Below are 144,179 nucleotides of genomic sequence, written 5' to 3'. Positions count from 1 at the left end.
TTTGTAGTTGTTGTCTTGTATTCTTTTCAACGATAAATATGAAAAACTACTTATAACATCCTATAATTTGATCAAAAGTGCACTTGCCTAGCGAGTTTTGAAGAATTACACTTTACATTATGAACTTTATATGCATGTTAACACTTAACATCTTCACTAAAAAAATTAACAAAAATTATCTAATTATTTACAGGTTTGCTATTATTTTTTATTTGATGACTAAAATGGACTTATATGAAATATTACAATTTTGCCATCAAATTATAAAAAAAAAAAAAACTCTAGCCACCACAATCATCCTTTTCTCATCGCTAGAATCTGGCCATCCAAACCCAACAATCACTTGGAGACTTTGGAACATGCAATAACCCATTCCTATTTGTTTATGAACAAAATCACCCGTGCTTTTAGACTTGTCTATATGAGTAATCTAAACATTGCTCAATTCCCTAGATTTTTCCATGCCTAAACTTCAAAGAAAGGTATGAAACACATATGGTCTTGGTGTTTTTGAATTAGGCATTAAGAAGATGAATTTTTTTATGTTGCTTTCATCTAGCTTGGAAATTTTTAATTCCTCACCAAGCTTAATTCATTGACATGTGAAAAGACTTAATTTTAAAAAGACTACAAATTCAAACCATCTAACCCAATAATATTATTGAAGTCTATGTTCTTAATAGATGAAACTCATTGATATTCTTGCTCAAAAACCTTGTACAAATCAGCTATATAAAATGCAGAAAATTTTGGTGAATTTGGATGTGTTGTTGATAATGACTCTTTGGTTTCTCCTAGCCACAAGTATTATTAGGGAGTACTAAATTGCATCTAAAACTTTGAAACCCATACGCTCCCCTACAGAACCCCATGAAATTATTAGGCAAGCATCTCTTATTCAAGATATGAATAGAATGATTGAATATATAGTGCATCATTTTGTTTTTGATAGAAAATTTGGTTTTTCTAGTTAGCAAAGATTAAATATTGACCCTATAATTTCACAACCTCAAAAGATTTATATTTGATTTGATAATTTATGTTTATAAAGAGAGAGAAAATGGTGTGTAAAAGAGAGAAATAATCACTTGAAGGGAGAAAATGTCATATTTGTTGTTTGGATGGGTTTTCAATTTAACATATATAAGATTAATTTGGTCATTTCATTATATTTAAAAAAAATTGTTGACACGGGATGTAAAGAATCATTTTTCAAAACTCGATAGGCAAGAGAAATTCTATCTAAAATGTAAACCCCTAGAAACTTGAAATTTCATAGAAGTCTAAAAGAAAATTAATAAATGATTATAAAAATGAGTCTAAATAAGTGTTAAATGGACGTAAAAAATATAGATTCTTCAATATAAAAGTGTATGAAATTTATCACAAATGGTGAAGATTGACGAGAGAAAATATCATAAAATCAAATAAATAAATAAAATGAATTGAAAATAAAGTGTTCCAAATGATGGTGGAAGAATATGGATGACTTTAGTCAATTTCTATATCAAGTTACATCGGGAGCAAAGAGATTTACCTGAAAAATACTTAAGGAGCATAACTAGTGGCATAACCATAAATAAAGCAAAGAAATTCATCTCTCCCTTTATATGGGAGGCCATTGGCTATGAGAAAGGAAAAAAACTTCCTTCTCCTTCTTCTTTTATTTTCCACCAAAATTTCCATGAGGAAACCAAGTTTTTGGATAAGATAAGTGAGGTTATTGGATTTTAAACACATAAACATAAGATCGGGAGAAAATTAAGTGAGGGAAAAGTTGAGTTAGAATGAGAAAGTAAAGGTTTCAAGAGGAACAAGATGGGTTAGCGGAAACTCAACCGAGAGGCATTCAAAGTTCAAATAATCAATAAGTAAAGTGTTTTAAGTCCATCTATCCAAATTTGAGTGAAGTTTAGATGATTTTGATTAAAATCCCAAAATTTTGAGTTAGGGTTCATTGTTGAAATATGGAGGAATTACATAATTGGTTGTAATTGAAGCAATTAAGTTGGAATAAGTTATGATAGATGCAAAATAATAGAGAATTGAATAAAGAATCATGGTGGCTTAATGAACCTAAAGGCCAACCAATGTTATAGTATTAAGGAATTGGTTGGAATTGATTTAATTTCTCATAAAATGCATGTAATAAATGTGAATTGTTAGTGTGGTAATGATTGAGAAAGAGTTAGTTAGTTATATTTATTTTTATGGGATTTTTAGTATATGTTAAATTAGGATTCTTATTATAAGGTGAGGGGGGAATATGTACATTATTTGTGATTTGTGTAAATTGATGAGTGATGATTGTTTAAATTGTTTCAAAGTATGTGATAGAAAAAAAAGGGAGGGTTATACATATATAAAATATGTATGTTTGTATTTCAATTATAATGTGAGTTTTGCTAAGGATATGGATTTTAAATGGCATGGGCTTTAATTTAAATACCATTATGAATGTTATATGAAATCAATTAAATAAAAAAGTTGTTACGAAAATTATAAAAAGATAAATTATCGTAGAACATGTATTGATGGTTTGTGAGTTATATTGAGAAGAAAATGGATAATGTTGGTAATAGAAATAAAAATTGTATTGTTAGTTATGAAAATATTATGTTTGAGTTTGCGATAAAAGATTTGAAGGTAATTAGTGTTATCTAACATGGATCAAATTTTAGTTGAATATATGGTGAAGAAAAATAGATAAGGATTGGAAATGCAAAAAGTTTTAAAATGGTTTACTATATCCCTTATGCAAATGGAAAGGAGGAAGAGTTATAATGTGAAGCGTAAATCCTAAGAACTTGTAAGAATAAAAAAGGTTTAAATGGTAAATTAGCAATATAATAAAGGATTATAAAATGTTTAAATTGGTATATCAAATATGTGTTTTAGTTGAGACAATTGAAATAAGGAAAAAATGTTTTAAAAAATATATTATATATGATGTGGTTAAAAAAAATAAAGCTTGATGATTGAAATAGTATAAATGGAATTGAAATAGCTTGAATTTAAATCAAATAATGGGATTAAATGATGTATTAATATAGAAATCTTCTTATGAAACAAAAGAGGCATTAGGGACAAAATCTTCTCATAGAAGAGCCTGTATGATTAGAGGAGCAAAAAGGTGCTTAACACTTTATCTCCTTACTTTACTGTACAATTTACATTTAATTTTATATGTATTTGTTATGCAATAAGAAAAGAAAAGAAGAAAGAGGAAATGAAATATGAGTTGAAAACATCATAGTCGAATGTTTGGACGTACACTATGGATGTAGAAATGGTCGGTCGTCTAGAAGGAGACCAATGAGATAAAGTAGTATCATGGTTGGACGGTTGGACGTGAACTATGAATACTAAGTATTGATATCTGATGAGGACAAAAGAAATGAAATCAAAATTGAAATTGAATAAATCTTACTAGTGGTAATTGGCTAAGATTATTACCATGTATACAAAAATTAAGTGTAATGAGTGTTGGTGAAATCTGTATAGGAACTTGAACTAAAAAATTAACCTTTGATAACTTATGTTAATGAACTATATTAATGTGCATTATTTCTTTGTATTTAAGAAGTGGAAATGAGCATTGTATAGATTATTCATTATAATGTTACATGTGTTGCGGTCCATCATATATGGCTAGACATAGTTGATCTAGTCACTATTTTATTATATTCATTTAGGTATATTTATTTCCTTGTAAAGTTTTGTATCTAGGAACATTAGGATTTCTTATGTTGTCTTGTAATTAATAATCTTCTAACCATATTTTAATTTAGATTTTTTTGTATTTACTTTAATGTTTGTATATATTGTATCCTTTTCTATAACAAATGTTTAATGTAATTAGATGAATGAGGAATAATCTATTGTGACAAAAATGTTATAATTGCGATGGAAGAATTAATTGTTGAGCAAAGACCTAATGAACTGAGATATGTCGGAGGCTACCATAACATGTTAATGAGAGAAATAATTTGTTTTTATAATGCAAACCCTTTCTTAAAAATAAGATTTCGACCAGGGAATTGATTTTTGAAGGACCGTCCACGTCTTCCACGGTGCACCATGCACAACCACAACTTGTTCCGTAACTCCTCACATCTGTCTGTAAAACATAAAAATAATAATAAAAAAAGAAATTAATTAGTAGATAGAGAAAGGAAAAATAGACGATTTTTCTAATAAGCATATATTAGACTCGGTATCCGTAATTCTACGGGACTGAACTATTTTTTTTCATGTCTAAAATATATTAAGCTGCTTCACGTGTATTTAAAAAATACAAATATATGATTCAAGTCATAAACCTAATTGGGTTGAATAAGTTGATTTTAGTTTAATTAAATAAAAAAATAAAAAATAGCAATAAATAAATCAAATTTAAAAAGAAAAATAAATATAATAATTTAAGGAATTTTTTTAAAAAAGTGAATAATAGCTTAGATCCTTCCATGCTCCTCCCGGTGTCATACATGCGCACCTACTTTTTTCTTGTTTAGCTAAATACCATGAAAAGTTTAAACTTTTTGTTTTTTTAAAGCATTTTGGTTGTTCTACTGTGCAATTAATATGAAAAAAGACTTATTTATTCACGTTTAATTTAATAATAATAAATGGAACATATAAAAAGACTTCAATGCCTTTAATAACTAATTTTAAGTATTTTGGGTATAAGTATAAAAGCATAATTATATTGTTCAAGTGAACAATATTTTTAAGTGCAGAGCCACCATATTTTTCCAAGAGATTTTAGCTTCCTTTAATTTTTTATCCTGAGTTATATAAAAATTCTAACACTAGTAATTGTTATTTACTTATCTGAAAATTAAATAAAAATTTTAATTTCAGCATAAGATTGTGTCCATCACTTATTATACTTATCAATGTTTGGTAAGAACTTGGAACTATAGGGTTTGCTTCCTCTGTGATCTCAGGTTCGAGCCTTATGGTTGTTCATATGATGGCCACTGGAGGTTTATATGGCCGTTAACTTCAGGGCCCGTGGGATTAGTCGAGGTGCGCGCAAGCTGGCCCGAACACCCACGTTAATCTAAAAAAAAAAATGTTACTTTGCAAGATAATTTAATTAATATTTATTACAACAAAAAATAACATGGCATATCTTTAGACATGTTGGAAAAATTTAAATGGCATAACAGGAATGCATTTCAAATATAGATAAGTGGCTTGACCATATTAATGAACTTAATTCATGTCATAGTACCATCTCTTGATCATATTATTCTACAAAACAATCAATTGAATATAAAATTTATTTTGTTCATATTTTCTTAATAAAATCCTCTGCTAATTATTTCATTAAATTAATGGCCACATGCCAATATTCATGTAAGTAATTTCAATATCAATTAATGAAAATATCTATTTGAGTTATTAGAACACAAAACAAATAAATATTGGCATAGAAATTCTAATTTGAATACGTCTGGTTATATATTGAAATATTTATCACTTGCAAAATGTGTTGTTGTTTTTTTTGGTTTTTTTTACTCAAGGGTATTTTCTATTCATAAAAAAATATATTTTTATCGATTCATATTTAAAAAATAAAAGATAAAAATAAAAATAAAAGAGGTTTATCATTCAAAAAAATAAAAATAAAAATTGATTTATTTTCTAATAAAATATATGGTTGAGAAATTGTGTAATATATAAAGATATATATTTCTTAATTTTTTCTTTCTAACTAAAATATTCTTTATTCCTTAGTTTTTCAAAACGATAAAAAACTTACTTCTTTGTGTTTGTAAACCTATGATTTAGAGATTATTTGTTTTTGTATTTTAAATATATTTTTTTAAAAAATTAAAAATGTTTGATTTTTTTTTATTTTAAATTAATATTTTTTTGATACTTTTAAATTATTTTAATGTGTTGATATTAAAAATAATTTTTTAAAATTAAAAAAATATTATTTTAATATATTTCTAAATAAAAAATACTACTACTTCTTTAATTTTACTATATTGACATGTTAAAACCCTTATTGTTTTTTCCTCAATCTTAAATAAGAGAAAAAGAACATAGATGATAAGTACACGTGTAGTGTAGTGAATGTATATATAAGGGGAGTTGATGGATAACCAATCTTTTCCTCTGTCGTCCTAAAAAACACTCTTTCTTTGTGGGGTTGTTGTTGCCTTGGCCTTGGAGCCTCCAAAATCAGAGGCAAATCTTTTTTTTTTTTTCTCTTCTGGTAAGACTCCCAAAGCCCTAACTTAACTAAATTCACTTTTGATCCGTCTTCTACCCATCAACAGTTAGGTGCGTTTCATTTGTAATAATTATCAGGTTCATCATTTCCATTTTCTAGCACACAGTATTCTCTCTCTCTCTCTCTCTCTCCCCCCTTCTCTCTCTTTTTGGAGCATTATAAATTGGTTGGAATCAGGGCTAGGCAATTTCTGCTCGTAATAAGTAATTCCTTATTTTTTTTTCGATTTTAAAGCTGGTCCTATCTTTCTTGATTGCAGGTTGTGTGCTTTTCTCAGTCATTGCAACAAGCATTTCGGCATTGGCTATATCTCTGGGGGATAACATGAGTTTTGCTGGTCCTTCCCTGGCTTCTGGTTAGTTTTATTTCCTTGGCTATGTAATGAAGTTACGCTCTGTTTGTTAGGAGGGATTAGAAGAAGGATGGATAAGAGGGTAGGGATTGGATAGGAGGGACTGATTGCATCTATTGTTTGGCAAGAAAGATGAGGAACCAAGGTGGGATTGGAGGGATCCCTCTAATCCTTCCTCTTAATTTCTTGACCTCCCAATTTGGGTTTATTTTAATTGAGAGGATTGACTCCATCCCTTTGTAATTTTGAATGCTTTCAATTTTGGATGAATCGACTCTCATCCTTCCACCTTACTGGATGGATAATGCTCTATCCTTCCACCTTACTTATTTCATCCTTCCTCTTATCCATCCCTCTTGACAAATATAGCCTTAATGTCATTTATCCTGCATGGATGACTACCAACAGGAAGCACTAACAAACACGTAGTGATTGAATGATCTCTGCATTGTATACTAATCTTCAACTCATTTTACCTTTTATTATGTAACTGAACTCTATTTTAACATCCATTTAGGTGGTAAAACTGTTAGAAGAGCTATAGAATTCGGAAGGACTTATGTGGTTAAGCCCAAAGGTAAACACCTTGCCACTGTTGTTTGGCTACATGGGCTTGGCGATAATGGCTCAAGGTAAATATCAATCTCCTATTGATTTGTCATATCAATTTTTTTGGTAGGTATCTTCTACAAAATGAAGGGAGCTCCTTTGAATATGTAAATGGAAGTGTTTTCACAATTTTTTTTCTACAATTCATTATTCATTCACTTGGCTGCATGAGATTCTTTGAAATTTAATCTAGTGCAGTGGCTGCATAGACGACTAAGGTGGAGGCGACATTCTGCACTAGATACACACATCCTTGATTTTATTTTCATAAAAAAAAAAAAAAAAAATTGTGAGGGACAATCCTTGCATATTCTTTGTGGCATATTTCTGTGTATTAGGTTGTCCCTACTTCAACTTCGTTTTTTGCTTTTGCAATGTATTCTCTTGCAATAACCAAATCACCTCTCATATTCTATTTGAGCTTTTAAATGGCTTTAGGATTAGTGCTATTCTCACCATTACAAAGATTGGTTGCTTGTCCAAAAAGGAGGGAGGGAGAGAGGGAGGGAGGGGGTGTATCAAACTGGCTCAATTTCATCCGGTGGGAGTTTGTTCTTTATTTATTTATTTTAAAAAAAATTATGTATTGTTTGATCTTGTTTGGCAGCTGGTCACAGCTCTTGGAGACTCTTCCTCTTCCAAATGTAAGGACAAGTACACTAAAAAACTTAGCAATATTTGTTTGAAGCATGAACTGTTTTGCATATGTTTGAATGATTGGAATTTTAATCACTGATAACTACACACTAATCATTATTATCTGGTATAGATTAAATGGATATGCCCAACTGCACCGACTCAACCTGTAACTGTATTCGGGGGTTTCCCATCAACAGCTTGTAAGTTTTCATGTTCTGCCATATTTGATCCTTCTTAATTGTAATAAAATCACCGTAGCAACCAGATAAACCAGTCATACGAGTCCTACAAGAATTTTAAAGGAAACAATGTTTTAGAACCGTGTCAACTCCTCATATCATTCACCTTAATTTTATTTATATTACATATTAAAGAGGAATCGTTTTTAATTGTAATAAAATCACCGTAGCAACCAGATAAACCAGTCATATGAGTCCTACACGAATTTTAAAGGAAACAATGTTTTAGAACCAATTGTGTCAACTCCTCATATCATTCACCTTAATTTTATTTTTATTACATATTAAAGAGGAATCGTTTTGAGAATAGGGGTGAAACTTAATTCTGTTGCATTAATTAGGTCATTTTTTTACAAGTTAAAAAAAATTGTGTTGATTACTGGAGTAATTATTAGATGAGTAAATTTTAAGTGTGCAAAAATGGGTATAAAAGTTAGATTTTAAGATTGTTTGGTTGTAAGTTCAACACCAAGTGGAACAGGTAGATTCAATATTTATTTGAACCCGTGACAATATATGGTTTCTAAGTTACAAATGGAAGAATTAAAAGGAATAAAAAAAAACAGAGAGAGAGAGAGAGGTATTCTGTAAAGCATAATTTTTTACAAAGGTTTTCACATAGTAATTCTTTTTGCATTTTTAGTTTTGGGTTGTTTTAGTCAAATTAACTGAAAAAAAAACCTTATTAGTGCTTGGTGGAATTTAACTTGTTGGATACTTTGGTGTAGAAAATTTAGTTTTTGGTTTAAGGGATACAAAAAAGTTTTTGATGAGTTTTTAGGATAGAAGATTTTTTTTTAAGGGGCTTTTGATGGTTCCTATTTTTTAAGCTAGTAGACTGAATTAAAAAGATGATTCAAATCAGGGTTTGATGTGGGAGACCTTTCAGAAGATGCTCCTGATGATACAGAGGGTCTGGATGCTGCAGCAGCACATGTGGCAAATTTGCTGTCAACAGAGCCCTTTGACAGTAGGTTTTCTTTTTCAGATATTTCTTATGTGATGAGCGAGTTGGAAATTATTTTGATTATTTTAGTCACAGACATATCCTATGTTGCTTATTTTTGGAAAATAACTTCAGTCTGGTTCAGGAAACAACTTGAGAGACTAGTTCATACCTTTTCATTAGCATAATGGATCGATTGACAATCATGCAAAATCATAATACCCTCCTGAAACTGCTTACTGATTTTTCACAATATTGATATCAAATATATCTATGTGACAGTTAGACTTGGAATTGGAGGCTTCAGCATGGGTGCTGCAACTGCTATGTATTCTGCTACCTGCTTTGCTGCTGGAAAGTACTCAGATGGCAGTGCATACCCTGCCAATTTGAGTGCAATTGTTGGATTAAGTGGCTGGCTTCCATGTTCAAAGTTTGGTTTTTCCTCTCTGTTTTTCTCTTTTGTAATGTACTCTTTGCATATAATTTTATGCTCTGTTACTTCCCAGGACCCTGAGTAAGAAAATAGGAGGGGATGAAACCGCAAGGCGTGCTGCTTCCTTGCCTATATTGCTCTGTCATGGCAAAGGTATTCAGCACTTTCTCTTATATGCATATCTTATTGGATATCCTGTTATGTTCGCTTATTTACAAGAGGTTGGGAGCTCTATCAAAAGATCTAGGCATGAGCAGTTTTTACTTAATTGCAATCAGGCTGTAATATAGTAATTGACAGGTGGGTCAATTATTACACAATATATGTGTGTTTTACCCAAAACAAGTATGCTTCTGTGAAATCCATGATCGGAAGACCCTGGTGTTAACAAGATCATTTGTGCAATGACTTATATTTTATAATTTACTTTCCTGGCACCGTCACTTGGTATCTGCATGATGCTATATGTCTTTGTTGTTTGAGGCCATATTTTCTGCTATGTTTGATACCTTTAAGTTTACACCTTAGAGTACATTCTTTTGATGTTAATAGAAGGAGGTAAATTATTCAAAGTAACTCTTATTTAAGCGGTTACTGAAGGTAGAAGTTAGATTTTAGTCATATTTGTTTGTATGATGATTGGATGGTTAATTGTTGGTTGCAAGAGACAATAAGAGTTATGAATTGTTTGGGGTGCAGAATTGGTGAGGACAGATTTGGCATCTCTGTCCCATGAAAGGTTTGTGTTGAGCTAGGGCTTATTACTTACTGAATTAGAGTTGAATAGAACTTGTTTGGGGAGAAATTGGGCTATGAACATTAGCTTGCAGCACCATAGCAGCAGAATATTAAGGCAAGGGGAAGAATTGTGAGAAAATAGATGGACAAGAGATTGAAGAAGAAACTTTAGGCACCAAGCCTTCAAAATAAAATAACTCAACTCTTACTTGATTGGAAAGAAACTAAATAGGAATAAACTGTTAAGACTAAGTGATGTTGGCCCACATAATAGATATTTTAGGGCTACTTATTTTAGAAAGAAATGTGGGGTTTAATTTTAATATTTTAGTTTTCTTATTTTCTCACTTTTATTAGGACTTTTATTTTATTTGGGTGCATGTAAATAAACTCCACAGGCAGACTTTCTGTTTAACATATTATTAATCGAAATAAAAACTTGAGTTTTACCCAAGATCTCTCTCTTGTTTTGGTTACCTTAAGATTGTCTCTTGATTTGGTGATCTATTTGTGGGTCTACATCACTACGACATTAACGTTTTAAATAAGGCTAGACCTTCAAGAAATTCAGAAAGTTGCTTGAACACCCCTGATTCATTGGAACATGCAAAAGCTATTATTCTGCCCTTCTTACATAATAACCCAGGACTGAAATTCAAACCTTTAAACTAAGAAACCTATCATTGTAGCTTATTCTTAGACTAGAAACCTCTTTGTTGAAGAATCACACATCTTGGTTTTGATTTTCCATAGTTGATAAATCATCTTTAACCATAACTTAAGTGCGTCATTGATTCTCCCCTTCAGAAAAATTGGACCTTGAGTTTTGAAATGTTGAAGTATGAAAATTCATAGAACATGCACAAGTAGGAAAGCTTGGAGGTTGCTTTGCTTGACTTATTTTAGAAAACTTGCACAAAGCCAAAGAGTGATTTTTCAAGGTAAATTGTTATGTCTTTGGCATTATAAAATCAATAGTTGACACAAATTGCACATTTTCCTTGGTAAAAACCTCTTCATGCTTGATGTCAATTCTTATTATCTTCATCTGTCATAGGTCTGCTCTTATCTGCTTGCTTTAAAACAGCTCCCTCAAATTTCTAGCACCATTAAATTCATCGACTTTGATATCACAATCCTTTGATGTATGACAACAAATATTTGTGCTTCTGGTACTTGAAAAATATAGGCTGAAAAGCTAGCATGATTGAAAGAAGCATATGGGTTGATTTTGGACCTAATTTAGGCAGTTCATATGCTTGCATGGTAGCTGATTCAACGAGTCTTTTCTTTTGATCATTTGATGTTAAAGTATGTAACATCTCCTTGATCTCATCCAATGTTGATGCTATCAATGCTATTATGTTTGTAGTTTATAAATTGTTTTCGAGAAGTCCCAAAATCCTTTGAAAAAGACTCAAAATTTGATGAAACTACAGTGTTGCCAACCTTTGCAGGAAGAGTTTGGGGAAAAGTAAATAGTTTGTGAGAAAGCAACTCAGAAAAGAGAGAAGGATCTACCTGTGTTTTGATACCAAATTGATGTAGGATAGTTTTAATATTTGTGTCCTAAGGGTTTCTGGTTTGTTATTTGCAGAATTAGAGTTGAACAGAACTTGTTTAGGAAGAAATGAAGAGAAATCAGCATGTGAACAGTAGTAGCTGGCAGTGCTGTAGCAAAAGAACATTGAAGTAAGGAAGAAGACTTACGAGAAAATAGAATGACAATATATAGAACAAGAAACCGATGTGGTGTTTCGCAAGGCACGAAATTGAACAAGTAATAAGAGTGATGAGAAAGAGTGTCGAACCCATAGAGATTTATGAATCCTATTAAGTATTAAACTTGATTTAATTCAATTATATTTAACTAAATGATTATTTGAGTGATTGAACTCATGAAAAAATAAATAACAGAATAGCAAACTAACAACTTGACAAATTATCAATCGATTGAAACACTAAAGCATCCATTTTTACCATAACCAATCTATAATAAATCCTCAAATAATGCTAATCAAGAATAAAAACTAATGCTGACAGTTGAGGTTCCCCAACCTATCCAACAATCTCTCCAGCATCATTGAAATTACTCTCATATGTTAACCCATCGTATCTCTATGCGAATTTAAATGTATAAAAATGCATTAAGTTTCATGGATTCTTGCATAACATAACCACACAAATTGCATGTCTATCTCTAGATTTCCCTCAATTTATGGCATTCATCACATGAAGCAAGTATATATCACCTTTGAGTCTCAATATAACCATCAAATCATTCAAATATTGGCTAGATATTCGAAAATTAAAAATAGTGATGAACACTCAACATGAAATCATTAAACTCGAAACAACATTGAATAATGGAACAAAAACATCATAGTTCACCTACATCGTAGCCCTCGCTAAAGGAATTAGTTCATGATGGAAAGAAATAAAAACAGGCTGCCAATCAACATTGAAATAAAAGGAAACGAGATGAAGGAGAAACTAAAAAGAAATTTGTTGTTGCCAGCATCTCTCCATGTAGTCTCCATTGTTCAGCCTCTTTTCAGGCCTCCATTGGTGAATTCTTGTTGAATGAATGAATGATAATTGTCTTCCCCTTCTTTTTGCCCAAAGTTTTTTTTTTCTTGATTTTAATATCAGCCTCCTGAAAAAGTCACATTGGGGTTATGAGAAAAGGTAGGAATTAAATCCCTTTTTATTAAGGATTTTGTTTACAATTGGATTAGGATTCCAACTTCATTGCACTTCCCTCTTCCAAATTGAACCTCTAGTTGTGTTTAGCAATCATAGCTGACTTATTATGAATTAAATACAATATCTAGGTTTCCCCTAATTACTCTATATGTTTGGATGCTTTCTTACAAAGACTAGTAAGTTGTGATGTTGGAAAGTTCAAAATCGCACATAATTCTAGCACTGGACCACTAATACTGAAATGAATGCAACTTCTTCCAGAGAACTCGGAATTGTAAACTGCAAAATTCTCTAGATTTCTATAGCTTTCCAAGCATTATGGCATGTCATTTGGTTCTTTCAAAGAATACCCAGTTTAATCCATAAAGTTGATGTATTTGCAGAAACAACTTTTTTCATATTTGATTATGTTAGGTAGTCGACTTGTGGCCAGATTTTCTCTTCGAGGTAGGTTGATCTTGGCCAAAGTGATAAACATAAGAATTGTTGTCCTTCAAGATAGCTTTTTAATGGTGCCATAATCACCTGATTTCTCGATTAGAAAGAAAGTTATGTCCAAAATGCCGAGGCATCTTCTGAAGAATTCGAGAAGGACTTCCTTTTTTGCTATTATGCACTCAAACCTAACACAAACAAAATAAACAAAATGAAGCCTAAAAGCATAAAAAATTGAAAATGTAACAGCTAAACAAACTTAAATGAGGTACAAAATATGTATATATTTTAAACTCACGAGAAACCTTGTGCACCAAACCTTCAACATAACTTAACTCGTAAAAAAAAATAAAACACATCATCTCTATTAATAGGATTCCATAAAATACTAGGATTGCTAATCCTTACTTGACGAGGTAAGAAACTAAACGGGGACTATTAAAGACTAAGACACCAACTTCCTAAATAAGAGTAGACAAAGTAATTCAGAAAGTTACTAGAATAAACTTGATTTGCATGTAGAATTTACAATCATGCCCCTTCTTACAAAATAGCCTTTAACTAAAATTGAAACCCTTAAACCAAGAAACCTATCATTATTACTTATTTCTAGACTATCAAACCTTTTTGTTGTTTAAGAATCTCCCAACTTAGTTTTGATTTTCCATAACATAACATGTGGGAGCATGTAATAAAAGAGAGTAGAAAAATAATAAGACTTTACTTTAATGACTGCCTCTATCCACGTATGATAACAAATTGAGAGAATCATTTCTTGGAGAGAATTTATTTGATCAGAAGTCTTTTTATTCCAAAAATAAACAACCACACGTCATTTGATCAAGAACAATAGTTTACTTTGTATTTTTTAGCATACCAGTGAAGATAACTGAGATTGACCATCGACTAAAGAGATGATGATTTAAGTTATTAATTAACGATCAAATCTTATTTAGAACAAGACTGTCGCACGCCTAGTGGGATAAATATCGATGGTACTTGGATCGATTAACAGATTGGCACATGTCCAGTGGGACAAATTTATTAAAATAATAACATATTAGTCATCATGCCAAAAAACTAATCTGGTAAAACCATGGTCATGGCTGTAATGATTAGGGATCAGGCAGTCCACACAACTAATAGAGGCCATTCCTTTGACTACGAGAAGAAAAACAGCTCACAAACATATAGGACAATGGAGCAACTTCCATTAGAAGTTTCACATGATGGATCTACATCGTCTAATTCCCCACATCAACAAAGAATTGCGCCTAGACAAAACCACAATGTCTCCTAACACTGTAATTTTCCTAACATCATTGCCTCAACCAACTTCTAGGGGGTACACAGGTTTTTATGCCTTAACGTAGTCTCATGGCTATCATTTTTAGGAGCTTGATGGCATGATTAGATTGTCACAATCAGTTTGGCTAAACTCAAATCAATCAGCAGTGACTCCCTCAAAAGGTATGTCCTTTTATCTAATGTTGATTTAAGACCTTTCCAATTTAAAATAGATTTTGTAGCTAACATAACTTACCACAATAATATTGTGGTAGTAAACAAGACCACATAGGTTATGGTCGATCAATCAATAAAATCCAAAATGAGCTTAGGTAGGCTGCGTTTGTTTTGCAACTGCTTTTGCGTTTGCGGTGCAACAAACGCAGCAAGGTGTTTGGTAACAAACCAAATTGTGTTTTGTACTGCGGGGCCCACTAAAAAATTGAGTTTGAAACGCAGTTTTTGTGAAGTAGTTTTTACATGCTTTTTTAACTGAGTTTCGTAAAACCCTGTTTGTTTTTGCGTTCCAAAAGCGTTTTTGAAAAAATTTGAAATTTTTTTATTTTTTTCTTTACTTCAAATTAATATTTTTTGTGTTTTCAAATCATTTTGATGGGCTGATATCAAAAATAATTTTTAAAAAATAAAAAAAATTATTTTGATACATTTACAAGTAAAAAGCACTTTGAAAAACAAACCGCAACCACACTTCCAAACACAACTACCAAATATTTTTTGCTACACAAACTTCAACCACAATTTTTACCAAACACGTATCTAAATCCAGCTAACCACACCTAACCACTTTTTTTTAACTTATTTTTTTTAAACCACAACCGCAAAAGCTACCTCAAAAACAACCACTCTCGTAGAGTTGATTGGATACTCCTTTTGGACAGATTCTTAGGGGACGAGCCCTAGGATATATTTGTTAACAAGCACTCTAATGTGAAATTGAAAGTTCTCAGCCACATTTTGGGTATCACATGATCACACAGGAGACACCACAACAAACTTGACCCAATTTGAGCATGATCACTCGTGAGATACCACTTATCCCACAAGTCTATAGATAAGTCTCAAGCCAATTACATGGCTTAACTACCTTATCTATAGTCGGCTCAACTTGTGCTTGGGCAATTCAGTGCCCCACAAGCTACCTTCTAGCAAGGCAATTTGAATTTTCCTATACCTTAGAGACTTGTGGTCAACCATCATGCAAGGAGAATTGATAGATATGGAAATGGGGCTAGACGTTGGATGTATGACCAGGCTTGCTTATAAGCATCCATGTCATGAATGGATTGATTGGCTACAACCACTTACGGAGGAATGTAGATAGTTGACTTCAAATAGTGTTTTTGGGAGAGTGACTAGTCAATAAGGAAACACATCACCAAGTTCACTAATTAGTGTGGGGATAGTGCTGCTAATCCCTTTGTGGAACTAAGGCTATTTGGTTCGTCACTAACCATGATTGTCTTTCATTAGTTTTCTACATTGCCACCTGACTCCATCAATAGCTAAGAAGATATGGAGACTCGTTTTCACTAGCATTTTTATAGAACTAAACTAGAGGCGACACTAGCTAACTTGGGTAAAGATAATCCAAGAACTAGGAGAGGTCATAGAAAGTTATGCTTTTGTTTCAGGACTTTGAAAACCAAGTGCACTACAACCATAACAAAACCATAACAAAGTACAAGCGCATTGACTCTAAAAACTAGGGATGTAGTGGAATATCAAAAAATGATTTGTAGGGACCAAGTATTTAGATATCTACACCCTTATGAACGATGTTGCCCGATATGAAAAGATGCGGGCAAAGCGAGTGAACAAGAAATCACTTTGGGGAACATACTTAGCTGGCTACTTAAACAAGCTCACGATTGACTAGTCAATGATTGACTCAAACAACATGAGTTTGAAGAAGTTCAACAACAACTGATATCATAGACAACTCAAATAGGAAAAACTGTTTGCGAACTCTACATTAAGAAAGCCCCAAAAGGCTAATAAACCTGTTGCTAAAGGAACAAAAATGACTAAAGTGATCGATGAAAAATTAAAAAAAACCTTCACATCAAGAGAGCTGATTTGACCAATTGATGCGGGGAGGACAAATCAAATTCCCAGGGAATCACACATTCTCCACTGCCAAGCAAATGAAGGGGAAGAAATACTGTAAATAACATGACTCATGTAGAGATGAATACTAACATTGTGTCGTCCTTAGAAATCAAATCCAGAAGGCATTGAAAGCTAGTGGCATTCACTTCTTGGAAAAGAAGATGAAGGTTAATAACGACTCATTCCCTAAGGTAACATCAATAATAGCTGCTCCTACCATAGAAGGATTTCTTGGTAAAGGAGAAATATAGCAGACCAAGTCACTAATACTCTTACAGGAAAGAGGTATATTGATTGTAGTATAGCCATATAATTAGCACAAGAAAATTATGAAAAACCTCTCAATGAAATAAATAGGTGCCTCACTTGTCTTATTCTACATAGAGGAGAAGATTTGTGAGGCAAAGCTGAAAAGATCTATGGATGAAAGACAAGACCTTTAGGCCTATTAACAATGACTAATATAATAAACATAAGCCACAACAAAAGTCATCCAAACTCAGTGACAGGGATGATAAATAGGCCCTTGATCACTGACATCTATTAAAAAATTGATATAATTGAAAGGTTTGGGACTAGATTGAGGTTTCTCCAAATAATAAACAATAAAACTCCTAAATAATACTAAAAATCTTGAATTATAATATAGCAAATAATTTCCTATACAATCATATTTTTGTCAGGTGGTCTCTCTAGCATATTGTGTGAACTTCATTAATTGCTTCATAAATTTTTCGTTAAAAAAACTTTTTGTTTCACTATCACTATATTACCTCACACCTTATTAATGGTTATTAAAAGGGAAACTTATCACTTTCACATCGATGCTTTTGAATCCCCAAATATTTAAGAAGCAATAATTTTGTCCAACTCATGGTGACCTGAGAGACTGCCACACTTGGGTAGTAGGCACTCCTCCTGCAAGGTTGCGGGAAATTTATGTTCAAATGTTATCTTGTAATTTTGTACACTTGGAATGTTCGTGAAGCATTTTTGTGTGTCATCTAATGCATGCTGTGCACAAGGTGTGTTCTGTACGAGACATGTATTAATTGGAATCACAATATCAACACATCAGATTACCATTAGAGAGATTCTGTAGCTTTTCATTAACATTAAATGGTCAACCATTAGTGTGGCTTCCACTATTGCATCCCCAAATACCTGTCTGCTTAGGTGTGGGGAATGCTGTGATCATCTTGATTTTGGACTTTAATTGATTACAGGTGATGATGTGGTTCCTTACAAATTTGGTGAAAAATCCTCACGGGTTTTGGTTTCAACTGGATTTCAGGATGCAACATTCAAAGCATACAATGGGTATGTATCTTGTTTCAATTCTCTGTGACATACAGGAGTCAACTTTTGATTATTTTTGCTCCACTATACAGGCTTGGTCACTACACAATCCCTGAAGAGATGGATGAGGTTTGTGCTTGGCTTACTTCTAAGTTGGGGCTTGGAGGGCGTTCTCCATGATTTGACGTTCTGTGCATACATGAAGGATTTGCTTGGCGGGAAAAAACTGAAGCAGAAAATATTCAGAGGCACAAACAAAATAAAGTTGCCAAATGTGGTTCCGGGCATGTTATACATGTAATACAGTGCTCTCTGTGACAAGTTGGTACTCGTGTACCAAGGAGTTGGGTTGAACTGCATTTTTTAAGTTAGGGAATTGCATTTCGTTCGAATCATTTATGTGCTTTTCCGCAGTTTAGCATTGAAAGTTGAACGCTCATATTAATTGCCACATTCGAGACTTGATGTTGTATTGTCTGTCGTCACAGAGGTCTAAGTACATGATCAGAAACTCGTAATGAAGGCTCTTTTCTGAAATTATTGGGTGTTTCATGGAACACAAAGCATAGTAAACCTGTTTTCCACGGTGGAACTTCAAAGAGACAATAGAACACCCTTCAAGTTTCATTCTGGTTCCTCCCTGTCGGTGTCGTGCTTTGACTTGTTGAAATTATGGTACTTGGGTTCATGAATCTTGAGAGAACATGAAATCTCGAAGCCGAGCAAGGTTTCATTATTTGTTTTGCCACCATAAGGTTTATCCATCAGGAGTTTAATTTTCTTATTACTTCTCATTTTCCCCCTGTTTTCCATCGGGGTTTTGTGGGGGCTTGGAGTCGACCGAATATAAGCTCCTGCTGTCCAGCACGAGTTGAGAAAGGTAGCTTCAGATTTGCCTCCGAATTATCAACTACGTCCCAATCGGCTCTGTACCAGCTGCTTTTCCCGATTGATTTTTCCATTTATTCAGATTTGATTAGTTAATTCCCATCGTGATCAAACGATCCATTAAAATCCAACAAATAGACATATGATATGTGATGAGGTGATAAAACCTCAATTTATGATGGAGCTTCTAACAAGGTTGAAATGGGCTGAGTTCTTGAATGAATGCGGGTTATGGATGTTTTGCAAAATAAAAAAAGTTCTCTAGTTAAAGTAGGAATTCTTCAATGTTTAAGGTAAAAAAAGATGAAGACGCTAAAAAGTTGAGAAAGTTGTATATAATATGTTTTTAAAGCTAGGTTTACAGAGAGTTTTTTAGGTTGAAAAAGTAGTATCTTCTCTTATCTTGAGCTCAATAGGGTTTATATAACATTGAGCATTGATATGTTGTGGTGGTTAATAATTGGGGGCAAGATGGTTAATGTTCTTATCATCTAAGATGGTTAATATAAAAAATTGATCTCATGATTTGTGGGTTCAATTATAAACTATCTTTTGAATTAATTCTCTACATACCTCATATTAAGAAAGTGCACGCATATTTAATACTTATATTGTTCACTTTCTTGGTTGGTGAGGGATAGACTAAGGTTGACCTGGATAAAAGAAAATGGGTCAAAGACCTACCTAGACCTCCTAGAAGTGATCCTCGATAAAGATGCTCACTAGAAGATAAGAAACATTGTTAAGCATGACTTGGCATCCTATCTAGGTTCATGGTTGTATGGAGATATAAAGGGACCCATCTCTATTCATATGTAACCTGATAAATTAGTTTCCTTTCCTAATTTTTATGGCATGGATGTATAATGATTAAATCCTTCTTATTTGTACTTGGATTCATTGTAAACCCTAGGATTAATGGTGTAAATCTCGATAAAAAATAACCAGTAAATATGAGGAATTTATATGATTAATTGTATGAATCCTTTGTTTTATCTTGTAAACCCCGAGTCAATTAGTGTAAACCTGAGAAAAAATAATAAATTGGAGGAACAAGGATAAAATAGTAATTGATGAAAAAAAAGTGAAATTTCATATAAACACCATATGGTCGGCGGTTGAGAGAGAGAGAGAGAGAGAGAGAGAGAGCGAGCGGGGGGGGGGGGGGAGGTCTCATCTTCACTTATTTTTCTAAAGGATTTCAAATGGGTGCTAGAGTGTGATTTCTAGCTCAAAATTAAATAAAGAAACTCATGGAAATTGAAAAGGATTGAGTGTTTATTATGTTTAGTTAGAGTTGTGAAATTGTGATTGTGGGTGGAAAGGAAATATTATTAGTGGCTTAATATGAAGAAAAAGATAGCAGAATGTGTAACAAGAAGTGCTATTTATCAACAAGTGAAAGCTGATCATCAAAAACTGGTTGGAGAATTATAGCCTCTTATTTTACAGGGATGAAAGTGGGAGAACATCTCCATGGATTTTGTGTTAGGACTTACGAGGAGTGATAGATGAAATGATGCAATTTAGAATGTTGTCAATCGACTTACTAAGTCTGCCTTGTTTTTACCGATAAAAATGACAGAGTTAGTGGACAAATTAGCTTCAGTTATGCATTGATGAAGTGGTCAGACCACACGGGGTTCTAGTGTTTATTGTTTATGACCAGGATCCTCGATCTACTTCCTGATTATAGGCGAGTATATAGTATGCTTTAGAGATAAAGTTAAGTATGAATATAACTTTTCATTCTCAAACTGATGGACAATTAGAAATGACTATCTAGATATTAAAAGGTCTTCTAAAGTCTTTATTCTAGATTATGAGGGAAGCTGAGAGAGTTATTTGTCGTTAGTGAAATTTGTATATAACAACAATTATCATGACATATAGGTATAGCTCCATTTGAAGCATTATATGAGAGATAATGTCAGACTCCATTATATTAGGATGAAGCTGGTGAAAGGGAATCATTGGGATCGAAGGTAGTTTAAATGAACTATAAATAAGGTCTAGATAATTAAGGCCATGATGAAAAAAACTCAGGATAAACAAAAAAAACTATGCTAATAACCAAAAGAGGCCCTTAAAGTTTGTTGTAGGTGATTGAGTATTTCTAAAGATAAATCCCTAGAAGAACATAATTTGTTTTGGAAAGAAGGGGAAATTGGCTTCAAGGTATATCGATCCCTTTAAGATTATAAAGAGAATTTGACCAATGAAATACTGGTTGGGATTACCATCCCACCAATCTAAAACTCATAAAGTATTTCAGGTGGCATTGCTTTAAAAAGAGGAATTGGATCCTTCTCAAATTTCTCCACAAATCCTGATTGAAATCAAAGAAGATTTGACACTTGAAGTAAAATCAGTAAAGATCACTAAACATATTGAAAAGAAATTATAGAATAAGATGTGTAAGTTCTTGTTGATTTGTTTAGGGAGGATGAGTATGTGAAATTTCTATTAAATTGATTGAATAATGTTCACCATGTGTTTGATAAAATGTTAGACATTAAACATTACTGACTAAATGGGTTATAGAAATGGTTGACAAAAAGGTTAGAACATTAAAACGAGTTGGTATGTTTGAAATTTAAATGTGTTAGTTGTTGTGGGTGAATATTTTGGTAAAAAAATTTAAAAGAGAGGAAACCTTGGTTTTGGTTGAATAATTAAGGGTTTATTGTGTGAACTAATGTGCATGTGCATGTGGTAGATGAGTGAGCCAAAAGTGAGTAAATATGTAGTATGTTGTCTCATTCTTCTTTACTGAATGTTGTTGGATTGACAACCATAGATTAGGTATTTATAGAATGTTATAATAGTCCAAATCCATAAAAATATGGGTTGTTATGATACTTGGAATATGATAGCAGAAAGATGTATGAGTTTAGGATGATTTAGGCAGCGTTAAATGTGTAATTGAAAGCTATTATAATAGTACAAAAGCATGCAAATTTAGGCTGATTTGAGCAGTATTTTATGCATTTAAGGGTTGTTATAACAATATAATAATGTGTCAATTTAGGTTTTTTTAAATAGTGTTAAGGGTATAATTGAGGGTTGTTACAACAACATAATTATATACCAATTTATGTTGATTTAAATAATGTTATGGGCATAATTGAGGGTTGTTAAGATGCATTAAAGGGGGAGTTTAAGGGCTATTATAATAGTGTTGTTATAGTTGAATGTAGGTTGTTATGGCAACAAAAAATGCATATGATTGGGGGTTGTTATGAAACCCTAAAAGTGTGAAAGTGTGGGCTGTTATGGCAGCCTTAAAGACATGTATTTGTTAACTATTAGGACAGTTGTGAATGTATGTTGATGGATTGATGACAAAATTATTTGTGTAATATTGATGATGCTTGTCAAAAGTTTTAGGGAAAGGGATGGTCAAAGGTGTGTTTGTGTTTTGAGGTATGAACAACCAAATATGCTCATGTTATTGTTGAAGAATAGGTTAGTTGTGCGTATATTTGTAATTGCTTAAATGGGTTAAAATTGTTAAATACTTATGGTACCTTGTGTACTTATATGTTTAGGCTAAATTGGTTGCAAAATGAATGAATGTGTGTGTGTGTTTGGCCAAATGAAATGTTGATTTGTTATCATTTAGGATTTATAGGAGAAACGTCTAGAGTGGGACCTATTCTCTCAGGAGCACGCATAACAGGAGCTCCATGTAAGGGTTTGCCCCTTACCTTTTTTATTATCCAAGTTATTCTTGTAAATGTTAGAATACGAGATGTTCATATTTATGAAATATATCTTCGAGGCGGAAAAACGATATCATATGAAATATACGTTCGGGGTAGGAAAATAATATCATATGAAATATATCCCCGGGGTGAGAATATGATATCAAGTGAAATACACCTTCAGAGCGGGAGGAAAATGATATAAAAAGGAATACTCCTTCATGACGAGGACTATTAGATGATCAACATAGTCTGACCCTCGGCAAGAAATTGAGATATGAAAAGTTGGTTGCATTGTTGGAGGCTAGAGTATGTGTTTAATACAAATTATGTTGTGAAAGTGGATTAATAGGTACAAATGTTAATAGAGGATTGGCGTGGAATAAATCTATAAACTTACAAGTATAATGAAAGGAAAGGAAAGGAAGATTAATATAACTGATGAGGAATATATAGACATGAAAAATGATGTATGAATGTTGTATTGACCTTCAAATAAATATACATGGAAACTTAATTAGTGTAAAGAAAGAAAAGACGCTTTGATATAAATGAATCATCATGTATGGACATAGTGAATAAGTGTGAATACCATAATGTGGTTATGTGTGTGTGTGTGTGATATTCCTAAAATGGATTTACAGTTGTGTTAATTACATTTATTTAAATACCGAAGTTGAATTATAACCTTGAGTATTAATGCATTTTATATTCTACATTATATGTGTGTCATACAAGTTTAAGTATCAAGTTGAATTACAGCCTTGAGTATTAATGCATTTTATATTTTATATTTTATATTTTATGTATGTCATACAAGTACTTCTTTTTAGCCGCCTCAATCTTGACAACTCACATCATATCTTCCTAATATATCATTATTTAGATAGAACTCTAAAAGGAATTATAATATGTAAATTCTGGTTGTATATATTTTAATTGTATGAGGCTTTTTCTATGTGGTTTCTTTTTTTCCTCTCTCTTCTATGTATATCTAACCACCTATTTATAATAACCCAATATATTCCTTTCACACCTAAATTCTAAACTTTTCCACACCCTACCATAGTTTTCTAGTATTTTTCAAAACTTTCTATTGTTTTCTAAAAGTTTCCTTTATTTTTTAACAATATCATGTTCCTTCTCCTTTTCTTTTTCAATTCAATTTTATTTTCTAAACTAGACATTATTATTATTTTCAATTATATTTTAATTACTAAAACTTTTTTCTACTTTATTGATTTTTTTCTTTTTTTTTTGAAAAATTTAAAAATACAAAAATAAAAAGCAAAATTGTCAAAAATTATGATATGACCAGAGATTGGCCAAATCACATTGAATACATATTTTTTTAGAATTTTGATATTTGTTGTATTTTTTCCAATTGTTTTTGAAATTATGTTTAAAACAGAGATAAAAACGAGTGTAGGGATAATTTTTGTGTGAGATTGTTAGTGTATTTTTCTCTAGGTTTGATGACTTTTTTTAGAGTGTTTAGTAGAGTCAAACTAATTGTATGAAGCTTTTTTCATGTGGTCTCTTTTTTCTCTCTTTCATCTAACCATCTATTTATAATAACTCAATATATTCGTTTCACACCTAAATTCTAAACACTTCCACATCTTTGCATAGTTTTTCAAAAACTTCTAGTGATTTTTAAAAGTTTTTTCTATTTTTTAACAACATTTGTTCCCTCTTCTTTTCTTTTTCAATTTAATTTTTTTTCTAAACTAGACCTTATTATTTTTTTCAATTATATTTTAATCACTAAAACTTTTTTCTTCTTGATTGATTTATTTTTTTTCTTTGTTTTTGAAAAATTTAAAAATACAAAAATAAAAAGCGAAATGGTAAAAAATTACAAAATGACCAGAGATCAACCAAATCACTTCGAAAACATATTTTTTTCTAGAATTTTGGTATTTGTTGTATTTTTTCAATTTTTTTTGAAATTATGTTTAAAACAAGGATAAAAACAAGTGTAGGGGTAATTTTTGCATGGGATTGTTATTGTGTGTTTTTCTCTTGGTTTGGTGATTTTTTTTAGAACGTTTGGTAGAGTCAAACTAATTGTATGAGATTTTTTTTTATGTGGTGTCTGTTTTTTTCTCCCCTCTATCCACCTATTTATAATAACCCAATATTCCTACCACACCTAAATTGTAAACTCTTCCACACCCTTCCATATTTTTCCAATATTTTTCAAAAACTTCTAGTTTTTTTCTCAAAGTTTCCTTTATTTTTTAACAACATCATGTTTATTTTCCTTTTCTTTTTCAATTCAATTTTTTTTTTCAATTATATTTTAATCACGAAAACTTTTTTCTTCTCGTTTGATTGAATTTTTTCCTTTTTTTTTGTAAAAATTGAAAATACAAAATGATAAAAAAATTATGAAATGATCACGTCAAAATATATTTTTTTAGAATTTTAATATTTGTTGTATTTTTTAATTTTTTTAAAATAAATTAAAAACATGGATAAAAACGAGTAATGACGTAAGGCATGTCAAAACATAACATTCATACATTCATCCATACATTGTGTATACATACATATAGACACACAAATTCTTATTTAAAATCTCTTTATTGTATTTCCATTTTTATGTGCTCTTAACAATTATATACAATTTCTTTTCTCTCATAATTTTCACTTGCCTGAAGAGGATTTAATTTTTAACATATGTTTTATTAGCTGGTCATTTAAAATACTTTTAAAGAAATAAATTATTAAGCTCTTCTTTTTATATTGATGTTATATAACACCAAAAATGACAAAATTCAAATCATTCATTAAAACAAATTTCATGAGGTATTCTTCCAAAATTTAATTATTTTTTACAAAATTATTATTAAAAATTTGAACTTATAATTGGGGTTTTGTTTCACAAACAAATATTACTAAAGTGTAAACCTAAGGATAAGAAAGAAAAGGTTTGGAGTTGAGGAATATAGAGTATATTCCTTCACAAATTTAAAAGTTTAGTATCTTATAAAAAAAAAATTAACTCTTATCCAAACTACTTCTTACTTCCTAATATTCAATTTCATAAAATGAAATAAACAATGGAAAATAAAAAAGAATTGTGTTATTTTGACTCCATTTTTTGTTATTCTTACTTCATTATTTATTATAGAGATTAAAATAGCATTACTTAATATTTTTCTTTTATTTCATTAAAATCTTAAAAGTAATATAAATTTTAGAACGGACTTTTTTATATATTTTTAAGAAAATCAAGAATATATAAGAAAAGGAGTAGATTATGCCTAAATATTTCTGATTTTATTTTTCAAAAAATACAAGTTAATTAAAAAAAAATGTTTACAAACTTAGCATTAAGTTGATGGATGATTTAAATTTTATGAATAATTAAATTACTCAATAAATCATGACCTCTAAAGTTTTTTAGATACCAAAGAAAATATATTATAAATCTTAAGTTATTAAGAATACTTTAGTATTGTTTTATGCTATAAAAATAGATTATGAAGTTGTGGGAATAACACCATTCTATTCAATAAAGCTATTTTAGTTTTTATAATAAATGATGGAAGGAGAATAAAAGTTGTGGGGTGGGAAGAACACACAATAAAAAAGAGAAAAAAGTACAGAATTTAATGGAGTTGCAACAATTGGATGAACAATGTATTCCGCTTGCACACCATCTATCGTTCGGTGCCTCATAATTTTCAGCCTCTTCAAATAAACCAAAGCGCGTCTTTTAATCAAATTCCACGTTGAGGCATCTTTATCCCAGATTCCGAGCACACAAACAACTTTATGAGGCAATTTTCTCTTTTCATCAAGAAGACAACTTCATTTGTGAGCCTCCTTAACAAAAGCCACATCCCCACTTACAGTACTCGGTGACAGCAAGTGCTTCTCTTGATCAGTATCATCAATTTCTGTTGACTCGTAGGGGGTGGTGGTTGCCAGAGAATCACTCCCATCTTCTTCTGAGGATTATTACCCAAGAAATGAAACAGCAATGTCAAGAATGCAACCAGTACTGTCAAGTTTATCCTGGATTAAATGTCAGATTGCAGAAAACGAAGAAAAGGTGGGTTATATTCAAGAAGCAAATTACTCACCTAAGCACTCATGGTATTCAGGTAGCTGTTTAACAGTAGTTACTTGGAGGCTCTCAGGAAGCAGACAACTACAGAGAACACCTGACATCTCGACCAATAGCTAAATTAGTTTTCTTTCTGAAAAAATGGTGTTTCACTTGCAAGTAAAACTCAACAGGCGAGACTCCAGTAAAGCAAACAAGCAAAGCAACTTAATTTGAGAATATCTTTTGCACGAACACCACTTAGTATGCTTGACCAACTAGATAACTTAGAAGTAAACACCGAGCTAAATGTATATTTGCAAAGTGTAGCGATGAAGTCCACTGCAGCTGGCTCTCTGCCAGTCACGGTGGAAATTCAGGAAAGGAATGCCATAGAGTGGGTGGGGGAAAACATAAATTACAGCTGAATAATGGCTAAAATTAGGATAAAACCGAAGTTAGAACAAGAAAATAGAACTTAGGGTTCATAAGAAACCTCTGGAATCTGAATAGATAAATATAATAATGAAAAACAAGTATAATATAACCTTAGCAGCCTATTTATATTAGCTCAAGCCTTGCATCCTTAGGAAAAGGGTTCTCAATCTCAGTCCCCTAGTTAACCTCTAAGGAATTACCTTAAACAGTAGATCAATTAAATAACCTAGTATCAGAAATCAAATGAAATAAATTGTTAAGAAAGCTCCTGCGGCAAAGAAGAATTAAAAACTTGATGGAAGAATTCTCCATACCTAGCCGAGCAAGCCGATTCACCCATCCTGGTATACGCTTGCCTATCAATCTACACGAGATGTCTTCTGTAAAGTGGTTGCAATTCTTAGAGATGAGGTGATAGGTATCTCCATGATACTCAGAAGCAGCACTCTCTATGAATGTTCGGAATTCAGAGGGAGGCATAGTTATCCTGCCTAAAAGGATGGAACATCTGTAAATAAAACCAGGGCAGTTCCTTGGTTCCACTTCAAAAACTCCACTGACAGGGAAGTCATGGGCTCCAAATCCGTACTCCTTACCATGGACTGTTCATACACGTAGAGAAAGTCAATGCAGTTCATTAGATTTTTAAGGGAATGGCTATGGACATTGAGATTCTAATGTTAAATCCACGTCTTTTAAAACAGACTATAGATGCATTATGACTTGGCCAAAGCTAGTCTCACTCCCAAGAACATAACAGGTTTTCACAGGCTACGGGTACTCTCACCAAATCTGAGCCTCTACGGCTTTTAGAACATTGATACCATGAGCGACGAGCTCCAGGCCACAAAAATTTCATACTTCAGGCGGGCCATGAGAATCTTGTTATTAAAATATTGATAAAATCAAAGCCCGTATAGATTATATTGGATGGGATTAACACAGTAAACTTCACTATTCAAAATCATCAAATCAAGAAACCAAATCACCAAAATAAAAGGGAGAGAAGACACGCGCACACACCTTCAATGCCTGAATGAAAAATCCCAAAACCGAACCAATAGGTGTACTGGTTTAGAGGGGTGAGGTCGTAAACATTCAAAACCACCTGCGTCTCACTGTTATTCGAATTATCATTATCAGAGCTCGAACTCGGCATATCCTCCGCCGCCCCCATTTTTAACCCAGATCCACAATTCAGCTGTACAAACGGCCACTTGATTAGCCTCTCACAGATCCATCTCTAGCAATATATATATATTTTTGTTTTTTAAAACAACGAAAATGTTCATCTCTTTCTGTTGAAAATATTATAATGATGATGAGATTTAAAAAACACACTCAGAAACAACTGTTTATATATATATAAAGATTTTTCTTCGGTTAGAAAAAAAAAAAAAAAAAGGAAGGTAGGGCCGCAGCCACCTTTTCTTTTCTATTCTTCCCCGGTTCAAATTTTCTTCCCAATCTCTCCCTTTCCTTCGTATCTGTCCATTTATGTCCGGAGTAGTGACGACAATATTGCGAAAATCTCAATTTAAATGTTTTAAAGTTTATAAAATATCGCAATATAACTAAAGGAATTGGAATTTTAAAAAATAAAAATAGAAAATCAATATCACAATATAATCCAAAAAGTTGTTGCCGGCACGCCAGAGCCTAGAAGGCATCCGTGCAATTTGAACAACATGTGCGATGTTTTCTAATGGTATAAAATATCTTTTTATTATGTCATTGAATTCATTATCACGTCCTTTTTCTTCCGGTGGAGTATGCATGTTGAATAATAGAGGGTTAATTTATTGCTAATCAAGATTTTTTTTTCTCTTTTTTTTTTTATACTCTGAAAAATATACGATAGTCTTTTTAGTTGTTGATATTTTAATTTTAATTTTAATTTTAATTTATTTAATTTTTAATTTTTATCCTTGATTTTTTTGTTAAAATTTTATTTACTTTCAATTTAATCTTTCAATTCTAATTTATCATATATATTTTTTTCAATAAGATCCTTTTTTTTTAATTTCTTTTCTTGGTCATTTTGTAAAAGTTTTGATGGTTTTTAAATTCATCATTCAATCTAATTTTATGGTGCATTGTTTTTTTTTTAATTTGATCCTCATTCTTTTTTTATCCTTTTGTTAAATTTATTTTTCTTTTCAATTTAACCCTCCAATCAAAATTTTGTTCTCGCCCTATAATTTATTTTTTATTTTATTTTTTACCCTCATTCTTTTAATTGCTATTTTTTATTTTATATAATTGAATATTTTTTTTCAAATTTCATCCTTCAACATTTGATTTACTAAGAATTGGACTTCATTTTTTTTTATGGTGCTTCTGGTTTAATGACATGAGTCGCAGGTTTGAAAAGTTAATGCGAGTCAACATCATTTCTTTGCGTATTTTCTTTTTCTATTTCATAATTCGATATTAGTTCTTTTTATAAAAAATTGGTTTTGTGGTTTTTTTCAATTTATTTTCTATTGAGTTATTATAATCTCATAACTTAGACCATGAATTTTACGTGTTAACCCGAATTAACTCGTTTTTTATTATCCAGGTTACATGTCTATCATGCTATTTTGGATTGACTTGAGTTAGTTTTTTTTCCAAGTTATAATGTCTTTTAAAAAAAAATCTGCTTATTATCATTGTCAATTTTTTTATCATTTAATTAAAATAAAATCAATTTATTAAAGCAATAACTTGAATTATTATTTTTTTAAAAAAAAATGTGCTTGCATCTCACTAGATATCAATTTTTACGCCAAAAGATAGGATGTCTAGTAATTTTCTATTGGGCTCACTTGTTAATAAATGTCACAGGATAATGGATATATCAACACTTAACTTATCGAATAAAAAACCAGCAGATTCCATTGATAATTTAAGGGTAAGATTTGGGACTCTCTTTGGATGCTCAATTGTTCATCAAATTATTAAATAGATTATGATTAGAGAATCCTACAATGTAATAGCATTAATTATTGTACAAAGATTGGCTACATTGATAGAAGTTTATTAGGGTTTGGGATTTTTTTTATTTTTAAATTAACTACTTGTCTTATTCCATGTAAAATGCATAAACTTCACGGAGTTGGTTCATATTTCATACGAAAATAATAGATTTTTTTATTGTATTATATGTGAAAAAATAATTGAAGTATTTTACCATGGAAAGAAAGTGTAGTGAAATCCATCTAATTATTGGGGAAATATACTCTATTGAAAAGATTGAATTGTGTGACATAAATATTTATTTTTTAAAAGTGGTATTTGCCCTCACTACAAAACATTTGCTATATAGTTTAAAGCAAATACACTTCTAAAACTAATATAAAGATAAATTGGCATAAAAAAAATTTGAATAAAAAGTTAAATAAACCTTCAAAATCCTTGAGTTTTTAACTAAAAGGCATAAAAAAAACTTACTCTTTTAACTTTTTGTCTTTAACTCAAAAAATTTGAACACAACATGTGGTTTTAGAAACAGAAGCTTCCAAATCAAAAGTTTGATAGGACAACCGAATATTGCAATTAAAATTTGAAAAGATACCCTTTCAAATTTTTGCACTATTTGGAAAATACACACATAAAAACTACATTGTTCTTGGAAAAAATCACACAATTTGAGCACTATTTGGCCTTGTGTTTCCTCCTTGTTTTCATGAACATTTATTAATATCTGAATTGAAAAGGATACATATTGATGAGGTAAAAAGTTTACAAAAAAAAAAAAATATATATATATATATATATATATAATCGTATGGGCCAAGGCTTTCTTTTTATCTCCTTGCAAAATCTATTCCATGCATTTTTTCTTCTTCACCCAACATCCATGTTTAATTGTACATACACTAGGAGAAGAGAAGGATATTGTTGCACAGAAACCTAGAAAGGTGAGAGAAAAGGGAAAAGAAAAGAAAAAAAGAATGAAGTGTCAAGATACATCTAAATTTTGATGATAATATTCTTGATACTACAAAAACAAATCTCAACAAGATAAACTTGTTGGCATCTTGAAAGATATTCTTTGAAGATTGGAGTGGGTCATATACATTACCCTAAAGTGATATATGACCCACTCACTATTTGGACTGTGCCAAATAGCATTCTACTTGTTTAGGCCAAGCCAAAACAACTAGAACTCTATCCATTTAGGCCGGATCCAAATAACTAGCTTTTTTCTAGCTAGAATTTCAGCTCGACACCTATGATAACCAATACTTAGTCTCTTCAATCCTACTTCGACACACACATGCATGTATTTTTTTTTTTTAGGTTCATAAGATGCACACAAACTTTTCATGCACACATAATGTTTTCTACATACACATAATTTTAATAAAAAATGTAATTCAAAAAAAAATATTCAAAAATATATATTAATAAACCACTAACAACCCTCAACTCTCTCTTTGATTAGAATGTTGGAAGAACACATGTTTGTATGTTTATTTTGCATAAAATATCAGAGTAAATATTTTACAGTCAATCTTGAAATTTAGTTTATTAACTAAAATTTATTTTATAATCCAATTACAATATATCTAACTATGTCAATCACCACCACCACTATTGAAAAATATTACATGTAAAATATTTTACATGGAAATATATTTTAAAGCAAACATTAAAAATATTTTATATGTAAAACATTTTACAAGTAAAATAATATTTTTCATGTATGAAATATTTTAGGCAAAACAAATGAGCCCTTGGTCTTACAACACTTAAACCTCAAGGAAAGGTAATAAAAACTCTTAAGATTGTAAAAACTTTAATCACATAAACTGTCTTCTCTTGCTGTCTTTAGAACTCATCTTCTTCTTTTTCCTGAGTTAGAAGTTAGAACTTATAAATTTATCAAGACAAAATAATTCCGAATTTCTACCCACTTCTCGATTGTGTTCTCATGATATTGGGTAAAAACAATATTAATTTGAGGATATACATTAAATTCAAAAGAGTGGCAAGAGGGAATAAATAAGTTATGAAACGTAATAGTTAAAAAAAATTCTATGACACTTCAAGTTTAGAGAAGACCCTAAGTAACTATGGAAAGAGAGTAGAAGAGGAAGAGGAAAGGAAACAATTGGTGATGTGCGTAAATTATTTTAGTTAGAAAGATGGATTGAAGGTTTTAGAGAGGGTGAGAGAGAGAGCATGAGAGTGATGGTAGATTACAAAAAACACATGCACTGAGGTTCAAATTCCCCTACAGACCATTTTTCAGGCGTCGTCTTTTCTCGTCTAACCATGTTAATTAACATTTTACCTATACTCTTCCCGACAAAGCTGGGCTGCTGACAAGCAATTGGGCGAAACAACAGCCTTCCATAGTCAACAACCAGCAAATTTATTTCCAGCTTTCTAGTAATTGAAATATAGAATATTTGACATAACCCAAACAACAACAAATGCCAAGGATATAAATTATTTAATTCTCTTTTCATCAAGTTACAATATGCTCACTCTTAGGATAAACAATCAAGCAACTTCTAAGAGAAACCATTTGATACTTCGTGGAACTTCATCCAATGCTTGCCAAAGAACCTTGGTTCCTTATGTTCCGCCTGCAACACCACAAAAGTTTATACATTCAGCTTATATTATATAATTTCCAAAGAACGAACATATAAATCATTCAACAGAGTAGTCCGAAAGCAGCATGACTTACAGTCGTAGGATCTTCTAAAAGCAACCAAAAAGATACCACAAAGTTCCACAATCACAACTGGTCTGGCGTTGTCCTTCGCCTGATCCGCTCGCTGCGCCTCCAAGGGCCTGACCCGCCATCTGAAGAATCATTGTCATCCTCTCTGGAAGAAGATCCAGTTTCACCTTCATGATTCTCCCCCCAATGCCGGGTGGCTCTCCTTCTGAAACCTAGTGGTGCTCTGGCTCTTGATGTACCAGACCAGCTACTACTCCTTGGACTAGATCCAGGTCTAAAAACTCTTATAAGAAAGAATACAGTAAGCCAACCACCATCATCTATAGGCTCATCACCCCTCTCTTCTCCAAACGAAGATTGGAGGGTGCTAAGCAAGTCGCCAAGGTCCCTCTGACGCTCCAGCCTCCTCCAATTACGTTGCCGCTCTGGATCAGCCTCTGATGGTCGAACAAGTGGGTGTTCAAGCCTCGCATGCTTCCTGAGATCCGAATACGAGCCAGTAAAATTGCATGTCTCACAGGCACAGCTTCTTGGTTTCGCATTCATGAAACTTCGCGCAGGTTCAGTGACAACCCACTCTTTTATCTGCCCCCGACAGAGTGGGCATACTAGCTTTGGCTGCACCTTGTTCTCACAAGAAATGGTTTCAGTGGGTAAGGATCCTTCCTCAGATCGATCTTCTGGTGGATCTATAACTGTTGATACTGAGCTGACGACTGCAGGAGAATTCATGGTTCTAAGCCTACTTTCTTGTGGTTGTGGAGTTGTTGGTGTTGTTTCTGAAAATGACTTCCGAAACTGATCAAGACAATTAGAATGACGATAGCTTGTGTCACACATGTAAGGACGGCAACCTTTCTCATGTGAAGAACAAATAAGGAGAACAGCATTATGAGGATGTTCCATGCATACAGGGCACCTGGCCTCTTCCCATTCCTTCAAATTCTCATCAGTATCTGAAGGGATTTTAGGTGAAGATCGTCTTGAACAACTGGAGCTGCATGTATAAGGAGATGTCCTGTACCTATCAAAAGATATGGAACGATCTCTTCTATCCTTTGGCATGTTGATACTTCAAAAATATCAAGAGAAGACTAAAGAAACCAGTGCTCCTAACACCACAGCAGCAAAATGAACGACGTTCTAAGAAAGTACATAAAGATCATTTATAAGAAAACCCAATAAGTGAAATAAAGGCTAGCATTTCTAAGAAAGAATAATAATAACTGAAAATAGAAATCCCAATAGACTTTTAGAGTTTAACACACCTCATGAAAATGCATGAACACCAACCCCAAACAAAAGAAAGGAAAAAAAGATCAAGAAGCCACAGCTAACAGAAAAAATATCCTTTTTCAAGGCAGACTTGCAAATTTATACACAGACAAGAAATTGTTCCAATCCACAGCAGTTTAAAGGAGAATTACATAAACATAAGATATACTTTACAAGAGAAAAAATGGACCCATCGACCATTCTCTATGAGAAAACAGATACTCTTTATATTCCCCTTGATGAAAATTTCAGACTTATAGATAGATTCAATACAGATTTTATGCATAAACTGAAACAACTATGGAAAAATAAAAATAATAAACATATCTCATGTGAGACAACCTATGTTCATAGACATCAGCTGTGCTTGCCGAAGCTTATATGCTCCACAACATCTTGAAAAAAAATGTATCAATAAAGAAATCAACATAAAGCACAACCATGTTTTATTTACTTGTTAGAGTGGTGGTTGGGGAGTAGGGGGATGGGGATGATACAAACCATTCAATACTATTAAAGTGCAAGTACGTTTTGGAGGTCCAGCCACAGACTTCAAGGCATCAATTATGTAATAAGATATGCACTGGCACTTCACCTTAACAGTATACCCAGCCAAATCCATATTGCTTTTTACATCAGTATTGTTCTTATGAACCGTCACTTGTAATGAGTTTATAAAGTCCAGTCCCTGAATGATGGACAGCCACCAAAAGAAGGCATTCTCCGATCATACAACTATCGGCAGTGGCATAATATTGAAGAAGAAGAAGAAGAGAAAGAATGAGAGTTACAAATGCAAGTTGACTGCATCCAACACCATGACAGTGCAATTATGTTTTTGAGCAACAGCCATCACCTTCATGGTATCAATTGTGCACCAAGATTCCCCCACAATGGTATGTTCACAGTCCATACTGCTCTCTGACACGAACAAGATCAGTCAAACTAGTATTCATAATGAGTTTATGGAGTCCAAGTCCTGAATTAGCTATTGTCATAAACAAAGGAATTGAATAGGAGGAGCATGCACGGCCCATCTTTACAAATCTCTGAACTCAACTAGTTGTTAGTTGCAGGAGCCCTCTTAGCCTTCAACTTTACCCAAGGCCACAAAGGATGCCGCAAACTTGACCTTACACAAGTCACAACACAATGTCACTCTTGGTTTTTACCATATTCATTGTTACTCCTAGGCCACAGAAGAGAGTTTGCATTGTTGAAGACACAATTCTTCACCACAAAAGTGATTATAACCTAGCTCCCACAATGTTCTCTTTCTCCAGGAGTCAAAACATACAGAACATCTTCGAATCACTTAAGTATGGCCAGTACATATTAATGTTTTCAAGATGATCGATCATACATACAATACCTAAAAGAATCGGCTTTATAAACTTTCCAACAGCCAAATTATCCTCCCAAACACAAATGGTTTCAACAAAAAAAAATGCATACACAACCCTGCACCTCACTTTGGTTAGGGGATTCAAAGAAACTTCAGTTCTAATTGGAAAACAATCACTAAAAAAATATAGTAGCCTTTACCATCTTTCCCACAAAACAATAATAATAATAATAATAATAATAATAAGCTCTCAACATAACTAGGACACTCAAATTGCCAAAAATCAAATGGCAAGATGTGAAATTTCTAAACAAAGTTCTTTCTTCTTTTTTTATTCCGCCAAAAGATCAAGCTAAATGAATATGGACACAAATCGCAGAAAAGAAATCAAACCCTTTTCATTTCTTTTTAACTTAGTTTCTATTTCCACAATTTTAACCTCAAACACAGACACAATTAGAACACAAACAAATAAAACCTAAACCCTTCACAAAAAAAACCCGGAAATTACAAGCAAAATGAATGAGTGATAGAAGAATCTGATCCCTACCTATAAGAATTAACACGTAAATAATAGAGATTTAAATAGGAGAAATCATCCAAAAACAGCAGAAAAGTTTATAAGAGATATTACCACAAGTCCTTTGAGAATTCGATTCCACTTTAATAGATCGTGAATGAAAAGAGATCGATTTTGAAGGAGGCTGCTTTTTCTTGGGTTGTTCTAGGGCTCCTTTCAGTTCAAGACAGATGAAAAAGGAGAGAAGAGGTGAAAATGAGCTATTAAACAGAAGAAAAAAAAATAAAAAACGAAGGAGAGAAAGAAGGACAAGTCTCTCTCTCTCTCTCTCTCTCTCTCTCTATATATATATATAATTATATATATATATATACACACACATCCACATAGAAAAAAGAAAAATAAATTGGAAATTCCAACGACTATTTAAGTCGCTACGGTTGGTGTCCTTGCGAAACTGATAGGGTCACAGCCTCGCAGCATATTATATTATAATCGGCTAAATTTTAATTTGCCCCTTGAAGTTTGGGGTATGTCCAATTTAGCCCACGGAGGATTCAAATGAATCGATGTTATCCTTGAAGTTTCAAGCACAAATCAATTTACCTCTTCAGTTTAGAAATCTAACCAGATCTGAACATCCAAAACCTTTTTTTCTATCCTAAAATTCTAAAACTCGATCAAATAGATTCTTCTTGATATAAGTTAAAGAAAATTTTTATGGTGTTCGGAAAATAATTAGTGATATCGTATTAGTTATATTTTAGATCTACTCTTAAAAAAGAGACTTGCACATGAATAAAAGAGAAAATCAAATACATACTCATCAAAAATGATAAAAATATCTTGATTTAGGCATTCTTTCTCGTACTCGTACTTGTTTTTTTTTTTTTTCAAGTTAACCCAAGAAAATAACTAATAGGATGTCACTAATTATTCCATGAGCATCATAAAATTACTCATAAGTTAAGTTGATCAAATTTAATATTTTACTTCCCCAAAAAGATTTTATCATTTATATTTAAAAATAAAAAAATTATAATAAATGTTGTCATAACCTGGATTTTGAATACCTTTCCAAAATATTTTCCAAAATTTTTAAAAATATATATTTTTTTTCAATGCATTTCGGTCATTCGCGAATCTATTTTGTGATTTTCGACCGTTTTTATCTTCTTGATATCTTTTCAAAAAATCAAGATTCAAAAATATGTTTTCAACTTATTTGCATCCATTTCATAATTCTCGATTACTTTTTCTTATCGAATTGATGTTGATGTGTTTTTTGAAAAATAATTCAAAAAAATATGAAAATCAAAATAAGACAAAAAAATAGACAAAAGGTTAAAGTGCAAGATAAGAGGAATGAATAACCAACAAAAATATACAATAGAAATATTTTTAGGATATATTTAAGATAAGGGATCAAGAGTAAAAATATTCCTAAATTAAATTATAAATAGAAGTGAATAATGTTAAAAAAGAGGAGCCACCACATAGAGAAAAACCTAACCTTATCTCCCATAAAAAAAAATCCATAATCTCCTCTCTTCCATAAAAACAAACCCTAGCCACCAAGAGATAAAGAGAAAAAGAAATAGAAAGGGAGGAAAAAAACCTAGCCACTTATATCAAAAACCAACCCACCAAAAAACCTAGCCTTATCTCTTCCATTTTCCTTTTGACTTCAAAACCCTAGCCACTATTAAAAAGGCAAAAAATAAGGAGAGAGAAGAGAGAGTGTGCAAAAAATTAAAAAAAAAAATACATAAAGAAATAAAGTATAGAAAAACAAAGAGAAAAGAGATATGATCTCTCATTTCTCTTCCCCGCTGACACTAGGATTCCGGCCAACCACCACTATTTCGACCGCCATGAACTCCTGCATTACATATCTAAAAGCACATTAACTCATGGCAACCATAAAAAAAATAGAAATTGAGGGAGAATGAAGAAAAACAAAACAATAGCTGTTATAGGAAAAATAAAAAACAGCATGACATCTAAATTTTCAAGTCACTGGATCTCCTCCCACCAATGATGGTGACCTACACCGTCACTATTAGGAGGAAGACCAAGGGGTGGTGTAATACACAGGGTAGTATGTGTGTCGCCCCTCCCTACCAATAAGCACAAAGACATAATTGAAGCAAGGTTGTCCCAAAAAAACAACATTAGGGGCATAAATGGTCAAATTTTGAACGACTAGATCTTCATCCACTATCAATGATAACTTATACCTCCACCACCATTAAAAAAAAAAAAAGATGAAGTGGTGCTTTGTATGGACTAGGCCACAAGCCCCTTCTCCCTACAGTTTACCTAAACGACACAATGCAATTCGAGCCACCGCTATTAAATTTTCCAGCACTATTATAGTCATTGTTTCATCCTTTTTAGCCCCCAACTCTGACCACTCTGAAATGTCCATTTCAAACACTAAATATCTTTTGAATAATTATTTGGGTTTGTGGTTGATTTGGATGAATGTTGTGATGATATTGTTTTGTTTGAACAATATTGAGATTGATTGTGCATATTTGTGGACACTTGAATTTATTGTGTGTTTAATTTTTTGTCATAATGTGTTCTATGGATAGATGTGCATTGCAAATGTATTCATTATGTTTTCAAATATTTTGGTTTTTATGCATCTAGGTCGATTCCTTCAAAGTTTGCATATTTCTCATGTTTGATGTTCTTGGTCATTCCTTTATTTTATTTATGCATGAGTTTGCTTTTATGTGAAAGAATAATGTTCGCTCTCTTTAATACATTTACATTGGGTTTTATAACTCATCTATAAAACTCATTAAGGGTTAAGCCCATAGTAAAATGACACTTATGGTCTGACATTCCAAAACCTGTTTTAAAAAATATTCCATATGTTCTTAAATAGTATTGATTATAAAGTTCTTATATTCTATGTAATGATATTTGAAAAGAGTTTTAAATCTTATTCAAAAAATCAATAACTATTGTATTAAGAACAAATATGATTGACAGGGCAGACATCATAACACATATGACTTTTCTAATATCTGAGATATCATAACACGTTGAAAGATGTTGTATTTGATATTTAAATATAAATAAATTTATTTATTGAATTGATAATAAGATAAATTTCTTAGTTTATCTAATCTTGTTTTAATTAGGATTTTTATTTATATTTAGTCAAACTTATTAAAAACCTAATAGGTTACACATATTAAAAACCATTGATAAGAAATTAAATTCACGTGATTAATCAGGTATGATTTGATTATAAATAAGTTTAGAAATTAAGGGTTAGAATGTAATTAATACAGATAATTACAATTTTAGACCTAGAAAAATCAAATAGGGACTTAATTGCATAAATTTTTAATAATTGTCCTAAACATGTGATATTTTCAAAAGGTAAAGTGATATTTTTTTCATTAATAAGGATATTAGATTTTTTTATATAAAAATAGAATGTTATGACTCTTGTTTTTAGAAAAGATATAATATAAAATATTGTAGTACATAAGATAGGGTAGAGAAAAGAAAAGGATAGAAAGAGCTAGCACTCAAAGCATAAAAATCTCTCTCTCTTAAAATAATTTAGATAAATGATATGATAATTCATATGCATTACTATTATAGACCAAATAATTGGATAACATATATTTTGTGTAATCTAGTCTTGAAGAGTTAATCAAACCTTAAAAGAAAGAATTGATTTTTAGGTAATCTTTTTGTCATGTTCACATTCTTTTAGCAAACCTAAAACTAATATTAGAGTTATCATAAAATAATTAGGGTTGATGATTGCATGTTTGAATTATTATTGATGTTAATTGAGATTAAATTTTATAGGCATAATTAATGGTTTTTCAAAAAAAAAATTATCTTTCAATTTAAAAAAAAAATTAAAGAGGTTAAGGATGTTGCCTTCACCAACAACGATGCCAACCATGGTAGCATGCCTAGCCACCTTTCTATAAAAGAGGCAGTGGCATGGATGTCTTTATTGTAACAATAACATTTGGTAATAGGCAACAATTCATTTTGCATATGGAGAAAAAGAAGAAGAAGAGAAAAGGTAGAATTATGATTATACCATTCATCTAAAACCTTATAAAAATTATGATTTTAAGGGGAGAATTACAATTCCACCTTTAGACATGGAACATACTAGTTTTATATTCTAATTCAAAAAATGAATTAATTTCTCTAATTAGATTAAGATTGAATTAAAATATTGAATTAAATCAAATATTTTTTATTAAATGTCTTGCAAATCATATACTTATCTACTTGAAAAGACTTACTAGTAAAGCTTTACATATAAAAGGTATATAAACAAATAAAGCTTTTTTTTTTATTAAAGTGTAATGTTTTTCAACGTCTATAAAAATATGACTGAGATAATAGACAACTTGCTCATGTTCAACTTCATTTTTCTATGCTAAAATATTGTTAATTGATCCTTATATAGCAAATATGTATAGTAAAGGCTTTCCTGGTTTTTTTTTTTTTTTTTTTTGATAATATTCGAGGTTTATCCAATAAGTTTTTATTATTTTTTTAAATAATTTGTTGTTTTCCAATCTATTGGAACTCAACTATGTTATTTTCTTTCAATAACTTAATAAATGGTTTGATCTTTTCTATAGTGTTCAATATGAATCTCCTTAGGAAATCAATTTTTCTAATAAGGCGTTATTGTTCCTTCTTATTTTGTGGAAGCTATGCTTTTATGATCGCCTTTATTTCTTCTTTTTTTCTTGCCTTTATTATACACTGATGTACTAGAAATTCTCTACTTGTACATTAAATGTACATTTTAAGGTAGTTTTTACATTTTAGTATATTCATCTTCAGATTATATACTCTTATGCTTTTAAGGTAGAATTTATCTTATCAAGTGGTTGGATTTAGACTTTGATTTAACCACGATATCATAAATGTAGATCTCTATATTATGGTTAATTGAATCGTGAAAGATTAAATTCATGGCTCTTTGATACGTAGCACAAATATTCTTTAAGCTAAATGGCATCATTACCCATGTAAAAAATCCAAGTGAGCCACGATATTTAAAAGCAAACTCTAACTTATCATCTTTTGCAATAAAGATCTAATTATATCATAAATGTTCATTCATGAAGCTGAGGATTTCATTGCCAACTGCTGAATCGATCAACATATCAGCTATTTACATTTGATATTTGTCATTTAAAGTTACAGAATTAAGGTTTTTAAAATCTATGCATACTCCATTGTTTTTTAATACTTGCACTATATTAAATATCCATTAAGCATATCTTATTTTCCTAATAAATCAAGCTTCAAGGATCCAGTTAATCTTTTTTTCACAGAATCAATCACATCTAGAACCATTCTCTGTGGAGGTTATTTGTATGGATTAAACACAAACTTGATTGGTACATCAAATATATACTATGTATTCAATATAAGTTCATTCATTCATGTCAAACTTTAATTAAGAATAATATTTTCATCAATTAAAATCTCGCAATCAATCACCAATTATAATCAACTAGCTACTAGCCTAATTAATATCATAAGTAATAAAAAATTAATATCGATAAATAAAATCAAAACTGAAATTGAATGATCATTCAATTAGAGATCATTAAATTTCTCCTTAATAACCCAATAAAGATTTTGATTTTTTTTCCTTTAAACCTTGCCCAAATAAAAATCAAAGTTTTCTCAGTTTTTTATTATTATTATCAACACGCTGCAAGACGACCGACCTCTTCAATTAATCAGTCACCTACACCTTTTGCCCTTTTTATCTGTCACCCTCCAGCCCCTTCTTTTCCTAAATTAATATCACAGTTCCCCTTCTCTTTAATCTTTAGACGTCCTCCTGTCCACAAAAGAACAACCTCAGCCTCCACTAATTGCACTGCACCTTCCATTTTCAAGGCCTACACTTATGCTAGCGTCCAAATTAATATGCCAGCCATCCTTTTCAATACCAAACTAATTTGGATTTTCTTTGGCAGCTTCCCACGTTACACTCCCCAAAAATCATCAAGCCTTTCCTGATGTGAAATCTTCTCGATGCCACCACCTCACTTTTCGGGGTCTCGGGGCTGAGAATGTGGTTGTGGTTGCAGTTCAAAATATTTTTTACTTAGAAATATATTAAAATGATATTTTTTATTTTAAAAAATCATTTTTAAAATCAACACATCAAAACGATCTAGAAACATAAAAAAAAAATTAATTTTTTTAAAAACTCGGGTTGATCCGCGTTTCCATCCGCAACCATCCACGCTACTGCCCAGCTCCTTTTCCTACTGAGAGAGGCTTCTTTTGAACTTGGGCTCTGATTAAAGTTGTAGATATAAACGTGTAGATTAAATTTGGCTTCTGAATCACTCAATTTGAACTCAAGGCGCTGAAGTTATAGGTTTCTAAGGGTCAAGTGCTCCGGCAGATTTCCGGTCATGACTTTGGACTGGCGTTTGGTGGCTCAAATGAACTTGGATTTTTATAAAGCTGACTTTTCTAGAAAGCTTGAAATGCTAGGAATGTATGTGAAACTAAGGACCAAAAATATGTGTATCACTTGGATTACCTTCGGTCTAAGCCTCAGAACATGCATATAAGTCATGGCAACTCATTTATTTCCAGGTTTTGAATCCCTAGACATTACCTTTCAGTTGCAAGCTGTTTGATCTAGAAGCCCCATTCATATTGTTTTATTGCTAGTCGAGAAATTGATAGGGTGCCCCATGTTACTAAGCTTACAAATTAGACTAAGCCTACATCTATGTTATAAAACAATGCATATGTCATCCTTAAATTCAAAAAAAAAACCTATTTTTCCTGTCTCAATTGACCCATCTGGTAGTCGAAACATCAAGTTACGGGGATGTTTTTACACCTAAAATGAACATCCGCGTATCAATCAAATAAAAATAGTAATTTTTCATGATGAAATATGAGAAAAAAAAGTTGAAATTGATCTTAAATAGTATGATAAACTAAAATATTCATGATTGACTGTAGAGAAAGCAATCCTCGTAAAATACTAGGATGAAGCGGCTGATCACTAAGAAAAAGTTCATGTGATGAACTAGATTATCTAAGCCTATCCAGTACAGGAATTGTCAACATTTAGAGGTAGTTAGTAATACATTACTGTTAGAATTCATATATATATATATATATATTAACGTGGGTGTCCGGCCAGCTTATGCACATCTCGACTAATCCTACGAGTTCTAAAGTTAACGGTCATGTAAGTTTTTAATAGCTCTAAAGTTTGTGGAACTCGAACTGGTGATTTTTAGAAAATAAATTTAAAATTTAATCAATTAAGCTAAACTCCTCGAGATTAGAATGGATATATTTATCAATAAAGGAGCTATGCTTTAGATTGATTACAATTAGTATTAGGATTCAATACGTAAACTTTTCATCTGATATGGACAGTCTGTATAGAGTTAAACAGATGTACAAATTTCATTTGATGAGAAAAACACTTTACAGATAATTAAACGACCATATGGCTTAAGCCAAATTCTCACGCTAACACATCATAAATCTTTGAAATCCTTAATTAGATCCAATGCTAGACGTTAATTTTGTACATAGTTTTAAAACTAGGAGTAAGAGATACCTCACCTAAATCGTGGAAAGGGTGTTCAACATGTCGATGAGTAGAAAAATCAACAATGATCTTGACTACACGACACAAGACAAGATTTCACTGTTCAGAAATACTTTAGTATCACCTAGTTAGGTTGCACGGGTTAATTTTTTTTATATAAAAAATTATTAAAAAAAATAAGGTCTAAAAGTGTTAGGTTTATTTATAAAGCTAAATCCAAGAGCTTTGTTTTTTATTACAATGTCTGACTCAAGAGTTATATTTATAATATTACTATTATAATATTAATAGTAATATTTATAATACAAATAATAATATTTTTAATATTCATAAAAATATTAAACTTGCATGACCCAAGTTTAAGTGGGTCTGCCTGCAACGCTAGACCCAAGAGCTTTGGGTCTAGCTGAAACACCAGACCAAAGAGCCTTAGATGTGGGTCTACTAGCTATAAGACCATGTCATGAAAGTGTGATAACTAAATAGAAAAAATTAAATATTACAAAAAAAAATTAAAATAAAAGATTAATTGAAAAGGAAAAAACAAAGAAAAAAACAAGGAAAAAACAACAAAGCAAAACACTATTCCAATGAATAGTGTCTTGCGAGGAGGGGTACAATAAAATTCCCTCAAGAGATCACGATAATCTAATGAAAAGTAAACAAAACAATTCATGAAGTTTAATTCTCAATCAAATCGATATTAAAAGATGAAATTGGAAGAAAAAAACTAATGAAGAAAATGAAAAAATTTCTGAATCAACTAGGTTAACCCGTCAAACCTGATTAACCCGTCAAATCTAGGATCTATGTCATGAGAGTGTAATAACTAAATGGAAAAAAATTTAATACTAACGAACTAAATTAAACAAAATAAAGATTAATTAAAAAGAAAAAAAGAACACCTATAACTAAAAGGCATCTGTCTTTAACTATGGATTTTCATAATGCAATCTATAGTGAAACGTTGACCTCTTTTAGTTATAGTTACAATATTAAAAGATTAAATGGGAAGAAAAAAACTAATGAAGAAAAACAAATCTGAATCAACTGGGTTAACCTGTCAAACCTGGGATCCGTGTCATGAGAGTGTGATAACTAAATAGAAAAAAAAATATAATATTAACGAACTAAATTAAACAAAAAAAGATTAATTAAAAAGAAAAAAAAACAACTATAACTAAAAGGCATTTGCCTTTCACTGTGGATTTTCACAGTGCAATCCATAGTGAAATGTTGACCTCTTTTAATTATAGTTACAATATTTAAAGATTAAATTGGAAGAAAAAAACTAATCAAGAAAAAGAAAAAAAAATCTGAATTAACTGAGTTAACCCGCCAAACCTGATTAACCCGTCAAACCTGAGATCTGAGTCATGAGAGTATAATAACTAAAAAGAAAAAAAAATTAATATTAATGAACTAAATTAAACAAGAAAAAAGATTAATTAAAAAGAAAAAAAAAACTATAACTAAAAGGCATCTGTCTTTCATTGTGATTTTTACAATGCAATCCATAGTGAAAAGGTTAACCTCTTTTAGTTATAGTTACAATATTAAAAGATTAAAAGATTAAATTGGAAGAAAAAAACTAATGAAGAAAAAGAAAAAAAATCTGAATCAACTAGGTTAACCCAGTTGATTAATTAAATTATAACTATAACTAACTAAAAGGCATAAGAGTGTTATAACTAAATAGAAAAAAAAATTAATATTAACGAACTAAATTAAACAAAAAAAAAAGATTAATTATAGTTATAGCTACAATATTAAAAGACTAAATTGGAAGAAAAAAACTAATGAAGAAAAAGAAAAACAAATCTAAATCAACTTGGTTAACCCGTCAAACCTGGGATCCGTGTCATGAGAGTGTGATAACTAAATTGAAAAAAATTTAATATTAACGAACTAAATTAAACAAAAAAAAGATTAATTAAAAAGCAAAAAAGAAAAAAAAACACCTATAACTAAAAGGCATCTGTCTTTCACAGTGGATTTTCACAGTGCAATCTATAGTGAAAGGTTGACCTCTTTTAGTTATAGTTACAATATTAAAAGATTAAATTGGAAGAAAAAAACTAATGAAGAAAAAGAAAAAAATCTGAATTAACTAGGTTAACCCGCCAAACTTGGTTTACTCGTTATACCTGGGATCCGTGTCATGAGAATATGATAACTAAATAGAAAAAAAAATTAATATTAACGAACTAAATTAAACAAAAAAAAACTTTTGAAAGAAAAAAATTAATTAAGAAAAAGAAAAAAATCCAAATCAACTGGGTTACCCCGCCAAATCAGGTTAACCCGTCAAACCTGAGATCCATGTTATAAGAGTATGATAACTAAATAGAAAAAAAAAATTAATATTAACGAACTAACTTAAACAAAAAATAATAATTAAAAAGAAAAAAAAACAAAAAAAAAAACCTATAACTAAAAGGCATCAGCCTTTTAAAAAAAATTCTGAATCAATTGAGTTAACCCGTCAAACCTGGAATTCGTGTCATGAGAGTGTGATAACTAAATAAAAAAAATTAATATTAACTAACTAAATTAAACAAAAAAAGATTAATTAAAAAAAACTTATTGGAAAAAAAAACTAATTAAGAAAAAGAAAAAAATCTAAATTAACTGGGTTAACTCGTCAAACCTAGGATATATGTCATGAGAGTGTGATAAATAAATAGAAAAAAATTTAATATTAACGAACTAAATTAAACAAAAAAAAATCAATTAAAAAGAGAAAAATTAAGGGAAGAAAAACTATAACTAAAAGGCGTCTTTCACTGTGGATTGCACAGTAAAAGAAAACCAGATTAACCCGTCAAACCTAGGATCTGTGTCATGAGAGTGTGATAACTATATAAAAAAAATTAATATTAATGAACTAAATTAAACAAAAAAAGATTAATTAAAAAAAAGCAAAAAACAAAACATATAACTAAAAGGCATCCGTCTTTCACTGTGGATTTTTACAATGCAATCCACAGTGAAAGGTTGACCTTTTTTAGTTATAGTTATAATATTAAAAGATTAAATTGGAAGAAAAAAACTAATGAAAAAAAAAAAAAAAAATCTGAATCAATTGGATTAAGCCGTCAAATCTATACGAGAGCATAGGATTCCGGGGCGGCATGCAAGGATCACTTGATGGCATTCCATACAACTGTTTGAGCTGAATGCATCTGTCAGAAAAAAATGCTGAAAGTAATAAGCTTTAAAATAAGCCTGGCGACGAGCATACGCAGAAAGCTGGATGAAAGGAATGCTGCCCCTGATTACCTATGCTATGTATTAATCTACATAAACTCGTTGCAATATTATCCCAGAAGGTACGGAGAAAATCTAGTTTCATTATATAACTGCACATGATGACAAGAATCCGGACTGCAACAAAACAAATAGAAAATCTGAATCGATTACACCCACTGGATGTTTCTATGAAGCAGCCTCCCAGAAATAACAAAGGGTGTCGCTTTCCTAATCAATGATTATTGCAACATTTGTAACCCAGAAATCAAATACTGTCTCTAAGCTCTTCAGAAACAAGAGTGAAGGATAGAATCAAATACTCTTCCTGCAAGAGTGAAGGATGAGAGCTACAAATTTGACTCTGAACTACTCGGAGGTTGTTTCAGTTGTACTGCATCAAATGCTGAGCCTTGATTTGCCCAGGAAGTGATTAGGTGATGCGCAATTGCATAGGGTCCAGGAAAAAACATTGGAGCAAGTTCCCCACTTTCTAAATTAAAATCTGATGAAAAACTCTGTCCTCTCTCAATTCCTTTGCACATCTGTTCTACCTTGGCCGCTGCTGTTCTTTGTGCCTTCTTGTATTCCGCACACAATAATGCTTTTCGGACATCTTCTCTACTGTGCCATTGAGCATCTAAAACGATTCAAAACTCAAAATATTAGCCTTCTGCCACATCTCTACAAGTCATATCCAACTGTAAACTAAAGCAACCACTTCTATTAAACACGAGCTTGCTGAAGTTTAACTCATCGAAAGTGGAATGTAGCCAAATCCTCGAAAGGGATCTCGAGACTCGCAGCTTCCAGGAGTCTTGAACTATGATGTAAAAGAAACACTATTTGTACCTTTTACTATAGTCAAGTTCAAACATCTAGTTATACAAAGAGTAGTTTTACTTGATGGGTTAAGTAGCATAAAATCTGAAAGTATCGGTAGGGCAAAGGATGATAAGAAAAAAGGACTTTTAGCATCAAGCAAAACATGAGAAAACCACACATTATTGAATCAGTATGAAAATTGACAAGAAAAACATGGAATTAAAATTAATCCCGCATAATTGAATTAGTATAGGAAACAACACCTTTTCCAGATGAGCGAGTGAATACATCTACTTCCAAAGTACACTCAAGAGTTTTTTTGAAAAGGAGGTACTTGATTGATTGATTGATTTTAAAACCGCAAAAACAAAAATAAACAAAAAAAATTAGAAAAACTCAAATACAAATTTTTCAAAAACCCAAGTGCTAAAATTATGATTATAAAAAATTAAAATAAATCCTTCCACTACATTGTATAGAATAAGCAACAAGATTAGCAAAACAACAAAGGCTCAAACTCAAGTTTATTTTGTTATATGTTCAACAATTAAATCTGAAAGTATGCATCAGGTGTTTATTTATAAAAAACCAAAAAAAATAAAATAGGAGAACCTAACAACAGTATTAACATGGTAAGGAAAAACTAAGGTAATGTCTACTTTCAAAAAATATTATTTTGTTTCTATCACTATTTTTCTTGTTTATTCTAAAAATATTTTTCCACAGAATTTTAAAACTATATTTATTAAATATAAATTATAGATCATTCATACAATTTATATTTAAAACTAGTTAACAACTCTCATTTTGCTTCAAGAACCTATAAATTTTGTGTTCTTTTTTAATTGAGTAATTTTTATTTTCAAAATCATTTTTTAGCTAATTTTTCACATAAATCATATAAAACCATTTGAAAATAGATATAATTTAGTGAATAGGTGAAGTAAATGAGATTATTTGCATGATTGGTTGACATGGCCAAAACAATTATTAGATATACACTAAATGGTATTGGTGTTGGTTAATGATATAGTAAAATAGAAAAATCAAGATAATGCATTACTGGCATCAATATCATTAGACCGGATTTTTTTGCACAAGAAACATATTATCATCTATTTATAGTTAAATATTACATACCAAAATCATCAATTGCTATTTGTTGAACGTACTAAATTCTGTTAATTATTAAATATATGGTTTGATATCTAAACACAAAATGCATTAGGTATCATAAATTTTTTATATAAACAATTTTCACACAAATTAAATCTAAAATTCTTCACCTCGGCAATTATAATTTAGGAAAAAAAATTCAATTTCATTTAGCAATGTAATTTTCTTAGACAACCTCAAATTGATTTTGTTATTTATAACATTGAGGTTGTATATTGAGTTTAAGAAGAAAAGCCAATTGTCAAAATTTAACTACTGTACGAAAATTTTTAAAAAAGTTCTACAAACTTTCCAAAGTAAAAACATTAGCTAAAGAATAACTCAAAACTCAAATTGATAATTGATAATTTGTTTCACTTGACACTTCCAAAACCCAAATAACTAAATTGATAGATAAATAAATAAATAAATAAAACTCTTATTCCTAGTAATAAGAACTTTAAACCATCACGTTGATACAAAATTGTCAATTTCAATTATGGATCTTGTTATTGTATTTTTATATTGCGAGATATAAAGAATACATAAATTGCACCTCCTAGGGCATATACTTATTAGTTTATATACATTGGTTGTAATCCCACTTTTGAAGGATAGTTTTAGTGAATTAAATAAAGCCTATTCTATTACCTTGTAAAATAGTATAGGTTAGCTCTAATTAAGGTCAAGCCAAATGCACATGCTTTGATACAAAATATGATGCGGGATCTTCCATTATAACATCTAAATACTAGCCTTTTACAAGTTATGTAGGTTTGATGGATTAGAAAATGGGGAATGGGATGTATTTAGCTCAAGTTATGCTTTAGAAAAATAAGCAAATAAGAAACGAGGAATTAAGTAGGTAAAGGATAAAACAAACCTAGCATCACACTCCTAAGAATTCCTAGATTTCACACCTAAGATATGATGCATCACACCCTAACCTTGAAAGTTGAAAATCTATGTTTCATTCACTAAAACCATCCATTAATTAAAAGTGAGGATTGCAACCAATATGTATACCCACAGTTGATCCTAGTTGCAAGTCACTTTCTTAATATTACAGTTAGCTAGTCAACTTTTCCTACTCTATGAACTAGTAAACTAATCCATGTTAGCTCTAAGTAAAGAGCAGCATAGCCATGCCTGTTGTAGCATTAGGTTTCCCCCTCTTCAATAGACATTCCATGTGCCCTATGCATCAAAATGAAAAATAGGGGGAAAACTTGGATGTTTAAAAGAAAAGAAAAAAAACTATTTTAGTATGAAAGTTTTAAAAAAAGGACAATACAAGATGAGGAGACATATGGAAATAAAATTAAAGTTGTAGCATTAGGTTTCCCCCTCTTCAATAGACATTCCATGTGCCCTATGCATCAAAATGAAAAATAGGGGGAAAACTTGGATGTTTAAAAGAAAAGAAAAAAACTATTTTAGTATGAAAGTTTTAAAAAAAGGACAATACAAGATGAGGAGACATGGAAATAAAATTAAAAGTATGAGTTTCCTGTTTTATCCTACCAATCCTCTATAATCATATAAGAGAAAGACATGTCTTTATTTAGAAAGCTCAAAACTCTTCAAATTAACATGCCCCATTATAACATGCCACATGTCAACAATTGCTTCCTCAGTCATATTCATGATATGTTATAGATTCCTAAATAGTCAAATAATAATCTAATTGTTGTCTTTCTTTATTTCCATCATTCACCCTTGGTTGGAAAAAACTCAACCTTGAGTTTTGAAGAGTTGAAGTAATAAAAACTCAATGAACATGCATGTACGAACCTCTAGAAACTTACATATGCTCCAAAGCTCATTAAAACTTCTTCAAACAACAATGTAGGCAAAAAGATAGTCTTCTCATCTACAATACTAAATTTAGAGAAACAACAAAGTCAATGCAATCAAATTCAAATTTGAAGACTTGGAATCTTCAATTTGTGGCGGATCAATATTTTTGCACAAATTCCATTGCATTAACTTCATCATCCTTGCAACTAAGCCCATCATGGTTCTTCACATTCTCAATTTCCCTCAACAAGATTTCTCCAAGGACTTCTACATTGTATTCATCAACTACTTCTACATTGTATTCATCAACTACTTCTACAATTCATTACCTCTTGCTTCATAGGACACCCCTCATCTATCATTAACTAGTCAAGTTTAGCATTGATTTTTTTCTAATTTTGCTCCAAGTTCAGAATAATAGATTTATGAAGTTTGGACTTAGGTTTCAAAATAAGTAACAAGTTTGGTGATTTTGTAGGCATCCAGTACTTCTAGCCAATGGAGCATGATTAACATTTATTGTGCTGAGTTGAATTTTGTTTTGAAGGATAGATGGAATCAATAAGACTCGCAATACTGTACTACATTTGTAACTTAAGCTTAAATCTATGAGTCAAATATCCATCACACAACATATTCACACAACAATTTTCATAAACTCGAGTGCCATTATGTCTAAATAAAGCTAGAATAGCATGCCTTACATACTGAAATTAAACTAAAGCAAACTCCTTATACATGAATATATCCTCCAAATATCCATATTCACTAAATATTTCATGTAACACAACCTTTCAATGAGATAAAGAATATGTGAGAACCTAACCAAAAAATTCAACTTAGCTCACTTTTTCATTCCCCAAGAATTCAATTCTCCAATCATAATTATATTTTCTATGATTTTCCAAAGAATGATCATAGGCTAGACATCCCTTTTCTTCTCAAAACACCAAAATTTATTTTTTGAAACCACTATAAATTTTGTCAACAATCCTCCAGAGTAGAAATAGCTTACCTCAAATGATTTGATTTATGAGATTGCCTATATCCAATATTTTTTTACATCCAAGTAAGTGGATTTGTGGACTCTTAATTCTTTGTTACAGGTGATGCAGAAGCTTTTTTAGAAAAATAAATATTTTCTAATTTTTAATTTTCTATTCTTTATTATGATTTTTTTCTAGTTAGTTTTTCTTTTTTTTTCTATTTGAAGAAAATATTTTTCCTAGTTTATTTTTTTCTATTCATAATGATTAGGGTTTTTTAGTTTTTTCTATATAACATGTGGTAATAGCTTTTTGGCAAGTGTAGACATGAATGAATAAAATAAAATATTTTGAGTCCCTATACTTATAGTGTTTTTAATCCTTGAGGGTTTTGACATGTAACAAACTCTTTTCTCATTCGCTCTCATCTACATCAATTGGTATCAGAGCCAAGTGATCCTTAGTTGTTATTTTGTTTTGTTGTGTGTCATGGCTAAAAGAGGTTGCAGATTAGGATGTGCTTGTGTAGGAGAGAATGAAGAGTTTCCCTCAAGAAAAAGACATCCAATAACTAGTGTGTTATTTCGCCTATTTCAGTTGTTGTCAATCGAAATCCTGGTGGTGGGACTCACGATGAGATGACTAACATAAAGATATTGTGTTAGGAATCCAAGATGGAGTAGTACACACAAACATGTTGTGTTGGGGATCCATGATAGGGTGATCTATACAAAGGTGTTAGAAACCCATGATTAGGTGTGTTGGGTCCATATACAAAAAGATGTTCTTGATGCAGGACAATTTTTAATTGAAGACTGAACTCGATGACGAGTTCCTTCCAACCCAGGAAAATTAATGCAAGAGTTTTTTTAGAAAAATAGATATTTTTCTATTCTATATTATGATGCTTTTTTTCCTACATGAAAGGAATATTTTTCCTAGTTTATTTTTTTCTATTTAGTATTATTAAGGTTTTCTAGTTTTTTTCTATATGAAAGGTTGTAATAGCTTTTTGACAAGTGGAGACATAAATTAATAAAATAAAGTATTTTGAGAGTCTCCATATACTTATGATGTTTTTGGTCTTTAAGAGTTTTAACATGTAACAAACTCCTTTATCCTTCACTCATGTTTGCATCAAAAGGACTCTTAATCGCAATAGTAATTTTATCTTATTTTTTTTCTTATGAAATAAGAATAAACCTAGCCGAATCTCTGCTGAATCCTTATAGAAATTCAAGGAAGAGATATGAGATTGAGGAAGAGAACAATCTCTGTTGAATTTCTATGAGACCAAACTAATGCAGAACTACCAAAAAGACCACCAAAATAAGAGTGGCACTCAGACACACCCTAAGAGAACTCAAATTTATATTATTCAATATACAATGATCAAACAAAATGTCAATACAGGAAAAGTATTTATAGCCACCAAAACGAATAAAATAGGAAAACATAATAATAGTACTAATTTGATAAGAAAACTAAAATTCAAATTTAATTACTAAATAATAAATGTTAATATTCCTATAATTACCAAAAATTTAGCACAGTCATACATTATTAAAATTCTTACATGGTCAAATAATATTCCTGTTGTTGTCTTTTTTTTCCCCATCACAACTTATAACATAATTCAAATGGCAACTATACAATTAGAGCACCAGTAAAAAGTATATATTACATAAATACAAAGAAATGAGGGAGACTAATATAACTAGTAAAGAGTAAAAAGTATATGTTACATAAATACAAAGAAATGAGGGAGACCAATATAACGAGTTAAGACTAGTACATTCTCACCACCAAAAATCAAATCAACTTCGTGAAACTATAAATTAGGTTGCATTTAAGAGTTTAGGTGATTCAATTAGATTAGTTTTATTTGTTTGTAATTGTTGTTATCCTTACTATTTCTTTTCTATTTTCTTTTCTATAGTTAAGTTATCCAAACCTTTGACATCTAAATTTGAGATGTGCGCAAATTCAGCAACCTAAAGGTAATAAATTTGGCTACTTTTATTGCTTTAGAGTTTGTCACAAGAAGTCTCTTATTTTGCCTAGAATTTTTAGCCATACAGTGTGGAAATTCAGCCAACCTAAAGGTAATAAATTTGGCTACTTTTATTGCTTTAGAGTTTGTCACCAGAAGTCTCTTATTTTGCCAAGAAATTTTAGCCATACAGCACAAATAGGTGATTTTGTATACAAAAAGAAAGATTTTCATCAGGAAAAAGAAAGATCCAAGCATAAGCAACCAAATTTTAAATCTTCAAATACCTTCTAACTCTTCCTTGTCTACATTTATTTCAAATGATTTTGCATATGCAAAGAATCCGACCATCAGCTGACATGGCATGCTGCTTGGGCCAACTGACAAGAAACCAGAACAGGTGCACAATAAGTTAGCAGCATTTGTAAATAAATAAATCAGAGAGTAAAACAATTCTGCATGAAAAGACAAAATTGAAGTCATAAAATAACTGCACTCTAATCAATCTACAAAACAAAGACAGCAAAAAGAAGCCAATTATTAGGCTAGGCCAAATCAAACTCTAAACAAATAATTCAGTCAAACAACCTTACACTTTGAAACCTTCCATCCAACTCCATGAGTGATGGAGCAAAAACAAAAGGTAAAATAATATAATTTTTTAGTTTGTTATTGATTAATTAACTTTACACTAGTTTTTCTTTTTGATACAATCTCAATTCCTTTTTTTTTTCTTTTCAAAAATTTTCATATGTATTTACGTTCGTTTTACACAATCTCAACTCCCTCTTGGGAGGGGGTTCAAATCTCCCTAAAATGGAAGCATATAGATTCAGTTAGACCAAGTACTGATGTGACCAAATGTCTAAAGTAGATGGACAATTGATGAATTAACTGCAACATTATTAGGATCAAATAATTATCAATGAACACATTTGTCAAAGAACCATGTAGCTCTCAGTAAGAGAGAACGAGAAAGAGTAAGATGGTTTGGGCATGTTGGCCTTGATTCAAAGAACTGCTAATAGTGGAAAGAGGTAAACAGAAACCAAAATAATGTGGATGGAAGTGGTATCGAATGATTTAGACTATAATGATATTGAGATGAATTTGGATTATGATCGCAAAAAAATGGCACAAAAGCATCTATATAATTGCCCTCAACTAGTTTGGGATTGCGGCTTGGTTGTTGTAGCAATATCAATGGGGAATATTGTGACTGCAGAAACCCATATTACTTGAAGTTATAATGAAGGCAAAATAATCTAACCTTTTGACAGTGGCACTTTCATGGAATAACAAGCACCAAAATTAGATGAAAATTCTAGTTCTCATACATTCTGCAGGAAGTGATAACATTATGGCTTTGGGAATTCATCTACTCATAGAATTGTTATACATTTGTTTTCTTTCCTTACAAAAGAAAACATATATATGATTTTGGAAAATCGTGTTTTGAGTTTTTCTACTATTTAAAAAACTGAATTAATAGTTTTCCAAATTTTTCAAACTTCAGAAAACTGTTTTATTAGTACTTGTTTTTTTTTTTTTTTTCATTTACCCTTTATATTCCAATCAGATAAAAAAAATAAAAAATAAAACCCTTCAAAACAAGTTTTCTAATTTTTTTCAATTTGAAAGAAGTTTGCTAAGATTCCATTTTTCTATGGACAAAATTCCAAAGTAAATGCATTGTATTGTTACACTCATCGTAATAGCACAAGGTTGGCATTTAGAATTTTGCATTTTGTACCCACTAATCTTATATCCGGTGAAATGATTACACCAAAGATGATGAATTATAGTGTCTGTGTTTGGGTATGGATATACTTTAACCTTTAAGGTGCTAAAAGCCTAAAACTACCAAAAGTTGCTGATCTTTGGTCCCCACTATATGACTAATGAAATGTTAATGCTGTTAGTTTTGTTGATTAAAGAACAAATGACCAAAATATCTCGCTTTGTTTCATTTCCAGTAAGATCAATGACATGCAAGCGAAAAGTCGAAGAAATATGCAGTCATAAAAGAGTAGTAAAGGCAATACCAGGCCATGGTTGAGAACTATGATACATTACTTCTCCTACTTCAATAGCAGTCTCTTCCCAAGTTTCTCTCCTCACTGCCTCTTCTAAGCTTTCTCCAGGCTAGAGACAATAAAGGATTTCAATTTTCATTACAGAAAAGAGAATAAAATAATTGGCAACTAGATGAGTTCTTGTGATGGAATCATGAGGTTCATCTCATATATACTAAATGCTTGTATACATTTTGGATTCTTCAGCTTACAAAATCTGCTTCTAGCTTTGTGAACAGTTGAAATTGCCAAGAAAAATACCTCTATGAAACCAGCTAAGCAACTCCACATTCGGGGTACAAATCTTGACTGTCTGCCTAAAAGGACACGGTCATTTTCTCGGTCAATAACTAACATGATGACAACCTGCAGTAAGAGAGCAGAAATTCTCACAGTCAATGCGCCGCTAGCATTTTAAACAACATTCACAGCAGAGAGGCATATGAATCACTGTACTGGATCCACACGAGGATAAATTTTCCTTCTGCACAATTCATTCGAGCATTGTTTCCGCCTCCCAGATTCCATGGTGATAGTTTTCTCTCCACAATATCCACAAAAACGTGAGATGTTATGCCACTCCAGCAACGCTTTGGCCTAACAAATATAAAGACTAAAATGGTAAATAAAGAACTCTTATTGTTTGGAAACAAATCACATGCTAAATAGAATTCAGTTCATAAGACAATTTGAATTCAATTCATATCCTATTACAATTTTTATGATTAGAATAGAATACTAAATCACATAATTGAATTCAAATTTTCTTTTTGAAATACTTGTGAAAATAAATTGAATTAGCAATCTTGACTCTTTTAACCTTAATTTAAAAATTACTTTTGTTACAGAAATCATTTCTTTTTGTTAAGATAAGCAGCACCTACAGCTAAACCAAAAAACACAACTCATTGACCTCCATGGATCTTTGATCCAACAATTCTTTGGTATAGCAGCTCTAATATCAGACAAGTTAAATGGAGGTGGTGAGCCAGGATCAAATTCTATTTACTCTTCTCCAATCCCATTAAATCCATTAACTTTATTATCTTCCTCACCATATGCAACCCCATTCGGAGCACACAGTTTAAGCCCCCAATTCCTCTCCCTAAAACACCCAATTGAAAACTTATCAAAAGGAGTCAGTTTATTCTCTCCATCTAAGCTTTCAAAGATATACCAGCTATACTGATCGGTCTTGGTTTGACATGGTTTACAGAGTCTTATTAAATCTATGAGTGTCTTGTTGGTGTATAAAAAACTTGTCTTTGAAGGGTTATTGTGAGAGATGATTCCAGTTCTAGGTCTAGGCAAAATTTGAGGAAGAGGCTTTAGACCATATTTTGACAACACCAAGTTAGCCATTGGAACCCAAACTGGATGTCTCTCTCTGGCTTCAGAAAAAGAGAGAGTGAAAGAATAAATGAAGCAGGAAACTAGTTAAATATAATAAAGAATACTCTACTTGGAATTGATGAGATAAAGTTATAGTGTTGGGTTCTTGGGAGAAAATAAAGAGGTGGGTATTTTTAGAATAGGTATTTTAAAAAGAATTACAGCAGCAAATCAGAGGGGAGATCTGATTTGGTTTCGCACTTTTTTATGAATTAAATTCCATTTGGGATTCAAATCAATACCCTTCTAAGGCTAGAAGGTTCCAAACACAAGAATTGATTTAACCCTGTCAAGACAGCCTACTAGTGCATCAAAATGGAATATATATAATAATTAAATCGGAGTGTGTTAACAAGGTAACACGGACCCTGATCTATTAGAATTGGAGAAAATGACATAGATTTATGCCATGAGGCTAACCAGCAGCAAGGTCATGGAAACACCCACCTACTAGGTTCCAACTCTCATTCGGAAGAAAGGGAGAACAAATAAGAAAGGGAAGAAAATTCCATGGCAAGTGAGACCTTTCTATTAAGATGCTAAATTAAAGAAAAAACCCTGTGAGGGGAAGGAAAGAAAGAAAGAAAGAATAAAGATGAGAAATTGTGACAAGCACATGTTTGTAGCCTCATCAACTCAATTAAACCTCACTTCCAAATTATATCACTAGTCTACGCTTAGTTATCCATATACTTATGTCGCAATTCAGCTTCTAGAGAATAAACATGAGAACAGCTCAGGTAAATATTTTCGCTATGTTGCGTGAGGTTTGAGTTTCAAGTTTCAAGTTTCAAGACAATTTTTCCATGGCTTTGAAAAAGTTGAAACATTCAACAAATAAATGGCACCATCAAATTTTCAAAACTAAATTGGTAATACAGATATATCCCAACTATAAAGACTAGAAGACAGAAGAGGAAAAAAAGAAGAAGAAGAAGCATTTTCAGCAACTAGAAAAGCTAACATTTATATCACCATTTAACTTGAGGCACTTAAATGATCGGAAACTCATTCTTGGAATGAAGCACATAAGTTTAAGGAATTAACCAATTGAAAACCAAAACCAACTTACATGACCAGCAACAGCCAAATCAGACATGGCCCGCTCATCAGCCCAATCTGTAGCCACCATAAGTGTCCTTAACTCTACAAAGCAAAACTGCTTGCTAACAGAATCAGTGACCAAACTATTTTCTCCAGAGACATTAATTGCCCAATAAACCACATCCTCCTCAGACCTAGAACCCAGATAAACCATGTTGTCTCCGCTCAATTCATCCCCAGAACCAGAAAATAAACCTTTACAATCATCCAAACTGATCCAACCCAGATGCCACTTGGGCCCCAAATCACCATCTGTGCTACTGGACGATGCCAAAGGCCTGCCCTTCCTAAAGGGTAGAACCTTGAAATTAAGAGAAGATAATTGGTGGGTATTGCCTAAAAGTTGAGTTTTGAGGGTTTCAAAGGCTAGGGGAGGTGATAATGGGTCGGTCGATTTGGGTGTTTTAGATCTTAGAGGATTGCCTGCAAAGGCATGTGATTGTAGGTTTGTGGACATGGTGGTTTTGGTACCGAAATAGGATACGGCTTTTCTTGTGAAGAAGAAAGTTGTTGCTTTGGGAGAGAGGATGAACTTCTTAGAGAGAGTACAACACAGAGTAAACGTGGATGATGAAGAGAGGAGTGAGGGCATTGCTCTCTTCTTCCATTGGGGTCTTCGGCTTTTTACTTGTACTGTTTCAACTTTCAAGAATGCCGACTGGTTGCATGGCTCAGATTAAGATGTGTGTTCAATTTCTTGACAACTGTCAAAGACTGAATTTTAGTCATGAAAATAAAACGAACAAGTCCACGAGCCTTTTTACATGCATCAGGTTTGATTTTGGTTGTTGTTGAAAATATTTTTTATTTAAAAATATATTAAAATAATATTTTTTATTTTTTAAAATTTATTTTTGATAATAATATATTAAAAAAAATTTAAAAATAAAAAAATAAAAAAATTTTAATTTTTAAATTTTAATTTTTAAAAAAATATTTTTAAAATACAAAAATAATCAGGCTATTAAATTCCAGATCATGCAATACTTTGCTTGTCATCTCTTATTAATTATGAAAAACTTTAATTTAATATAATAGTATAGTAGATGTTATTTTTTAAAATGCTTTTGAAATGTATCAAAATGATTTTTTTATAGTAGCTGACACGATTAAAGAGTTGATATTTTATCCCAAGTGCAGGAGTGTCGAAATAATAAATAATTCGGCAAGATCGGGATCGATCCACAAGAAGGTTAACCATATATATATATATATATATATATATATATATATATATATATATATATATATATAATTGAACAAAGAGATCTTTAAGATGTGAGATTAATGTGAGGATTAAACAATGATAAAAACAATTGTCAAGGTTAAAGAATTCATTAATGATATTAAAAATAAGTATAGTATAAACTCTTTTTATTACTCAACTGGAAACCACACACGAAAGAGATTCCAATCGGATGATTTATCCTTAATAGTTTATTATAAATTTTTAACATGATTATATTAATTATATTATTTTAATAACACCGTACTTTTAAATATTGTCAGGAATTCATAATACTAACTTATGGTAACAACAAATTAAGTTTCTCTCATAAGAACGATGTCGACCGAAGACTATGAAAGATCAACCATTTATTGTACCAAGTGTTATACAATACAAATCTAGATTAATCATTTAACAAGCAATATATTAAGAATTAGTAAGATAAAAAGATAAGACATATTAATAACAAACTTTCTTGAATATAAACATTGAAGTCCGTGTTGAGTTTATATTATACATATTCTAACACCATTAATGAAACATTTTCACCTTGACAATATTAACTTAGCTAGATATAATAAAGAAGAAAAACATAAATAAACAAGATAAGAACATAATTATGATATAAGTTAACAAAGAGTAGTAAAGGAAATGAAAGGCATAAATAAGAGATTAATAAAAATAAAACATGAAATAAAACTTGAGCATTACAAAGAGAGAAAGTAAGAAAATGATCTTGATCTAAAAACCAAAATGCCTAAATGAATGGCAAATGTCTCTTTTTATAGGCTAAAATTCAGAACTATTCATTTGGTAATTGATTATTGATGTAGTGGCCAACTATTGATTTAGTGGACTTGGTGGACAACAGCACTCAAGCATTTTGGCTTGATGAAATGACATTGATGCAATCCGAATTTGACAAAGTGTTCCTCATGAAAGTTGTTGGAAATAATCTCCTCTTTTCACCCACAACATTTCAGAGCATTTGGATCACTACAGCTCGAGATATGGCTAAAATACTGAGTACTGCTTCTGGTGGACGTAGTGGATAGCTCTCAAGCTCTTGTCTGAATGAAATGTCATTACTAACATCAGAATTGGAGCAGGTGGTCCTCATGAAAGTTATTGTAAATTGTCTTATCTTTCACCTACCAAATTTGATCTTAGTTGGCTTTCTAGAACTCCATTTATTGTTTTTTGACCAATCTTTTTCTAATTAAATGAAAAAAAAACATGGTTTAAAATTGAATCGAAAATGGAAAACAAAGTAACAAGTTAATATTGTTTTTTGAAGTGAGAACAATTAGCTTAAAATTTAGGGAAAATGATTTTGCATTTCCTTTTATTTTAGAGATTATGTCCTATTTATCATTACATGAGGGCTTAAATTCATAAAACAAGAAAGTTACATAAAGCACAATATAGGGAAACAAATTCCATGCATTCCACTGTAAACTAAAATAATACTTTCATAATTTTTTTAACGATGTACGCATACTTAGGCTTGTTTGGCAGTATGGTTGTGGTTGCTTTTTAAAGTACTTTCCTTCCAAAATGCATTAAAATGATGTTTTTTTATTTTTAAAAAATCATTTTTAGATCAGTGCATCAAAACGATCCAAAATATAAAAAAATAATAATTAATTTTTAACAAAAAAAAATTTGAATTTTTTGAAAATACAGGTTGGCCTGCGTTTCCAAACGCTCTCTTAGATGTAATGTAGACAGCTAAAACACGCCTTATTCATTTCTTTTCTTTTCTTTTTATTCTTGGTTAATTATTTATTTCAGACCTGAAACTTTTTTTTTTATTTTATCTTTTCACATTATATTTATATTATTTAAATCATTATAATTCCTTTTAATTAATGTGATTCATCATATTTGAAGTATCAAAGATGTAACGACTTTGAATTAATGCTCGATTTTCATGGAATAGGATTTAAATTGTTGAATTTAAAAAAATTGAAATAACAATGAACAAGTTTAACAAAAGGAAAAAGCCATCCCTTTTTTCCCTTTTTTACCATTCATTAGTAGCATAAAAGTTCACTTTGGTCTCTAATTTTCTTAATTTTTTCATTTTTGGTCCTTGTATTTTTTAGGGTTTAAGGTTTTCCTTCTAAATTTCATTTCTTTTATGTTTCAGTCTCTAAAATTTAAGAGGTAAGAGAAAACTTATGAAAAATAAGAACAAGAGGAAAATTGTTTGGTTGACCACATTTTAAAGTTAAAAAAGCTATTTTTGGGGTTGATGGGCTCCTCTTAACAAATGAGTACCATTAAGATGTTTTTGAACTTCCATCTCACTTGAGATGTTGAGGAAGAAGGTTTTCGTTTAATTTTATATTTTTGAATCAATTTAGGGGTGATTTAGGGTAGGAATTGGTTTATTAAGCTTTTTATAGGTGTTTTTAGGTAAAAATTAATTGAAAATGTTTTTTTAATTTTTAGTCCTTGTGTTTTGTGGATTTAATTTTTTGCTCACAAACTGCATTTGTTTTACATTTCAGTCCTTCAAATGTGAGAGAAGAGAGAAAGTCATTGAAAATAGGGAGAGAGGAAAAGTCGCTAGTTGACTATATTTTAGTGGTTAAAAGCTAATTTTCGTGTCTATAAGTTATTCTTGATGAGAGGAGTGCCATTAAAATATTTTTGAGGTTCCATCTCATTGGAAATGGTAGATCGAAGTTACGAAAGAATTTATTTTTTTGTTTAATTTTATATATTTTTTAAACGATTTAGGGGTGATTTGGAGCTAATAATTAGTTTATTAAGCTTATTAGATGTTTATTAGGTGTTTTTAGGTGAAATAGATTGAAAAATAGATTTTTTAATCCAAAAAATCCCAACTCGACTTTCAAGGCACCTCTTTAATAGTCAAGAACCGAACCAACAAACGACATGTTATTACAACTACAAATAACACGTTGTCTATTTTATTTTATTTTAGAAAAATAAAGCTCACCCTTAAACAGAAAAAATAAAAATAAAAGAAGGCAAAAAGCGTTGGTCTGGCATCATGCTTATGTGTGCCAGGTCTTCCTTCTGTTGGGCTATGCTTATGGGCCTAATTTTTAGGCCCAAATGCTTGTCATTTTCTATGTTTTTATTTTATTAAAATACACTATAAATAAAAATACCTAGCATAATATTTAAATTATTGTTCACTTTTGACATACTGTTTAAATAATTTTATCGATTTATATGAGAATGTTCAAAAAAATTCAATTAATATATGCCTAATATGCAAAAAAACAAAAATGTTCATGAATATTCAATGAAGAAAAAATTTATGTTTCTTTCATTTTTGATATATTTTGACATGGTTTTATCACATTAATTAATTTTCTTTGCTTTCAATTGCATGTCTAATATTGAGATATTATTTTAATATTTTTTAATACTTTCTTTTGATATCATGATAGATTTTTTTTTAAATAGTACTTCTTATTAAAAATATATATTTTCATTGAAACAATAAAAAATGCATTAATAAGGAAATTAAGTTTAGATTGAAGAGATATATTTTTACTCTTTATTTCAAAAGATTGAACTTTCTTACGGACCTTTATTTTAACTGTCATTGCTTTTATTGAACTTTCTTACGGACCTTTATTTTAATTGTCATTGCTTTTTTTATCTTTCTAAAAAATGTGTTACTAATAAAATATTTTAAAAGAACAAGGTTTTGTTATGATGGTGTTATCAATTGCTTTATAGGTGACTATATATTAGTCTTTTATGCAAAGTTTTTGAAATAATTTTCTCATTAATATTAACATAAAATAAAAAATGTATTTTTTTTAATTTTTTATTGTAAATATTTTATATATATTTCTCTAATTTATTGTTCTCATATAGATGCATAAATATAATAAATTAATGACTTCTTAATGAGTTTTTTCTCATATTGTTCTCATATTTTAATGATTTTTATCTTAAAAAATAGTATTTCTCGTGAAAAAAATGTTTTTTTCAAAATAAAAAAGAAATAAAAAAATTAGGTTTTTTATTAAAGAAATATGTTTTTTCTTTATAGTTCAAATCTTTATAGCTTTTCTAAATATTTTTCTATGATTGTTTTTTTATCTTTATTCAATGAATTATATTGCTAATTAAAAAGTTGTTTTGTTGTAAACAAATATTATATAAATAAGAAAATACATATTTAATTAAAAAAAACACATTTCTCCTCAATAATTTTATTCATTTTCTTTTATGTGAATGTCTAATGTATTGTCTTATAATTATGTAAAAAATTAAATTTAAAAAAAAATCTTAAATTCAGTTATTCTGATGACTTAAGGCACAAAATAGGCAAGTTAGACTAGATTAATCTAAGACGTCATTGTTTCAATTTATACTTTTATTATAAGAAAATGTTAAATTTGCTTTGAAATACTTTTAAAAAAGTTAGATTGAATCACTACAAAATTTAATAGTTTTATCGACTGAATTTTTCCGTCAGTGTAAAATACATATTCCATCGGTAATTATATTACCGACAGAATCACAGACAAAAATGATCCGTCGGTGAATCGTTCGTCGGTAATGTTTTGTCCGTCGGTAAATCCGTTGGTAATAGAATCACCGACGGATTTACTGACGGAACAGACGCGTCGGTAATATTTTTTTATTACCAACGGAATTACCGAGGGATATACCGACGGAATTACCGTCAGTAATTCTGTCGGTAATTATATATAAACATTTTTAAAAAAATTAATTTTATAAAATTATAAAATAATTAAATTAACATAAATCAACACTGTATATTATATACTCAAAATGCTTGGAAAAAAAATAAAAAAATCAACTCAAATAAATTTGCAACAAATAAATAAAATAAAATAAATTCAACTAAAAAAATTCATATGAAAAAAATGAAGTTGCAATTGCTAGAAATTTAAAAATCCCTATAAATAAATCAACTAAAAATTGGTCTCATATGAAAAAAAAATCTCACAACAAAATTTATACAATTATTAAGAACAAAAACAATTAAAAATAAAATAAAAAACAAATATAGTGAAAAAAATCATGAAAAAAGAAGAAAAAAGAAAAATATTACCTTAATGTAGTTGCAAGTGAAGCTAACGAGAGAAATTTTTTTTTGTAAAGCATATTAATTAAAAAAAAACTAAAAGGATAAAAGAAGAAAGAAAAAGAAGACATACCCGAGCATGGAGGAAAAGAGAAGAAGATGAGGAGAGAAAAGAAGAGAAAGAAATAGATATTGATGTTTTTTACATATAGTGAAGAAGAAGAAGAAGAAGAATTATAAGAAATGAGTCTGTCTCTTGTGAAATAAGGGGATCCAGACTTTTTATTAGGGCGCGTTAGCGACGGATTTACCGACGGATAATTGAATATTAATATTTTTTAATTATTCCATCGGTAATATTTAATTTAAATTTTTAATTTTGTAAAAAGTTTTCAGAAACCACCAACAATTACTGATAATTTTTCAATCCGTCTGTAATATTTAAATAAAAATTTTAAATTCATTGAATTTTTTCAGAAAACCGCCAAATAACACCGACGACTTTTCAATCCATCGGTGATTTTGTCCGTAAAGAACAACAATTAATAGTGCAATTGAAAAGTGAACAGTTCTGGAGCTCTCTGGAAAATACCGACGGAAATTTTCGTCAGTGATTCCCTTTGTAATTGACATGATGAACAATGTTCACAGTTTACCAACGGATTTACCGACGGAATTTATTCCGTCGGTAATTCCTTTGGTAAAAATGACACGTCATTATTTTTTTTGCTTTGTTTTAATTTATTTTCCCACGGTAATTCCCTCGGTATATACCGAGGGAATATTTCCGTCGGTAAAATCCCTCGAAAATTTACCGACGGAAATATTCCCTCGGTGTTTCCGTTTGTATTTATCGATTTTCTGGTAATGAATTTTTACTGGGTCGGCTGAGTTATATTATATTATCTCTTACCCGATTTAATTTAAAACTCAGCTCGGGCTAGGAACTAGATTGGGAAATTATCATGTTGATTTTTCGAGTCGGGTCGAGTTTGATAACATTGTTAAAAAACTCCCATAAATACCTTAGGGCAACTAACTTTGTGTCTTCTAATAGGAAATTAAAACAACCTAAAGGACACGAATTAAAGAGTGAATGCCCAAATCTAGGAAGAAAGCATGATTCGCCATTCAATTGGCATAAAATTTAGTTTCTCCATGGATATGCAACCTGCCAAGGTCTATCGAGCATCTCACAAGCATAATTAATAAGCAGCAAATTGATACTTAGAGCAAACTACACATCCTACATAAGCTGAAGTGCAGCCTTTGAGTCTAAAATACAAATTTAAGTCTAAAATACAAATTAATAAGCAGCAAATCGATAGTTAGAGCATCTCACGATTTTTTTTTATTTTTTTATTAATTTTTTTAAAATAAAATTTAAGTCTAAAATACAAATTATATTTTTATTCATAAATCATAAAACCATTAAAAAAAAAATGTAAACTTCAAATCCATGCATAAAATCATAATTATTGTTCATGAATTATAAGATGAAAATTCATGTAGTTATATTTGAAAATAAAACTAAGACTACATGAAAAAATAAAAAATAAAAAAAGTGTTAAAAACCTGTGATGGTGCCCTTGCCCGTTTCCACATTCAATACCAATCAAACCGGTGGCTTGGATTTTACTTATTTTTAGTTTGACCCTAATCAAACCGAATAAAAATCATATACCGAATAAAATGGCACCGGATCCCAGATTTGCCCATCTTCACATTCAATGCGAGGACTAGTTTGTAAAAAAAACATTATAGCAATCCATCATAATTTATAAGAAAAGCTACGGTGTTTTTTTCACATATTATAATTGTAATTCTTAACCAGTTTAATATTAAAAAATAAAATCGACAATAATAATTTTTTTAAAAATAAAATAATAAAATAATAAAAATAATATTGTAGTAATCTACAGTAACATGTAAAGAAGGTTACAATACTTTTCCCATATATTTTAGCTATATTACTAGTTAGGTGACCCGTACCGCAGGCTCACCTTTAACTTCCAAAAAACACTGGGAGTAGAACCCAAGCACAGGACCCAAGCTTATTTTTAGATCCTGCAACTAATAATTTGTAAATGAAAGTAAATGTAAAATTAAATGTAATTTGATAAAATTATTATTACAATACATTTGGTAAAATTAGTAAATGATATAACATTTTCTTTCAAATTCATCAATTATTTTATTAATAATAATAATTACAATAAAATATACTCTTATAAATTTTACTGAAAATAAAAATATTTATAATATAAATCATAATATTTTTAGTATTAATATTATTAATTATTATAAAAATAATATTATTTATAACTCCAAAAATAATAATATTTTTTAGATAAATACTATTAATTATACTAAAAACATATATTAAGAAAAAATATAATATTAATTATACCAAAAAAATAATATTAAGAGAACAAATAATAATAGTTTTGAGATCAACACTATGAATTAGACTAAAAAATACTAATATTTTTAACATCAATACTATCAATTATACCAAAAACAAATATATTAAGAAAAAATATAATAATTCTTTTAATATTAATTATACTAAAACAATAATATCAACAAAACAAACAATAACATTTCTACTATTAATACTCTAAAAATTAATTATACTAAAAAATGAATATTAAAAAAACTAATAGTAATATTTTTAATACTAATACTTGTAATTATACTTAAAATGTAGGCAGCCCAATCGCCAAGTGGCACTTGGGTTGTCCGCCCTCAGGAGGGAACCCAAGCGCCAAGTGTCCCAACGTGGTTTTTTTCATTATAATAACAGTTTTTTAAAATTTATTAATGATGATAATAATATTTACAGTCTTATAAATTTTAATGAAAATAATAATATTTATAATACAAATAATAATATTTTTAGTAGCAATAATATGAATTATTATAAAAACAATATTATTTAAAAACCAAATACAATAATATTTTAGAAACTAATACTATTAATTATACTAAAAAATAATATTAATAGAACAAATAATAATAGTTTTGAGATCAATACTATTAATTAGACTATAAAAATAAATTAAGAAATAATATAATAATTCTTTTAATATTAATTATACTAAAAAAAATAATATCAACAAAACAAACAACAATATTTTTACCATGAATACTCTAAACATTAATTACACTAAAAAAAATATTTTTAATACAATTATACTAAAAGTATAGGCAACCCAGGCGCCGCGTGGTGCTTGGACTGCATCCAATTAAGAAAAGCAAGCGCCACGCGGCGCTTGGGCGGCCTTCCTGTGGGCGTGTAGCACTTGGTCTGCTCCCGGCCAGGATCCAATGCTATTTTGGGTCCTGCCCTGCCAGGCTTAAGGCTAGCTGTGGGCCAAGCCTGGCAGTTCCCACGTCAAAGCGCCATCTGGCACTTGGACTGCAGCGTAGAGGAAACAGGCCAAGTGCCACGTGGCGCTTGGGTTGTCCGCCCTCAGGAGGGAATCCAAGCGCCGAGTGTCCCAACATGGTTTTTTTCCATCGTAATAGCAGTTTTTAAAAATTTATTAATGATGATAATAATATTTATAGTCTTATAAATTTTAATGAAAATAATAATATTTATAATACAAATAATAATATTTTTAGTAGCAATAATATGAATTATTATAAAAACAATATTATTTATAACACCAAATATAATAATATTTTAGAGACTAATACTATTAATTATACTAAAAGATAATATTAATAGAACAAATAATAATAGTTTGAGATCAATACTATTAATTATACTATAATAATAATAATAATAATAATAATATTTTTAATACCAATACTATCAATTATACTAAAAAGATATATGAAGAAATAATATAATAATTCTTTTAATATTAATTATACTAAAAAAATAATATCAACAAAACAAACAATAATATTTTTACCATGAATACTCTAAATATTAATTATACTAAAAAAATAATATTTTTAATACAATTATACTAAAAGTATAGGCAGCACAGGCACTGCATGGTGCGTGGACCGCATCCAAGAGAAAGAAAAGCAAGTGGCATGCGGCGCTTAGGCGTCCTTCCTGTGGGCGTGTAGCACTTGGTCTGCTCCCGGCCAGGACCCAATGCTATTTTGGGTCCTGCCCTGCCAGGCCTAGGGCTAGGTGTGGGCCAAGCCTGGCAATGTCCACGTCAAAGCGCCATCTGGTGCTTGGACTGCAGTGCAGACGAAGCAGGCCAAGCGCCACGTGGCGCTTGGGCTGTCCGCTCTCAGGAGGAAAACCCAAGCACCAAATGTCCTAAAGTGGTTTTTTTCATTGTAATAGCAGGTTTTTAAAATTTATTAATGATGATAATAATATTTATACTCTTATAAATTTTAATAAAAATACTAAAAATTTAAAATACAAATAATACTATTTTTAGTAGCAATAATATGAATTATTATAAAAATAATATTATTTATAACACCAAATATAATAATATTTTAGAGATTAATACTTTTAATTATACTAAAAAATAATATTAATAGAACAAATAATAATAGTTTTGAGATCAACATTATTAATTAGACTAAAATAATAATAATAATATTTTTAATACCAATACTATAAATTATGCTAAAAAAATATAGTAAGAAATAATATAATAATTCTTTTAATATTAATTATACTAAAAAAATAATATCAACAAAACAAACAATAATATTTTTACCATTAATATTCTAAACATTAATTATACTAAAAAAATATTTTTAATACAATTATACTAAATGTACAGGCAACTTGAGTGTCACGTGACGCTTGGACTGCACCTAAGAGAAAGAAAAGCAAGCACCACGCGACGCTTAGGCGTGGCAACCAAAGCTCCACGTGCGCTCTTGGTATGCCCAAGTGCCCAATACTAGACAGACCAATTGCTAGGTGGCGATGCGCTTGGCGTCCTGGTTTGCCCCCAGCCCCAATGCACGCTAGGGGGCAGCAACTCTAGGGGGTTTGTCTCTAGGCTGACGCTTCTGCCCTCCAGTCCAACCACACTTCTATCAAAACAGTGTAGTTTACAGTGATTCACAGTACATTCATAATGCAGCACAGTGTACTTCGTTCATAATGAATTCTTTTACAATAAACAGTATTCTTTGCTACATTGAAATATTAATTAGTTTTAGTTATAATTAATTAATAATAATTGTAATAATATAATATAATCTTAATTTTAACAGTACCAACATGAGTCATGCGAATGTGTCATTGCCACACAGGACAAAATCCACCGTCAACATCAATGGAAACATCAGGGGCACCAAACTACAAAACAAAATGGAATCGCCATCCTATCTTCTTCCAAGGTTACTATCTTCTCAAAGCCAACACCATTGCGGCGGTACCCAAGCGAGGTAGTCTCTCTCTCCCCCTCTGCTCACTTCATTGTATCCATGCTTTGGACCATATTCGCGATTTATCAATTTTTGTTAATTAAATGATTCATTTCCCATTGACGAGATCCAATTCCTTCTTCTAGGAATTATGAAGGGTTTCAATTGATTCAACAATTAGATGATATTGGGATTAGGACCCAAAAGAAACTTGGGAATTTATTACTTGGACCATAAAGCTTTCACCTGATGGTGTTTTCTCATGTAGTAATGTAGAAGTTTATGGTTAGATATGAAAATAAAAGGGGGTAGAGCTCACTGGTTTAAACTTTGTGTGGAGGCCCAGGCATGTTCACAGGTATAGGGATAATTCACACTCACGAATTGCTATTTGAATGTTCATCATGTCATCAGACCTTGGACTTGTCCACCTCCAATCTGAACTAGAGATCGCATCACATACCCTTTTTGATTCAATGATAATCCTTGTTATGGGATGTCACCATTACTTAATTTGAATATATGTCAGTACCATCAATATCTTTTTGTTGAACTATAACTAAGAATTTGAGTCAGAAATTAACAAATGATGTTTCATTTGGAGTATGTAGCAATAGCTTTGTGCTGTCCAAATATACGAATCAATTATATTGAATGTGATGGTTAATATTTCTCTATCCTGCGTGCAGGACTGCACAAGCATAATATACAGGAGTATAATTTCTTAACAGCCTAGCAGCTTTCTTCCATTTGAGGCAATTAAGTCTGTGGCTAGCTAGATAGCATTTGAAGTAGGTTTCAGTGGCAATGGACTCAAAAAAAGCAATTTCTTTTTCAAAGGGGTTATTGCAGAGTGAAGAATTATATCAGGTATATGATCTGCTAGTTTTGTGTGTTTCCCTTCTTTTTTGTCTCCACTACGGATGCACTGTTCATTCGTATCCATAATATATGCCATGGTCAAGGTCTAGCTTTGGCTTACCTTAAATTTGTTGCAACAGTATGTCCTGGAGACCAGCGTGTATCCACGTGAACTAGAGCCTCTCAGAGAGCTAAGGATGCTTACTGCAACCCACCCAAGGTCACCACATTATCACTCAACTTGTTCACCAGAAATCCACTAAGTAATTTGCCTTTTACTCACATAGGTTTTTGATGACACTAAATTTGAAGATTAATGAGCTTCTTGTTATTTCCAGGGCCATGATGGCTACTGCACCAGATGCTGGTCAGTTGATGGCAATGCTCTTGAAGCTAGTAAATGCACAAAAAACAATTGAAGTGGGAGTTTTCACCGGGTACTCCCTTCTCCTCACTGCTCTTTCAATTCCTAAGGATGGAAAGGTAAGAAGTTCTTTATTAAAAGTAATCTAACCATAACCGACCAAGGTTATGTATATACTGGTTTTTGTACTTTAAAGGCTTAATTTCCTCGTAATATTGTAGTATTTTGTTTATATCTTTGCTATGAACAATCAATAATTGATTATCCTTGCTGCAGATTACAGCCATAGATGTGAATCGCGAGGCTTATGAAATAGGATTACCAATTATAAGAAATGCTGGTGTTGAACACAAAATTAACTTCATAGAATCAGAAGCTCAACCGATTCTTGACAAGCTATTAGAAGATGTAAGGACTCAAGTCCTTGAGAGATTTTAACATGGTTTAATTTTTATTCTTGCTTTTGAAACCTACACAACAGTCCTTATACAATTTAAGTGAAGAATAATTGAGTATGTGATCATTTAATTGGGAGGAAAAACACCAGGCAAACTGAATCTTAGAGGTTTAAAATATATGTTGCCCGATTTTTATCCATCTTTTCTATCCTCTATCATTCATTCAATTAATATCAGGTTCATTTTGGTAATAAGATTTTTTGTTTTTGAAATTTGCTGCAGCATGGAAATGAAGGCAGTTTTGATTTTGCTTTTGTTGATGCTGACAAAGTCAATTACTGGAACTACCACGAGAGGCTAATGAAATTGTTAAAGGTGGGGGGAATAGTTGTCTATGACAACACACTATGGGGAGGGACAGTTGCTTTGTCAGAAGAGTCTACTCCAGAGAATATGAAAGCAGGCAGGCAACTTACAATTGAATTTAACAAATTGCTTGCAGCTGACTCCCGCGTCCAAATCTCACATGCTCCATCGGGTGATGGGATCACAATTTGCAGGCGAATCTACTGAATATCCGCCTGATACTCGCTTTTGCTACTGTGTGAATGCTAGGAGTGAAAGCTTAATAAGAGCCATTTTACTCCGTGATCACAAGATATAATAATATCGTGAATGAAATTCTGACTACCATTTTCTGGTTGATTAGGCTGAAATGCCTTGAAATATAAAACTTTGCTATTTGGTTTGGATTGAATTAAGTGTGTATTTGTTAATGTGTTGCAAGGTATTTTTTTAAAATATTTTTTAATTGAAAATATACTATAATATTTTTTATTTTTTATATTAATATATTAAAGCTATCGAAAAACATTTTAAAAAATATTAATTGAATATATTTTCAAGTAAAAAATAATTTTAAAAAATAAAAGCCATGTGACAGGAGTTGTGGCCTTTTATGGAGTATTTTTTCTGTAGCATGACATTAAGCTAGCAGTTTAATAAATTAGTTTAGATGTTGATTTTAAATTTTTAGCTCAAGAGTTAAAAGAAGGAAGCAACTAGCAAGTATTATTGCCCACCATTCTATCTCTCAGGGTTGTCCTAGCATAAATGAACTGAAAAAAAAGTGCAAGTCGTGTTCTCCTGGCAACAAGTCTCTCATCATACAACGAAGAAATAGAAAAACATGTGTTAGGCTTGTCACGAGCCCTTCACTGCAAAGAAAATATATGACATATGCTATCAAGCTTTCCAAGGGCCTCGTGTAAAAATCGCTTGAACTGTTCTCAACTTTTTAAACCCATAGGAATTCTTTAGGCTATTATAAGAATTTTGCTTGCAATGATTTGTTCGTTGTATATAGAATAAAAAGAATAAGTGCATGAACACACTGTTTTCTAAAATTAGAAATTTACTAAAACTGCTCAGCCTTTCACTGTAACAATCTACCGTAAAAGACTGAGTTTTTTTGTTTTGTTTTTTAAACTATTTTTTTTAAGCTATTTTTTTCATTTTTTTTTAATTTTTTCTTTTTTGATGCCTTTAGCTTTTTTCTTTCTTTCTTTGTTTTTTTTTCTTTTAATAAATTTAGTTTTGTTTAATTTAGTTTGTTAATGTTAATATTTTTTTAATTTAGTTATCAGACTTTTATGACATTGATCCCGGGTTTAATAGGTTAACTTGGTTTCACGAGTTAACCCGGATTTTTTTTCTTTTTAATTAATTTTTTTCGTTTACTTTAGTTTGTTAATGTTGAATTTCTTTCTATTTAGTTATCAGACTTTCATGACACATATCTCAGGTTTCACGGGTTAACTTGGTTTCACGGGTTAACCCAGTTACTTTTGGATTAACCCGTCCATTTTTTTTTGTTTTTTTATTTTGTTAATGTTAAATTTTTTTATTTAGTTATCAGACTTTCATGACAAGGATCCCAGGTTTAATAGGTTAATCTGGTTTGACGAGTTAACCCAGAGTTTTTTTTTTTCTTTTTAATTAATTTTTTTCGTTTACTTTAGTTTGTTAATGTTAAATTTCTTTCTATTTAGTTATCAGACTTTCATGACACATATCTCAGGTCTGACGGGTTAACCTGGTTTTACGGGTTAACCCAGCGTCCATTTTTATTTGTTTTTTTCTTTTGTTAATGTTAAATTTTTTTATTTAGTTATCAGAATTTTATGACATGGATCTCGGGTTTAACGGGTTACCTTGGTTCGACAAGCTAACCCAAACTTTTTTTTTCTTTTTAATTAATTTTTTTGTTTAATTTAGTTTGTTAATGTTAAATTTCTTTCTATTTAATTATCAGACTTTCATGACACATATCCCGGGTTTGACTGGTTAACCTGGTTTCACGGGTTAACTGAGTTAATTCTTGGTTAACCCATCAACTTTTTTTTTATTTAGTTATCAAACTTTCATGACATGAATCCCAAGTTTGATGGGTTAACATGGTTTGAAGGGTTAACCCAGTTAATTCAGATTTTTTTTCTTCATTAGTTTTTTTCTTCATGTTGGTTTTTTTTCTTTGTTTTTTTCTTTTTAGTTAATCTATTTAATTATCATACTTTTATGACACGATCTTGCAGCCAGACCCACATCCAAGGCTCTTGGATCTGGTGTTACAGTCAGACTCACTTAAACTTGAGTCATGTAAGTTTAATATTATTATTATTATTATAAATATTACTCTTGGGTCAAGCGTTGCAGTTAGACCCAAGGCTTTTGGGTATATCTTTGCAGAAAGACCTAACACTCTTAGATCTTAGCCTTTTTTATATTTTTTATGCAAGAAAAAAAAATTAACCTGTGGGTATGCCTTTGTTTTTTTCCCTTTTCTTTTCCTTTTCAAGCATTTTAGTGTGGACTGCACAGTACAGTCCATAGTGAAAAAGCTTACGCCTTTAGTTTTTTTCTGGCCCTTTTCTTTTCTTTCTTGTTTTTTAATTATTTTTTTTAATTTACTTTCTTAATATTAAATTTTTTCTATTTAATTATTAGACTTTTATGACACGGATCTCGGGTTTGACGGGTTAACCCAGTTAATTCTGGGGTAACCCGTCAATTTTTTTTTCTATTTAGTTATCAAATTTTCACGACACAAATCCAATGTTTGACGGGTTAACCTGGTTTGAAGAGTTAACCCAGTTAATTCGGATTTTTTTTTCTTTTTCTTCATTAGTTATTTTCTTCATGTTGGTTTTTTTTCTATGTTTTTTTCTTTTTACTTAATCTATTTAATTATCACACTTTTATGATACGACCTTGCAGCCAGACCCATATCCAAGGTTATTGGGTCTGGTATTGCAGCCAAGCCCACTTAAACTTGGGTCATGCAAGTTTAATGTTATTATTAATATTATAAATATTACTCTAGGGTCAGACGTTGCAGCCAAACCCAAGATTCTTGGATATAGTTTTGCAGAAAGACCTAACAGTTTTAAATCTTAGCTTTTTTTGATATTTTTTATGCAAAAACAAATTGACCTGCGGCATCGCGCGGGTCATCTAACTAGTTAAACTATAACTAAAACGGCTCCGTCTTTTACTGTGGACTGCACAGTGCAGTCCATAGTAAAAGATGAGCTGTCTTTTTTTTTTTCATTTTTTATGCTTTTAGGGTTTTTTTTGCTTCTTTTTTTGTTTTTTTTCTTTTAATAATTTTTTTTGTTTGTTAATGTTAAATTTTTTTTATTTAGTTATCAGACTTTCATGACAAGGATCCCGGGTTTAACAGGTTAACATGGTTTGATAAGTTAACCCGAAATTTTTTTTTTGCTTTTTTTTCTTTTTAATTAATTTTTTTTTTACTTTAGTTTGTTAATGTTAGATTTCTTTCTATTTAGTTATTAGACTTTCATGACACATATCCCAGGTTTCACAGGTTAACCCGTCAAATTTTTTTTTGTTTTTTTCTTTTAATAATTTTTTTATTTAATTTAGTTTGTTAATGTTAAATTTTTTTTATTTAGTTATCAGACTTTCATGACACGGATCCCGAGTTTAACGGGTTAACCTGGTTTGACGAGTTATTTAGTTATTTAATTTAGTTTGTTAATGCATTTAGTTTTTCTTTTTTTTTCTTTTTCTTTTTTTGCCATTTTTATGTCTTTGACTGTGGACTGCACAATGCAGTCCACAATAAAAAGGTTGATGCCTTTTGTTTTTTTTCCTTTTTAGTTAATTTTTTTCATTTAATTTAGTTTGTTAATGTTAAATTTATTTATATTTAGTTATCAGACTTTCATGCCACAGATCCCGGGTTTGATGGGTTAACCTGGTTTCACGAGTTAGCCCAATTAATTCTAGGTTAACCCGTCAATTGTTTTTTTCCATTTAGTTATCAAACTTTCACGACACGAATCAAGGTTTGACAAATTAACCTAGTTTGAAGGGTTAACCCAGTTAATTCAAAAAAAATTTCTTTTTCTTCATTATTTTTTTCTTCCTGTTGGTTTTTTTCTTTGTTTTTTTTCTTTTTAATTAATCTATTTGATTATCATACTTTTATAACTTGACCTTACAGCCAAACTCACATCCAAAGCTATTGGGTCTGGTATTGCAGCCAGACCCACTTAAACTTGGGTCATGCAAGTTTAATGTTATTATTAATATTGTAAATATTACTCTTGGGTCAAGTGTTGCAACCAAACCCAAGACTCTTGGGTATAGCTTTGCAGAAAGACGTAACACTTTTAGATCTTAGCTTTTTTTAATATTTTTTATGCAAAAAAAAAATTAACCTGCGGCATCGCGCGGGTTATGTAACTAGTTGTATACTAAACTAGTGAGGAATGACCACACTGTTTTCTAAAATTATAAATATATTATAATATATTAAACTAGTGATGAATGATGTTTAGTTCGTAATAATAGCATTTATAATATAAAAATTTATTCAAGGAAAATCTAGAGCGTGTATAATTTTAAATCTATAAACATTCAAAAGCATAACTCAAGTAAAACATGCTTTCAACATTAAAAAAAAAAAAGAATACATGCTGTTTGGGAGTGTGGTTGCGGTTGTTTTTCAAAGTACTTTTCGTGCCAAAATACATCAAAATGATGTTTTTTTATTTTTAAAAAATTATTTTTGAGATCAGCGCATCAAAACAATTCAAAACATACAAAAAAAAATTAATTTTTTGCAAAAAAAAATTAAAATTTTTTGGGCACGCGGTTTGCACCGCGTTCCCAAACGTTCTCTTTATTGCTAGAATACACACTAATAATAAAAATAACTATGTTTAAATTAAAATGAAAAAGGGTATTTACTTATTGAAGTACTTTAAACTAATGAAACTTTTTGTTATCGTCAATGATGAATCTTTTACCTTTAAGACTTTATTGCTCATGACTTGTGCAATTAGAATATTTGCAATATGCTTCTTAAGATTTTAACAACATCATCTTAGTTTAGATATACTTCTAAATAAGGTCTTTAAATCAAAGTGAAGTAACTCAATTATCTCTTAACAAAGTGAACCTAAGCTTTAGATTTAGAAGGAAACCAAAGCATAAAAAGAGAAGAAAACACTAAGATTGAGGTGAGGAAGACTGCAAAAAATCTAAAAAACATTGTTGGAAACTCTTCATTCACCCTTTTTTTTTAATAGTGGATTTGTGAAGCTAGAAAGCTAAATAAATAATTCTAGTAATAATCAGAATTAATTCTCATATAATTAACCTTTGATTAACCACCATAAATAAAGAATCAAATCTGAACATAATGACTATAAATCTGTATTTTTAAGCTGAATTCAGATTTGCAACAAAATCTTATCGAATAGACTATTAATATTAATGAGTTATACTAATAAACAATAGTTTAGAAGAAATACTTCTTTATGGACTAGGCCCAAGTCTAAATTTTAGTTGGAAAAAAATATCTTTTATGGGCCAAGATTTTATTTTATAATAAATCCAAACTCAAGCCTAGACTCGGTCCGAAGCCCAATCATGAGTTAGGCCAGACCAGCACGTGTACGTGTGAGTTTAATTACAAAGCCCATTTTGCCTAGGATATCTCCCCTCTAAAAGCTTGGGTTCCATTTAGGCTCAATTTTGACTTTTCATCAACCCATTTTATAAATACTAGGAAAGTTTTGTTCTTTCTAACGTGAGATAGAGTTTTTTAGATGGTTTTGGGTTTCACTTTACCAAATGTTTTTTGATATCAATTTCTCATTTACCTATAAGGTTACTTTATATGGATATGTGCTTAATTGACTGAATGATTAGAAGAAGACCTATAAATTTGCCATACATAATGATAAAGAATATGATTATGGCACGCGATCAAAAACAAAAGTCATTACCCCATGTCAATGTTTATCCACCATTTTTTAGCATTTTAATATTGTGCTAACTAGTATGAATAGGACACCGTATTCTAAGAATCTGGAGATAAATCATAAAACCCTTACCAAGATTAAATTTGTATTAAATAAGGAAGGTGTTTGGGTCACTACAGACCAAGTGGGAGCTCGTGCTGAGGAAGAGCATGATGAGGAAGAAAAACCACATGTTAGTGGTGATGATGAGTTTGCTGACATGTTTGAGACGCCACCTACAACTTCCTCTTCTAAAAATGCTAGCACTAGTTCATAGATATCTAGGATGAAAGATCACATAACCCATATTGAGATGGATATGAGCTATCTTTAAGACTCTCAAATGCACATCATAGCAAATCAAGAGCACATGGCCGACAACTTACAAAATATCAAAACCATGATAGCAAATCTACTTTCTCGATATCCACCACCTTAGGAGATTGTACCAAAAACATTTTCCCATTTTCATGATTTTATCTTTTTATCTTTTTGTATTTTCTTTCCCTAATTGTAATGTATATTACATTTTAAACATTATGACATGTTTTTATATTCATCTTTTTTATGCTTTCCTATTACTTTTCGTTGATGATAAATGGGGATAGAATTGGAGAAAATAGATAATAGATATAGGGGGTAAATATATATGTATAGATTGTTGATAATTGTTAAAGTCTCTAAAGGGCACTATATTGCAAAATATAGGGGGCATTCTTTTTTTATATCTATGCTTATTAATTATTTATCATCATAAAAAAAGGAGATTGTTGACCTTTCGGTCATATATTAATATTTTTATATTTTGATAATAATAATTAAATGAAAATGGACTAATGATATGCTTGGTTGAGAATAAATTTAAACAAGTTTTATATGAAGATCGCATCAATAAGCATGAAGAATTAAATGAAGAAACCAATCAACAAGTCCAAGATGCAAAACAAGTTAAGACTTAGTTCTTAAGGATTCATTTTAGTGAAAATTATGTAAATCTTTATATCTTACTTGATAGTACAAATTAAAATGCCATACACTTCACATTGCATACATTATAGGATTGATATACATTTAGTCGGTTCAAGATTCACCTGGCTCAAAACTGCTAAAACTAGATTTTAAGTTGAACTGGTCGACCGTTTATTCATTAGGGATGAACACCTGAGAATCTATAGGAATCGGTTGACCGATTGACTTGACCAATCTGAACTAGTCAACTGTTTCATTTGTCAGAGGAACAGTAATGACTATAAAACGACTAGTTTTTGCTAGAAACATATATATAACTTGTTTAATTGCAGAATTAAATATTGAATTTAAATATATATCATATACAATCTATTTTAAGAGCAAAAATAACTTCAAATCATCAATCCTGAATCATACTCGTATTTATGCATTAAAACCTTCATATTCTTATGTAAGAGTATAAATTCTCACACTCACTATACTTAAACACCTTCATACATTCTAAGTGCTATTAATTGAGCTATAAAGATATAAGCTTCAATTGTATTATCTACTCTTTGAGAGAGTGTTGTTACATTTTAAACAATTATAATCCTTCAAGAGTTTAAGTGAAAAACTCTCGGTCATCGTTGAGGTATATTACCAAGGTGTAAAATCTTGAAGAGGATATTTCTTCAAGTGATGAAAAAAAGCTTGATGGGGATTTATCAAGGGCATCGTAATCTTTGGCTTGGATTAGTAAAGAATATAATACTCAAGATCGATTTGGTGGTTGAGGTGTGGATGTAGGCTTGCCGAACCACATTAAAAATCGAGTTTGCAATTTTTATCTCTATATTCTTTACTTTAAGCATTTTCATTATATTGTTGGTTAATTATATTTAATCTTGTTAATTGCAATATTTATTATAATTAGTGAAATATCTAATTCATCCCCCTTAGGTGTTATTGTTTCCTTAATCCTAGAACAATAAGCATCCCTTACTTATACTTGTCATCTCCAGCTGATTAAATTTGTTATATTCTCTTTTTAGGTATATTGGTTGATCATTTTTATCTTGTCATGCTCTATTGTTTGGAGGATTGAGAGTCTTCTAGTTGCATTCATTTGGAAAGGTTCATCCATTTCCTATTTTGGGGCTAAGGTAGCTTGAGATTATGTTTCTTACCCTCTAAAGGAAAAGGGTTTGGGAATAAAAAGGGTCAAGACATGGAATATAACAACTATTCTTAAACATGTCTAGTGGCTCCTATAAAATAGATCTTCTATTTGGGCAGTTTAAGTGCTTAATGCCTTGCTTAGAGGGAGATCTTTCTGGTATATTAGATTTCCTTCAGCTCCTTCCTAGTCCTAAAGGAAGATTCTTCTCAGTAGAGACTGGTGCAAAGGGCTATTTGTCCCTTGCATAGGTGATAAGACAACTACTTCTCTTTGACTTGATTATTGGTTATTAGATGGCCAATGTTTCTATGACCTCTTTTTAAGGTGCTATCCTCCACGGGGTTGCCCTACTATGTAAAGGTTTCAGACATAATTAAGAAGGGTATTTGGGCTTTCCTCTTGGGTAGTTAGGAGCTACAACCTATTTGAGACTTAATGCATTTTCATCTTAAGACTGTCTTACTAGACTTCTATGTCTGAAAGGGTCACTCATCAGGGAAGTTTACTATCAACTTAGCATTGGAGTTTCTTCTAGACTCGAGACCCAAATACTCTATCCATCATCTCATTTGGTTTCCAAGTCACATCCTAAGACATTTATTTATTCTATGACTTGCTAGTCTAGGTTGTCTTCACATTATGAATAGACTCCATGCCTAACATATTACCACCTTCTTGATATGTGTACTTTATGGGTTGCATGTTGAGATTTATGACCATCTGTTTTTTCAGTGCCCTTTCTCTACTTTAGTTTGGGGTACTCTTATGAACAAGACTTTTACAGGTTGGCCTACAATGACATGATGACCTTTACTCCAGTGGGCATCCTCGCACTTCAAAAAGATAAAGGACTTCATGCATCTACTTGCTCGGTTAGTTCTCTTAGCTACGGTTTACTTCATTTGGTTTGAGAGGAATAACCGGGTCTTCCATCAGATTTGATTTCCTCACCAAGATATTAGTGAGAAGATTTTCGAGCTTGTTTGGTCCCATTTGATAGAGCTCAAACCAAGGTATTAGATTCCAATTACTCTCAAGTCTATATGGCATCTTACAGTGTCATGGGATCCCTTTACACTGGCTTTCCTTCGAGTTCTGCATTGTTGTTACTGTAGAATCGGTTAACTAGTTTTGGGTTTTCCAGAAACTGGTCAACCAGTTTCTAGACATTCTTGGTCCCATTTGATAGAGCTCGAACCAAGGTATTAGATTCCAATTACTCTCAAGTTTATACGGCATCTTACAATGTCATGGGTCCTTTTACATTGGCTTTCCTTCGAGTTCTACATTACTTTTATTGTAGAATCGGTAACTAGTTCTGGGTTTTCCAGAAACTAAACATTCTTGGTTTTTTATGTTTCTGTTTGAATAACTGGTCGATTAATTCTAAGCTTTCCAAATATCGATCGATCGCTACCTCTAATGTTGTTTTGGTTGTATGTTCTTGGACTTTTCAATCTTCCTTTAACTTTTGCTTTGTTTTTCATGTTATCAAATGACAATTAGACCTAACAACAAGCCTTTATAATTTTTGAGGAATGCCTTTTATATTTCATACAGGTTTTTTATATATAATTACACTTATAAAAAAAAAGTTTGTCATCAGATAGTTTAAAAAAGATTTGTTAATGCACAAGTTAGTTATAGTTTACTGTTGATAGTAAAATAAAATAAAAAAATAAATTGAAGAGATAAATATAAATATATAAATATAAAATAAATTTATTTTTAAAATAATTCTAAAATAAATTTTTATTAAGGTATAAAAGGAATATTACTTTTATTTTCATTATATTCATTTCTTTAATCTTGAGACAGTAAACAAAAAAATGTTTAAGCAACAAATGCCAGGTATTATACATAGGCAAATCACAAGTTTAGGTTTTTTCTTTTGAAAAAACAAAAGATAAAACGTGTAATGAAGTTAAAAATAAAAAATAGTAAAAGAAAATATATATATAATAACATGTCAAGCATGTTTGGGAGTGTAGTTGCGGTTGCTTTTTACTCGGAAATGTATTAAAATAATATATATTTTTTATTTTTTAAAAATTATTTTTGATATTAATACATCAAAATAATTTAAAAACAAAAAAAAATTAATTTAAAAAAAATTTAATCTTTTTCAAAAACGCTTTTAAAACTAAAATTCAAACAAGGTTTTATAACAAAATATTTTTTAATTAAAAAAACTTTAAAATAGTTATTTTTAAATTTTTTATTTTATTTTTAATATCATTTAGAATTATAAAAAAACTTCTAAAAATTATTTTTTAGATTTAAAATAATTTTAAAAATATTTTAAATATTAAGTTGAATCACGTTATCTAAAAAGAAAAAACCCTACCAGTTTAGGGGAGTGGGGTTTACGAAGTTTTGGAACCAAAGAGCCATAGGAAGGGCAGCAGGAGCAGCAGCAGCAGCAGCAGCATGCCGACCGTTAGCGTGGGGAGAGATCGTTTGTTCGCAGCCCTAGGGAAATCTTACAGTAAGCTCATTGCTTTCTATCCATCTCTCTTTTGTTATTAATGAAATAAAGAAAAAAGAATCAATGATTTAATTGTTTCGTTGATTGTATTATACTATAGCACAAGAAGAGTTTGAGGATTTGTGCTTCAAGTTCGGTATCGAGCTCGACGATGTGGTGAGCCCTCCCTCACTCCAATTTCTTTTGATTGATGGTATTCACATTCCAAAAATCAATCAATTTGTGGTTTGTTTTTGAACTTTATGATGGTGATATCAGACTACTGAGAAAGCAATTATTAGAAAAGAGAGGCACTTGGATGAAGAGGATGAAGAAGTAGGTGATGATGAAGAAATCATTTACAAAATTGAAGTTCCTGCTAACAGGTTGCCTAGCTTAAGCTTACCACCCATTTTAATTTTGATTTGATAATTTATTTTATATGGGTTGGGTTTTCTGATTTATTTATTCTCAGATATGATTTGCTATGCCTTGAGGGGATCGCTCAAGCCCTCCGCATTTTTAACGAGGAGGAGCAGACGCCCACATATACACTTGCCAACATTACACAAGACTCAATGCTTAAGATGCATGTCCAACCAGAGGTATATATGTTTTCTTTTAATCTTTTTTCCTAATTGCCACAAACATCTATTTCACGGAGACTGGCACTGTCTCTGCTGCTGCAGACATCCTTGATTCGTCCCTTTGTGGTTTGTGCTGTTCTGAGAGATATTACATTTGATGAAGCAAGTTACAATAGCTTCATTGATCTCCAAGATAAGCTTCATCAAAACATTTGTAGGTAATGTTATTATTCTTATCCGAATCTTCTTTTATTATTCCTATCTCTCTCCCTCTCATAATGCTTGCATCCATCCTATTCATACGTTTTAGGCGGAGAACCCTAGTTGCAATTGGGACTCACGACTTGGATACATTACAAGGCCCTTTCACTTATGAGGTAGAATCAACATCTTTGAAATCATCTCTTCTTCACATACATCTTGTATTGTCAATGATGTAATGTTATACTGCAAGTCTGGAAGAAAAGTACCATGCAAGTCTTTTCTATAATTATAGTATGCACAGTAGATGCTTCTTGTAAGATGTGATTGCTTCAATGCTTTTGCAATGACGTTTTTAATGTGTCCAATTACATGTGGATAGTGGCCTTTGGATTTTGTTGTTGAAACTTCTTGAGTATTTTTCCTTTTTTCTTTATGGATACAATTGTTCGTTGCAAAGCACACCCATGTGGATTTTGCATGAGTCTCTTTGATAGGTTTTCTGGCTTTCATTTGCTCTTGAAAATCAAGCTTGTCTTACACGAAATTGAAGGAATGCGCAATAATGTTTTGTCTGCTTATTTTCCAGGCTTTGCATCCTGAAAACATAAATTTTGTACCACTGAAACAGGTAAGTTATGCTGTGAAATGTATTTTATTATTCTCATGTTTTGAACATATTCCCATCTGCACAGCAAAGGTGAGTATTGGCCATGTCATTGGAAATCCAGTTTATAATAGGGGGATTTGAATATCAGCGTGTCTTTTTCTCCCCCTTTGCTGAGTCTTATAGGTCTTTTTATGATTGTTCTTGGCACCATTTACTAGTAATGTGTTAGGTACGTCTTGTTCCTGATATGCTCTCGCTAAATATTTGAGTGTGCTTTCACATGCAGTGAATATCTGGAGTGAGAGTGCATACTTTTGGAGTTAGAAATCTATATAGGATGTCTTCTTAAACCCTATTCACATTCCATCGGGAGCTTCCTTGTGTTTCTTTTGGTGTCCAATTCTTTACTGCTGTTTTGCCTATTATCTGCTTTGTGCTTTACATTTTCAATGCAAAAATGTTTATGACTAACCTAATGGTGATTTCTTTGTCTTTGATTCTCGTAATTTAGGAGAAAAACTTCAGAGCTGATGAGCTGATGGAGTTTTACAAGGTGAATTTGATATTATGCTGTCTTCATTTTGCTGTCCATCAGTGATTTTGTCAAGTTTTGATATTGACTCTATTGTTAGTTTATGTTTGAACAATTGTGGCCTTGATGGTTCTGAGCCTATCCTTTGTTCATGATTTTATTGTAATTTGCAGGAATTAGAAAATTAAATTTTATACTAGGCACAAAAATTGCAACTTTTCCTTTTGTCTTGCTATGGGTTCTAATACTCATCACTTGGCAGTCTGATATGAAGCTGAAGAAGTTCTTACACATAATTGAGAATTCACCAGTGTATCCCATCATATATGATTCTAAAAGGTGTGAGTAGGTTTCTCAATGAAATCTTGTAATCATTATAATTTTGAATTCATTACTCTGTTTCTGTTCCTTTATTGAATGACATCTTTTATATAATTTGATTTAATGTTCAGTTTGCCTTATAGACCCTTGGTAAGAGAGATTCCTCACCCTATGGAGGATGTGAATGCACAAGTTAGATTTCTCCTGCACATCACCCTCCCTTCTCCCCATTTCAGGAATTAGGGTCCATATAGATTTTTCCTTTTGCTATTTCTTGCTTCCTTTTCATCCTTGGGCATTATTTGCCTCTCTATCTTAGTTTATGCTCCTATTTTAGTGAAGGATATCTTGTCAAAGAGGGCATGGATTTGAGCAAAGACAGATGAGGCAGAAACCTTAATTTTTTATTTGTATATATGTGGGGGGTCAATGAAATTAAGTTATGTCATTGTGCATCTGTTTTTCAAAAATGAGCAGCCTAGTCTTGTCTATTTTTCAGAGGGAGGCAGGGCAAAGCTGATATAAGCTGTTACGGAGACAACAGTCCTATTTGATGCCATTTTTTTTGGGATATCTTAGTGTATTTATTGAAATATTTCATTTGATCATTAAGTATGAATGCAATGCTCTTTTATAGCCTATGCATCTCTCATTTGTGCTTTAAGAATTTCTGATCATTCATGTATTGAGTATAGCATGTTTCTTTCTGCAGAACTGTTTTATCTCTACCACCAATTATTAATGGTGCACATTCAGCTATCACTCTGAAGACTAAGAATGTTTTCATTGAATGCACAGCCACTGATCTGACAAAGGCCAGTATTGTTTTGAACACAATGGTAAGAAACTGTGAAGTTCAGGTTTCGTTTTAATGGTTAGGTTGTGGTTGATACCTATTAGATTTATGTTCATGAATTTTCCTTGTTTTCTTAGGTAACAACTTTTTCAGCATATTGTCAAAGAAAATTTGAGGTGGAACCCGTTAAAGTGATATATTCTGATGGAAAGTCATACGTCTACCCTGATTTATCTGTCTATAACATGGAAGTTCCTCTTTCATATATCACTGGCTCAATTGGAGTCTCTTTGGCGGCTGAAAAGGTATTGTAATTCCTGTCATTCTTACACTTGTTACCAGGTTTGTGTTAAAACATGCAAGTGTGCGTGCATCTGCTTCATTTAAAAATGAAGTGCCAGCCCATTTTATGTCAGAATTGTCACTGATTGAATGATGTAGCAGAAGTAAACCAATTCGGCTTCTGATCATTTTAGGCTTAAATCTGAAATGATAATTGATGATGTCAAGTTTACTCATATTTCTGAAGCAAAAGACCATTGTCGATTGTTCAAATGTACAAAGCTTTGAAATGCACAGAACATTAAGAAAAATTAATACTTTGATTTTCCTTTGATTTGCAAATCTGCTCAATGACATCTGGAAGTATACTTGCACTTGGCTTTGCTGGGAAAAAAAAACAAGATTTACTGATCTAAGACATGATTTAGTGTACTGTATTTTACAGTCTGTCTGATTTCAATGAGCAAGATTATAATTTAACTTTGGATAGCTTTCAAGAAAATGCAGGTTGGTTCCTTGCATGTAAGCTTATATTCGATGGTAGCATGTTTAATTTTTGGTGATACTTTTATTAAGTGAGGATTAATATAGGCAATGCTCATTTCAAGCAAATGTTAATTTTGAATCTATCTATGATGAAGAACCACCAGCCACAGAATCATAAACTTCTTATTTTAGGAAGAAATTTAGAATTTAATTAGTTTCCTTTTTGTTATGTATTTTTGTAGAGACTATTGGTTAGTCTTTTATTCCTATTGGGTTTGGTTTTCCTATTCTCTATCAGGATTTTATTTTTCCTATTTTCTAGCTGCTTCGATGCCAGTAAATAGCACCCTGGTTAGACATTCAAGATGAGGGATTATTCAAATAACTTGAGTTTTCAGAGAATTAGTTTTCTTGGGTTGTGTTAGTTTGTTCTTCTCTTGGTTTGCCATAACTTTACATACAGTTTATATCAGGAGTATCAAGTTGGGGCAGAATTCAGTCTAGGATTATGTCTAGTTCGTTTGAGTCAGTGGCTTTCAGGTGAAGTCATCTACGATGTTTTAGCCGTGTAAAACAGAGATCAACAAATGCTGCTATTTGAAGTGTAATTTTATGTGCTATCAGTGTTGAGGAAAGAAAACAGATGTTTAGGCGGTGAAAATAATTAAGTTTCTGATTAGTTTTTAAAAATTACACAATTTGTTTGAAGCAGTTGAGATTTAAGAATTGTTAAGCTGTGTTCACAGCCATAGATTTCATGTTGATTCATTCTTTAGGATTGCACTTCCATAGGTCATTATCCTTGTACTCGTTACTTCTCCATTGTCATTTACCTTGAAATTTTTTAAGAAAAGTAAGAGTAAATCTTCTTGTTTTTTATTTTTTTCAATGACCATATCTAAATTACTTCTGTCTTGAATAAACCATTTCTCATCAGAGGATATTGTACAATACATGCCTTCTGTGCTTGGAGTTTCTGCACCTGATGGGTATATTAACCCTCTGGCATACTTTCTGGATTTTCTGTTAGCTATTTGTTTATGGATTATGGCATTTTATTGCTGACACTGTTCCATTGTCCATGCAAGAAAATTTGAGATTGTAATATTTGTTCTTTTGTAATTTTTTTCTTATCATTTAGGTCACTAGTTTATTAAATCGGATGCAATTGCGTGCTGAACATTCCGTATTTGATGACAACAAATGCAATATCAATGTATTAATACCTCCAACAAGAAGTGATGTTCTTCACCCTTGTGATGTTATGGAGGTAATTACAGCAATGGTTACTATTATACTGTCTTTAGAATATAGCCAGTTTGCATTCTTTCTTTTTGCGAATGACAAGACATCCTTTTATTTATTTATTTATTTTTCTCAAGGATGTTGCAATTGCATATGGGTATAATGACATTCCGAAGAGAAGGCTGCCATCCATGAAGCCACTGCCCCTGAATCAGCTTGAGGATCTTATCAGAGCAGAGGTACCAAAAGGGGATCTCTCTCTCATTCCCTCTCTCTCTAATTTTTGTGCTTTGCTAGCATTTTCTTCTTGTGGTTTTTATTATTCTACTTTGATTATCCTGGCTATTTTATTTTTATTTATTTGTTTTGTCTGTAATTTCTAGATTGCAATGAATGGGTTTACAGAGGTCTTAACATGGATTTTATGCTCTTATCGAGAGAATTTTGCCTCATTAAATCGAGAAGATGATCAATCAAGTGCAGTGATTATTGGAAATCCCCGTTCCTCGGATTTTGAGGTTTGTGCTGAATTGTCTTTGGTGATGTTCCAAGCCTACTATGTTTGCATGGTCTAGTTGGTGTTTGGTCATTCCAAACTCTTTGAACTGGCTTTCCTTCATCCTTGTTTTAACTTTTTTACCTGACTTGTGCCTCTACTTTTTCTTGTTTTGCTGCTAAGATTTTTGAACCAACAATCAAATTATTGTGTAGGTAAATTGTGTATTGGTGTTTGGACTATGGTTTTACCATATAGGGCCTGCATATTAAAACCCCTATATTTTTGTAATCTCATGTGATTGTGGAGTGTGGTTGATATCCTCTTCAAAAATCATTCTTTCAATTGGCAGATGTACTTATTTATATCTTAAAGATACATCCTTATGACTGTTAGACATCACTGGCATTTCACATGATCAGTTATGTATTGTGAATCAGAAACCAGTCGCTTTTGCAGTATTTGTGGTTAGGTAATAATGTGATTGTCTTAGAGTGTTCTGGTGTTGGAATGGAGAGAGTTCATACCAAGCTTGACATAATGGGCAGAAATTAACTGTCTGAATTGCTATGTTGGTTCCTATGACATTACATAGTCTACATAATCTTTGCAGCTTTTGCTTGCTACCTCTTTTGGCATATCTATCCATAATTTTTTCACCACGTATTAAAAGTTTAAAATTTTAGTTTCCTTTATATTCCTGTAGGTTGTCCGAACCAGCCTCATGCCTGGTGCTTTGAAAATTATCGGACATAACAAAGACCATCCTAAGCCAATCAAGGTACTTTTTTCTGGTTCCTGATAACCATTATTATTAGATAATTGTATATTTCTTATACTAGTTTGACAACTTGATTGGATAGACAAATCTTCTAACCTCTGGAGTGTGCTCAAATATCTATCAAGTATGATAAGGCTCCTGATATTTAATAGCAATATTATTTATCCTCAGTGGTAGGAGGAAGTCTCTTCACCTAACACAATAACTATCTAGGGCGCAATGTTTTTATGCACGTCCAAGATTGGTTCGTTAATGTGTTTTGAGTCCAGTTCCGTTGCACATCAGGAGTTTATTCTGTTCCTTTTAATGTGCACATTTGCACATCTTCCCCATTATGCTGTTGTTAGCTGCTTCCCCATTCGCACGTCCAAGATTGGTTCGTCAATAATAATTTTCTTGCTGTAATTATAAGTTCCTGCTTTTCGCTGTGTGTGGATCACTTCTCATGTTTGAAATTGGTCAATAGATTTTTGAAGTGGGTGACATAGCCCTATTGGATGAGAGTAAAGATGTTGGTGCAACAAACCGTCGCCATCTCGCAGCTTTGTATTGTGGCACAAACTCAGGATTTGAGGTGCAATTTCTTAAGTTGTTGAGCTTCGTTTCCAATACTGTATGGAATAGTTTTCATTGCAAGTTTTGAACATTAATTATTTGATCTCCCATCAGTTCATTGATTTTATTTCTTGTTTATTCGTTTCTTATTTTGATATCTTGTCCCCCATCAAAGATATGACAATTTGATTTTCTAATTTGAAGGCATGTCTTTGCTTTTACCAAACACTATTCAAATTCTTGTGCTTTTGTGCAGCCATTTTCTAGCCCAAGGATTCAAGTGTGATTTTGTGAATATGTAAAGGGGCCAAAATGTAATTTCAGTAATTGCTGGGAGGCGAGTGTTTTTCTAGCTAGAATTAGGAAGCATAAAGTATCTCATGCTTAGCAAATTTTAAGTTTTTTGCTCATGTTTTTTTCAATTCTAAATTGAAGTGTTCTTTTTAAGAGTCAAACTCCATTTGCATCAGCAATATTGCAAGCCTGTAAATATGCTTATTATTTTCTAATTCCAGCATACACAATTTTTTGAGTAAAATTGCAGCCAATTTCTTTAATTGTTTGGACAGCGTGAGGCTTTAATCAATGGAGTGCTTTCTTAACACTACAAGTGTGCAGCTAGTATTTCTTTGAGCTCTACTCCTTGATAAACCTAAAATTCTACAACCCTAAACTCCAAGAAAAATCATTTGAAGACTTTACCCCTATACTGCTCCACATTCAGCAATTTGTCTCTGAATTTTGTCACTCTTGTAGAATTTATAAAGACTATTAAGTTAATGGATGGCATTTTAAACCTTGTTTGCAGCTTATTCACTCTTTGGTGGACAGAATCATGGAAGTGATGGGAACCCCTTTCGTCCCGATTGGTGACAATACAGGTTACTACATAGAGCGGTCAAATGTAAGTATTTTGTGTAGCTATTGCTTCAGGTCACTGGTATTCTTGGTTATGATACCTACCCTTTTTTGGTATTTACTGAAGGAACCTGAATTTCTTCCGGGTAGACAAGCTAGCATCATTTACAAAGGGAAGCATTTTGGCAATTTTGGTATTGTGCACCCCCAGGTATCTAGCGATCTCATGCATAGAAGAACTTTTTATATGCACTGTGATTTCCATCATAATAGTCAGTAACTAGTACTGTTGTGTGCCTCTATCAATTTGCTAAAATCTGGAATGTGTTGTAAATTTTATTGAGTATGCCTTTATCGATGAAAGTGATTATTCTAGTCTTGCATTTTTTATTGTGTACTGTAACAAATTGTTATATACAGTTGCACAGTGTTCCAGAAGTGATTTTTAGTGAAAACAGTGATGTGTAATGTTTTGTTGTTCATACATTTGTGGATAATATTTTATATAATTGGTAGTATTTTTGGTGGCTGGCAGCAGCTATTTATTATGATTTTTGGTGGTGGTGAAAGGTATTGTTTGAACGCAGTATTCTTTTTTTTTTTTTTTTTGAATTTAAGCTTTATTTTATGCTGACATCAGTGCAATAAATGAAAAATGAATTTCGGAGTTGGTTTATGGAAAACAGATGGGCCTTGCTTAATACACTATAGAGATGTCTTCCATTCAGAAGTTACAACGATTCAATTTTCTGCAAGTTCTCTTTTTCTGCAACTCCTTTTGTATGGTTTAAACATCCTTCTGATTTGCTATGATCACTCAGGTCTTGAACAACTTCGTCATTACTGATCCATGTTCCTTCTTGGAAATCGACATTGAGCATTTCTTGTAAGGTGTAGTCATTACAAATGTAAGTAATTGTTATTTTCCTTATTTCAAGGATATTTTTCTTGAGAGCTTATAGTTTTTTTGAGCGATGTTACCTGTACTCTTGTGTGGGTGTCTGATATCCATGAGCTGGGCTTAGTGTGCTCCCACCAGACTGCGTATGCATGCACACCAATCAGCTCACTGGTGTTGGACAAATGCTAGTGTCAGTAGCATTTCCCAGATCAGTTTTTAGCATTCTTGTTATTGTTTTTTTTTTTTTTTTTTCTTTTCATTTTCTGCTTTTCTTGCTCCTCAAGCATGCAGATACATTGGCCAATTGGTAGTTTGGCGCATCCACTGCGCAAGACATGTTATGCCTGAGATGGTGATTTTGCAGCCTAGAAGCCGCCGGAGAGGAATTACTGGCCAACACCTGCAAGTACTTTGTTTTATTTGACAATTCATTTTCTTAGACAGCTAATGAAATTATTGGCATTGACTTTTATGCAATTAAAACTCTTTGATTTTGATGTAAAATACTTAATGATGTATTGCTTAGGACTTTACTTGATAGCAGATGCTGTGGCCATTTCGTTTCATATTCTGATTTCTCTCAAAATTTGACTAATACTTTTCTTTCATTTTAAACACTGCTCTTACATGAGGGAGATTTGTAGGCTAGCTGTCTGGTCAGTCACCTTCGACTCTGCATTTTTTTTACACGAAGGCAACGGCTAGCTGTTTTTTAGCTGAATCTTAACTAAAATAGCTAGAAAGTCATTTCAGCTAGCTCTCATTTATACTGTCTAAAATAGAGTCAAATATTTTATTATTCAAATTATATGTTTTTTTTTTTGTTGTTAATTCCTTTCAAGTTATTTTAAAGAATTTTCTAATTATTTAGTGACACTTTTGAAAATTAATGTTTTTATTATAGTAGAATTTAAAAATAAGAAAAAAGAAGATGCACACGCTTAAAGATATAATTAAAATTTAAAAGTTAATATTTTCATTTGACACGTTGAAATATTTAGTTAATCAAATGTTGAGGCATGCTTGTTGAATCTATTAATATCGTTTGATCTTCATCTTGTTATTTCAATAAAAGTTTTGGGTGATTATTTTTTGTTCGGTTCGGTTTTTATAAAAAAAAATGACCAAATTGAAATTTGTTTTTTAAACTGAAACAGGTTCAAACCGACCGGTTTTGGTTCGGTTTGGTTTTTTAGGACAAAAACCAGTTCAAACTGATTTGGCTTGGTTTTTTTGGTTTGGCTCGGTTTTTTCCGATTTGGCTAGGTTTTTTCCAGTTTAGCTCGGTTTTTTTCGGTTTGGGTTCGGTTCGGTTTTTTTGGTTTTAGACTTATAAAACCGAAACCGAACTGGTCGGTTTTTTTAAAATTTTAATTGGTTTTTTTTCACGGTTTAATTTTTTCGGTTATTTTTTTCGATTTTCTTGGTTTTTTTGTTTTTTCGCTCACCTCTAATATCAACATTGTCTCGTTATGTGTTTGCCTTTAATGTTTTGTCTTTGCTTCTTTTTTTTCTCCCTCTAAATCACATGTGTTTTTCATGAATTTCTATTTTTTTTATGTTTGTTTTTATTTTATAATCTTTATAATCCTTTATAATTCTCTAAAATCGATCCAATATAAAAACTTATGCTACTCTTATTTTTTTTATCTATCTATCTATCTATCTCTTTATATTCCTACGATATCATTATCTTCTAAATTGATTGAATTTTGAGAAAGAGTAGAATAAGTATGGAAGTTGCATTTTTAATATTTTTGGCTTCTGTAAGCTCCAAACAAAAGCTCCAGAGTGGCCTAGTTGTTTTTGATAAGTGTTTTTAAAAAAATTTGAATTTTTTTTTTATTATTTTCTTTACTTTTAATTTAATATTTTTTTGGTGTTTTTAAATCATTTTGATGCGCAAATATCAAAAATAATTTTTAAAAAATAATAAAAAATATTATTTTAATATATTTCTAAATAAAAATATTTTAAAAAACAACCACAATCATACTAAAACAGGCTCACACGAGCAATGCTACAATCTCCTCGTTTCATGCTACTGTGAATTCTATAAATTGAAGAGTGCAACAGTACTCACTAAATGTAGCGAGTATTGTTGACAAAGAAAATTATTATTATTATTATTATTTTATCTGCATACACTTAAAGAAATAATTAAAGTTTAAATAATACATACTAATTAAAATCACAATTATGTTATTTAGCTAATATTTATATTTAACGCATCTCGTAATATTCAATTAAATATTGAGATATATTTATCAACATTATTCTGTGAAAGCCACCTATTAAATAGGAAGTGTTTATTATTTTTTAATTTGTGAAATCTCAAAACGTACACCCGATATTCTTTTTTTTTTGGTAACCCGGAGTGTCCGGGTCAGCTTACGCACACCACAACTAATTCTCGGACCCACTGAACACCCTGCAAGCCCAATAGACAAGTAAAACACCGTGGGGATAACAAACGTACACACTGAAACTCGAACCCAAGAGGTAAAGGCAAAAAAACCTTGCCAATACTGCTGGGCCACCGAGCCTCGATGTGTATACCCTATGTTCTTCACCCCTTGAAGCATACTGGAATGAAGGAGAAAATTACATATAATATTTGCGCTTAAAGAACATAGCTGCCACGTCACAAAAAAATATTGACTTTATTGACATATAAAAAGAGGCTTACCTGGACTTGAAAAACAAGCGGGATTAGGGTTTCTTTATACTTGAAAATTGAAAAACAAATTACAGCTTAATTACTTTGCCCAATTGAAGGGGGGAAAAAGAGAAGGAAGGAGAGCACTATCCGAATCCAAATCAAGAGAAAATCAAAGTCTCACTGAAAATAAGTTCGATTCAGAAATTTTCAAGGAACCTGGGTAATTATAGAATCAATTTGTCAATGCTATTGTAATGTTCAAGATTGTTAAAATCGCGATTCAACTCGTAAAATCGATTTTACGAGTCAATATAGGCTAAACGTGCTAAATCGTTCATAAAACTCGAAAATGAGTAAAATCGGGTTAAAATCGGGTGAAATCGTGCAAAAACACGATTTCACCACCGATTTTACGTGTTTGGCACAAAACAGCAATTGTGAGCCACTGTTCCCTCCAGCTCCAGGTGTCAAGCGAGTATTGGCAGAATATAACATTATAACTCATGACTTACGTTTTTCTCCAAATGATTTATTTGTTGTTTGTAGTGTTTTCCTCTCTGTCCCATAAGCTCTGAAAAATAAACAAGTAAACCATTTTCAAAATCAGAACCTAGTTTTCTGTCAAACCATTATGTCAAAGTGTTTTCCTCTCTAGTTATCTACTGTGAACCCAGTTTTCTGCCATCAATATAACATTCAAAATCAAAACATTTTTTGTTATCGAAACACTGTTATCAAAACAAATTCACAGACTTGTTTAACAGACTTTGTTATCGAAACACTGTTATCAAAACAAATTCACAGACAACTTTAACAAAACAAAACACTGCTAAACAACAGTCAAACGTACTCAACTCAAGCATTCACAAACATTTAGCAAACACTGTTATCAAAAAATTCACAGACTTGTTTTCGAAACCTAACCCATCAAACTCACAGACTTGTTTTTTGTTATCGAAACCTAGCCCATCAAAAAATAAAAATTCAAACAGTTGTGTAAATTGTAAAATTCATAGTTCTCTGCAAATTCACTGTGACTGGGATTCAGTGAGAGACCCATGACATAGGGGACATGGACATGTCTGCAATTTTACAAATAAATTACTCTATACTCTAAATCATGATGCTATTTGTAGAAGGTGAAAAAAAAAAAATAGAATAATTTACGATAGCTGGTGGAGACTAGAGAGCCGTCGTTGTTGTTGTCTGAAATTTGGATCTCACGGTGGCTGGTGAAAAAGAGGTTGTTGGTGGTGGACCGGTGGTTGATTGTTGGAACTTGGATGGCTGAGAGAAGGAGAATAAGGATTTAGTGACTTAGGGATTTTGATTTTTTTTCCTGTACTGTGTTGTGTGAAAGTCGATGAAGAAAGATGAAGATTGAAGAAAGAACGTGTTACCTGTTACGTGTTAATTGTTTGCTTTTGTTCTGTGTGTGACTGTGTATACTGTGTAATAGCCAATAGGCCAATACTCGCTTGACACCTGGAGCTGGAGGGAACAGTGGCTCACAATTGCTGTTTTGTGCCGACCGCGTAAAATTGGTGGTGAAATCGCGTTTTTGCGCGATTTCACCTGATTTTAACGATTTTACCTGATTTTATCCATTTCCGAGTTTATGAACGATTTAGCACATTTAGCCTATATTGACTCGTAAAATCGTACGATTTTACGAGTTGAATCGCGATTTTAACAACTTTGGTGTCAACTTTTCATTTCAATCATCCATAAGCTCTAACCTTTCCCACTAATAACATAAAAAGGTGCAACAACTAACAATATATTTTATAGGTTACTTGTACAATAAAGTAATAATTTTCCATGATTAGTCCTACTGCAACTTTGCGCTACACAAGGTAATCTCATATAATCGAGGTATATAAATACTTTGGGCCACTAAGTAAGCACATGAAACACAAGACTACAGAACAAACAACACAACTATACACGATATTTACTTTCCTAAGCTCTTGCTCTTTTAATTATATTTATTGACTTAAGTATTAGAGAGTCTCTTATCATGATATAGGACTTGTTCTTACTGGAAAGTGTAGAACAACAAGCTCATACACTTTAGCCTAAGACACAACCACAAGAAGCTTAAATCTAATTTGAGATTTTTACAACTTCATCAAAAGCTTTCCTATGTCGCTGGAACAAAAGATCTTTCAGAAGTACTCTTTATAATGAAGTTCAAAGTGATCAAGAAACTACCAAATGTATGGAAAAGAAGTTTCACAAAATTGTTGAAGAAACTTATATGATTTTGAGTTAGTATTTGGTAATATCCATTAAGTCCTTTCATTTTCTAACCTTATTGTTGTCTAGCTGCATGTACCAACTCAGCACAACTTCACTCAGACTTTCTTAGAAGAAATTGATCGACAACTTCTCATCATCCATGACCTCCACTATTTTGTTGCAGTACACTTTCATTTACGACATAGAACACCATGTATTAGTATGTTTAGTGAATTATGGAACTTTAAGATTTTTAGAAACCACAACTTTCAGGACTAAACATATTTCCACAACTTTTACCACGTCATAAAGATTTGTCCCTTCAATAGCTTTAAGCCTTTTCTATGGTAGATAACTCATTGAAATCAACATTTTTTATTATCTTTATTTTTTGGGACTCATTAGTCATCAAGTCCACAATGATTGGTGCTTATAAGGGAGGAACAAGCTGTATGAAAAGAAAGTAGGTAGCAAATTGAAACTCAAGCGTTGTGTCATTTTCTCTTAGGTTTTGTGAATAAAGACAAAAAAGATTGCTTACACTGGTGTTTTTTGTGTATCGACTATAGACTGTGTTAAGGGTCCTATTACTAAGTTAGACTATGAAACTTTTGGTGGATTAAACTGTAAGGTTAGCTTAAGCAGATTGGCAAGCCTATCGATATCTCATTTAAGACTATTAATCTCGGTTTGGTCTTAGGTCTCTAATTGGGCTCTCTCTTTGTTCTGCATTCACCTCTTGTAGAGTTAATTGTTATGAATTTTAAAATGTTAAATTTTAGAAGGACTTATATCTCACTTGAATAATTAGAATGTATATAAATGAATGGAATGTTTTAATAGATGAAAAATGTTGCATTGAATATGTATGTACATTATTTATTCAGTTTTTCATTTAATTGTTAGTTTGGTAACTATAAAGACAGACTAGATTGAATTTTCTTGAGAATTTCTCACTAGAAACTCTAAACCTATAGGAACCTGAATCATCTATAAGTATGAAACAAAGTGAGAATACTCTTTTTTATTAATCCAAAATGTTTGATTATAATGACAAAGCTTGATACATTATGAATTTCCTGAAGAAATTGCCCTAAACAAGACTGTTTTACTCCTTCCAAGGTTTCATGTTGGAATATTATGCAATTTGGTCGAGTCCATCTCTAACTTCACTGAAGAGTGAAGAGTTATAGGGAAGCACCTTGAGTGACTAGCTTACCTCCTACTATATATTGTGCATTGTTCCTCAATTTTATAACATAGGCTTGAGCCTTCTCAGCTTGTAAATGATAGTGTATGGTCTTAAATGCCTGCTTTTCTTACTTTCTTTCTACATTTTCTTTTGCCAACATCAAGGGCCACTCAACAAAAAAGAACTAATCGATTTGCTCATTTAGAAAGGCAATTATTCTCTCTTGTTGATGACTGTATTATCCACAAAGTGTTTCATTTACCTCTTTCAATTTTGATATCCTCTTTTAAGCCTTAAATGCCTCTCCCATTACTTAAGATTTATTATAGTATAATATATATATATATATATATATATATATATATATATATATATATATATATTATACTATAATAAATCAATTTCTCTCCTTAAATTAAGAAAAAAATTTCCAGATTTTTATTTTTCAATAATATGCATCGTATAGACTTTATGAAATTACATTTTTGGAAGAATTTTTTTTTTCAAATGAGGTTAATTAAGATAAATTATCTGAAAATTTCAATATGCTTCGAAGTTAATTTTACTATATTTATGTTTTAATATAAATTTAATAAAAGAACTTGTAATAATTCACGAGATTAATTACTCGTATCATTTAATTAGGTTAATTGTATTTCTCGTATTCTATAATTAATTTGGTTATTTTATTAGGAATACGAGTATGATTATATACTGTAAATAAAATAATTTATTTTAAAAAATATCTTACTTTTGGTTATGTTAATAAAAACTACTTGAAAATAGCTGTCATCTATTTGAAAAATAAAAGGACAATAATTAATTGAGGTGAAGCCCATGATCTATTGAGGTTAAGCAGATGGGTATAAATGGAAAGCGAACAAGTGTATTGACTATTGTGGGTGATTATGGGCCAGCGGCCTGCGGGCCAGAGGCCCAGAGAGCCTTGCGACGGACGTCCATAACAACAACTGAGAGGATAAAAAAGTCATTTCGTTTATTATAGATGAATATTGACGGTTGACAAGCTAGGGTTTTCTTTCTTACTTGGGCCATTTTAAGTGGAAGCTCTGCCTCGGTAGCGCCTCTCTCCCAAACATCTGCCTTCTTTCAAACACTAAGGTCTCTCTCCGTCTCTCGCTTACATTCGAGTTATTTTGTTTATTATTGATCTTTGCAAATTTGTAATGCAGGCAACTCAGTCAACACATTGAAGGGAAAGAGAAAGTGAAGAATGGTGGAGAAAACAAAGGGGAGAAAGGAGGAGGTGGTCACTAGAGAATACACCATTAACCTCCACAAGCGTTTACATGGCTGGTATTATTTTCTTCTCTTTTCTTTTTGGCTATGATTTTTTTTTTTTTTTTACTCTTCTTACATTTCTTTTTGTGCAATTTTTGCTGCTTCAAGGTTCAAAGTTTATTATTTGGCTATATTCATTTTTGTTTGTAAATAAAGTAGGTTCTATAAAAATGGGTATTTGTAAGTAATGATGGTGCGTTATAGAGATGAGGCAATGCCTTAGTTTTTCCCACCGGATATATAACAGGCTTTGGAATAGTTATGTATTCGCATTTAGAGAAGTAAGTGTAATTCCGTTAAGGATTCTGGATTGCGAAAGGTTTAATCTAGTTTTATGGGATAATATGATCACTTTTCGAGAGATGTGCTGTAACCTTTTACAAAATACAAAATCTAAAGGTATTTTCTCCCAATTTTCTTCTGTTAAATGATTTGATTAGACGACAATGGAAAGATTAGAAGTTAAGAATCACTGATATTTCCGTTGACCAGTGACCTTCCTCCCTTTCGGGTTACAAAGGAGAGTTTTGAACTTGAGACCACATGGGAGGAGGGAGGACAATAATGCCAGTTTAGTTACAGCTCATTCATGGTTATTGAATAGTTTACTTTCTTGCATCTCCATGGATTGCTATTTCAGGGTTTTTCCAATAGTTTCGTAAATGGGCACTCAGCTTGATCTAAAAGCACTACAAGTAATTTCCCCTTAATTTTTCTTTTTGCTTATTAACATGCCTAGTTCACCCTGTTGTATGTTTCTTTCTTTGTTTCTTTCTTCGTGTAAATCTTGGAGAATAGAATTTAAGCAGTCATGGGTTGGGAGCCTTAGCAATTCCTTTAGTCACCTGGTTCCTTGTGCACATGGGGCTGCTGATGATTTGTGTGGGAACAAAAATTATTGTATTCTCATTGCAATAAGAAAAATTGTTTGCTACTTTGTTGGGTGTGCATAATTTTTCCTTCACCAAAGTTAGGTATTGATCTTTGCTGATACATGTTTGTTTGCACACATTCTGCTATTAGATATCATTAGGATGTTTCTGCATGGATTTGGATGGTGTTACACTCCCATTTTCAATTGCTGCCTTTAAACCTAGTGGATAGGAATATGTGGAATCTTTAGTTCATTGCAATTTTCTATTGTGACATCAAATAAACTATTATTAAGCACTGAAATATTATGTCTGATTTTGTGTAACAGCACCTTCAAGAAGAAGGCTCCTAAGGCCATAAAAGAGATTAGGAAGTTCGCTCTGAAGGCTATGGGAACTAAGGATGTGAGAGTGGATGTGAAGCTGAACAAACACATCTGGAGCAGAGGGATTCGAAGTGTTCCAAGGAGGATCAGGGTTCGCATTTCTCGCAGGAGAAATGATGATGAAGATGCAAAGGAAGAGCTCTACTCCCTTGTAACTGTTGCAGAACTCCCACCAGAAGGAACGAAGGGGCTTGGTACCAAGGTTATTGAAGAGGATGATTGATTCTTCTACTAGTGTTTTAAGAAACACCATTTTAGGCTAAAGGTTTAATGGGAGTCTGGTCGACTGTTGAGTGTTTTCAGACAGATCAGTTTTATTCAGATAACTAGTATCGTTGTTATTTACCATCTGGATTGCTAGACTTTGTTACTTGTGGTTGTGTTTATTGAGGTTAATTGCTAGTGCTCTTTGCCATGATTTTCCTTTTTTTTTTTTTTTTTTCTGGAACATATAGAGCTTTGGCATTCCATCGTACCATGCGTCCATGGCATTCCATTGACCCACTTTCGATTGGTGGGTGAAAAACTGGGTGGCTTCTGCTGTGCCTTCCCACCTCTTCTTCCGAAGTCGGTGTGCGCTTACTTCCTGGTGAAAGTAGGCTTTTGCAGAAGAAACTGACACAATTTAGAGGCAGTCATATCGAATATGGACACATTCAGTAACCAATCACTAAATTCTGGAATTTGGGCACTAAAGCAACAAGGAGAAGAACATTAAATTCTGGAATTTGGGCCCTGCAGAAAGGATAAAAGATAAGAAGACATTGAGACGGGAAATAAGAAAATGAGACGGAAAGATTGATGAGCAGCACGTGTGGTAGAATTTGCCCTGAAAATCGAGGTGCAATATAATATAACATCTGCTCCACGGTAATTTTGCAGTTCACAGTTTATAGCTACCGTACATGTTTGAAGTCTCGGAATTACTTTATTCTTTTTGGATACGCACCATCCCTGCTCCAATTTGGCTGGTCTTGTAAGTTCTGACCACAACAACTGTACAACACCACATCAGATGTTACTCATCTGCTCTGTATTAACGATAAAGAGTAAGCTTGTCTCGTCCCACGGACCTCACCTCTGTCTCTATCTCGAGGGACTAGAATCGTGGTAATTTACTCTGTTCTTTGTGGGTTGCAGCCATGATACCTGACATCCTAACCGCTACCTGTCAAAGAAGTTGATCGTGATCCTGATCCACTGTTAGACGTGGCAGCGGTCTGCTACACTTGAGATAATGCATTCCTGATAAATGCAGATAAACCAAGCACAAATAGGTATTGAGATTACAAAAAGGTGAAGAACTGTTAAGATCATTCGCTAAGTGGTAGCAAAATGTCGATATTGGCTTTTCGTAAGATATCATAAGCCAACTCTGCACTTCACTGATTACAACTCTTAAAACACCGAGCAGTGCTTTACTTTTACAAGAAAACAGGTGGTGGAGATCTGCCCAAAAGTTCTCCTTGAGGTACAAGAAAGTTAGCAATCCAAGTAGTTCTCATTAGCCAACCTGCTTCTGCGTGAAAGCCACACTGTTGAGTTCAATTCCAGTAAAGCGGAACATGAAAAGGTGGGTTGAAGATTGGTTCAGCCACACTACCTCTAACCAAACAAAACAGGGATTTTAGACCTCAAACTCTCAATGAGAGTAATTTGTTCTTAACACATCGCCTTGTAAAGAAAACACACTCAAAGAAGAGAAGATTTCAGGAATTAAAGTGTGGGAAAATAACAAAAGGAATAAAGGAAAGCAGTAAGAGAAAGCAATAAAAATTATGGAGAAAATTTTGTAGAAAATGAATATGTGGGATTGACCTTCGTTTATAATAATATTTGGATCCTATTTACACCGTTAAATTCTACGCATGTATTAGTATCAAATAAAAAGTTTTATTAAATTCTAATACGAACTAAATACCTCTTTATCAATACACAAGTGAATACTAGTCTAATCTCTTACTTCTTATTGTTTTTTCTATTGAGCATTTATTTTTTAAATAGAATTGTATCTTCCTAGTTGTGTGTGCATTAAATTCTATTGGTCGATCATTTTTTGTTGTTGATCATGATTTCTAATTGCTTGGTCAAATGCTCAACTACTTCTTAAATACTCTTAGTCAATCAAGGATTATTCCAACTTAGTCGATTCTTCTAACTCACAACTGATTTCAGCTTTTTTCCCCTACTTTGCAATAAACAATCAATGTTCTCTACATTTGACACATGTATGTTTATTTTAAATGTAAACAATGTCCCCATCTTTCTTTGTTTCTTCAATGAAGGAATCTTAAATCCATCGAACTAATACTGAAATCGATTAATCAAATCAACCAAGTATGATGTGATAAATAACATTGTTCTTCTAAAATTAGTCAATTATGTTCTTCTAGAATTTCTTAACCCGTTTTATGAGCGAAAAATGCCATAAGAAGCAAAAGACAACCACTTTGCATAATTTTGCCCCTGCTGAACTTTAACATCAACCCCAAATTTCAGTTCTTTTTACATATTAGTCCTTGATCTTGGATTTATGCAAATTGACTATTAAACTTTTAATTTTCTTCAATTTCACCTCTGATTTCAATCAATTAAGTCTAACACTGATCTGAGGGCTCTCTGATGGAGATGAAAAACACATTAAATACAACTTGCCACAATAATTTCATGATGATTATGGTGGAAAATCAAATTATACAGGCCAAGTCTGATCAATTAACTCAAATACAAAATGAGTTATGTCAAAATAGATCTATAATCCATGGGCTTATACATATCTAAAGTAATTCTTAGGATATTCTGAAATAACAAGAACTTCAATAGAAATGTTTAGAAGTACTCAATCTCACCCTAAATATCACATACCCACATAAGAGATATCATCGCAAGCATAACATAACATGGACGTGATCACTCACGAGGTACCACTTATTTCACAAATGTATAGATAGTCTTAGACCAATTACATGATCCAACCACCTTATTGATGACTGTCTCAACTTGTAATTGGAAAGATCAATGCCCTATAGACTACTTTCTAGCAAGGAAATCTCAACATTTTTATATCCTATGGACTTATTTTTTACCAACAAAAAGAATATACTTGTTCGGTTAATTAAATGAGGTCACCATGGGTGATTCATAATTTGATAAAAAGTTCAAAAAAGATCAACATCAATTAATATCGATCATGAAATTTAAATTTATTTATGAAACTAAAAGACACTCGGGCTCTTGTTCTAAGATAACAAATACGATGGCTACACTTGAATAAAAAATGTTTATTAGTAAAAGAAAAACACAATAGATTAAGCCTTCGACCACACCAAAGGCTTTGGTCACTAGTAATGTTATATATAAAAGATGTATCAATCATGATAATGATAAATTATGGGCATAAGAAAATTATAATAAACATCTTTGTGCAGTATACAAGTGTCTTCTTGTTATTTATACAAGGTGACCAACCATAACATAAAAAATACAGGAATTAGCTATACGTAGAAGTAAGCTAAATATCAACTATGATGTGGCCTTGAACCTTGCTAAAAAGATTTTCCAATTTAATTTTTGTTTTTTAATGAGCAGAAACAATACAAAAATGAATGTTTTGGCTCAAAATAGGTTGGAATATAAAATGGCCTTTAATCATTGTAACATCATCCTTGTGAGGATTATCAATCGATAAGTAACAGATGATATGTAATAAAGGTGTAATGGTGAGAAAAGAAATAGACTCTATGATCAAAATGGTTAAAAATATATAAAATAATGAAGATAAAACTATTGCTGAATTTTTTTTACTAAATACAAATAGAGGATTTATATTAAAAAAAAAAGTACTTATCTATAAAAATATTGAAGACAAGAGATCAAAGGTTGTTTGTAGGACCCTTTACAAATAGTTTCAAGATCTTTCAAGACATTCTCCAGATTTCCATGGACACTAAGGGATCAACTTGGAGATCACAAGTGGGAAGCTCTCCAGATTTATATTGCTTATACATTAAGCCTAATAGTTAGATTATTACTAATTTATAAAGTTTTTTTTGTTGTTGTTGATTCTCAATAACAGTAAAATTTGAGTTGTTTATTGAGTACAAATAGTTAAGAAGAACACATTATAAAAACTTATTCAAGAAAATCCAAAGCACATCTCAACATTTGGCATGTCAAAGATATTTTAAAATATGGTTGCTAATTTTGTTTGAATAATATCCCTTGCCACATCATTTCTGGTCAATTTGATTGATTGATTTCAATTATAAACATGATCAAATGAAAGAATATAAGAGGCATTCTTTACATAAAAATAAATATTCATGCGTCAAATATATGAGAACAATGATTGTTCTAACAAACTAGGAACGAGAATTGAAATCAATTGAGTATAGTATATTGATCATATTGGAAAGGTCACAATTGATTAAAAGATTCGAGGAAGCATTTGACCAAGCGATCAAGGGTCATGATTGACCAAGGAAAACCAATTGAATAATAGATTTTAAATGCACACAAGGAACCAAAAAGCTTAGTTCTATTCAGAATAAGAGTCTTTAATAGAATAATTAATTTTTAAAAATTCATAAGATCAGCTTAGGATTCATGCAGTATCAATAGAGAAAGAGTTTAGCTTGTTTTAGGATTCAATAAAATCTCCTTATTTTATATCAACATCTATATAGGATTAGAGTTACGTGTTTAAATATGATTCAAATTTTATGTCATTAAAAGGGTCACACGATCATTGTGAATGGGGGTTAGCTCTATATATTCAAGTTCATGCAATTTATTTTTCTTTTCTCTTATAGGGTTTTATTTATTTCATTTATTTATTACTTTGTTTGTTTATTTCTTCATTTCCTTCACTTTAAGATTCTTGAAATTTACTCTCCTCAAAACTCATGTACTTGTATCCAGGTGGTGCTTTTAGAGAAAGTAACTATTTTTTAAGGGTTCGAGAACTAAAATCTCCACTTCTTTTATAGAAATAGTTATTATCTTATCACAAGTTTCATCCTAAGTAAATTTAATTAGAAACAATATTGTAATTTTTATTTAAAGAAAACTTGCATTTGTTTTTTATCATTATATATACATAATTATAAAAAAAAAATTATGGATATTAATGAAGATTTTATCTTATTACATATTATTCATGGTGTCAAATATATATAAATTAATTAATTTTTATAGACTTTCAAATAGAAAGAAATACAAATAAAAAATTATATAAAATTTAAAATAGTATTTATCTTTTTTATATTAATCTAGCTATTAAAGATATTATAATAAGTTTTTGTGCTTCTTAGTCAATTTAATTCAAATAACATAGTAATATATTTATTCACATTATATTATCATAATTTATTGCTGAATAGTTTAAATATTCCTCTTCATAACACAATAATCAAAGCATAGGGCAGCACAACAAAACATAAGAATTTGATTCACTTATCTTGCAAGATTACTAAGTCCCACCGTAATTTTTAGATTTATTAAAAAAATAAAAACCAAATCTAAAAAATAATATAAAAAAAATTAAAATTTTTTTTTTTTAAAAAATCTGATATAATTAAATATTTAAAATAAATAAATAATATTAAATCTAACAAATAAAAAAAAATTAAAAGATGATAAAATTAAAAAAATATATAATTTCATAAATTATTTTAAATAAAATAAATAGTAATGAAGAATTTAAAAACAAAATTAATTAAAAAAACTAAAAAAATAACAATTCAAAGATTAAAAACTAAAATTAATGTAAAAATCAATTTTTAAAAGATAAAATAAAAACAAAATACAGTCAAAAAATTAAAATTAAAATTTAATATAATCAAAGTGTTTTAATATCTTTTGTTTATTTCCAGAAAACAATAGGTGTGAGAGGTAAGAACATATGTTACAGGAAGCAAACTCGAATCAAGTAACCGGGAGAATCAGCCAGTTAGTTTCAGTGATACTGGTACACGAGTTAGCCTTAGTTGAGGCTGTAAGCACCCAAAAATCTGCAATAGGAGACAGACAAATATCGCCTGCAGAAAATATCTCAAGCAGCATCGTTGACCATATAGCATAAAAGACGTTTTACAAAACAAGAAAACTTCACCACCTATGATTTGAGTTTGCAAATTAGGTCTGCATCAAAAACCAAACAATTTAGGTTGGGAAGTAGAGCAGAACAGACTGTTGAATTCTATAGGCAAAGTGAAAACATTGTTGTGTATACTATCAACTAAAATATCACAGATCTGCTCTGCCCGGATATCTGGGGAATGGGATGACATCTCTGATATTGTCAATTCCGGTGGCAAAAAGTATCATCCTCTCAAAGCCCAAGCCAAATCCACAATGTTTTACAGTCCCGTAACGTCGCAGGTCAAGGTACCAGTCATATGGCTCAAGAGGCAGTCCCATCTCAGCAATTCTGCAAAGGAGAGTGCCCCAACAAAAAAAAAATGCACTAGTCAGTACATAAATTACAGTTAAACGAAAAACAACTCTGCATAATCTAGTGTTGGACCAATCAAGCAGACTCCCCATACCTCTGCTGAATAACCTCATAGCGCTCCTCCCTTTGGCTTCCACCAATCAATTCTCCCACCTGCAATAAACCACAACTCCGATTTGAATGGGAAAAAGGTAGGCAAATAACTACCATGTTACATGTAAGAACTGAGCACATGGCGTACAAACTTTAAAATGTGCGCAGGGAAAGGTTTACCTTTGGTACAAGGATATCCATAGCAGCCACTGTCTTTGAATCATCATTGAGCCTCATGTAGAAAGCTTTTATTCCTTTCGGATAGTTGTACACAATTACAGGCTTCTTAAATATCTCCTCTGTCAGGTATCTGTATGCATAGATAAAACCAAGCCATTGGTGCATGCAAATCAAATGGACAGAATGTGCTATGGAGGCAGATTTCCATACCTTTCATGCTCGGATGCCAAATCAATCCCCCATTCCACATTCTTCTCAAACTCCTTGCCACCCCTCACTGCCTCCTCTAGCAGTCGCACTGCTTCTGTGTAAGAAATACGCTCAAAAGGGGTAGAAGAAACCATTCTTAGACGGTCAATGCAACCTTTATCATAAAGCTTTGCCATAAGTTCCATGTCATCAAAGCACTTGTCGAGTAGCCATTGACACATGTATTTCACATATGCCTCCGCACAGTTCATGTCATCCTACAAAATTATGCAAAATCTGCTCACAACTAAAATATATTTTACATAACATATATACATAACAAAGAGGGAAGGGAGCATCCTACTCCATGTCAAGCACAAATGATTCCATCACTTTAGTAAAAACCAGAGAGACATTAAAAGAATTAACCTTTGCTTCATACATAAGATGTTGGCCTTTATTCAAGAATAGTGTTTTTATAAACACAATAGTAGTCCCAACGCCATATTTTACGAGACAGCTGAACAGATCCATAGCATATAATATAAATCATGTAGTTAAGTAAATTCGTTGATAAACAACACATCACTAACAATTCGGTTAAATGAAGACCAAACCCTGCAATTACTGGCACAAACTCTATAGATCTCGGGTCTTAAGAGTGTACAAAAACCAGATAAACCAATTAGAATAGCACATAGTAATATACCTGAAGATCAGCAAATGCTATTTCAGGCTCCACCATCCAAAACTCAGCCAAATGCCTTGAAGTGTGAGAATGCTCAGCTCTAAAGGTTGGTCCGAATGTATAGACACTAGTGACAGCACAGGCATATGTTTCAACTTGAAGCTGGCCAGAGACAGTCAAAAAAGCTTGACGGGCAAAGAAATCTTGAGCATAATCAATCTTGCCATCTTTTTTAGGGATACCAGGTTTAAGCTTAGCTCTTTCCTCCAGCCTTGAGAGATTCTCTTTAGCTATTTTTAGTCCTGCGACTGCAGCACTAATATCGTCCCTGGTTGCCTTAGCAGCTTTGAGTTGAGCAACAATCTCACCTTTCTGCATAACAGTAAGCCTTGCAGCTTCTATGTCAGCCTCTGTAGGAGGAGGGTTCTCAATCAGCTCCTTGTCGAGCTTTTCAGCTTCGTTAATCAAGGTAGTAACTTGAAACATTTCACCGGCACCTTCACAATCACTTGTGGTGACAATTGGGGTGTGAATGTATAGAAAACCATGCTCTTGAAAGAAAGAGTGTGTGGCAAAAGCAAGTGCATTGCGAATTCGAGCAACTGCAGAAATCTACAAAGAAACATCTGTCAACAACATAATGAAAAAAAAATGCTAGTACATACATACATACACATATATATGCTTTCAAAACAAGAATTAGTAGGATTCAATAACACAAACTAGAATAAACAAAGAAGCAAGAATTCGATAATACCGTGTTAGTTCGGGGCCGAAGGTGAATATGATCCCTCAAAAACTCAAGAGAGAGCTTCGTTTTGGGAATCGGGTACTTTGCAGGATCTGTGGGGCCTACATGGAGCACCCTTTCAACACGGAGCTCAATCTTCTGCTTTGTACCCTCAGGAGGAACCTTAAGCACGCCCTCAACGGACACGCAAGTCCCAGTCTGCACAAGCGTGCTCAGATCTTCTACACCAGCATCCACGATAACCTGAAGGTTGGCTGGACAAGACCCATCGTTCACCTCCAAGAATGCGAAGGAGCCCTTCCCTTGCTCTCTCCCGGTCTTCACCCACCCACCAGCGCGGACTCGATTCCCGGCCAGTCCAGCTCCGCCATCGGGACGACACACGATGGATCGGACCGGGACTCTGTCGGAAAATGGGTGCTTAAGAGATGCGCCGTCGATTATGGCCATCGCTGCGAGTTCTGATGCTGGCGGCGTGGCCGGGTCTCCCATTGGTTGGCTAAGGTTTTGGTCTAGGGAGAGAAAACTGTAACAATGCCCTAATTCAAGTTTTCCATGCACTCCCTCCACATTTTATTGGTGATTGGGTGAAAAAGGAGAGAGAAGATTAAGCGGCACTGAGGACCATAGTAAATAACATACGTGTCATCATATTCTTTGGTCTGATTTTTACTATGCTGAACAGAGCGTTTGATTGGTTCTTTCCGTGTCCGTTGATTATGAGGGAATAAGTGCCCCACCCTTTAAAGGTTGGATTCTTAACGCTTGGTATCTTTTGATTCTCCTAGGAGCCCATGCATTTCGTCACTACTATCAACGGTGGGGTGAAAATTATTAAGGATAAAATTAAAAAATATATATTCAAAAGAAAAAAAAAAATATATATATATATATATATATATAATAATAATAAAAAATTTGAGGACTAAATTTAATATAAATAACAAATAATATGATATTTTTAAATTTTTCACACCTTCCGAAAAGTGTTTTCCGTTCAAAATAAAAGGAAAACACTTTCTTGGAAATCAAGCCAAATTTTCCTTTGACTGGAAAGTGTTTTTCATTGATCAATTTTTCTAATGACAAACAAACACAAGAAAGTTTGGAAAGTGATTTTCAGAAAATCACTTTCCATCAAACAAACAAGGCATTCATTTTCGTCATTTTTCAGTCCTTAGTGGGTGAGATGAGAGAGAGAAAATGGTTAGAATCCAGCCTAGAGAGAGAAATATCATTTCTTCAATTCTGACCATCAAAACGTTAGATTTTTATTCCAAGTGGTTCCATATGATCGGGGAAGTTTGACTTGAGTGTTTTTTTACCTTGAAAATTCCTAAAAAACCAGTTCTGAGATAGGAAAGAAATTGGTTTCCGAGTTGATTTTGGATTTTTGACCGGTTTTTTGTGCTTTTAGAGGCTAAGGATTGGTTTAAAAAGGTTATTAGGGTGATTTTTAGGTGTTTTAGGTTGAGAATGAGTTTCTAGAAGAAAAAAATCAGCCACCCTGATTTTCCGGCCGCTATGGTGGCCGGAATCTAGCTATGATAAGCGACGTGTTGCCTACTACTTCTTTTTTTAATTGTCGTCCGCCCCAGTATCTAACAAAAAAATAATAAAAGCCCGCGTACGGGGCTTTTAGGCATGGGCCAAACTCTAGGCTTGGCCTAGCCTAGCTTTTTTTTATTTCTTTATAAATTTTGATTTTTTTAATGATAAGCATTATTTGATATGTTATTTTTAAAAATAAATTTTGGGTTTATGTTTTAATTAGATTGTAGTGATTTTTTTAAAGGTTACATTTTTTCTAAACAGGTTGAATAAATCAATTAATAAACAAAAGGATCATTGGATTGCTAGAGGTGCATATTTTTTATATGGCATGAATGTGGAATAGAATAAATTGTCAAGAAAGACGAAAGGTAATGTACATGTAACATAGGTGTTGTCTTGCGTGCATTGGGGGTGAATCGATGGTTTTTCACTAACTCGACCCAAAATTATACGCACGAGCCTACCATCTTTTCTTTATTGGTTACCAACTCTTATCAATGTTCACTATATAAACATTAGAAGAATCTTTTGATTTTTCAATGTAGGATTGAAAGCCCATTAGTATATATATTATATGTTTACAAGAAGAAAGTTGTGTTTTTCTAATATGAGATAAGAAAACTTTTTAGTTTAAATACTTCAACTTAAAAGGAGAAGATAATATCTTTTTAATGTGAGATAAAAAAATCTTTTGAAGTAATCTTTTAAAGTTCATTATTTACAACATGTATAACTTACATCCACATGAATTGTTTCTTAAATTTTTAACGTGAGAAATTAAAACCCCAATTTGTTTTTAATTTTCCTAGGTTTATTGGGTTAATGGGCCGGGTCTAATAACTATGGTATTAGGTTGGTATTTTATTCATTAATTGTTTTTAATAGTTTTCTCGATTTTATCCTTCAATATTGGATTGGTTGAGGAATAAACTGTATGATTTATTTTTTTACAGGGTTATTACTGTCTCAAATAAGTTCTTATTTTTAGGTTGGTGCACAATTTTGTTACCATATATTTTTATCATATAATTAAAAAATATTTTATAAAAAAAATTAGTAAACTTAATAGAGTCCATGACACGGTTCACTGGCGGACTGAGATCGATCCAATATGTCATTATCTCAATAATTTTTGTTAAAAAAGTTATCATCTTGAAATTTTGTCAAAATTTAAGTCATGTTTTTACCAATTATCAAGATTGCATTTGGATCCATGAAATCAATTAATTTAATTTGGGCTAACTCTTGCGCGATTTAGTTTGAAACTCGAATTAGGCAAATAGTAAGATTGCGAGATTTCAAATTTGACTCATTAAGTCAAGTTGAATAAAACAATTAAAGAATTCTTCAGGCTCTTAATATTTTTTTTATATTTAAAAACATTTATCTAGCCTGTGGCGTAGCATGGGCCAATGAATTAGTATTATAACAAATAGAGACACCAAACGACCAATCATGAGACTCTCTCTCTCTCTTCGATAAACAATGAGAAACTTCTTATTTCTCCCAAATCAAACAACAAAATTACTATTAAAATCAATTTCTCACACGAATTCCTATTTTTGCATGGTTGTTTGCAGTAGGTGATGGAATCTACACATGTTTCATCCTCAAAGCAAACAATAAAAAGGTGTTATTTTAGTTTATTTTTGTCTCAGAATATATCAATAGCATAAAGAGTACAAAAAAAAATAATGTCCAAAAGTCATTTTTTGTCGAATCTGCCACAGTACACAAACAAGGGAGAATTTGGACCAAAAAAATTAATAAAATTCTCAAATTTAGTATACTAGTTTTAGGAGTCCTAATCGCACCCTAAATAAAATTTGAGCTTATTTGGAGATCGTTTTCTATAGTAATCAAGGTTAGGATTAAAACTTGTCGTAACAAATCATATTCATATTATAAGGGAATTTCAGGTCAAATAAATTCAGAAAATATCTCAAGTTTTACATACTAGGTTTTAAATTTCTAATCACACCCCATATAAAATTTGAAATCATTTGGAATTCGTTTGCTATAGGAACTAAATTCAAGATTGGAATTTGTCGTAACGGGTTTAATTCGCGTCAATAATTCAAACTTGTTTTTCCGCTGTCATTTTTCAATTATAACAGTATAATAACATATAATTGATATATTTAGGTTTCATTTAAAGTTTTTATATAACCTTTTCATCTTTTTTTCTTTCACGTCTTCAAAAACGTTCATTTTTCATACAAATTTGCTTGTTACTCGTGAAATTGTAATTGTAGTTTTGTCTCTGCTTGTTTTCATATTGTTCTTGCTTCTAGATTCATAAACACATATTTGAATATACTGCTAAGATTGTTATGTTTGGTGTTGATTTCAGTCCCGTAAGAGTTGAAGAAAGGTGAGACGGGAGAAAAAAGACGCAGCGCACATATTTGAATAAAAAAACCTATATTTAAGTGAAACATGAGAGAAGTGTAATGAGAAAGTGGGTGAAAAATATATATTTCTTATCAACTACCCAATTTTCATATTCAAATATGTCGAAGGCAACCAACAACTTTGTACCATAGAGAGGAGAAAATGAAATTATAACTTAGTTACGTATTATAAATCAGTGAATGGATCGGATGACCAATGAATTTAGAGGTAGGTTGGAGAGGCATCATGTTAATGATCATAATAGAGTTCAAATTAGACTTGAGCAAAGATAAATTAATGCTAGGATGGATGTGGGCAAGTTAACATTAATGTGGATGAGTTTGTGGCTGATAATGCGAACATGAATGATGTGTCGGTAGGGTATGGGGAACATTTTGGATAACAACAAAATTGTTAGTTTGTAAGGGAAAGATATGGTGATAATTTTGGCCAGAGGGATAATTATAGGTACTAGGACCATAATGAGGAGATGATGTATATGGCTGTAAAGATGAAGAAACAACTTAAACGAAAGAGTACCATTTGACAAAGCCAACCATTAAGCCCTTCAAAACCTTGGAAACCCAATTGGAAGGCTAACACTAGGGGTGTTCCATCACATCAAAATGAGGAGGGTAAGGTCAAATACCTTAGAGAGAAGAAATACACCTCGGTCGTTGTTAAAGGTAACAACGTTACTCTTACTTCATGTAATCATGATATTAAATGCTTTCGTTATCTAAGTTTTGATCATATTGCTTCACAGTGTCCAAACAAAAGAATCATGGTTATGAAAGCTAAAAATGAGGTTGAGGTCGACGGGGAGGATGAAGAGGAAAAGATGCCACCATTAAAGGATGATGTTTGTGTTGAGTATCTAGTTGAGGGAGAGGCATTTATGGTGATGAGAGCACTAAATATGCATATCAAGGTGGATTATTTAGAAGGTTAGAGGGAGAACATATTCCACACAAGATGTCATGTTCATAATAAGGTACGTAGCTTAATTATAGATGGTAGTAGTTGCACTAATATAGGTAGTACTAAATTGATGAGAAAGTTGAACTTGTGCACTACCAAACATCTCATACTTTATGAATTACAATGGTTGAATGATGGTGGTAAACTAAAAGTGAATAAGCAGGTTTTAATTGTTTTTTTACTAGTAAATATTGTGATGAGGGTTTATGAGATGTTGTGTCAATGCAAGCTAGTTAATTGTTTATTGGTAGACCATGGTAGTATGATAAGAGAGATATGCATAGTGAAGTGACAAATATGTATTCTTTTAAGATGAATGTAAGACCTATAACTGTTATATCTTTGACAAATTGGTTGCAATCTTAGTACACATCAATTGAGTTTCGGCATTGAGTGAATCCAACGCAAACAAAGCCAATAATGACTTGCAAAAAGGCATTCACTATGCGAACCCAAATGTCAATGTCTCTAACTAATTATTGGAATGAATAGGGAAATACCTTATTCTTTTTTTGTAGTTGTAATGTATTAACTTAAATGAACAAAGTAAAAAAAGCAAATCAAAACACGTATGCAAGTATCAACAAGAAAGTAAAATATAGAATACTTGTTTAATATGCTAGCTAAAGAGGCCATGAATGAAGTATAAAGAATGAGCAACAAGCGAACAAATGTAGCAGCCTAAAAGAAAGAGCAAAAGGTTTATAGCTTTAAGAAGCAAATCCACTAATAATAAAAATATTTAAAAGAATAACACATAGAATTTATAGAATATTTATAAGGAAAAGGCAACGGCAAGTTAGCAAAAAACATTGCAAGTATAATAAATAATTCCAAACTATAAAACCATAGAAAAAAAAAAGGAAAGAAGAAACTTTATTATAAATAAAGCTAAAAGATGTAGAGAAAACATTGTTTCCCCACACCTAGTAGCATTGTGGATTATAATAGTAATCCACAATGTTGGTTTTTTTTCATTTGGACCTTTTTTTCCTTTAGTTATTGATTTTTTTTTTAATTCCATCATTCTATGATATGTTTATAGGGGTTTAGAGTTGATAATTTATTTTAATTTGCCTTTTATATGGTTATTGCAATATCAAAAAAATATCTCAGCATCGAATTGATATCGGAAAAATATCTCAGCATCGTAGTATGGTCTATTTTTTTTTAAAAAAATAGTTATATAAAAAATAATTTAAAAAAACTAGGTCAATAAACTTTGTGGAGTCAATGACCCAGTTTGCAAGTTTAGTGAGGTAATCTTGGTTGTCCCCGTTTGCTGGTTTAGTAGGGTATTTTTTTCTAATTAAACTCGATTATATGATTGTTTATTTTTTTATCATATATTAAAAAATAGTTTCGAAAAAAAAACATGTTATTAAATTTTAGAAACTCCATAGGCCTATTGACGGGTATGACGAGTTTAACTTTTTTTTTTTTATATAAATTCATTTTTTTTTTTGATTTTATCATTTGATATTAGACTGATTGAGAATTGAGTTTCTATGAGGTTATCATAGTTTTAAAAAATATCTCAGTATTGGTTTGACACTTGATTTTGCGATCGTCTATTTTTGTTATCATATAGTTAAATAAACAGTAGTTTAGAAAAAAAACAAGTTATCAATTGCAATGGAGTCCATTACCCAGTTTGTGGGTTTAACGTGTTGACCGGGTTACCCAATTCATAGGTTTAGTGGGTTTACCCATCAAACCTGATATGTTTTTTTTTAGTTTGTGGTCCTTTAATTTTTCTATTTTTTTTTATTTCACTCTTATTCAATATTGGATTAATTGAAAAATGAAATTAATAGTTAATTTTTTTCTACTTTCTACAGGGTTATCACGATCTCAAATAATTTTTTTTAGGGTTGATGCTCGATTTTGAAAGCATTTTTTGTTATCATAAAATTAAACAAAAATAATTTACAAAAACAATAAAATTATTAAACCTATTGAAGTTCATAACCCAAGTCGTAGGGTGATCAAGGTCGATCCAATGTGACATCATCTCAATATATATAAACAATTATTGGCTTAAATGTTTTTTAAAAGTTGTTTCATGTTTTTACCGGTTATCCAAGTTGTCTTTAAATATATTAAATTAAATAATTTATTTTGAATCAGTTTCTATACAATTAATTCAAAATTTAAACTAAATAAAAAGTGAGGTTGACAGATCAAACTGATTCTTTAAAGAGAATCACTCTTATTTAATTTTTACTCGTAAATCCATGCACTCCCTTCTCATTTTATTGGTGATTGGGTGAATAAGGAAAGATTAAGTGCTAGTGACGATCATGGTAAATGATATATGTGTCAATATAATGATTCTTTGCTCTAATTTGTTACAATGGCGAGCAAAACATTTTACTGATTCTCTCTGTCTGGTCATTGATTAGGATGGAATAAATACTTTGCACTTCACTTCATAGCTTGGATTCTTAACGCGTGGTATATATCTTTTGTTTCTTCTTGGAGCCTAATAAGCTATACCTTGTTTGGACAGCGACTCTGAAGATAATGCATAAGAGAAGGAAAAAATTGTTCAAGTTAACTTGCTGGAGCCAGTGGTTGAACAGACTCAAGTTCCCGGAGCCAACAGTCATTGGCCATGCGATATTTTTGCAGACGGAGTCGTAACCATGGCTAACATTTTGCTTCAAGATTTGGAAAAGTTGACCATGTTCGAGGCTACCACTGAGCCTCAAGATTTCAAGAACTTGTACAAGACTGGCTAAAATTCTCGAAGATTTGACACATTCAATCAACGAAGAACTTTACGAACTTCATTACCTCAACATCAAGGAGAGAGTCCATATCATGGTCGTGATGTTTTCTATTTATCAACGGTAATTTTTTTGAAGATTTATTGGTTGATGAATAGTTGCTGCAAGTGGTTGATTCTTTGATATTTTGGTGCTTTATACATGAAGTCTTTTATATTTTTAAAAAATCAAAGTGAAGGAAGCAAATTTAGACCATTTATTTTACTTTTAAAACTAGTTATTTAACTTCGTTTCGCTGCTGGTTGGATAATATTTTTGAAAAAAAAATATGCAACCTTTTTAAATGTATTTTTTACAACAAAAATATAAACTATAAATAAATAAAAAAAGCTTATGCATGTATTTAACTAAATAAATTAAGAATCTTTTGTGCCACTAAACGCCAAAAAAAAAGTATTAACGTGCATCTATACGACTCACCTAGCTGCAAGGTGAATAATTTTCTTTAATGCAAAAGAATTAATGTGTAAATGTTATTAACGTATTTTTAATAGCTAATAAAAAAAACTGTGAATTAAAAAGTCGATATTTATATATAATATAATATAGTAAAGATCATATGCGTCAATAAAGATATGTAAGATCTCGAGCTCATTTTTAACCTAGTAGAAAAATAATACAATGTTGCAATTGCTACATTGACACACCATTTCCTTAGGCTTTGTATAATAATTTTTCAAAAACAATATAAAGAAAAGAAGAAAAATTACAAAAGAATGAAGATAAGAATAAAAAGAATGGTATAAATAGGCAAGTGTAGAGTGATAAATATTCTAAATCTAAAAAATAAAAAATAAAATTTTTTTTCCAAAAAGAAGTGTAAAGAAAAAAAGGAAAAACTAAAAAAATATTACAATGAAGATAAAAAAAAAACAAATGGTGATAAATAAGTGAAGTGTAAAATAATGAAAATGTCAAAGTATAAAGAGAAAACAAATATAAGAAAAACTTGTTTCCTAAAAAAAAATAAAAAATTGCAGATTTGCCACCAGCATTATAAAAAAATTGGAGAAAATTTCAATTATGCCATTTCTACATTAAAAAAAAAAACTCATTTCCTTTAAGTGTAAGTTTGGCATAAACATAACCATCTAGGTGGTGACCCAGTGGTAAAAGCTTGAGACTAAGAGGTTTGCTCCCTCTGTGGTCTCAGGTTCGAGCCATGTGGTTGCTCATATGATGGCCACTGGAGGCTTACATGGTCGTTAACTTCAGGGCCCGTGGGATTAGTCGAGGTGCGCGCAAAGCTGGCCCGGACACCCACATTAAACTAAAAAAAAAAAAAAAAGTTTGGCATAAACATGTTTTATTATTATTATTATTAGAAGCATGGTTTTTCAAATAAAAACTTATCATGGTATATAAAGAAATTTGTATCAAGAAACAAAAAAATAATGTTTTGATTATTGTTATGTGATTGTATAAAAAATAAAAGAATAAGTAGTTCTAGAAAATAATATAAAAATAGACAATTAAAAAACTAGAAATATATATTTTATTCTAATTGAATATTCATATGTAATTATTTTGAAAGGTTGCTGCTAGTTTTATGTATAATCATAATAAAAAAAAATATTACAACTCAATTCTTATTTAAAATCATAAAATGATAGAATAATTTTTAAAATATATATTAATAAGATTTTATTTTAAGATATTAAAAAATAAAAATAAAATAGAAGATGAATGACTAAAGAATCAAGCACGGGTGTCTGTAAACCTAAAAGTCCAAACTCATGCACTTGGGCTTTGAAGCCTAGGTTATAATTTCCTTTTAAAAGGTGGCGTCGTACACCTGTAATAATTTTCGATCATTGTAGATGGCTAAAAAATCAAGGTTAGATTTTTTGGATCATAAAAACCAAAAATTCTTAACAAAAAAAACATGAAAGAAACACATTATGGACATTTAAAACCTTATTTCTAACTACAAAACACAATTTAATCGGTACAAAAACTTAGAATTAAATCAAATTAGAAGTATTTTTCGAGCTCTAATCTTTTTTTCTTCAACATCATTGAAGGTATGAACCATCTCCATTAAGTTTCTCTCTTAAAGATGAATTCATAGACACCACAATCAAAGTTATTAGTGGCCAAAATTTGGCCACCTGGAGCTTTCTCTCTCCTTTATATTTTAAGTGACTTTCTCTCTTCTTTATCAATAGTTGGGGATTAAAATGTAAAATAAATATTTATTGAACCATCTCCATTAAGTTCCTTTTTTAAAGATGAATTCATAGACACCGCAATCGAAGTTATTAGTGGCCATAATTTGACCACCTGGAGCTTTCTCTCTCCTTTATATTTTTAAGTGCCTTTCTCTCTTCTTTATCAATAGTTGGGGATTAAAATGTAAAATAAATATTTATAACAGAAAAGTAAAAAAAAAAACTATAAGGACCAAAGTATAGAATGTCATGCTATTTGAACATTAAAAATGAAAAACAGGTTTTTTATGTTAACATCGATCCATGTTCTTTTAAGTTTTTTTATAACTTAACCCTATAATTGTATTTGGTAATATCAATTTTTAATGTAATGTATTAACAATCTTTGCCACATCGTATATGCAATAACATGTAATGTGAAACAAAACTCAACACATAAACCATAAAAACATAACTCAAAAGGACTAAAATAGAAAAAAAATTAATGACTGGAGTGAAAATAATAAAAATCTTCAATTGGATATGAACAGTGAGGTGCAACTTAATATGAGAACATTATCTTCAAACAATATTGTGGGACTATCTTCACTAGTTAACAATCCATATTTTTCTATTATATGCTAGATAATTGACCTCAGCCATATACATCCTCAACTTGGTTTATGGATTGTAATAATTTCTGAATGATTTGATGAAGTAGTCATTAATGTTTGTTTGATGTATCTCCAAAAAATTACAGTGTCTCTATAGGTAAATAGATAACCTGTTTGTAATCTTTTTTTGTGTGGATCAGAGAGATAACCCTCATCTGCATGCCCAATCAATTTTGAATTTGATTCACTATAAAATAACCCTATTTTAGTTTTTCTATGGAGATAGCGAAGTATATGTTTGATCCTATTCCAATGTCTTTTTGTGGGAGTGGAACTGTATCTTGCCAATAAATTGACTACAAAAGCTATATTTAGTCTTGTACAATTTACAAGATACATGAGTGCTCCAATAGCACTAAGATATGGTACTTTTAGAACAAGAATTTATTCATCCTCTTTTAACGGTCGAAAAGGATCTTTCTTCGCATCAAGTGAACGAACAACCATAAGTGTACTCAAAGAATGAGCATTGTCCATGTAAAAGTGCTTCAGGACCTTTTCTGTATATGTTGATTGATGGATAAATATTCCATTTGATATAAATGTTCAATTTGTAAACCAAGATAAAAAATTTATCTTTCTAAGATCTTTCATCTCAAATTCATCTTTCAAATAGGTTGCAGCTTTTATGAGCTCTTTAGGAGTACCAACAAGATTTAAATCATCAGCATATATAGTAACAATAGCAAATATAGATGTGGTTTTCTTAATATAAATGCACGGGCAAATCTCATTATTCTCAAACTCATTTTTTAGGAGGTACTCATTAAAACAATCATATCACATTTAACCAAATTACTTCAACTCATAAAAATATTTTTGTAGTTTAATAGAATAAACACCTTTTGGTTTATCATAAAAGGCTTCATGAATTTTGAATCCTTCAGGGATTTTCATGTGGAGATCCTTATCTAATGATCCTTATAAATATTTTGTAACTATATCCATTAAACACATATGTAGAGTTTCTAAGACTAGTAAACCAATCAAAAATCTAAAAGTGATTGCATCCATAATTGAAGAATAAGTTTCCTCATAATCAATGTCAAGTCTTTGTGAGAAATCTTATGCAACAAGTCATTTCTTGTATTGAAAAATTTCAATATTCTCATTTCATTTTCTAATGAAAATTCACTTATATCCAACAAATATAACACCTTTAAGTGTATGAACTACATGTTCAAATACTTCGTGTTTTGCAAATGAGTTTAACTCTGTTTGGACTGCTTATTTCTATAGTGGTCAATCATTTCTATGTCGATATTCTTCGATAGTTTGTGGTTCAATTTCATCATCACTGTTGGTGGTGCCAAAAGCAACCTTAAATACAAATACGTCATTTATGATAATTTTATTTTGATCCAAAATCTCTCTTGTATGAACATAGTTTATGAAGATCTTATTATTTCTAGGTACTTCGATCTCTTTAGAAGATATCTCTTCAAGACGTCTCTCTTTAAGAGGATCAATATTAGAAGATGATCTTGATACAATATTTATTGTTTGTTTTATGGATGAGGAATCTTCAGGAGTGCAATCATCCATTTATTGTAATTTTTGTTTTCTAGGATTTTTGTCCTTAACACCAACATGTCTTCCGCACTTCAAGTGTGGTATATATTTATTTTCTACTATATTGCCTTTTTTTTTCTTAAGAGATTTCAATTCCAGATGGAGCATTTACAGCTAGAATATGAGATTTAACCACCTTTTTACTATTAGTAAAAACTCTCGTAATTGATTTGCAATATTTTATAAATGAATTATCTTTTGAACTTCAAGTTCACATTAATCTGTCATTGGATCAAAATGAGATAACTTCAGGTTATTCTAAGTAATTTTCTGTTGTGCTTTAGGCACTAACTTTTCTTTCTCTAATAATGGGAAAATATTCTCATCAAAATGATAGTCTTCAAAACATGCCTTAACAGCATCATCAGTCAAAGGTTCAAAGAGTCTAATAATAGATGGAGAATCAAAATCAACATAAATTCTTATTCTACATTATGGATCCATTTTAGTCCTTTATGAGGGTGTTATAGGCACATATACCACACAACCAAAAGTTCATAGATGAAATATAATTATGGTATATCAAAAACAAGTTGTAAAGGAGAATATTTATGGTAATCACTTAGTCTAATTCTAACCAATGATATAGCATGTCCACAAACATATGTAGGGAATTTTGATTTCATAAGTAATGATCTAGCAATTAATTGAAGGCGTTTTATAAATGATTATGCTAAAGCATTTTGAGTATGTACATGAGAAACAAGATGTTCAACAACAATTCCAATAAAAGTGCAAAAATTATCAAATGCTTGAGAAGTAAACTCACCAGCATTTTCCACTTGAATTTTCTTGATTGGATAATCAGGAAATTGTTGTAGTCTGATAATCTGTGTTATTAATCTAGCAAACGCAACATTTTAGCTTGAAAATAAACAAATATGTGACCATTTACTTGATATGTCAATCAATACCATAAAATATCTAAAAGGTCCGCATGTTGGATGAATAAATCCACATACATTTCATCGAATTCTTTTAAGAAAAGATGGTGATTCTATAAAAACCTATTTTATGGATATGATTTGGTAATTAATTTATCTTAAGAACATGTAGTAGATGGATTTTCACTTGGTAAAAAAATCTTCAGGTTCTTTAAAGGATGCCCATGTAAATTTTCAATAATTTGTCTCATCATTATTGATCTCAGATGTTCAAGTTGATCATGTCAAAGCATAAATATTTTTAGGTCGGAGCACTTCTAGTATATTTGTTTCGATAGATTTCATAATTGTATAATAAATTCCAGAAGAGAAAGCAAGTTATTTTTCAAGTACAAGCTTCTTACCTGAAATATATGAAATAATCTATCACAACATTTGTTTCAATAGGTTTCATCTATTATTTCAATATGATAACTATTAGCACATATATCTTTAAAATTGAGTAAATTCCTTTTGGACTCATATGAATATAATGCATCTTTGATGCCCAGTTTTGTGTTATTTAGTAACAAAATATTAGCTCTTTCGAAGCCTTTAATCATGTTTGTGTGGACCTAGTGTGTGTTTGGGTGGGACGTGTGGTGGCTTTTTTTCAAAAGTATAACTTGTTTAAAGCACGAATCACACTTCATAAAAGCAAAAAATACATGTTTTTTTTGAAAAAAAAAATCATCACACCTCCCACCCAAACACACACCTAATATTGTAGTGACATTAGCTTTGGTTAATGTCAAATATTCAAAGTATTTCTTTTCCTTGAGAATTGTGTTCGTTGTTGCACTATTTGCCAGACATAAATCTTCATCATGAAAAGTCACGTCTCTATTCAAAATATAATTAAAGTTTATTATTTAACTTAAATAAAATTGAAATTGTTTATTGAAAATACAATAAGATAAATTTTCTAATACAAATGAAAAATATTAATCATCCCTAAGGATTTTACTACTAAGCATGTTATTTGTTTTATCTGGGTTTTTAAAGAGATCATAAACATCAAGATAAGTATTATGACCTTCAAAATCATCTTTATGAATAAAATTAGTTGATATACATTTTGTTTTAGAGAGACTTGATATAAATTTGTAAGATGTTTTGACATGTGACAAATATGAGACCAATGATCATGCATATCACACTCATGACACTTATCTTCAGATGCATGCAAATTCTTTCCTCTCTTTTTGGGTTCATTATGTCTCCATTTTTGGTATTGTGGGTTGCCTTTTGAATGATTATCTCTTCTCTTTTTCCATTTATTTTTTCCACATCTATATCCTTGGTTCTTTTTTGTCTTTTGGATAAAAGTTTCATTCACTTTAAGGAATGGTTTAGAACCCGTGGGATGAGATTGATGGTTTTTCATCAAAAGCTCATTAGTTTTGTTAAGCCATAAGAAGACATAAAGTTAGTTCCGAGTACCTCTTAAAATTACATTTTCTATATTGTTGCTATATGACAATATTTGAGACATGAAAAGTAGATAATGTTTTCTTTAATATTTGGTCTTTTATGATATTCTCACCACACAATTTCAGTTGTGAGATAATTTTAAAAAGAGCAGAATTATATTCATTAACCGATTTAAAATCTTGCAACTTCGAGTGCAATCAATCATGACGAGTTTGATGAAATATGGTAAAAAATTTTGTGGTCATAACTTTCCTTTAGATTTTGCCACAGAACAAGATGATATTTTATTGTGAGATAATCAACTTTTAATTCTTCATGGAAATGGTGGCGAATAAAAATCATTACTTTTGCTCGATACTACAAGGATGTGTTATTTTCTTTGATGGTGTCTCCAAGATTCATAGCTTCTATTTGAATTTCAACATCAAGGATCCATGACAAATAATTATTCTCAGAGATATCAAGAGCGTTAAATTCAAGTTTCGTCAGATTTGATGTTATCTGTAAAAAAAAAAAACTTATTAAATAAAATCATAAATATAAAAGAAAAAAAATAGTCTTTTAAGACTGCTATTTATTTAGTTCTTTAAAAATACTAGTTATTCAAGAACTATATTTAATTTATTTAATTCTTTAGGAAATTACAATACTAGTTCTTAAAAACCTTTAAATCTTGATAAATAAATAAAATTTTTTTTTATTAAAATAAGTCACGAAACCAAATATATTCCATAAAATATGAACATTAATGAAAATAAAAAAAATATTGAAATTGATACAAGCCACGTAAGATAGAAGTTTATATATTTTAAGATTTTAATATAAATTAATTAGAGTGAACGTGTTGATAATGTGTTAAAAAAATAAAAAATAAGTAAAAATATATATATTCAGAATAAAATTTAAAGAAAAAATTTATATATTTTTTAATATTTAAAATAAAAAAATATTAAAAATATTAAAACACACTAAAAAAATTTAAATGTGATGAAAATCCAAAAGATTAAACCATTAGCCATAAGTCTAAAAAATTATAATTGATATTCATATATAATTACAGATTTTATATCATAATAATAATAATAATAATAATAAGTGGGACCGACAAAAGAAAATGACCTGAAACGCCGTGAAGAAACAGGCCAGCCAAACAGCTTCACTCCTACACAAGAACATCACGCTTCGGGGGAAATAAAAAATAAAATAAAATAAATCCCCAAAACAAAACCTGCCTCTCTCTCTCTCTCTCTCTCTGTATTCTCTCGTCAACGTGTCCATCATCAAAAGCCCTAATATCTGAATTCGATCTTCCTCGATTTGATTTTCACAGGTCTGTTTCTATCATTATCTCTTATTGAATTGAGTTTGTTGTCGATCGATCGGTCTTGATTCTTGGAATTGGGGCTTGATTTGACATTCCAACGTTGAATTTTGTGTTTGCAATATAGTAGATCGCGAGGCAGACGGGCAGGCAGGGTTCTTAAACCTAACACAATCCACCATGTTTAACCGCTTATTTGGAAAACCTAAGCTGGAATCCAGTGCCCTTACTTCGTTAGACAAATTAAACGAGGTTATTTTCCTTTTATTTTTATGTTCTTTTCCCCCGTAGTTTGATAGATTTCATTTGTTTAAAAAAAAATTAATTATTGTTGTGTACATGTTTCTATTATTATTAGTTTGTTATTGTTTATGATTGATTCAACCAGGTTTACTATTTATGTGTTGATTGGATTTTTTATTTGTACTGTAAAAATATTCCCTTTTTTTTTTCAACTAAGCTGTCAATGCTCTATATAGACACTTGAAATGCTCGAGAAAAAGGAGAAGGTTCTAGTTAAAAAGGCAGCGGCCGAAGTTGAAAAGGCTAAGGAATTCACTAGAGGGAAGAACAAAAGGGGTATGATAATGCTACATCATAGTAACCATTTATGGTTGGTTTGATCGTTTCCTTTAATTATTATTTTTTTCCTTTGTGTTATCCATTTTACTTTTACAATGCATATGCAAGTCTACTTGGTGGGCTACTGAAAATTGGCAGATATATGCTGCTGTTTTATATCTTTGCATTTTTATTGCTAAATAGATACTTCATGTGCTTTTTTTATCTGTCATTGTCCCCTCTTTGTTTTTTCACGGAACATCAAGAGACGAAGTTATCCAACTCTAGATTTCATATCTTCATTGATTTTCATGTTTCTGATATTCACAATGGACATTGATATTTCTTTTAATTGTACTACTTAGATAATATTGTCTTGGAAAAAAACTCTATTGAAATTCGTAACTCTACTGAGCAGTATTAGACTTTGACGTGCTTCTATGTTTTAGCATCGTGGATTTTTGAATCTGTGACTATGGATGTGGAGTATCATCTTGATACTGTAATCAAGTGAAGAACCATTGTTAATGATTTCCCCGTACAGACATCGATTACATGAATATATAACTTAAAAACAAATCCTTGTGCAGCATTATTTACAGAATTTGGGTTCTTTTCGGTCAAATACTGATTGATGATGCTTTTTTCCAGCTGCAATTCAATGTTTGAAGAGGAAGAGGCTGTATGAGCAGCAAATAGAACAACTTGGAAACTTTCAATTACGTATTCATGATCAGGTCAGCTGGTGTTCTTACTATTGCTTTTGTTTTCAACTGCATCTTAATAAATCTGTGTAGGTTGAATGGTAGAGCCTTAAATTTTGTGCTCTGGATGTCAATTTTACAGATGATAATGCTAGAAGGTGCAAAAGCTACTACTGAAACTGTAGATGCATTAAGAACTGGTGCATCTGCTATGAAGGCGATGCAGAAAGCAACGTATGTACCAATTATATCATTTAAACTTATTAGTGGAATCTTCACTCATGGTTTGCTTATTGTCTTTGGTTGCAATATTTTCACTTTCCTGGTTGCTGTGCCCAAATTGTAAATTTATAGTGCTTGTTTCACCCTGAAAATATTTACGATTCTCGTTCTCTTGTCCAATTTAAGTGTTTCTTTTTGAATGACTGTTAACAGGAAACACCATCTTTATTTGGCTTCAACTTGGTGTGCCATTCCATTTTATTTGCAGTTGTGATATTTGATTAATGAAGTTGTATGGTACATGTGATTAATATATGTGAAAATGATGGATTATAGGAATATTGATGATGTGGACAAGACAATGGATGAGATCAATGAGCAGACAGAGAACATGAAACAGATTCAAGAAGCATTATCAACCCCCATTGGTTCTGCAGCTGATTTTGATGAGGTCAGTGTCTTACAAGGAAAATTTTAATTCTCTCAACTCTAAACCCTGTTGAGAGCATATCACTCCAAATTGCACACAAGTTTTCATCTGGCAGAGCATCTAAATAGTTGGACCTTTTCAGGATGAATTGGAGGCAGAACTTGAAGAACTGGAAGGAGCTGAATTGGAAGAACAGCTTCTTCAGCCAGCAACAACAGCTCCAGCGGCTCCAGTGCACGTCCCAGCTGGCAAGAAACCAGCTCCTAAAAAACGCACAGCTGAGGAAGAAGAACTTGCTGACTTGCAAGCTGAGATGGCACTCTGAGCAGGTTTACCTTTTGTTTGCTCGTAAACTGTGATTTGATCCTTCTTTTCAGACATTATACACTACCTAGTAGTTAATGGCTAAACCATTAAGAAAAAGTAGACTGCAATTGGATGCACTGAACAAAACATGTTGGAAGTTATTCCGCTGAACAAAATAACACATGAATGCAGTTGAATATTGCTGCAGTGTGAGCAAGTACTTGTAGAGTTGATTTTCTTAGTTGGCTGTTGCAGGTACCATGTTCCAGAACAAAGAGATTATTTACTTTGCGTAAATTAAGTTTGTGCGTCCATCTTCTTCTTCAGAAGATTGTCCATCCTGTATTATGGAGTTTCTGCTGCTACTCCCACGCATCCAGTGTGCATCGAGGAGTGAATAGACAATGTATATAATATTGCGTAAACTGAATCTAGTTCCCCTTAAAATTTGTATCCTGACGTTTGAAGCTTTTTGGTTGTGTTTGGTATCACTTTTACTCGATAACATTTCTTTCTCAGCAAGGGGATTCTTTGACTAATTCTCTCTTATTATGTGTCACCAACTTGGTTACCTTCAATTATCGTTTAAAATATAGTGAATAAATGCATAGTGTCCTTTTGGGTAGTATTTGGTATGTGGTATCAGAAAGTATTGGTTGGACCGGATAGGACTGGACAAATAACTGTCTAGACCGGTGTTTGGTGTGTCTTGACCGGTGTTTGGTGTGCTTTGGATTAGATTAGACCAGATAATTTGCTCGATTTTCTGTTTGGTAGACACTAGACGAGACTTGATCGACTCGAGGTTTAAAGGAAGGATTGATCTAACTTGACCCGGTTAAAAATTCAAGTCAACCAGTGACTCGGTCACTCTAAAAATAAAACAAAGGTAAAATTTCTGATAGGGCTTTTTTGATTTTTTTTTCTTAAATTGAGTCAACCCGACTTGACATAGGCCTTGTTCCAGGTTGATTTTTTAATTGAATTTTTTAAAACTATAATAATAATTATTTATATTTTTATGTTGACTTGGTTAATGGTCTCAATTCATAACTAGAGTAGTGCCTTAGGTCGATCCTTGAGTAGAATTTTAAAAGTATAATAATTTTTTTTTTATGTGGACTCAAGTTAATGGTCAATCTGGCCTTTGACCTGAATCAACTCTCGAGTCGAGTTTTAAAATTATAATAGTAACTATTTTTATTTTTATATTGACTAATAATATCAATGGTCAACTTGAATCGTGATCTAGGCCTAGCCTTGAGTTAACTTTGAAGTCTAGTTTTAAAACTATAACAATAATAATTTATATTATTATATTAACTTGGGTCAATGATCAACCTGACTTATCTCTTGATCCTAGTCCCGGACTAATTCCCGAGTTAAGTTTTAAAATTATGATAATAAATTTTTTTATCTTTATGTTAATTCAAGTCAATGATCAAGTCGACCCGTCCTTGAATTGAGTTTTAAGACTAATAATAATTATTTTTATTCTTACCATAGACCCAAGTCAATAGTCAACTCGACCTATAACCTGGACCTTGTCTCGGGTCAAATTTTAAAACTATAACAATTTTTTTAATACTTACTATTGATTTAGTTGAACTAAATTAATCCTTGAACAGAAAATTAAACAAATTTACAAAAAATTTTCTATTAGAATAGTTTTGGATATAACAAAAATTAACTTTTATACTATCTAAAAATACATCAACCAACTCCAAAAAAATAAATAATTTATCATGTCAAATCCATCGTTGTCTCTTATGGATTTATGAAAAGTGAGATCCATTTGGCATTGTTGAAACTCAGAAAGTAATGGTACATGCTTGAACCTGTTCAATGTGACTATGGTTGGTGAATATCAAATAAAATAAAAAAATTTGAATTTTAATATTTTAAATAATTTTAATATACTAATATTAAAAATAAATTTAAAATAAAAATATTTAATATATTTTAAAATAAAAAAACATTTTAAAAACCAACCACTAAGTCAAAAAACACCCAGCGGCATATAAACTACTGTAACCCACTACAGCAATAGTTAAATTTTTCACCAGGAGCAACGAAAGCTTAATTATTGAGAAAGGATGTAACTGGATATTTCCAGGGGATGTGGCTAGAAATTATTTGTTATGGTCTTTGAATCCCTAGATTTTTAGAGAGGTAAAAAATGGAGATGCAATCCCTGGAAGAAATTGGAAAAGAAAAACTTGTCGCCCAATGTTGAACTCATGATCAAGCGACTGGCAGTGCTGCATTTTTATTTTTTCGTGTACTTATAAAGGTTCATTAATAAACTCTATGCCAAAGGAAAAGGAAAGTAACCACAGACAAACCACTTAAAGGGTAAAGAACAGGTAGCTCGAGCTAGCCTGCCTCAGACACCAGCGATCAGCATGCGGGGTGGCAACTATGTGGGCTTGATCAATGAGAGAATGATATAATAGCTATAAAAGCATTTTACCGTTTCATACACTCCAGTACAGAAAGAAGGAGATGGCCTATTCTCCAATTCCTTGTCCAAACAACATCTGCAACTGAAAATCTAGGTAGAAGGCATTCTGAGTAATTTCACTCAAGGGGCGCCTTCCAGCATCTGATCAGGAACGGCGTCGACTGAAATAACTGGTAGAGGCTCCAAATAGTCAAATTCATCTGTTATTCCTGCCTGTTCATAGATTTGAAAGGAAAGATCTCAGTGACACAAAACCTATAAAAGTAGAGCCTGTGGACACATGCTACTTCAAAGTACTAAAAGAACCACAAGCTCAAAAACATGTAGACCAAGCATGTTAAAGAAGGGATGACCAAATCTAAGAAAACATTCACATTTTGACAGGAAATTAACACATTGATTTTAGACAAACAAATCAAAGAGCTCTCTTTATGTACAATCTGGGACAACCAGAAAACTAGACAAACAAATATACAAATGAAGGGAATTGGACCGTTTAAGTTCAAAACTATGAGTGCATGACTGTCATATGATAGTGTCACACCTAGGAGGCGTTTGGACCTACATAAAGGAGGAGCAAATACAGGTTCTTCTCATTTGTGGTATCGGAGGCAGCATCAGTTTGTGGTTCAAATGTTACGAAGGGGCACAATTGTTTAAACAGCAATAAAAAATTATGAAACTTACCTCCTGATACATATTTTCAAGCTGCTCCTTGGCCTGAGGGAAATTGTTTGAACACCATTGTCGCAATGTGAAAATGTTATCTGCAAGGGTTTTTTTTTACCATGATAGATAAGATTCATTGGAGTTAAAATTTTCATGGAAACAGATCAAAGATAAATAATATGAAAAGGAAAATAAATAATGTGTAAATGGCAAAACCTGTCCATCTATTTGCTGCCACATGGGCAACTTCAATAGCTTCCTCTGCAATATTGAAATTAGGACCATCAATATGTCTTCAGGGATGATAAACTGATCAAGGAGTTAATTACTGTTGACTGAGCTATAAAAAGATGTGTTGGGACAGAATACAAGAGTTTGGAGATCAAACAAAGATGGAGATTTCTTTACTCATTGCTTGAACGGCAGCAGGATCATTGTCTGCATACTTCTCCATCTCCTCCTGATGAAATAGAAGTGTTGGAGAATTGGTGATCTGCTCATTTTACTAAATGTATAATAAAGGGTTAGGATAAACCTTCAGTTCGTTATACTTCATTTCAATGGTTTTCAGCTCAGCCAAAGCCTCTTCTCGTTCATCCTGGTAAAAAGGTTGAGAGACAGGCCAATTCAGCCCAACAGGAGTATCATCCAATCACAATAAGGAATGGAACTTAGTAAACTCACAGATTCCTCGCGTCCTTTCTTTAATGCATCACACTGATCAACAAGTTCTGCATGCCGCTTCTTACTGCTTTGTAAATCAGAATCAAGTTTGCGGCACACAGTCCTCATCTATAAAAACAAAAGTTTTCATGTTAATGAACCGATTATAAAACCAAGTTCGTGAAATCCAGGCAAAGAAGTAGAACACATCAAAAACTTCACCTGATTTCCAGCACAGCTAGGAAGACTCCAGAAGTAGACCTGAAATTTCAAAATCACGAGCACCATTAAGTACCTGGACACTTCACATTTTGAAGTGTGAATCAGGAAAAGCATACTCACAGAAGTCCCGATCTTGTCTTTGGAAGCAAGGTCATCATCCACTAAACTCTGGACAACATCTTTCACGGACTGGCTAATCACACCTTTCTTGGGGCCCAATTTCTCAAGTTCCTTTAGCTGGAGTTATGAGAATGCGTCAGCAAGTTTCCAAACCAAAGAGGGCAAGGAGGACATTAGCACCTTGAGCATGAGATTTCAAAGAGCAAGCAATTAACAACATAACACTCACGAGGAAAAAGTCTTGTGAATCATAAAAGATCTGAAGAATCTTCTCGCGCTTCTCTTCCAAAGAAAGACCTCGCTTCTTGGACTACAGCATCACAGAGCGCATTATACCGAAGAAGAAGAAATCGATTAAGTTATGAATAAATTACATTCAGCTAGACATTTCATCGAGCAACTTAAGTTTGTTACCAAACCGCAGAAGTTGATGCGAAGCTAGAAAGAAAAACAATTAAACGAAGAACCAAAAAGGATTGGTGATTCAATCATTTTATTGACAAGATCTATCTCAACTACATCAAACAAAACAAATCATAGAGAGATAAAATAATTATTTAATTACCATCGGAATTAGCCTTTTGCTTTGCTGCTGATAATCGATTATTCAGCTCTGCTGATTGCTAAACCTTTCTCTCTCTCGAAACACTAAACACACCACACAGCGGATTGTGGAGGAGCCACGATGCCAGATACCTACTAAGCAAGGCGTCTGTTTTGGCGGGAAATTCTGCTGCCTCAAATTACTCTATTGTCCAACTCCACTTTTTGTTATTCCTATTCCAGCAACATGAACTCCTTTTCTTTTCTTTTTTCTTCAGATAAATACTAGTTTTTTTCCGCCCGATGCTTCAAAGTATTTTTCAAAATTAATTAATTAATTAATTTTATATATATATATTGTTAAAGCATTTAAATTGTTAGGACTTATCCGTGTTTATTGCTTAGTTGGTTACTTACTTTGTTAATAATACCCTAGTTTGTAGGGTAATCTATTTTTGTTTGAATTGGTCTTAGACCCATTTACATGTTCTTAGGAGTTGTGAATGTGGAGTTTATTTTTCTATTGATTTCCTTGTAATAGGCTTGTATAAAGTCATTGCTTTTGCAATTCAATAAAAAGATTTTTTAGCCTAAACTTGTAAATTTGTTTTAAGATCCAACATCTGGTATCAGAGCTTCATCACAAAGGCCTGATTGAGTGTTCTAAAGAAACTGCAGTTTCTTAAAAAGGTAGCTGACACGACCAAAAGATTGATGTCTTCTTCCAAGTGCAGGAGTGTCGAAGTAATAAATAACCCGGCAAGACCGGGGTCGAACCACAGGGAGGTTAATTGTATAAATTATAGATAATAACAACAATATATAACAACAAAAACAATAATAATAAGTTTAAAGAGAGCTTTGAGATGTGATATTGATGTAAGGATTAAACAATGATAACAACAAATGTCAAGGTTAGAGGATCCACTAATAGCATTTCAAACAAGTATAGTATAAACTCTTATTATTCAATTGGAAACCACACACAAAGGAGGTTCCAATCAAATTATAAATTGTTAACATGATTACATTAGTTATCTTATTCGAATAATGCTAATACTTGTAAATGTTGTCAAACATTCATGATTATAACTTATGTTAACAACAAATCAAGTTCCTTTCATAGCTCAGGTGTCAGTTATACCATACAGTATGGGTTATGAAAGTGCCAAGTATTTGTTGTACCAAGTGTTATACAACATAAATCTAGATTAACCATTTAACAAGCAATGTATTAAAAGTGAACAAGATAACAAATATAAAGCATGTTAGTATCCAACATTAAGGTCCATGTTAAGTTTATATTATACTTATTCTTACACCATTAGTGTACCCTTTTCACCTTGACATAATTAACTTAGTTAAACATAATGAAAGAAAGAAACATAAATAAACAACGAAAGGAAATGAAAAGCATAAGCAAGAAATTAATATAAGCAAAACTTAAGCATTACAAAATATAAAGAGAGAGCAAGAGCATGATCTTGATCTGAAAACCAAGATACCTAAATACATGGCAAATGCCTCCTTTTATAGGCCAAAATTCGGAACTATTGATTTGTTGACTAATTGATGAGTGGGTGGCCACATCTTGACTTGGTGACAATTCTTATCTTCTTGTCTGCCAAAAACGTCATTGATGACGTCATAATTGGAACAAACTTAAATCATGAAAGTTCTAGGGAATTGTCTCATCTTTCCAGGATAAAAATTTGAGATCATTTGGATTTCTAGAACTCGAGATATGGGCTGAACACTGAACAGTGTCTGGGCTGCAGGACAGATTCAGACTTCTTTGTTGTTGCTACAATTTGGACTTGAAAACGGCTTTATTAAATCTTGGGCTCCCATGAAAGTTGTAGGCCTATGTCTTATCTTTCCATCCATATAAAATAGACCTAAATCCGAGATCTACAGCTCCAGATATCACCCAATTACCAAATAGTGTTCCAGTTTGGACTGCACCAATCATCTCTTTTCTAAGTTTGGCCATCTCTTTGTCCTTTCAATTTCAGTACTTCAACTCGTCAATCAATTCTTTCATTTATGTGATAGGCCTGCATTTAAGATGAACATTTACCATAAATTAAAGGTATCTTATATTATTAGATATGTTATTATAAAACATGCTTTAGTTAAGGAGTTATTGATACTTCAAGTGCAAAATGATGATATAAAACCTTGATAAAAATGCACTTTTAAGTACTAATCACACCCCCCAACCAGCTTATTACTAGTCCCTAGTAATCAAAGCGTTAAAATAGAAAAACTATTTGCAAATTCCACAAAGCAAGGCATTCATCATTCAACTTCCATTAATCTATCCAGATAAACAAACTCTCATTAAGTTTATATATCTGCTCAATATCTCTTAAACAAAATATTAATAAACCTTCCTCTTGTGCTCAAAATATCAACATATAGTTATGGGGTTTTACTTGGAAGAAAACAATATTTTGTTCTAATGTTTAAGGTTAACTTCCTTGGGTTGGGATTATTATTATTATATATATATATTTTTTCTTGTTTTTTTTTTAATATATATATATATATATACACAATGCATCTTTAACCCATGTAACGAGCTTTCGGCTAATGACTCCCAGACCAGTTGGTCTTAGGGCATTAGATGTTGAGACACCCCTACGAGCTTAGTAACTCGGGTTGCAGATACTGATACGTAGATAGTGCAATGTTTGATTCCCTTAAGCTTTTCTCCTCAACCCATGTAACAAGCTTTGGCCCAATAGCTCCCAAGTCAGTTGACTTTAGGGTATTAGGTGTTAAAACACCCCTTCGGGCTTAATTGCTTAGGTTAGGAAGGCTACGAAATCAAACTTATCTACGTTTTTATTATCATCATTTTCTTTTTGTTTTTTGTTTTGTTTTGTTTTTTTTGTTTTTTTTTTTTGAAAATTATATACTATCCCTATCCCTTAGTTGTTACCTTTAACAAAAGAACATAAATAATGTAATAATCCAATATGCAACCCACAATCATATGTTAAAGTGTGTGTGTGAAAATGAAGGTTTAAGAATACTTGTTAAATGATTATATGAGCAGAATCAAGTGATAACAAAGCGAGAGTTTGTAAACCTGAATATTTCAAGAAGTATTCTAATAGGCCTTGTTATGAATATTGCAAATGACCATTAGAAAATGTTTACTAAGATGCGTCTCAAGAGTCAATAAAATTCCCTCTTACTCTTCCATCCTAGTAAGAACAGTTTAGCCAAATGGTTTTTTTTTTTTTTGAATACTACTACCCTCTCCCCCCAACCAAAACGAGACATTGTCCTCAATGTCCTAAGGTAGAAAGATAGAGTATAGAAGACATCACCTGAAACAACGAACACTGACAAACCTGAAACACACTTAAACAAATATAAGAAATAACAAAACAAAATAATATGCTAATAATAAAACCAAAAGACACAAGGATTCACAAACGAAGGCTCAAATCCAATCTAAGCTTTTTACGGCTTTCTGTAGTTGACCAATTTATGCGACTCATGGAAGGATCAATTACAGGGGTGAAAGATTGTAGTTTGTCGATCAATTGTTCAGCAGTAGCAGCAGAGATTATGATTTGTCGTGCCGAAGATGTTAGAAATTCCTGTTCCACAGCTTGATCAAGAAAAGACAACAAATTATCATAAAAACCATTAACATTGAGAAAACCTATAGGTTTATGGTGAATGTGAAGTTGGGTCCAAGAGGAAATATGAAAGATCTCTTCCAATGTGCCCAAACCACCTGGTAAGGCAATGAAGGCATCGGCATGGTTAAACATTGTATTCATTCGATCAAACATTGTGGAGACCTGTAGTTCCTCTCCAATTGTTCTTCCAATGATGTCCCCTTTTGTTAAAGCTTCGGGGACGACCCCCAAAACTTGACTACCTCCTAAAAATGCAGCTATTGCCACACCCCCCATTAACCCAAGGTTGCCTCCCCCATACACTAAATGAATCTTTTTCTCAGCTAGTACCTGACCAAGATGATTTGCTGCTTCCAAAAAAGCTATTTCCTTCCCAGGACTGGATCCACCGAAAACACCAATATTTTTTATGTGATAACTTGAGGGACCTGCCATTTCTACACACTTCTATATCTGTCTAATGTAAGGGTTGAGTAGAAATGAGGGGAAGGAAGAGAAGATTTTATAGATGAGGATTTGAAAATGCAATCATATCACCTAGATATAGGCCAGCTGGAGTCTCACACTCTCTCTCTCTCTCTTTATGTATTTATTTATTTATTTATTTTGAAAAGCATGTGTATGTACAGGTAGTTGTGATTGTGGCTCACATCTTCCCTTGGTTTTACGTCCAAGAACGGCTTAAACGCCCTCTATGGGTCGGGGATAGGCTTCCCATCCAGTTTTTTAAAAAACTGGCAAACAGGGTCTTTTTTAGTCAGATTCCCAAGACTAAGTCGATCATGTTCTTTATGGAATTGTGGCCATAAATCATGAATAGCACGATGCACATCTCCACTAGGATGCGTTTCAAGGGTTAATAGAAGATTATCTAAAGACCCCTTACTCAAGCCATCCTTAATGAATTGTATTTTATCTTCATGATTTATAGATACCATTCCTAAAGAACGACATGTTGCATTACAAGTCCATCTGGCACATCGGTGACAGACTTTCAGTCGTTTTGCACGGCGTTTCTTTGCAAAAGTGCTTTTACCTGTTCCAAGCATGTGTGAAATGAAAGAATTAGAGGACTCACCTGATAATCGGACCTTTGCTTCAATCAGCCAACGAATATCTTCAGGAATTCCATGATTCATTAACAACCTCAATCTTGCACACCTAGCACGGTAAATTTTTGTAATCGCATTCTGAGGCAGAGCGGGAAAGTACTTTTTTAATTTTTCAAGAGTGGTGTCCATTTTCAAATGAGAATTGGAGAAGAGATTCAAAGAAGAGAGAAAGAGCAAGGAATTGCACAAATATATACAGATATTAGTTATTATGGGAAACTAAAAGAACCGATTGAAGTCACGGAGTACCGTTATCCGCCTTTTGACCGGGGTTAGAGAAACTAGCAAAATGAAACACAAAACAATATGAGAAAAAAAACAAAATAATTAACCTTTATCTACAGGATCATTCAAACCAATGGATTCATTTTCACTAGGAAAATTATCAAAGTAAGCTTTCAAACGATGTTCATTTACCTTAAAAACATTGTCATTCTTTGGATTCTCGATATCACAGGCCCCATATGGATACACATGTTTCACAATAAAAGGACCACTCCATCTTGATCTTAGTTCTTCAGGAGATAAATTGAGTCGAGAATTATAAAGCAAAACTTTTTGACCAGTATCAACTTTTTGACAACTTTCACAAGTTTTGCAGAATGCATATGTGTCCTTGAACATGGTGGGCCAATAAAATCCATTTTGAAAGATTTTCGCAATGGTCTTTTTTGACGAGAAATGACTCCCACATGCTTCAGAATGACAAAATTTAATGACACTACTTACCTCATTGTCCACAATGCATCTTTGAAATATTTGATCAGGACAATGTTTGAATAAGTTAGGGTCATCCCAATAAAAGTTTCTCATTTCATTCAAAAACTTTCCTTTATCTTCGGTACTCCAATGAGTTGGCAAATCTCCTGAGGCAAGGAAATTGATATTTTTAGCAAACCAAGGCATTGAACTAAGAGAAAGTAAGGATTTGTCAGGAAAGTAATCATCGGTTGGTGTGATGTCAGATATCGAATCTGTTGTCACTATTGACAAAAGATTCGCATCAACATTTTCAATGCCTTTTTCATCCGTGATTTCTTCCTGAGAATAAGTCATTTGCAAATCTTCAAATTCATCAAACTCAGTATTACTCAAAGTAGATTCAAATTGATCATAAACCAATTCTTCAATAAAATCTACTTCTTGTAAATCATTATCATCTCCAGGTTGCTTGCAAATGTTGAAAATATTCATCTCCAATATCATGTTCCCAAATGATAGCTTCATCAGTCCATTCCTACAATTAATCAATGCATTAGAAGTTGCAAGAAACGAACGCCCTAAAATAACAGGAAATGAATTACATGTTTCAACAGGTTGTGTGTCCAAGACAATAAAATCCACCGGATAAATGAATTTATCGACTTGTACTAACACATCTTCAACTATTCCTCTAGGCACTTTTACAGATCTATCGGCAAGTAAAAGAGTCACAAAAGTTGGTTTTAACTCACCTAGATTGAGACTTTGAAAAACTGAATATGGAAGTAAATTCACACTAGCTCCAAGATCAAGTAAGGCTCTTTCAATTTTATGTTCTCCAATAAAGCAAGAAATTGTAGGACAACCAGGGTCTTTATATTTCAAAGCATTATTGTTCTGAAGAATGGCACTTACTTGTTCGGCTAAAAAGACTTTCTTTTTCACATTCAGTTTTCTCTTCACAGTGCACAGATCTTTCAAAAATTTAGCATAAGAAGGAACCTGTTTAATAGCATCCAACAAAGGTATATTGATCCTTAACTGTTTGAAAGTTTCAAAGATTTCAGAGTTGTGATTGACTTTCCTTTGTTTGGTCATGGCATGAGGAAATGGAAGTGCTGGCGGAGGATCAGTCTTTTCTTTGTAATGATCAGATTCAACCCCTTCCTTACCCTCAGAGATTGACTCATCATCATTCTCACAAGGTTCAAGAATGGGTTTTTCAATAACCTTACCACTGCGAAGAGTGATGACTGATTTTGCTTGATCCATGTGTTGGCTTCCAGAACTACTTGCATTCACATTGTATTGCCCCTTGGGATTTTATTGTGGTTGAGATGGAAACTTACCTTTCTCTTGAAAACTGAGAGCAGATGTCAATTTTGCAAGAGTATCTTTAAAATCTGTCATGCTTTGAGCAAGTTGAGTGTTGATTGTCTCCTGCTTTTCCATGAATGCATGCAATGTTTCCTCAAGATTTCTTCTAGGAGGTGGAGCATAAGGAGGTGCATATCCATGAGAATTTTGGAAATTATGGTGTGCTTGAAATGGTGGATGTGAAGTTTGTGCATTATTGTTATCACTCTTCCAATTGAAATTTGGGTGATTTCTCCAACCAGGGTTGTATGTTTGCGAGTATGGGTTATGATTGGGCCTTTGGAAACTGTTTAGAGCATGGGCTTGTTCATGGAGACATTCCTTAAAAGAGGGCAAAATTGGACAGTCATTGGTTGAATGTTCATTGGTTTCACAGATTTGACACACAATGTCTTGAACAGATTTTAGTTGACCACTCTTTTTTAATTCTAGTGCCTCGACTTTTTTAGCTAAAGATGCAAACTTGGCTTGGAGGTCATGATCTTCCCTAAGGTTGTACATACCTCCACTAGATGTATGAGGTTGGGTTTTACTTGGTGCCTCATAAGTGCCTCTAGTGTCCCAATTTTATGCATTTTCAGCTAGCAAGTCTAGGTATTCCATGGCTTCATTGGGGTCTTTATCCTCAAAAGTTCCATTGCACATTAATTCAACCATTTGCCTATCTCTAGGAGTTAACCCTTCATAAAAATGTGAAACCAATCTCCATGTTTCAAAACCATGATGGGGGCAAGTATTAAGCAAGTCTCGATACCTATCCCAACATTGGTAAAATGTTTCTCCTGGTTTTTGAGTGAAAGTGATTATTTGTCTTTTGAAAGAGTTTGTTCTGTGAGATGGAAAAAACTTCTTTAAAAATTGTTGTTGCATTTCATCCCAAGCACGAATGGATCCAGGTCTCAAATTTTGTAGCCATGTTTTAGCTTTATCTTTTAGTGAAAAAGGAAAAATCTTTAACCTAATGGTGTTCATGCTACAATTTGAGTTATTATAGGTGCTACAGACCTCCTCAAATTCCCTTAAATGCAAGTATGGATTTTCTAAATCTAAACCATGAAAAGATGGTAAAAGTTGAATAATGTCTGGCTTAAAATTAAAATGAGATGCATCAGGAGGAAAAACTATGCATGAGGGTGCACTTGTTCTTGTGGGATTCATGTGGTCTTTAAGTGTTCTAACCCGAATATTCTCATTATTCTCATTATGAAGCGACTGATTATCTTCTTCGGCCATATTTTCTGAAAATGATGAAGACACCCTACAAAGTCTACCACTTAATGTACGTGACCACACTCTCATGCACGTGTAAAAAGAGAATAAAAAGAAGAAGAAAACAAAACAAAACAAAAAAAAAAAACAAAGTTAGATACAAGAAAAGTGAAAAGAGAGAATAAAATAAATACTATAATTTGTACAAGAATTTACCTCCCCGGCAACGGCGCCAAAAACTTGACACGACCAAAAGATTGATGTCTTCTCCCAAGTGCAGGAGTGTCGAAGTAATAAATAACCCGGCAAGACCGGGGTCGAACCACAGGGAGGTTAATTGTATAAATTATAGATAATAACAACAATATATAACAACAAAAACAATAATAATAAGTTTAAAGAGAGCTTTGAGATGTGATATTGATGTAAGGATTAAACAATGATAACAACAAATGTCAAGGTTAGAGGATCCACTAATAGCATTTCAAACAAGTATAGTATAAACTCTTATTATTCAATTGGAAACCACACACAAAGGAGGTTCCAATCAAATTATAAATTGTTAACATGATTACATTAGTTATCTTATTCGAATAATGCTAATACTTGTAAATGTTGTCAGACATTCATGATTATAACTTATGTTAACAACAAATCAAGTTCCTTTCATTGCTCAGGTGTCGGTTATACCATACAATATGGGCTATGAAAGTGCCAAGTATTTGTTGTACCAAGTGTTATACAACATAAATCTAGATTAACCATTTAACAAGCAAAGTATTAAAAGTGAACAAGATAACAAATATAAAGCATGTTAGTATCCAACATTAAGGTCCATGTTAAGTTTATATTATACTTATTCTTACACCATTAGTGTACCCTTTTCACCTTGACATAATTAACTTAGTTAAACATAATGAAAGAAAGAAACATAAATAAACAACGAAAGGAAATGAAAAGCATAAGCAAGAAATTAATATAAGCAAAACTTAAGCATTACAAAATATAAAGAGAGAGCAAGAGCATGATCTTGATCTGAAAACCAAGATGCCTAAATACATGGCAAATACCTCCTTTTATAGGCCAAAATTCGGAACTATTGATTTGTTGACTAATTGATGAGTGGGTGGCCACATCTTGACTTGGTGACAATTCTTATCTTCTTGTCTTCCAAAAACATCATTGATGATGTCATAATTGGAACAAACTTAAATCATGAAAGTTCTAGGGAATTGTCTCATCTTTCCAGGATAAAAATTTGAGATCATTTGGATTTCTAGAACTCGAGATATGGGTTGAACACTGAACAGTGTCTGGGCTGCAGGACAGATTCAAACTTCTTTGTTGTTGCTACAATTTGGACTTGAAAACGGCTTTGTTAAATCTTGGGCTCCTCATGAAAGTTGTAGGCCTATGTCTTATCTTTCCATCCATATAAAATAGACCTAAATCCGAGATCTACAGCTCAAGATATCACCCAATTACCAAACAGTGTTCCAGTTTGGACTGCACCAATCATCTCTTTTCTAAGTTTGGCCATCTCTTTGTCCTTTCAATTTCAGTACTTCAACTCATCAATCAATTCTTTCATTTATGTGATAGGCCTGCATTTAAGATGAACATTTACCATAAATTAAAGGTATCTTATATTATTAGATATGTTATTATAAAACATGCTTTAGTTAAGGAGTTATTGATACTTCAAGTGCAAAATGATGATATAAAACCTTGATAAAAATGCACTTTTAAGTACTAATCAGTAGCAAGTGTAAGAGTTTAGCAAAAGAGAGAAGAGTCAGAGAATCGCGGCAACAAAGAACAACAACTTTGTTCAGCTAGCAATTCCACGGTTCGATGGTTATTATGACAATTGGGCCATGCTCATGGAAAACTTTCTTAGATCAAAGAAGTACTGGGACTTGATAGAGAATGGGATTCTTACAGCAGCGGAAGGGGTAGAGCCAACAGAGGCGCAACGAAAGAGCAATGAAGACCAGAAACTGAAAGATTTGAAGGTCAAGAACTATCTATTCCAAGCTATAAATAGGACTATTATTGAGACCATACTCAATAAGGAGACTGCGAAGGCTATCTAGGATTCGATGAGACTAAAGTATCAAGGCACTACCAAGGTGAAACGTGCTCAACTACAGGATTTGAGGAGAGAGTTCGAGATTCTTGGCATGAAGGAGGGTGAAAAAGTCGATGAGTATTTTGCCAGGACATTAACTATCGCCGATAAGATGAAGGTGCATGGAGAAAGGATGGAGTGGAGTGTGATCATTGAAAAAATCTTAAGGTTAATGACTCTCAAGTTTAATTATGTCGTCTGTTCGATAGAAGAGTCCAATGACCTCTCCATCATGACCATAAATGAGCTTCAAAGTAACATGTTAGTTCATGAACAGAGAATGCAAGGACAGAAGGAAGAGGGGCATGCTTTGAACATCATCGATTCAGAGAAGAGTGGAGGAAGATATGAACACAGAGTTGAAGGAGGAGGAAGAGCTCGTGGAGATTTCAGAGGAAGAGGTCGAGGCAGGAGTAGGCAATCTTTCAACAAAGCCTTGGTCCAGTGCTACAATTGTTAGAAACTAGGGCATTTTCAATATGAATGTCTTAGTGGGGAGAAAGGTGCAAATTATGTAGAATTAGATGAGGAAGAAGAGATGCTTCTGATGGCGTATATGGAGATAAATCAATCAAAGAGGGAGAATGTATGGTTCCTTGACTCAGGTTGTAATAACCACATGTGTGGTAACAAAGAGTGGTTCTTTGATCTTGATGAAAAGTTCAAACAATCGGTGAAGCTCGGAGATAACTTAAGAATGATGGTTATGGGAAAAGGAAATGTCAAGCTTCATGTCAATGGATTAACTCAAGTAATAACAAAGGTTTATTTTATACCTGAGTTAAGAAATAATCTCTTAAGCATTGGCCAGCTTCAAGAAAAGAATTTAGCTATTCTCATCCAGCATGGCATGTGTAAGTTTTACCATCCTAAAAGAGGTTTAATTATACAAACACAAATGTCAGCCAATAAGATGTTTGTTGTGCTTGCTTCTGTAATTTCTCCAACCTCAACCTGTCTCCAAGCCACATCCGAAGATAACACAATTGTGGCACTGCCGGTATGAACATCTAAATTTCAAGGGGTTGAGGACTTTGCTCTATAAGGAGATGGTCAAAGGTTTACTAATGCTCAATGTTTCATCAAAAGTGTGTGGTTATTGTATGATTGGGAAGCAACACCGAGAAGCAATGCCGAAGAAAAGCTTGTGAAGGGCATATAAGAAGCTTCAACTGGTTCATGCAGATATCTGTGGACCTATCTTACCGAAATCAAACAGTGGCTAAAGGTATGTAATCACCTTCATTGATGATTAAAGTAGAAAGACCTAGACATATTTTTTATCTGAAAAATCTGAGGTATTAGTTATGTTTAAGAAGTATAAGGTGTTTGTGGAAAAGGATATTGGTGATGTGATTTGCTGCTTAAGAACCGATAGAAGTGGGGAGTTCACCTCACTTAAGTTCAACAATTTCTGTAGCATACATAGGGTTAACAGACAACTTACCACAACTTATACCCCACAGCAAAACGAGGTTACCGAGAGGAAGAATCGTACCATAATGAACATGGTGCGTAGCATGCTATCAGGAAAGGAAGTACCAAAAGAGTTCTGGCCGGAAGCAATTAATTGGTCTATTTATGTGTTGAATCGGAGTCTCACTCTAACTGTCAAAGACATTACTCCTGAAGAGGCTTGGAGTGGGATAAAGCCTTGTGTTGATCATTTCCGTGTATTTGGGTGTGTGGCTCATGTTCATATGCCTGACAGTAAAAAAAAAAAAGCTTCATAATAAGAGTTTCAGATGTGTTCTTTTAGGAGTGAGTGAGGAATCGAAAGCATATAGGCTTTATGATCCAATTTCGAAGAAGATAGTGATTAACAGAGATATAATGTTTATTGAGGATGAAAAGTGAAATTGGGGTAGAAGTGCAAAAAAGGTGAAACGTGATGTGTTAGAATAGGAAGGTGACAATGAAGATGATGATGCTAATGAGAAAGGAGAAGGTTTGAAAGATGAGCAAACTGAAGAAACAAATAAGTCATCACCAAATAAGTTGTCCGAGGAAACACCACTGAGTCTAAATCAATGGAGGAGTCGAAAGCAGCCAGCATGGTTGAGGGATTATGTAACCAGTAAGGGATTGTCTGATGAAAAAGAGAGGCATAGTCTGGTAATGTTTACTTCAACTGAAGATCCAGTCACATTTGAGGAAGCATACAAGAGTTTTAAATGGAGAAAGGCAATGGATATGGAGATGAGAGTTATTAAAAAAAAATGAGACATGAGAATTAACTACCTTGCCAGCTTGAGCTAAAAGAATAGGAGTGAAATGGGTGTTTCAGACGAAGTTTAATGAGAAAGGAGATGTGGACAAACATAAAGCCCGACTTGTGGTAAAAGGGTATTTTCAAAAGCAGGGGATTGATTATAATGAAGTATTAGATGGGATACGATTAGAACAATTTTAGCTCTTGCAACCCACAAGGTTAGTGTGTTTTTCAGTTGGATGTAAAAAGCGCATTCTTGCATGGAGAATTAAATGAGGCAGTGTTCATTGATCAACCTCAAGGTTACGAAAAGCAAGGAGAGGAGCACAAGGTTTATAGGCTGAAGAAGGCGTTGTATGGGCTCAAGCAGGCTCCTCGAGCCTGGTACAACAGAATTGAGGCGTACTTTGCCAAAGAGAGGTTTGAAAAATGTTTCTGTGAGCACACACTATTTATGAAGTCTGGTGATAAAGGAAAGCTGTTATTGTGAGTCTCTATGTGGACGATCTTATTTTTACAGGAAATGATGAGGATATGTTCAAGAATTTCAAAGAATCAATGAAGAAGGAGTTTGATATGTTTGATCTTGGTAAAATGAAGTATTTTTTTGGTGTAAAGATGGTACAAAATTCGGATGGGATTTTCATATGTCAACGTAAGTATGCTAAAAAGGTGCTTGAAAGGTTTGGCATGGAAAGGAGCAATCCTGTGAATAATCCAATTGTTCCAGGATGTAAGTTGTCAAAGAGTGGAAGTGGTGCAGTGAGCGTGGATGTTATAGAGTACAAGCAATTGGTTGGGAGCTTGTTGTATTTGATGGCCACGAGACATGTTCTCATGTTTATTGTTGGACTGATTAGTAGATACATGGAGAAACTAACCGAAATGCACTTGCAAGCTAGCAAGAGGATACTAAGGTATTTAAAGGGCACTATGGAGCTTGGAATTGGTTACAGGAAAGGTAGTGAATGAAGTTTAATAGCTTTGTAGATAGTGACTATGCAGGGGATGTTGATGATCGGAAAAAT

At 31.9% G+C, this 144,179-nt stretch overlaps 10 protein-coding genes across 21 annotated transcripts; 5 read left to right on the top strand and 5 right to left on the bottom strand.

Annotated features, from left to right (window-relative positions):
• Nucleotides 1-6,123: 6,123 nt before the first annotated feature.
• On the top strand, nt 6,124-18,603 carry LOC18107650 (uncharacterized). Of its 6 annotated transcripts, none has more exons than XM_052448996.1 (10): nt 6,126-6,300; nt 6,528-6,605; nt 7,120-7,234; nt 7,819-7,855; nt 7,981-8,050; nt 8,955-9,059; nt 9,318-9,468; nt 9,545-9,624; nt 17,994-18,087; nt 18,159-18,603. In XM_052448996.1, exons 2-10 carry the CDS (start codon nt 6,575-6,577, stop codon nt 18,244-18,246), a joined length of 771 nt encoding a protein of 256 aa, XP_052304956.1. In that variant the 5' UTR covers nt 6,126-6,300; nt 6,528-6,574; the 3' UTR covers nt 18,247-18,603. The 6 variants fall into 6 exon arrangements, with proteins under 6 accessions (XP_024446100.1, XP_052304956.1, XP_024446096.1 ...); XM_024590328.2 differs by having other exon boundaries at nt 6,510-6,605; XM_024590330.2 differs by having other exon boundaries at nt 6,126-6,327; nt 6,510-6,605.
• A 7,555-nt stretch (nt 18,604-26,158) lies between these two features.
• On the bottom strand, nt 26,159-28,628 carry LOC18107652 (deSI-like protein At4g17486). The gene is made up of 4 exons (XM_006371884.3): nt 28,183-28,628; nt 27,474-27,761; nt 26,759-26,839; nt 26,159-26,623 (listed from the first exon to the last, which is right to left on the bottom strand). The coding sequence occupies exons 1-4, from the start codon at nt 28,334-28,336 to the stop codon at nt 26,484-26,486; spliced, it is 663 nt and encodes a 220-aa protein (XP_006371946.1). The 5' UTR covers nt 28,337-28,628; the 3' UTR covers nt 26,159-26,483.
• A 3,877-nt stretch (nt 28,629-32,505) lies between these two features.
• Nucleotides 32,506-36,324, bottom strand: LOC18107653 (uncharacterized). Of its 2 annotated transcripts, none has more exons than XM_024590128.1 (3): nt 36,097-36,324; nt 32,846-33,985; nt 32,506-32,741 (listed from the first exon to the last, which is right to left on the bottom strand). In XM_024590128.1, exon 2 carries the CDS (start codon nt 33,905-33,907, stop codon nt 32,897-32,899), a length of 1,011 nt encoding a protein of 336 aa, XP_024445896.1. In that variant the 5' UTR covers nt 33,908-33,985; nt 36,097-36,324; the 3' UTR covers nt 32,506-32,741; nt 32,846-32,896. The 2 variants fall into 2 exon arrangements, with proteins under 2 accessions (XP_024445896.1, XP_024445898.1); XM_024590130.1 differs by having other exon boundaries at nt 32,846-33,954.
• Nucleotides 36,325-46,936: 10,612 nt separating this feature from the next.
• On the bottom strand, nt 46,937-58,881 carry LOC18107655 (nudix hydrolase 19, chloroplastic). The gene is made up of 6 exons (XM_006371887.3): nt 58,151-58,881; nt 56,143-56,283; nt 55,948-56,052; nt 55,657-55,756; nt 53,899-53,991; nt 46,937-47,492 (listed from the first exon to the last, which is right to left on the bottom strand). The coding sequence occupies exons 1-6, from the start codon at nt 58,772-58,774 to the stop codon at nt 47,203-47,205; spliced, it is 1,353 nt and encodes a 450-aa protein (XP_006371949.2). The 5' UTR covers nt 58,775-58,881; the 3' UTR covers nt 46,937-47,202.
• A 10,834-nt stretch (nt 58,882-69,715) lies between these two features.
• Nucleotides 69,716-72,207, top strand: LOC18107656 (probable caffeoyl-CoA O-methyltransferase At4g26220). Of its 3 annotated transcripts, XM_006371889.3 has the most exons (6): nt 69,716-69,848; nt 70,517-70,697; nt 70,829-70,908; nt 71,027-71,171; nt 71,329-71,460; nt 71,733-72,207. In XM_006371889.3, exons 2-6 carry the CDS (start codon nt 70,635-70,637, stop codon nt 72,021-72,023), a joined length of 711 nt encoding a protein of 236 aa, XP_006371951.1. In that variant the 5' UTR covers nt 69,716-69,848; nt 70,517-70,634; the 3' UTR covers nt 72,024-72,207. The 3 variants fall into 3 exon arrangements, with proteins under 3 accessions (XP_006371951.1, XP_006371950.1, XP_052304809.1); XM_006371888.3 differs by lacking the exon at nt 71,329-71,460; XM_052448849.1 differs by lacking the exon at nt 69,716-69,848 and having other exon boundaries at nt 70,559-70,697; nt 70,793-70,908.
• A 10,045-nt stretch (nt 72,208-82,252) lies between these two features.
• Nucleotides 82,253-91,603, top strand: LOC18107657 (phenylalanine--tRNA ligase beta subunit, cytoplasmic). 2 transcript variants are annotated; one of them, XM_006371890.3, is made up of 20 exons: nt 82,253-82,407; nt 82,508-82,563; nt 82,666-82,772; nt 82,862-82,991; nt 83,076-83,191; nt 83,284-83,350; nt 83,764-83,805; nt 84,296-84,337; nt 84,579-84,655; nt 85,350-85,476; nt 85,571-85,738; nt 87,343-87,471; nt 87,584-87,685; nt 87,830-87,964; nt 88,649-88,723; nt 89,190-89,297; nt 90,087-90,182; nt 90,264-90,347; nt 90,958-91,044; nt 91,329-91,603. In XM_006371890.3, exons 1-19 carry the CDS (start codon nt 82,350-82,352, stop codon nt 91,024-91,026), a joined length of 1,788 nt encoding a protein of 595 aa, XP_006371952.1. In that variant the 5' UTR covers nt 82,253-82,349; the 3' UTR covers nt 91,027-91,044; nt 91,329-91,603. The 2 variants fall into 2 exon arrangements, with proteins under 2 accessions (XP_006371952.1, XP_024446542.1); XM_024590774.2 differs by having other exon boundaries at nt 91,322-91,603.
• A 6,530-nt stretch (nt 91,604-98,133) lies between these two features.
• Nucleotides 98,134-100,110, top strand: LOC18107658 (60S ribosomal protein L31). Its single transcript, XM_006371892.2, has 3 exons — nt 98,134-98,254; nt 98,326-98,449; nt 99,636-100,110. Exons 2-3 carry the CDS (start codon nt 98,367-98,369, stop codon nt 99,913-99,915), a joined length of 363 nt encoding a protein of 120 aa, XP_006371954.1. The 5' UTR covers nt 98,134-98,254; nt 98,326-98,366; the 3' UTR covers nt 99,916-100,110.
• Nucleotides 100,111-105,724: 5,614 nt separating this feature from the next.
• Nucleotides 105,725-108,625, bottom strand: LOC18107659 (asparagine--tRNA ligase, cytoplasmic 1). Its single transcript, XM_006371893.3, has 6 exons — nt 108,054-108,625; nt 107,318-107,908; nt 106,630-106,886; nt 106,420-106,549; nt 106,241-106,299; nt 105,725-106,122 (listed from the first exon to the last, which is right to left on the bottom strand). Exons 1-6 carry the CDS (start codon nt 108,537-108,539, stop codon nt 105,939-105,941), a joined length of 1,707 nt encoding a protein of 568 aa, XP_006371955.1. The 5' UTR covers nt 108,540-108,625; the 3' UTR covers nt 105,725-105,938.
• A 15,057-nt stretch (nt 108,626-123,682) lies between these two features.
• Nucleotides 123,683-126,604, top strand: LOC18107661 (vacuolar protein sorting-associated protein 32 homolog 2). Of its 2 annotated transcripts, none has more exons than XM_024589723.2 (8): nt 123,683-123,851; nt 123,970-124,094; nt 124,322-124,421; nt 125,055-125,140; nt 125,250-125,341; nt 125,666-125,780; nt 125,902-126,088; nt 126,321-126,604. In XM_024589723.2, exons 2-7 carry the CDS (start codon nt 124,023-124,025, stop codon nt 126,082-126,084), a joined length of 648 nt encoding a protein of 215 aa, XP_024445491.1. In that variant the 5' UTR covers nt 123,683-123,851; nt 123,970-124,022; the 3' UTR covers nt 126,085-126,088; nt 126,321-126,604. The 2 variants fall into 2 exon arrangements, with proteins under 2 accessions (XP_024445491.1, XP_006371958.1); XM_006371896.3 differs by having other exon boundaries at nt 123,684-123,851; nt 123,973-124,094.
• Nucleotides 126,605-128,269: 1,665 nt separating this feature from the next.
• Nucleotides 128,270-131,038, bottom strand: LOC18107662 (meiotic nuclear division protein 1 homolog). Of its 2 annotated transcripts, XM_006371897.3 has the most exons (10): nt 130,769-131,032; nt 130,433-130,513; nt 130,204-130,320; nt 130,084-130,122; nt 129,883-129,990; nt 129,734-129,796; nt 129,607-129,658; nt 129,415-129,459; nt 129,217-129,296; nt 128,270-128,742 (listed from the first exon to the last, which is right to left on the bottom strand). In XM_006371897.3, exons 1-10 carry the CDS (start codon nt 130,769-130,771, stop codon nt 128,650-128,652), a joined length of 681 nt encoding a protein of 226 aa, XP_006371959.1. In that variant the 5' UTR covers nt 130,772-131,032; the 3' UTR covers nt 128,270-128,649. The 2 variants fall into 2 exon arrangements, 1 of the variants encoding a protein (XP_006371959.1); XR_002978978.2 differs by lacking the exon at nt 128,270-128,742 and having other exon boundaries at nt 129,216-129,296; nt 129,568-129,658; nt 130,769-131,038.
• Between the last annotated feature and the right edge of the window lie 13,141 nt (nt 131,039-144,179).

The sequence above is a fragment of the Populus trichocarpa genome, chromosome 18 (genome assembly GCF_000002775.5).
Source record: "Populus trichocarpa isolate Nisqually-1 chromosome 18, P.trichocarpa_v4.1, whole genome shotgun sequence".
Classification (NCBI taxonomy): domain Eukaryota; kingdom Viridiplantae; phylum Streptophyta; class Magnoliopsida; order Malpighiales; family Salicaceae; genus Populus; species Populus trichocarpa.
Note: the sequence above shows the minus strand (reverse complement) of the source record. Positions and strands in the feature narration are given on the sequence as shown.

Bases quoted from the DNA above. Each gene is read 5' to 3' on its own strand.
- LOC18107650 (XM_052448996.1), top strand. From the start codon at position 6,575: ATGAGTTTTGCTGGTCCTTCCCTGGCTTCTG. The intron at 6,606-7,119 runs GTTAGTTTTATT...ACATCCATTTAG, and splicing joins TGGTCCTTCCCTGGCTTCTG to GTGGTAAAACTGTTAGAAGA. The intron at 7,856-7,980 runs GTAAGGACAAGT...TATCTGGTATAG, and splicing joins AGACTCTTCCTCTTCCAAAT to ATTAAATGGATATGCCCAAC.
- LOC18107652 (XM_006371884.3), bottom strand. From the start codon at position 28,336: ATGGGGGCGGCGGAGGATATGCCGAGTTCGAGCTCTGATAATGATAAT. The intron at 27,762-28,182 runs GTGTGTGCGCGT...GTGTATGAACAG, and splicing joins TTTTCATTCAGGCATTGAAG to TCCATGGTAAGGAGTACGGA. The intron at 26,840-27,473 runs GTATGGAGAATT...TCGAGATGTCAG, and splicing joins GAATCGGCTTGCTCGGCTAG to GTGTTCTCTGTAGTTGTCTG.
- LOC18107653 (XM_024590128.1), bottom strand. From the start codon at position 33,907: ATGCCAAAGGATAGAAGAGATCGTTCCATATCTTTTGATAGGTACAGG.
- LOC18107655 (XM_006371887.3), bottom strand. From the start codon at position 58,774: ATGCCCTCACTCCTCTCTTCATCATCCACGTTTACTCTGTGTTGTACT. The intron at 56,284-58,150 runs GTAAGTTGGTTT...TATATTTGTTAG, and splicing joins ATTTGGCTGTTGCTGGTCAT to GCCAAAGCGTTGCTGGAGTG. The intron at 56,053-56,142 runs GTACAGTGATTC...CTCTTACTGCAG, and splicing joins TTTATCCTCGTGTGGATCCA to GTTGTCATCATGTTAGTTAT.
- LOC18107656 (XM_006371889.3), top strand. From the start codon at position 70,635: ATGGACTCAAAAAAAGCAATTTCTTTTTCAAAGGGGTTATTGCAGAGT. The intron at 70,909-71,026 runs GTCACCACATTA...TGTTATTTCCAG, and splicing joins CTTACTGCAACCCACCCAAG to GGCCATGATGGCTACTGCAC. The intron at 71,172-71,328 runs GTAAGAAGTTCT...TCCTTGCTGCAG, and splicing joins CAATTCCTAAGGATGGAAAG to ATTACAGCCATAGATGTGAA.
- LOC18107657 (XM_006371890.3), top strand. From the start codon at position 82,350: ATGCCGACCGTTAGCGTGGGGAGAGATCGTTTGTTCGCAGCCCTAGGG. The intron at 82,564-82,665 runs GTGAGCCCTCCC...TGGTGATATCAG, and splicing joins GTATCGAGCTCGACGATGTG to ACTACTGAGAAAGCAATTAT. The intron at 85,477-85,570 runs GTAAGAAACTGT...TTGTTTTCTTAG, and splicing joins GTATTGTTTTGAACACAATG to GTAACAACTTTTTCAGCATA.
- LOC18107658 (XM_006371892.2), top strand. From the start codon at position 98,367: ATGGTGGAGAAAACAAAGGGGAGAAAGGAGGAGGTGGTCACTAGAGAA. The intron at 98,450-99,635 runs GTATTATTTTCT...TTTGTGTAACAG, and splicing joins CACAAGCGTTTACATGGCTG to CACCTTCAAGAAGAAGGCTC.
- LOC18107659 (XM_006371893.3), bottom strand. From the start codon at position 108,539: ATGGGAGACCCGGCCACGCCGCCAGCATCAGAACTCGCAGCGATGGCC. The intron at 106,887-107,317 runs GTATATTACTAT...ATAATTTTGTAG, and splicing joins TAGCATTTGCTGATCTTCAG to GATGACATGAACTGTGCGGA. The intron at 106,550-106,629 runs GTATGGAAATCT...CTATGCATACAG, and splicing joins TTGGCATCCGAGCATGAAAG to ATACCTGACAGAGGAGATAT.
- LOC18107661 (XM_024589723.2), top strand. From the start codon at position 124,023: ATGTTTAACCGCTTATTTGGAAAACCTAAGCTGGAATCCAGTGCCCTT. The intron at 124,422-125,054 runs GTATGATAATGC...GCTTTTTTCCAG, and splicing joins TAGAGGGAAGAACAAAAGGG to CTGCAATTCAATGTTTGAAG. The intron at 125,342-125,665 runs GTATGTACCAAT...GATGGATTATAG, and splicing joins AAGGCGATGCAGAAAGCAAC to GAATATTGATGATGTGGACA.
- LOC18107662 (XM_006371897.3), bottom strand. The intron at 129,797-129,882 runs GTGAGTTTACTA...CCTTTTTACCAG, and splicing joins AGAAAGGACGCGAGGAATCT to GATGAACGAGAAGAGGCTTT. The intron at 129,659-129,733 runs GTTTATCCTAAC...CTATTTCATCAG, and splicing joins TGAAGTATAACGAACTGAAG to GAGGAGATGGAGAAGTATGC.